A 144,179-nucleotide genomic window follows, 5' to 3' on the forward strand; every position below is an offset into this window, starting at 1 on the left:
CTCATCACTGGGAGAAAATTCCTTCCCGACTCCATAATGGCGATCAGAATAATCCCTGGATCAGCATGACCCCTGAAATAGGAATAAGGGACAGAATTTAGAAAATGTACAACCCCAATGACGTGTGGTGCGCCTTGAAGCGATCCTGTATGCAGATACAGGGGTGATCGGGACAGGTGTCACACTGGGAAATGGTGTCCTTCCTGATCCCCCTGTTACGCCACACTCTGCACTTCTTCTGGGGTCTCCCTTTCTCCAGTGTGGGGGACGTCACCTGGAAAATGTTGCCCTGCTAAATATTAGGGCTTTATTACTACTTCTGATATTTTCGGATCGTGCCGCAAGCTACAGGGCAGCGAGGGACCGGAAGAGGGGGTGCTGGTATAAAAGTTATCCCCGTACAGGTGGTAACCTTTATCCAGCAGTGGGAAGATCAGTTCCCGAACGATCTTCCCACTAACTCCGAGGATGGGGGGGGGGGGCATCTGGGGGCTGGGTTCGGGTGTCCCTTCCTTCATACAAACTAAGGGTACGTGCACACTGCGGAATGGCGAAGGATAACCCTTTGTGCATTCCGCAGCTGGCACCCACCGGCAGACTGATGCAGGGGTGCGTCTCCCCCCATGTCATAGACTCCATTCTATGCACGGGCGGATTCCGCTCTCCGTCCAATGTGTTCATTCTTTGGACGGACGATGGAATCCGCCCATGCATAGGATGGAGTCTATGACATGGGTGGAGACACGCCTGCATCAGTCCGCCGGCGGGTGCCAGCTGCGGAATGCACAAAGGGTTATCCTCCATTCCGCAGTGTGCACGTACCCTGAGGTACTCTCACAGAGTTTGTAGAATTTCACGCCATACCGTCATCTCTTATTGGGACGGTACTGGCGGAAAAGACGTGTCTGGGGGGCAGCGTACGCTACGCTACCCCCAGACACATCACTGGATGATGAGGATGAGGATGAATGGAGGAAAAAAGGATCCCCCCATTCATCCTCACTGGCTGTTTTGGTGTCAGAGGCAATAATAGCGTATGCCTCTGACACCGAAAACGCCCTGGGGGCCATTTTTATATAGGGATTGGTATATGGGATATGTAGTGGTGTAGTGTAAAACTTTATTCACTGTAGTGTTGTGTAATGTAGTGTGTTTTACGTTTATTTTTAACATTCAGTATAAAAAAAAAACCTACGCCAAAAATGGTGTTGCTGATAAATGCCGCACTTATGTGCAGCACTTATTAGCAGACCGATGCAGATCAACACTCAGCGGCGTAAGGGTGCGGAAAATACAAAAAGAAAAAAAGAAATATTTACTACATGCTGAACATCCCTATATAGCTGCTGATAAGTGTATTACACTTTTCAGCCGCTAGAGGGCAGCAGAGCGCCGAAAAAAGTCGACATCCGAGGAGCCAACGGAAAAGGCCGAAGACCCGAACGGAAGAAGATGACTTCACGGAACCCGGAAGACACCGATCGGGACCCCGGGATCCGGTGAGTATGGCCAAATTACTGCTCTGGACCCCTCAGCTACCTGGCCGGCTGATCACGGCGATCGGGACATGGCACCATGTAATGGCGGTCGGTGCTGTCTCGGACAGCATCGGCTTCCATTATTTTCCGGGTCACCGATCGCCGCTATTGGCTGATCTAAACTGATCAGCCAATAGCAGCGATCGTCGGCATTGGGGGGGGGGGGGGGGGGGATGGGGGAGAGATGGCAGGGAGAGATGGCCTGCAGTGTATTTCAGAAGGCCATCTCTCCCGATCGCATGCGGCCGGTCCGCGGCGCCCTCTTAAAGGACCCGCGTACCGGTACGTCATGGGTCCTAAAGTGACAGTGATCCATGAAGTACCAGTACGTCATGGTTGACAAGTTGACAGCTGCCTCTGATTACCGGAGGCAACCGTTCCCTGGTGTCTAGTGGGGGAGATCGCTCCTCCGGGACGTTGTCCCGGAGGAGCGATCTCCGTAACTGAAGCCGGCCGGGGACCGCTCCAAGATGGCGCCGTCCCCGGCTCGGCACTCGTTTTTTTCCGGCTGCAGTAGCCAGAAGCAAACGAGTGCCGATCTCATTGATCTTTGCTGTATATCTATACAGCAAAGATCTCAATGAGAGATCAAAGTGCAAAATTGCGCATTTTTGGTCGCATCAAATCCAGAAAAAATTTTATAAAAAGTGATTAAAAAGTCGTATATGCGCAATCAAGGTACCGATAGAAAGTAAACATCATGGCGCAAAAAATGACACCTCACACAGCCCCATAGACCAAAGGATAAAAGCGCTATAAGCCTGGGAATGGAGCGATTTTAAGGGACGTATATTTGTTGACAATGGTTTGAATTTTTTACAGGCCAAGAAAAGTTATACATGTTATATATCGTTTTAATCGTAACGACTTGAGGAACATGCATAACAAGTCAGTTTTACCCCAGGGCGAATGGCGTAAAAACACATACCCCCCAAATAATAGAAATGCGTTTTGTTTTTTTTTTTTCAATTTCACATTTTGAATTTTTTTATGGTTTTGCAGTGTACTTTATGCAAAAATTCAGCCTGTCATTGCAAAGTACAATTAGTGACGCGAAAAATAAGGGCTCATGTGGGTCTCTAGGTGGAAAAATGCAAGTGCTATGGCCTTTTAAACACAAGGAGGAAAAACCGAAAACGCAAAAACGAAAATTGGCCCCGTCCTTAAGGGGTTAAGAGGTTAAAGTGTCACTGTTATGATTTTTTTTTTGCAGAAATCAATAGTCCAGGAGATTTTAAGGAACTTTGGGTTTATTAGCCGAAAAATGAATTTTTATCATGAAAAAGCTGTTTGAAGGTCTCCCCCCTGTCTTCATTGTTCTCCTATGGAGAGAGTGAAATAAAACACCAAAACAGGACAACAAAGAGTTAATCTACAAATACCTCACCCTTTGTCTCCTCTGACAGTCAGCACTGACCTCTCTGAGCTGTGAATACAGCTTCACCCAGCTCGGTGTTGTGTATTCCTTTGTTCTAGGCTTTCTGCTGTCGGCTAACTCCCTCCTCCCCCTCCCTTCTCTATAGAACAGGCTGGGTACATCAGATGCAACAAGTCATAATTTCCTGATTTTTTTCAGTGAATGGAAAAGAGGGGGGGGGGACACCTGGGAAAAGGCTTTTTACATGCAGATAATGGCATATTTGGCTAATAAACCCAATTACAAAGTTTCTTAAAATCGCCAGGACTACTGATTTCTGCAAAAAAAAAAATAAAAAATACGACATTGACAGGGGGGCCAGCATTTACATACTCGCAACGGGATGGTAATCCCGTTGCAAACTCGCAGCGTAAAATCCGCTGCGGATACGGTACGTGTGAACGCACCCTTAATAGGTTAGACAGAGGACTGTTGCAGTGTACTGTCATGTAGTGATCTCCCATTACACTCTTCCTCTGGGCACGTCCCATATTTCTCACCTTGCTGCAGTTTTCATACACCTCTCCATGTTTCGCTTTTATTGTGCCATTTCTTTATCTTATTTATTGTCTCTGATGTCGGGGAGCGTATTCTCCATTATGTAACCCACAGTATATTTTCTTTACAGGCCCACGCAGATTACATGGGCTTCGTCCTTACCCTAAGGCTATGTTCACACTACGTATATTTCAGTCAGTATTGTGTTCCTCATATTGCAACCAAAACCAGGAGTGGATTAAAAACACAGAAAGGATCTGGTCACACAATGTTGTAATTGAGTGGATGGCCGCCATATAACAGTAAATAACGGCCATTATTTCACTACAACAGCCATTGTTTTAAAATAACAGCAAATATTTGCCATTAAAGGGGTAGTGCGGCGCTCAGAAATTATTCACAGACTAACACACATTACAGAGTTATACAACTTTGTAATGTATGTTATGTCTGTGAATCGCCCCCTTCCCCGTGTACCCAGAAGTGTTGGTGCATTATACATTATATACAAAAAAATGGTTTTGTAGTCAGCTCACCTTTTTCTTGTTTTTCTTATGCTCGAGGATTGGAGCCTTTTTGATGAGGAGGGTGCACGGATGACCAGGACGCCGGCTCAGCGTTGTTGTGCCAAATGCAGAGGGAAACAAAAGAAACTTCTTCCAGCACTTCAAAAAATATTAAAAAGCAATCCTTTAATTCATCATCATTAAAAAAGTTTTACTCCCCGTAGGAGAACCGTACCAACGCGTTTCACACTTTTAGTGCTTAATCATGGTGTATTCGGTAAAATGTGCAGCTAGTGATTTAAAACCATGTTACTCACCGCCCGGTGCCGCCCCCATGCCGGTGACGTATGATCACATGAGTGTATCACCTGTAGGGGAGGAGGCGGTAGGAGGATCCATTCCGATAGAAACAACCACATATACATGTTATTAATAATAGAAAAGCAAAAGGTTCAATATACTTATACATAATGTAAGTTTCAAGTATGATTCTATTATTTACGTATATAAACCCTGATAAAACATGTTGTGGTTGAACACTAAGGAGATACATCTACATTCTTCAATATGTGTAATGGTACAACAGATCATTTATATAGTTCAAACCATGTGGGAATCGGGTGTCCAATCTAAATATGCTTTCTGCTTCCGTATGCAATAATTTATCTCTCCAACTTCTGCTTCTATGCTTCTATGGCATAAAAAAAGTAGAAAGACCAATACGTGGGGGAAGTTGGAGAGATAAATTATTGCATACGGAAGCAGATGCTGGTGAGCCAGAAGGGGGACAGCACACAGAACACGGCCGACGCTCAGCTAGCCGCCCGCCATGTTCTCTGCACTATACTCTATGTTAGGCTGCGCTATTGCACAACTTAACATAAAGTATTGATACCAGGATATCCTGGTACCGAACCGTTTTTTTGCCCCAAATATCGATATTAGTATCGATATTTCGGTGCATCGTGCATCCCTACCCACCATCCACACTCGCAAAAACGTTCAGATACCAAGTACTTCAAGATTGGGTGTACAAAAAGTGTTCGAGAACCGAGCAAGAGTTTGACAACCAAAGCAAACTTTCCTTGAAAATACAGTTTGAGTGCCAAGCAGTTTGAGAACCGAGGTACCACTGTGTGTGTATATATATATACATATATATATATATATATATATATATATATATATATATATATAAATATTGTGGACATGTCACAGGAAAAGTGCTCGAGGGGAGGTACATCTCACCCAGACTACTGCTTATGGGGAGATGGTAAATCTGGAAGAGACCTGTCACTCAGCAGTGATATGCTGCTGAGTTGTTCTTTAAATTTTCCGGGCCGGATTTACTGGAATGGTGGGTAGGTTGGTAGTGGGACCTGCCATTCCCTCCCCCTCGATCCAGTGTGGGTTTTGGGATCAGGTGAGCTCTGATCCCAATCAGCCTGAGAAGGCAAAAGCTCTGGTCAGTCTGAAAGGGATTGCTCTCAGCCAGGGGTGAACAGCTTGCATGCTGTATCTCCTGGGAGCAACGAATACTGCCGCCGCTGGGGCCTATTCATACCCTGTGATACTGCCTATTGAAGAGTCAGATAGGAGACCTGTGTTAGTAAGTGCCCAGACGGGCAAGGACCGTTTTGTTTTGTTCTGAAAAGCATGGTATTGCTACATTTCTGTTGAGGACTGTTTATGCAGCTAATAAACACCCAGCTGTTTTTATAAGTCCAAGTTTGCTGTCTGAACTGTGTCCAAACACACCATCCCCCGGGAAGATCCCTACAATTGGTGCTGCGGAGCGGGCAAAACGGTTGCTAGGGGCAACGGTGTGCATCAACTTGGCTACAGCTGCGTATGTCCTGGGTGAAGGCTGCTGCTTCACTCCAAAAGCAGCCAAGCAACATGGAGGAGATGATGAAGCAGTTAATACAAGTGAGTTTGCAGCAACAACAGGCATTGGCCGCACAACAACAGGCTCAGGCAGCCGCTAAACAGGATCAGGCAGCCGCTAACCTGCGCCATGAACAGACAATGGCTGCACATCAGCAAGCGATGGCTCAACAACAGAAACTTATTGAGCACCTAATCGCAAAGCAGGAGGCGTCTGCAGGTGCTAATCCACAGCTGGTGGCCGCAGCCGCGCCAGAGACCTTGTCTGTGAAAAGAGCCGTGCAGCGAGCGCTGCAAAAGATGACTGCTGATGACGATGTTGAGGCCTACTTAACTGTCTTTGAGAGGGTGGCTGAGCGAGAGAAGTTAACCTCCACTGAGTGGGCAGAAGTGATTGCGCCCTATTTAACAGGCGAACCTCAAAAGGCCTATTATGACCTCAGTGAGCAAGAGGTCAAAGACTATCCTCGGCTAAGAGCGGAGATACTTGCCCGACTAGGAGTTACTGCTGCTGTCCGTGCCCGGAGGGTCCGCAACTGGAGCTACAGTCTGGACAAATCAGCGAGGTCCCAGATGTACGACCTGATCCATTTGGCAAGAAAGTGGTTGGAGCCAGACACCTCTACTCCTGCCCAGATCCTAGAGAGGGTCGTGATGGATCGCTACCTCCGTGCCCTTCCTGCTGATCTACAACGCTGGGTAGGACAAGGTGACCCTAGGAGTGCCGACGAACTCGTCAGCCTTGTGGAGAGGTTCCAGGCGACCGAGGACTACCTCCGTGATGTTCCTGCAGCACCGTCACCTCCCCGGAGTGCCAGATCTGTGCCATCATCTGGTAAGAGACTTCCATCTATTGGGGGAGTGTGGAGGGGTGCTGATAGAGGGAAGAGCGCTCAGGAGGCGTCTCAGGGGCAAAAGACTGGTGGTGGTCCCCGGTGGCTAAGTGGCCCTAAAAAGGACTCCCTGCCAAGGAGACCAGGCCCTATCCAGTGCTGGAGATGCCATGAGACGCGACATGTGTCTGCCCATTGCCCTCTTACCACTGAGTCCATGGAGTGTGACGCTAGCCGGCGTCAGTCGCTATTTGCAGAGCCGTCTTTTGTTGCAGTCACTGGACTAGAGACTGAACCACAAGTCTGCAACATTACTGTCAATGACTTCCCTGTTAAGGCGTTGTTGGACTCAGGAAGCCTTGTCACCTTGGTGCATGCCAGCCTGGTGGCTGGGGACTTTGTGCCAAAAAGACATATGAGCGTTGTGTGCATACATGGTGATACAAAGGTTTACCCTATAGTACTGGCTAATGTCGGGACTGAACTAGGCGCTGTACAATATAAACTGGGTGTGGTTAAAAACCTTATGCATAATGTGATATTGGGGCGTGATTTTCCATTGTTCTGGGCTCTATGGGGAAAACAACAATCCCCTGAAAGGAGTGAGGATACCCCTAAGTCTATGGCATTACCCATGGTAAATGATAAAAATGTACAGGAGGAATATGATGCTTTTCCTTTGCAGGTCCTGGCTGGTGAGGAAGAGTCTCCTCCCACTGCGCAGAATGTTCCAGACTTAGAGGTGTCTAGGGATAATTTTGGTACTGCACAATTACAGGACCCCACTCTCAAAAATGCGAGAGAGCAGGTCACTGTTATGAATGGGGTACCTCAGGAACCAGAAGCTGAGAAAAAATTTCCACATTTTTCTGTGACTAATGATCTCTTCTATAGAGTCACTAAGATTAATGATGAGGTTGTGGAACAGCTTCTGGTGCCTAAGTCGTACCGGCGTCAGGTACTCGACATGGCCCATAATCATGTCCTTGGGGGCCACTTGGGGACAGATAAAACACAGGAGAGAGTCCTCCAGAGGTTTTTTTGGCCTGCGATTTATGCTGACATAAAAAAATACTGTGAGTCGTGCCCCACATGTCAGCTTAGCGCCCCAGTGTCGCATTTCCGCAGTCCGTTGGTTTCGCTCCCCATCATAGAGGTACCTTTTGACCGCATTGCAATGGACTTGGTGGGTCCCATTGTAAAGTCGGCAAGGGGACACCAGTACATTTTGGTGGTCTTAGACTACGCAACCCGCTATCCTGAGGCTGTACCCCTAAGAAACACTTCGTCTAAAACAATTGCCCGTGAGTTGTTTTATATGTTTTCCAGGGTGGGGATCCCCAAAGAAATCTTGACCGACCAAGGTACTCCGTTTATGTCAAAGGTGATGCAGGATGTATGCAAACTGTTTAAAATCTCACACCTTCGTACCTCTGTATATCATCCCCAGACAGATGGATTAGTGGAGAGGTTTAATAAAACCCTAAAACATATGTTAAAGAAAGTAGTGGAAAAAGATGGTCGGGATTGGGATCACTTACTACCTTACCTGATGTTTGCTATTAGGGAAGTGCCCCAAGCATCCACAGGGTTCTCTCCCTTCGAGTTGGTCTATGGTCGTCACCCTAGGGGTTTGTTGGATATAGCGAAAGAGACATGGGAAAGTGAGTCCACCCCATACAAGAGTGTTATAGAGCATGTAGCACAAATGCAGGACCGTATAGCCACTGTAATGCCCCTAGTAAGGGAACACCTCCAGAGGGCGCAAGAGGGCCAAAGCAGAATTTACAATCGTTCTGCAAGAATCAGGACATTTAGCCCAGGTGACCGGGTACTCATTCTTGTTCCCACTGTAGAAAGTAAATTCTTAGCAAAGTGGCAGGGTCCCTATGAAATTGTAGAGAAGGTCAGTGAGGTAAACTACAAGGTACACCAACCAGGTAGAAAAACTTGAAAAGGCTTCCATCACATAAACTTGATCAAGCCCTGGAAAGATAGGGAATCCTTGGTGGCGACAAACTTTGTTAATCATTTGTCACAACCAATCCCTCCGGTCAAGATTGGTGATACTCTATCAGTGTCACAGAAGCAGGAGACTAAAGAGTTTTTGCAGAAAAATAAAGACAAGTTTTCTGACCTCCCAGGGCGTACGCATCTCATTCACCATCACATTGAAACTGAGCCTAGAAGCAGAGTAAACCTTAAGCCCTATAGGATACCAGAAGCCCGGAGGGAGGCGGTGTCAGCCGAGGTAAAACGTATGCTTGACCTAGGAGTCATTGAGGTGTCCCAGAGCGAGTGGTCCAGCCCGATTGTGTTAATCCCAAAGCCCAATGGAACTTGGAGGTTCTGTAATGACTTTAGAAAGTTAAATGAGATCTCCAAGTTCGATGCGTACCCCATGCCCAGGGTGGATGAGTTGATTGAGAGAATGGGTAGTGCCAGGTACATAACCACCCTCGATCTCACAAAGGGCTACTGGCAGATCCCCCTCACTCCTGAGGCTAGAGATAAGACTGCATTCTCCACCCCTGATGGGCTCTTCCAATACGTAGTGATGCCATTCGGGTTACATGGAGCCCCTGCCACTTTTCAGAGGTTGATGGACTTGATCCTGCGACCACATCGGGACTACTCTGCTGCCTACCTCGATGATGTGGTCATTTTTAGCCCTGATTGGGAAAGTCACCTCTGTAAGGTCCAGGCGGTGTTAGAGGCCATAAGTGGTGCGGGGTTAACCATCAATGCAGAGAAGTGTGCACTAGCCTTAGAGGAGGCCAAATACCTGGGATACATTATTGGGAGGGGGTTAGTGAAACCACAACTAAATAAAATTGAGGCAATACAGAATTGGCCCAAACCCGTCACAAAGAAACAGGTCAGAGCTTTCCTGGGTATTACGGGCTATTACCGTAGGTTTGTGCCAAACTTTGCCACAGTTGCAGCCCCGCTAACTGACCTGACAAAGGGTGCGAAGTCCGCAATGGTGACATGGACTCCAGAGGCCGAGAAGGCTTTTCAAAGCCTTAAATCTGCCTTGTGTCAACAACCTGTGCTAGTTACCCCTGACTTTAGGCAAGAATTTCTGGTCCAGACAGATGCCTCTAATACAGGGTTAGGTGCCGTCCTCTCGCAGGTCGTGAATGGCGAGGAGCACCCGGTGATGTATTTGAGTAGAAAGCTATCCCCGGCCGAAAAAAACTACGCCATTGTTGAGTGAGAATGTCTGGCAGTGAAATGGGCCCTAGAGTCCCTGAGGTACTACTTGCTGGGTAGAAATTCAAGTTAGTTACAGACCATGCCCCCCTAACATGGATGAAGCTGAACAAGGAGAAAAATGCGAGGGTGACTAGATGGTTTCTATCCCTCCAAAACTTTAATTTTACAGTGGAACACAGGCCAGGAAAGTTACAGGCAAATGCTGACGCCCTATCAAGGGTACACTGTCTGTGGGGACAGAATGCTCAGCCCTCCGGTCTGAAAAAGAGGGGGGGGATATGTGGACATGTCACAGGAAAAGTGCTCGAGGGGAGGTACATCTCACCCAGACTACTGCTTATGGGGAGATGGTAAATCTGGAAGAGACCTGTCACTCAGCAGTGATATGCTGCTGAGTTGTTCTTTAAATTTTCCGGGCCGGATTTACTGGAATGGTGGGTAGGTTGGTAGTGGGACCTGCCATTCCCTCCCCCTCGATCCAGTGTGGGTTTTGGGATCAGGTGAGCTCTGATCCCAATCAGCCTGAGAAGGCAAAAGCTCTGGTCAGTCTGAAAGGGATTGCTCTCAGCCAGGGGTGAACAGCTTGCATGCTGTATCTCCTGGGAGCAACGAATACTGCCGCCGCTGGGGCCTATTCATACCCTGTGATACTGCCTATTGAAGAGTCAGATAGGAGACCTGTGTTAGTAAGTGCCCAGACGGGCAAGGACCGTTTTGTTTTGTTCTGAAAAGCATGGTATTGCTACATTTCTGTTGAGGACTGTTTATGCAGCTAATAAACACCCAGCTGTCCAAGTTTGCTGTCTGAACTGTGTCCAAACACACCATCCCCCGGGAAGATCCCTACAATATATATATATATATATATATATATATATATATATATATATATATATATATATATATATGTGTGTATAATAAAAAGATTATAAATGTACCCTGGACACAGAAGGAAATATAATTTTTTTTTATTTTGCAACGGTGGAAAAACATAGGAGTAACCTATATGAATTTGGTTTTGCTGCAATCCCCAGAGATGCAGCATGAGGACACAGAGGGAGCAGACTCTGCAGCACTTACACATGTCCAAAACTGTAACTTGACATTTACCACATTACATCCCACTAGAGCTGTCAGGATTATACTTGCTACATTGTGGTCTGTGATGCTTTAAAGGTTTAGGGGTCATCTACCCGTGCCTAAGTGCCTTCTGTTTCCACCTGCTATAGTTATGTCTGATTCTGACCTGCTCTTCCTTTTATTCTTCAGTACATAGGTCTGTTCTCCTATGTAAGCATAGTACAGTATGGGGACAAGTATAGTAGTCAGGCTTTATAAATGATATGCACAGGAGCCCTAATACAGATAAGAGCTCAGTGTGTGGACTATTCACACCGCATTGTTAGGAAAATGACTGTCCTAGAGAAGGAGTAATTACAGGAAAGGCATCTCTATGTGTTATCTGCTGTATGGCCACTAGATGGCAGTGCTGTAGTCCTTCCTCAGAAGCACATAGAGACTGAAGATGACAGTGATACAGTATACACTTGTCCCAACACCAACTGTCTTCCTATACACCTAGGCTACAGTGACAATGTGCTATGTAATACTCCCCATACTAGGTATCACTCAGCTTTCCCAGAAACACAAAACCAAGGAACTGCTCAGCACAACAAGAAAACATAGAGATAAAAATGGTTGGTCATTTTTTTTTTTTAATGTATGATCTTTTTCACCTTTAATTTTAGTGTGAAGAGATGCTGCTGGATGTATCCCTTACATTGGAAAGACTTTCCAAATATATGGATGAGGACAATGAGGATGCCATGGAGGCGGCACTTGTGATTAGTGCCGGGATGTTCTACATAGCTGGAGGAAGTATTTCGCTAAAGAGGAAGAAATTGCTCAACCAAAAGGGAGAAGGACACCAAAAGGGAGAAGGATATGATATTATAACTGCTTGATGTAAAGTACTTCTTATACCTATTTCTTAACTTAAAAAAAGTGAAGACCCAGATACAGCAAGTTATCGATCTTGCATAACAGAATGGAAGACTGATTTCTCTAGTATCGAGTATTTTGATAAAGAAGAAGATATTGCTTAGTTTGAAGAAATTATTGACCCCAAAAAGGACAAGGAAAATCTGATCACCATAATGAAGTAGGCGAACAAACAGCAAGTTATCGATTTTGCATAAGAGAATGGAAGACGAATTTCTCCAAGAAGAAGAAATCGCTCAATTAAAAGTTATCAGTTATAAGTTAAAAGTTATTAGTCATCAGTTGAACGTTATCAGTTATTAGTTATCAGTTATGAGTTATAAGTTATCAGTTAAAAATTATTGATTTTGCATAACATAATAGAAGACGGATTAAGTATTTTGATAAAGAATAAGAATTTGCTCAGTTTGAAGAACTTATTGACCCCAAAAAGGAGAAGGAAAATCTGATCACCGTAATGGAGTAGGAGAAAGAACAAACAATAGAATAGAATGAGAACATTTATGGCAGCCATACAAAGAAGATGGACTTCATATTTCTGAGCCCCCTCCTTTCCTCCGCTCATCCCCCCTCTCCTCCCCCTTCCTCTCATTTATCACTTTACTGTTTATAATAAATACAATTAACATCACTGACATTTTAGAATTATTCATTTAAAATGTAAAGTTAGGCCATGTTCCCACTGTGTATAACACCGGCCGTTCTGGGACCTGGCCGGGTCACAGAACGGCTGGTGTTACTGAAGATTATCCCACTCGATACAATTGTACTGGCCGGATGATCTTCATTTCTGGTGAATTGGGATGTGGGCACACTATTTTAGGAGTGATACCTTTACTAGCCTACAATTTTTTTTTAGCCAGTAAAGGTATCACTCCAAAAATATTTTGATCAAAAGTATTTACCACTATATGTATTATTCATCTTAGTGTACCGAATTTGGTCAGTATTAGTATGGTGGTGGTAATGGCAGTTGTCAGGGTGTGGCGGTAATAGTTGCCGCTTTTATACAGGTATTATTAGTAATATTGGTCTCGGTATACAGGATTTGGTCAGTGTGACAGTGATGTGTATAGTAATGTTTGCTCCTTATATGCTGGTGCTATAATACTCCTCCTGTTTTTCATAACCATGTACCATAAGTTTAGGACTACACTTGGCGACTGGGGGGGGGGGGGGGCAATCAAAAGTTTGCTATGGGGCTCAGCCATTTCTAGTTACGCCCCTGAGTAAACCAACTCCCCTGCTTGTAAGGAAGGAGAGCTGCCAGTGTCTGTATACACAGCACCAGGGCCAGCACAGTGTACATAAAAGAGACTGCCACAGTATATACAGGCACTCCCCTGCCACAGTATATACAGAGCATTTGCAGTGCATTGTCTGTATATACTGTGGCAGTGCAGTGTATGTAAACACAAAAACAGGACCAGCACAGTGTACATAAGAGACTGCCAAAGTATAGTCATGGCCAAAAGTTTTGAGAATGACACAAATATTATATTTTCACATGATCTGCTGCCCTCTGGTTTTTATGTGTGTTTGTCAGATGTTTTTATCACATACAGAAATATAATTTCAATCATATTATGAGTAACAAAAGCTTATATTGATAGTTAGAATGAGTTAATGCAGCAAGTCAATATTTGCAGTGTTGACCCTTCTTCTTCAGGACCTCTGCAATTCTCCCTGGCATGCTCTCAATCAACTTCTGGACCAAATCCTTACTGATAGCAGTCCATTCTTGCACAATCAATGCTTGCATTTTGTCAGAATTTGTTGGTTTTTGTTTGTCCACCCGTCTCTTGATGATTGATCACAAGTTCTCAATGGGATTAAGATCTGGGGAGTTTTCAGGCCATGGACCCTATGTTTTGTTCCCTGAGCCGTTTAGTTATCACCTTTGCTTTATGGTTCCATCATGCTGGAAAAGGCATTGTTGATCGCCAAACTGCTCTTGGACGGTTGGGAGAAGTTGCTCTTGGAGGACATTCTGGTACCATTCTTTATTCATGGCTGTGTTTTTAGGCAAGACTGTGAGAGCCGATTCCCTTGGCTGAGAAGCTAACCCCACACATGAATGGTTTCAGGATGCTTTACAGTTGGCATGAGACAAGGCTGGTGGTAGCGCTCACCTCGTCTTCTTCGAATAAGCTGTTTTCCAGATGTCCCAAACAATCGGAAAGGGCAGGGGTGGATTAACTTTACTATAGGCCCCGGGCTGTGCACCAAGTCTGGGCCCCCCCTCCACCCTACTGTACATATGGTAGCACTAGCGTAGTGTTTGTAGTACAGGACAGATAATGTCGTGCTGCCCTGATCTGTACAAAATTGCGGTAAAATGCATCACTTTTTTGCAAATCATGGCAGAACTGTAGCCAGGGACAATACTCCATTGAAAGTATGTCTTTTTGGGTGGTCATGGGCCCCCCAGGAGCTCAGGGCCCAGGGCTACCGCCCAAAAAGGACCTATTATAATCCACTACTGGGAAAGGGGATTCATCAGAGAAAATGACTTTACCCCAGTCCTCAGCAGTCCAGTCCCTGTACCTTTTGCAGAATATCAGTCTGTCCCTGATGTTTTTTCTGGAGAGAAGTGGCTTCTTTGCTGCCCTCCTTGAGACCAGGCCTTGCTCCAAGAGTCTCCACCTCACAGTGCGTGCAGATGCACTCACACCTGCCTGCTACCATTCCAGAGCAAGCTCTGCACTGCTGGTAGCCTGATCCCGCAGCTGAAACACTTTAAAGAGACATTCCTGGCGCTTGCTGGTCTTTCTTGGGCGCAATGGAGCCTTTTTGGCAATAATGGAACCTCTTTCCTTGAAATTCTTGATGATGCAATAGATTGTTGACTGAGGAGCAATTTTTCTAACTGCGATACTCTTCCCTCTTAGGCCATTTTTGTGCAGTGCAATGATGACTGCACGTGTTTCTTTAGAGATAACCATGGTTAACAGAAGAGAAACAATGATTCCAAACACCAGCCTCCTTTTAAAGTGTCCAGTGGTGTCATTCTTACTTAATCATGACAGATTGATCTCCAGCCCTGTCCTCATCAACACCCACACCTGTGTTAATGGAGCAATCACTGAAACGATGTTAGCTGGTCCTTTTAAGGATGATGTTGAATTGTGTTTTGGGGGGATAAAGTTCATTTTCTAGGCAAATATTGACTTTGCAAGTAATTGCTGTTAAGCTGATCACTCTTTATAACATTCTGGAGTATATGCACATTGCCATTTTAAAAACTGAAGCAGTAGACTTTGTAAAAATTAATATTTGTATTCTCAAAACTTTTGGCCATGACTGTATATACAGACGCTCCACTGCCACAGTAATTACAGACATAGTTCAGAGTAGCAGCAAGTCCCCATAGAAAACCTCTCTTGCTCTGGACCTTTCCTGACATGGGCAGAGGTGGCAGCAGAGAGCACTGTGTCAGACTGGAAAGAATGCACCACTTCATGCAGGACATACAGCAGCTAATAAGTATTAGAAGACCTGAGATTTTTAAATTGAAGTAAATTACAAATCTGTATAACTTTCTGAAACCAGTTGATTTAAAAAAAAAAAAAAAAAATCTTCACAGTACCTTTTAGTGTTTCACTGATTTATTGCTAATTAACCTGTCTCTGTTTGATTGTACCTAGCAGGGTTTAACCCATGTGTCGTACTGCTGTAGGACAATCAGGAAAACTAAGGGTCCATCTGTGTGTGTAAAAGGACCCTTAGACTACAAAAAAGAGAAATCACTGGCATATAAGAGCATGCAGGAGATTTACATAAGGCCCCATTCACACGTCCGTGTCAGTTTTTACTGTCAGGAAATCCTGATCAGGAGGCCTCAAATGGCATCAGGAAAGCATCAGGATTTTTTGAAAGTAATCCGTTTTTACCTTCAGAAAAACCATCAGAAAATGCATTCAGCATCCTGATCAGAAAGAAAAAAAAAGGGTGTTTAATATGGTCAAGTATGCCAACATACATCACAAGTACCCACATCGCCCCTCGTGCACCTTGCACTGCGTCCCACTCGTACTGTGCCACCGTCTCCCTCGTGTACTGTGCTACCATCTACCCCTTATGTACTGCACCACTGTGTCCCCCTCATGTACCATTCCCCCCCCCCCCCTGTGTAGTGTATCTCCATCTCTACCTCATGCCATATGTCATCTTCTTATCTGCTGCAGAACTACAGCTCCCATTATGTGATGTAATTCTGCATATTACCACACACACACCATAAAGGGAGATCATGTTCTAATGTGCCACTATCTCCCCCCTCCTATGCTGTCATCTTTTAATCTGTTGCAGAACTACAACTCCCTTTATGACCTGCCAAAAGGACATGATGGTAGTTGTAGTTCTGCAATCTAGATGGCCGCAAAACTTCTGCTCATAAACAGACCCTGATGGCAGTTCATTATGGGAGTTGTAGTTTTGCCACCTGCAGCTATCCAGGTGGAAGAACTACAACTCCCATCATGCCCTGATGACAGTTCATGATGGGAGTAGTAGTTCTGCCACCTGGATGGCTGCAGGAGGCAAAACTATACCCCCAACATGAACTGTCAGCAGGGCATGATGGGAGTAGTAGTACGTCCACCTGGATGGCTGCAGGTGGCAAAACTACAACTACCACCATGAACTGTCATCGGGGCACGATGGGAGTAGTAGTTCTTCCACCTGGATAGCTGCAGGTGGCAAAACTACAAGTCCTATCATGAACTGCCATCAGGGCATGTTGAGAGTAGTAGTAGGGATAAGCTCACCTGTCCTGGTGGGCGGCAGGCTGAGGTCCGGGTGGGGTGTCGGGCGAGGGGCTGAGGTTTGGGGGGTGGGGGTGGTAATGGGGTGTTGGGCGGCGGGCTAAGGTGTGTGTGTGGGGGGGGTCGAGGCATTGGGCTGAGGTCCGGGGGAGGAATGAGGTGTCGGGTGGCGGGCTGAGGTCAACAGGGGGGAGGGGAGGAGCGGGCTGAGGTGTGTGTCTTTGGGGGGAAGGAATGGGGGATCCGTCAGCGGGCTGAGGTATGAGGACGAATGCTGGAGAGGATAATGCTGCCGCTGTGCTCCCTCTCTCAGGTACGGGGGGGGGTCGCTCCCTGCAGTGACCGGTCCCCAGCCACTGCCTGTCATCGGAGATCCGGACGCTTTCTAGATGTGCATCAGGAAAGTGTCCGGAGTTCCTGCGCTCCCATATTATCATTAGAGTCTATGGATAGGGGACAGAAAACGCAGACCATTGGGGATCTGAATGCCGGGACCCTCACCTAACCTCTCCACTCATTACAGGATGAATGCATTTCTGTTCTCGGAATTGGTGGGGGTCCCAGCAGGGGGACCTCTAATGATTGGCTTGGTATAACGTTCATCTCACATGGGAATACCCATCTTTGTACTGTAGATTCTCTGGAACGAGTGAACAGCGTCCAACCCTGGGAATTTAATCCACACCTGAACTAGGGCTGGGCGATATACTGCAAAAATACTGATACCGTCTCTGGCGTCGGTTAACCTACCTCAGCTTTGCCAGGACGGTATTTCCAGTATACTTTATATCTCCCTGTCTATCCTGCCCGACCTGTCACAGCCCTGCCCCCATCCTGTTACGTCATAGTGCCCCGGGCCCGTCCCGTTAAAGTGCCCAACCCTGGAGCTAATCTCATCAGAGCAGGTAATGTGACCCAGGGATGTCACTACCCCGCAGGAAGGAGCTGCTGCACCTGCTCCAAAGCCTGGAGGAGGGAAGCAGCTGCCAGCCCCTGCAGATCCTCTTTGCCCAAAGCCACTCCCCCCCCCCACGTGACCTAGCCCATCCAGTCAGAGTGCCCATATGCTGTCTCATCAGAACAGCCCCCCACCCCACACCTGGCCTGTCCAAGCAGGGTTCTGTGACCCGGAGCTGTCACTACCCTGCCAACCTCTGCAGGTCCTCTTCTCCTTCTCTGTGCAGAGTGCCCAGGTGCTGGAGCTGCTGTCTGCCGTCAGCCTGCCCTTGGTGCCTACCGGAGCTTTGAGTGCCCATATACTTTGCAGCAGCGCCATATAGTAATACATTCCAATCCCTATGTGCCCCTTGTTTGGTAATACACCCCTATCCCTATGTGTCCCCTGTATAGTAATACACTCCTATCCCTATGTGACTCCTGTATAGTAATACACTCCTATCCCTATGTGACCCCTGTATAGTAATACACCCCTATTCCTATGTGCCCCCTGTATAGTCCCATAGACCTATCCCTATGTGACCCCCTTGTATAGTCATACACCCCTATCCCTATGTGCCACCTGTATAGTCATACAACCCTATCCCTATGTGCCCCTTGTATAGTAATACACCCCTATCTCTCCCCCCCCCCCCCGGTATAGTAATGCACATCTATTTCTATGTGACCCCCTGTGTATACAAGTCCCATAGTGTGTACATAGCTGTATACCTGTGTATACACGTCCTGTAGTGGCTGTATACTTGTGTATACACGTCCTGTAGTGGCTCTATACCTGTCCTGCAGTGTGTACATAGCCGTGTACCTGTTTATACACGTCCTGCAGTGTGTACATAGCTGTATACCTGTGTATACACGTCCTGTAGTGTCTGTATACTTGTGTATACACGTCCTGTAGTGGCTCTATATCTGTCCTGCAGTGTGTAAATAGCCGTGTACCTGTATATACACGTCCTGCAGTGTGTACATAGCTGTATACCTGTGTATACACGTCCTGTAGTGGCTGTATACCGCTATATACACATCCAGGTCTCTCCTGAGACCCCCTAATCACGACAAATAATAATAATGACAATAGACTAAATGGCACAGCCTTTTTCCTTCACTTTTTTAAATCAAAATATTGCCAGTTTGGCATGCCAAGTGGGTGTGGCTTCCAAAAGGGGCGTGTCAGACTTATCGTTCAATTATGTTTACCACAGCTATATGCACGATTAACCACGATATTGATTTAGGCCAATATCACCCTAACGTGAACTGTATACAGCGCTGGCTTGTTGTCAACTGCTTACTGACATGGGACTTCCAGGTATAAGCAGAAGAAAATAAAGATTTTTTTTTTTATATACATTTAATACGATTAATTAGGGGTCTGCAGCGTATCCTTGTCTTTTAACCTGCTAAAAAAATCATTGAACTGTGACTGGTCATTTGTTAATTTGTTAATGTGTAAACAAGGCCCACAAGGGGTGCGGAGAAAGGGGGATTCAACCCCAGAAACTATTTTAAAACTCAGTCAGAAACCCTCTGTGCCTCTTGACCATGGACGCGGAAAAAGCTTTTGATAGAGTACACTGGGGGTTCTTGGGGGGACCCTCCAAGTCATAGGGTTGGTGTGGTGAGCCCCCGGATGATGTAGCAGTGGGACAGCCGGTTACTTGCTAGATGGAAGTGTGACGCCACTTCTTGTGGTGGATGGCCAAGATACAGCCGGACCTTAAAGGGAACCTGTCACCCCCCGTGCTGGGGTGACAGGCTCCCGACTCCCCGTTAGAGACCCCTATACTTACCTCATCCCGCCGGGTCCCGCTTCTGGATTCGGTCGGGTCCCGGAGATCTCAGCCGCTGCAGCCCGGCGCACGCACTGACAGATGAGTCCAACGCTCATAGAGAATGACGGAGCGCTGGACTCTCCTGTCATTCTCTATGGGTGTTGGACTCATCTCTCAGCGCGCGCGCCGGGCTGCAGCGGCTGAGATCTCCGGGACCCGACCGAATCCAGAAGCGGGATGAGGTAAGTATAGGGGTCTCTAAAGGGGGGTCGGGAACCTGTCACCCCGGCACGGGGGGTGACAGGTTCCCTTTAAGGGTTTGTCACGTGACGCCAGTGCCTGGTGGGCACACAGGTGTGATGGCATGCGGTTGGTGTCCTGTCGGGTTGCTACCGGGTCCCTTGGGATAGTGTAGTCACAGATGTTATCACAGGTGACCAGAGCGGTGTAATGACCCTCCCGTGTAGTGGGACCTGCCACCCACAGAAAGGGGAGATGTCCCAAGGTTGCGGTGTAAATGCTGTGTAGGTGGTAGTGAATAATCACAGACTCTAAGTTAAAGTTGAGTTGGTTTTTTTACTTTCAAATGTGTAGCAGGCAATACAGTAGAAAGGCACACTTCACAAAGTTCCAATAAATACTTGAACTTGACATCTAGAGGTCATCTTTAAATACTAGTAAGGAACGTGCTGCAAACCTTTCTTTTTTCCATTTTTTGTCTATTCAGCATCCAATCTGTAATTTGCTAAGGAGCAGTATCAATAACTATAAAAAAAAAGTGAACTCCCCGTGCCGGGACAGAGCCCGGCCGACCCCCGCTAGACACCCTAATACCTACCCCGTGCACGAAGTCCCGCTCCTGGAGCCACTCCTGCCGCCGAGATTTTACTGTCTGAAGCCCGGCATGCGCGCATCAGAGATGAGTCCGACGCCCATAGAGAATGATGTCATCTCTGATGTGCGCGCGCCGGGCTTCAGACGGTGATATCTCGGCGGCGAAAGCGGCTCCAGGAGCGGGACTTTGTGCACGGGGTAAGTATAAATGTCTCTAGCGGGGGATCGGCTGGGCTCTGCCCCGGCACGGGGGTTGACAGGTTCCCTTTAAAGCAGTTATACAGTATATAGACTTTTTAACCCCACACAAGGCTAGGTTCACACTGAGGAATTGTAGAGGAAAGTTTTCTGCATGAAACTCCTCACCTAGGGTATGTGCACACTGAGTAAATAGGACGGAAAGTCCGTCGCGTAATCCGACACTCTCACCCGTTCGCGGACAACGGCGCGTGCGCGTCTCCGCCCGTGCCATAGACTCAGCTCTGGCAGAATAGGAGCTAAATTCGAGCAGAATTTGAGCGGAATACAAGCAGAATGCAAGCAGAATTTAAGCCCCCATGGACTTCTATAGGATTCCTCTAGCAGAATCCGCCAAAGAATTGACATATCAGCGGCAGAAAATTCTGCTCAGTAATTCTGCAGTGTAAACAACAGAGCAGAAATCCTATTGAACATAATGGGACATTACTGTGTACACATTTTACAGGAGTAATTTCAAGCTGCAATAAGAGCGGATTCCTCTTCAATTCCTCACCTTTTCCTCAGTGTGAACCCACCCCAAGTGGGTTTAACTTCCCACAAACATTAAAGAAACAAGTTCACCAACCTGTTCCTCCTCACCGCTACACCATAGATCCTCTTCACGACCCCATAAAAATACCTCGTCTCCATGCATCTCCACAAGTCATAACCCATTAATTTACATCTCCATTATTTTACATCTCCATTATACAGCAGTCTTTGTCACGACATATTAATATGTATATAGATATATACAGTCCCACCATTCATGGTCGCACCCTTAAAGGAGAAGTCCGGTGAGTATTGTATTGCCCCCCCCCCCCCAAAAGTTATACAAATCACCGATATACACTTATTACGGGAAATGCTTATAAAGTGCTTTTTTCCCTGCACTTACTACTGCATCAAGGCTTCACTTCCCTGATAAAATGGTGATGTCACAACCCGACTCCCAGAGCTGTGTGGGCTGTGGCTGCTGGAGAGGATGATGGCAGGGGGATGCTCAGTGTCCCTCCAGTGTCCTGTGTCCGCACAGCTCTGGGAGTCGGGTCGTGACATCACCATTTAATCCAGGAAGTGAAGCCTGGCTGCAGCACCCTGAATCTATAGGACAGATGGAGACTACAGCACATATCTGTGTCTGTCAGTCCTATAGACACTGAATGGGCAGCAAGGTTTAAAGTGTAGCTGTTTTTTTTTATTGCAGAAATCAGTAGTATAAGCGTTTTTTAAGAAACTCTGTAATAGGTTTTATCAGCCAAAAAAGCCTCCTTCTGTACTCAAGAGGCAATCTCCCAGCCTCCCCCCCTGACTTCTTATCTGTGCATTATCAGGCAAACACGTCTTCATTACAGAGAAGCCAGTGAAGACGGGTTCTGCTCTCTCCATTGTAAGCCTATGAAGGGGGGAGGGGCCGAGGGAGATGAGGGAGCAGGAAGAGGTGACATGAAGGTCAGCTGTTTGTAGACTATCTGGACACCTAAAACGCAGGATTCAGGGGTCAGAAAGGTCAGTGCTTATCTATGAACTTACTGAGAGAAGATTGCCGAGTGTTGTGCTGTGCAGGACTGCTCCGTGCTCAGTCACTCCTAACAGCCCCTCCCCTCTCCATAGCCACATAATGGACAGAGAAATCCTGCTTCTTCTGATGTGAGGGGGGAGTCTGGGAAATTGCTTTTTTAGTCCAGAACTTAACTCTTTCAGTACATAAAACCTATTACAGAGTTTCTTAAAATCGCTTGAACTGTTGATATTTAATGTTTTCACAAAAAATGACCCTGAAATGACGGTTACGCTTTAACTCATTACTCCAAGCTCCTCCCAGCTAGATCTGAGGGCTCAAAACCACAGTTCTAATGAATGGTAAGGGTGTCTCGCACCTTTCATAGGTTTTCTAATAACTGCACACAGCACCCATAATATCACATCAGCATCACACCATGGGATCTGTCCAGCAGTTTTTATATACCTGCAATACAGATCCCATGGTATGATGCTCATGTGATGTAATGGGTGCTGTATGCAGCTATTAGAAAGCCCATGGGGAGGCACAGCACTTATTTCTAGCCAGGAAAGCCATTACTTTGCTATGGATGGACTCCGGGTCTCCTACAATATCTGACTGGAAGCTGTTGGTTGACACTACCTTTTTTTTTTTTTTTAATAAACATTTTATTGCAACACAATGTCAGCCAAATACAAACAATACAGAGAGCAGAAGGTATACACATCTGTTGCTTTTTGATACATGGATAGAAAAGCATAAAGATACCTTTGTCTTGCCCACCTCCCAAAGTGTCTTCCAAGAGTCACCCAGTCGCTTAAGTAACTTATATGAAGTCCGCTGGAATATGAAAAGGGCTCCCCTTGGGTGCAGCCGTACAACAGTGAGCGGGGGAACAAAGCGATGCGTCCTTAGTCATTCCACATGTCTTTTCACTGTCCATGGGCGGAGGGGTGGAGGTATTCGCATGCCAACATAGCATCATGGAAGCTGGGACTATCAGTGAACTGCTGCGTTGTTGGTTACCCCCATGAAGGGAGTAGACAGAGTTGGGGCGAAACGTATAACTCGATACAAAAGCTGTCTGCCTCTTGGCCCCGCTGGGGGTGAAAGGATAGCACCTTATTTCTTCGTCCAGCAGAAAAAACTGGACAGAGAGAAATAAGACAATAAAAGAGAAAGGAAAAACAAAAAACAACCATCTAACAAACCAAAACCAACCAATCCTATGCAGTAATATCAGGTACGCCATCAGAATTTATAACTCAGTGGCGGTAAGAATTGTAAAGTGAGACCGACCGATCCTCCCTATCCCTTCATCTTAGTCTAAGTGTCAGGGTTTCTAAGTTCCAAGGCTCCCAGGGTGCCTCTGATGTCTTCATTACAGTACCAGCTGGTGAGTCTAAAATGTTGCATGAGCTGAGTTCTCTCCACTTGAGAGAGACTATGTTCTATAAACTTCCTCATCCATTTCCCCATGAATGTTTAAAAACTATTGGAAATCCCTCTACCTCTAACCAGGGCTGTGGGCTCGGAGCTAGTTTTGGCTGGAGTCGTAGTTGGAGTCGTAAAAAATGTACCGACTCCAGCTCTAAAAAAAAAAAAAAACCTTTCCAAATTTTTAAAATTGAGTTTTCATAGGAATTTCATAAATGCTACTCATCAATATATTGTATGTTCTATCAATCTAAGGACCTTTCCTCCATATATCAGTAAGAAAGCACTGACCCTATTAGATAAGGGTTGTCAGCAGTAGCGTAATTTGGTTGGGGCAGAGGGGGCAGCCGCTCCCGGGCCCACACAGCCTGGGGGCCTACTGAAGATTTTGCCAGTTAATGCTGTCTGCAAAAGCTATTGCTTTTACAGATAGACTTAATAAATGTTTATTGGCTGTAGGTGGCGCTGGTCAGCAAACAGTGCTCCTGGGAGGTTCACATGGTACCGAATGTTGTGTCGCTTGTATGCGAAGAGAACATATAGTTGAATGCAGCCGGGTGATTGAAAAGGCAAGGAAAGCATTGTCTCTCCATCCTGCCAATCACTATTGTGGCCACAAGAGGCCGTTCCCTCCCTTAGAGCTGCAAGACATGAGTGATGTCACTCATGCGCTCAGAGAGCAGGAAAAGAGTTAACATCAGAAGAAGTGCGCTGGGCCACTCCGCTGAGGGTAGTAGTAGATGGTAGTACTGGGTAGGGACCCGGTTAGCCACTTGCCTGATGGTATGTCATGGTATTGGCACGAGGGATAGCAGCTGTAGATCGGGAACCTGACCAAGCGGAGGCCGAGCAATTCTTCGTTGTCCTAAGTCAGGGCACCAATAATTACACCAATGCCAAGGTTCAGAAACAACGGTAGTTGTGTATTTATTATAACGGTGGTAACTCGTAGCAACAGTCTCTCCGGATGCAACTGGGTACAAGGCAGACTTGAATAAAGCAGAGTAATGGGTGAGGCTGCAATAGGCTGTGATGATGGCGTACTGAATGATGGGAGTAGTAGTGACACTGAAGTTGAGATGCTGGGTGGAATGAAACTGAGATGAATACTTGCTGTTGATGATTAGAGAAGATGATGAGAGGAATGACTGAAGAACGGCACCCAGATCTTTAGTATAGATGAGGATCTTGAGACTTGAGAATAAGGACACAGCCAGGTCCCGACTGGACTGGAACACTTCTTGTGACGCTGGAGCAGCAGAGCACACTGGCCTCTCTCCTGACAGTGGAGAGGGGTCACACACACACACCCTGTCTCCCTGAAGGTGGAAGACAGACTGAGGTAGGACAGGAAGTCACATGGTATTCCCAGCCAAAGCTCGATGGCCATTGGGGTTACCATGGAAGCAGGGAACAGTCACGTGACACCAAGCCATTGCATCATCACACCATTAGGACATATGAAATCAAATATACATGAGAAATAAGTATAACAGCAGACCTGAACACTGTGGGGGCGACACAACACACAGTCTGCAGTGAACCACAGTTCTCCAGAACAGAGGCAATAGAGTGCCTGACTCAAATATGCAGATACACTTTGAAGGAAATAATAAGGGAAGAAACTCTGTTCTGGGACACTGCAACAGTATTGCAACCGCACAGCAGGTAAGTATGGCTTTTTACCCCTTTAGTTATAGAGGAGGAGACCTATGTTGGTGGGTGGGGCTAACTCCTGGGAAGGATGTTATCTATGGGGGTTGGGGTATGGGATGTGCTGGCTAACTGAAAAGGGGGTACCTAATTTGGAGGTACAGTCTACTCACAGTGGTGGTGGGGGTGTCTAACCACCAGGAGGATTACCAGGGAGATTACTGCTGGGGAAGGGGGTGGCTACATGGGGAATACATACAAGGGGGGATTACCTACATGAGATGGTGCTGAAGGGGATGCCTACATACTACCTTTTTTTTTGGGGGGGGGGGGGGATTGCCTGCACAGGGAGGACTAAATACTAGATAGATGCACAGAGGGGAGTCTAACTTCTATGTGAGGGCACAGAGGGCCCTAACTAATACTACATGGAAACAGAGGGAAATAATAACTATATAGGGGCACCGAAGGCCTAACTACCATATGGATGCACAGAGAAGCTGAACTTCAATATGAAGGTACAGAGGGGCCTCACTACTATATGGGGGTGCACAGGGAGGGTCTGTCTTCTATATGGAGGAACAAGGGATAATCTACTTTGTGAGGGTGGGTTCAGACTACGGAATTCTCGCGGATAAAGTCACGTCAATTCTTTTGGCGGAATCAGACAGCCCAAAGAATGGTGTCTATGGAGCCGGCGGAAAGGCGCGCAGCGATGGGGATTCATCCGCAAGAGTTCCGTAGTCTGAACCCACCCTTAGGCTATGTTCACACTACGTATATTTCAGTCAGTATATGTATATTTCAGTCAGTATTGCAACCAAAACCAGGAGTGGATTAAAAGCACAGAAAGGATCTGTTCACACAATGTTGAAATTGAGTGGATGGCCGCCATATAATGGCAAATATTTGCTGTTATTTTAGAACAACGGCTGTTGTATTGATATAATGTCAGTTATTTACCGTTATATGGCGGCCATCCACTCAATTTCACCATTGTGTGACCAGATCCTTTCTGTGTTTTTAATCCACTCCTGGTTTTGGTTGCAATAGTGACTGAAATATACTGACTGAAATATACGTAGTGTGAACGCAGCCGGTGTAGATGGTGGCCTTTTTACTATATGAGAGCATAGAGGGACCCTGCAAACTATATGAGAGCTAAAATTGGGTCTAAATACTACAAAGAGGCATAAATTGGCTGCTCTCATATACCGTGTACACCAGTGTTTCCCAACCTTTTCCACCTCGGGGCACCCCTTGGAAAAAAAAATTAGCTTGGGGCACCCCTACTAAATAATATTCTACACAATTTTAAAACCGCCATCAAGTGACTCACAGGTGACGTCGTCTTTGATCCGAGACATTACTTTCCCTTTTCCTCTCCATCCAGTTCAGACCCCCATGACGATTTCTTCCAGCTACAATTCATCTCTTGCCAGAACCTGCCAGACAGACATCTTAGGCACCGCACATTTAATAATGCCCCATGCTGTGCCCCCACATAGTAGCAATGCCAACTGTTGTGCCCTTCATGTAGCAATAATATACCCCCTAGTGTGTCTTTCATCATAATAATGCCCCTTATGCTTTTCCCCTCAGCATAAATGCCCCCCTCCCTGCTCTGCCTCTAGTAATAATGTCCCCCATGCTGTTCCCCTCAGTATAAATGCCACCCTGCATGCTGTGCCCCTGGTAATAATGTCCCCCATGCTGCCCCCCTCAGTATAAATGCCCCCTGCCTGCCCCTAGTAATAATGTCCCCCATGCTGCCCTCTCAGTATAAATGCCCCCCTGCTAATAATCTCCCCCATGCTGTGCCCCTACCTGCTGTGCACCCAAATAAAAAAATTCTACTCACCTAATCCGGGCTGTGTGGCTGCAGGGAGCAGCTCTCCTTCCTCTTCGGGCTCCATCTTGCGAACCGCGGGGACGGAACCTCCGGCAGGTGTGATGATGCACATCATCACGCCTGCCGGAGAGGTCACGTCCCGGAGTCCCATAGGCTGCTGGCATGAAGTGGCGGCGGCCTATGGGATTGAATGTAGGAGGGAGCAGGACGCTGTCAGGTCCTGCTCCTACATTACGCTCAGTTGAATGTCACAATTCCCACTGGGGGGTTCTCCCGGTGCCCCAGTGTGCCACAGCACCCTGGTTGGGAAACGCTGCTGTACACCATGATTATCGATGCAGATGTCTCCTACATTTTCCATGTATTGTTTCTATGGATTAGTAAAGTAATTATTCCATTTAGTTATGTTGCAGTAGTCTGGCTTTTTGTATATAGGTTATTTAGTATAGAGGGAGACAAAAGAACTTCTTCCAGCACTCCAATAGAAAATATTAAAAAGCAAACTTTTATTTTATCATTATTTAAAAAGTTTTACTCCCAATGGGAGACCGTACCAACGCGTTTCACACTTTTAGTGCTTAATCATGGTATGTTCGGTAAAATGTGCAACCAGTGATTTAAAACCATATTACTCACCGCCCAGTCCCGCCTCCATGTCGGTGATGTATGATCACATGGTAAAGTGTGTCACCTGTGTGGGAGGAGGCAATGGGAGGATCCATTCCAATGGAAAAAACAACATATGTATGCATCTATAAATCGAAAAAAGGGGGGGAGTACAATATACTTATACTCATATTAAGTTTTCAAACATTGTTCTATTATTTGCGTATATTGCTCCCAAATAAAGTATGTAATGATAAATCATGGGGGAATGACATGCAAAAACCTTCAGTGTGTGTAATGATATAACAGATCGTTTTTATAGTTCAGGCCATGTGGGAACCTAGTGTTCAATCTAAATATATTTTCTGCTTCTATGTGCAATAGTCTGTCTCTCCAATTTCCCCCACGTATGGGTTTTTCCACCTTCTTTATGCCATAAAAGCGAAAATTTGTTACGTCCCCTCCATGGACATCAGAAAAATGTTTAGCTGCTCCGGAAGATTTAGAAAAACCTCTCTTTTGTGCTTCTGTTAGATGTTCTCTTATACGTGTTTTTAATTTGCGGCTCGTGCAGCCCACATACAAAAGTTGGCATGCTGTGCACTCAATGATGTAGACCACATATTCACTGTTACAGTTTATAAAGTTTTTTATGTTGTGTTTCTCAGTTCCATCACTGTTATTGTATTCTTTAGTCTTTTTCGCAAATGCACAGACTCCACACCTATTTTGGCCACACTTGAAGAAACCTTTTGGACTATTGTCCGTTGTCGCTGTATCAGTGATTTTTAACATGCTGGGTGATAGCATGTCTTTTAAAGAGCGTCCCCGTCTTGGTACACATCTATAACCTTTATCTATAATATGTGATAGGGTTGCGTCTTGTCTTAGAATTGGTAGGTTTTTCTTTATTAGGTTTACAATGGAGTAATATTCCGGTGAATATTGGGTTGAGAAGGTTATGATTGACTGTTGTGCGTCCTTGTCATCCCTTTTATTTGTGTTTTTATTTTTGTTTTTACTTTTTAAGAGATCCGTCCGGTTTTTATTCTTAGTGATGTGGTATGCTCTTTTTAAATTTTTGTTTCTATAACCCCGTTCCTTTAAGCATGTTGCTGTTTTTTGTAGTTGTATTTCACGATCCTCGGCGTCTGAACAGGTTCTGATCACCCTTGTGTATTCTCCCACCGGGATTGCTCTGATGGTATGTGCAGGGTGTTCGCTATCAGCAGCCAATATGGTGTTACCATCAGTAGGTTTTCGGTATAAGGAGGTTTGAACCTGTGACGTTTTGTTACAACCTGTTAGATAAATGTCCAAAAAGGCCACCTGGTCCTGTTGCCAATTATGAGTGAATGAGATGTTATTATTGTTACAGTTCAGGTATCTTACAAAGGCTTCCGCCTCTGCTTTAGTCCCTTTCCACACTATCAATAAATCATCTATGAACCTCCCATACCATCCGATTAGATGGCGATGGGGGTTCTCCATACTGAAAATATACCTCTCCTCCCACCAGGCCATATACAGCCCTGCCAAAGTGGGTGAGAATTTAGCTCCCATCGGGGCTCCCCTCTTTTGTAGGAAAAAATCGCCCTAAAACAAGAAGAAATTGTGCTTCAGCAAAAAATTTGTGACTTGCAAAATATATTCACGTAGTTCATAACTGTAAGGGCTGTACTTATACAAATGATGGGCAAGGGCTGTGATTGCCTGATCATGGGGGATGGACGGGGCGATAACATCGCAACTTAACCAGCTGTTGCCCGGAGTCCATTGGAAATCTTCGAAAATATTCAATACAGCCCCACTATCCTTTAAGTACCCTGGTACTCTCTTGGCCAGGGGCTGCAGCAATTCATCCAACCATTTACATAATCTTTCGTTTAGGGATCCCACTCCAGCTATGATGGGGCGCATGGGGGGGGGAATTAACCCCTTGTGTATTTTTGGCAAGCCATATATTGTGGGGGTTATAGGGCTAGTGGGTATCATGTAATCTCTTTGTTTCTCATTGAGGATGCCCAAATCCACTCCCTCTTGTACTAGGCTCCTTAGCTTCCCTTGAAAAACCGGAGTAGGGTCCTGAGATAATTTGTGGTAGGTGTCAACATCACTCAATATTTTATGAATGGATTGGCGGTATACATCAGTATCTAGAACCACAATTTTTCCACCCTTGTCCGCCATTTTTATGGTTATATTGTGATTTTTTTGTAATTCTTTTATGGCGATGTTTTCTTTTATTGTGATGTTATAGTTCTTATTCGGTTGTTGTTTAACGGCATTGTTTAGTGCTGTTAAGTCCCTCTCCATGCTGTATTGGAACTGGTCAAGAGCCTCGACTCTAGATTTCAAGGGGTAATAGGTGGTGTTGGACATAGATACATTGATGTTATGTATATGTTCAGGTAATCCTCCTTGTCCTTCATATTCTAGATCTTTGATCTGCAATAAGTCCACTTGGTCACTAAATAGGAGGTAACTGAACTCATTGTATAGATCATCCCAGTTGTTGGTTACAATGCTGGTGTTCGAGCCCCGTTGTTCCTCCTGGAAAAAATGTCTCTTTAAGGTTAATAAGCGTGAAAACCGATTGATGTCCATTAATGTGTGGAATAAATCAAAACGTTGTGTGGGAACAAAGGTTAAGCCTTTGCTTAAAACTTTCTGTTGGTCCCAAGTAAGAGTGGTAGAAGATAGATTCACAATGTTGTTAAAAGTGTCCTCTTCTTTGTCTCCCCCTGTTGCCTGTTCATTTATTTTGTTTTGTTGCGTGCGGGGTTGCGTTTTATGTTTGCGATGTTTTTTCCCCGCACGCCTGATGCGTTTTTTGGCACATAAGGTATGTCCGTGTCCTCACTTGTATCTTCATTGTCTTCTAATGCACCCTCCATTTGTTTTTTCCCTTTCTTTTGATACTTTCTTTTGGTTTTTGTGTTTGTTCCAGTTTGTATGTTTGTGGGTTCACTATTGTTGTCTGATAAATCATCATGGTCTGAGGAATCCGTGGTTTCCACCAAGGAAAAGCTAACGTGGTTCCCTTCCTTCTTTTTTGTTTTGTTGTTTTTTTTCAAGATAGATCTTGGTCTGTTCGGGCGTTGTCCTTTCCAGGTGTACACTTGGTTAAGTGTGTAGTCCATATTATCCCTTTTAAATTTACTTTTCTTAACTGATAATATGTATTCCTCCAGTTCTTTCATTTTTTGTTGAGTTTTCATGCTTAAATCGTTATATTCTGGAGTGTCGTTGAACGTTTGTAGGGAATTTTTTGTTTCCTCCAGTTCCATTTTGATTTTATCTAATTTGATTTTTTCATGTTTGACAATGAGGTTTATGAGTTTGAATGAAAAATCCGTTAGTGTTTGTTCCCATTCGGTTTCAAATTCCTCCGATAGATTAGTTGTGGGGTTTTTATAAATTCTTAAGCCCCGCGGTATCATTTGTTTTTCCAGATAGGTGGACAAGGTGTTGTAGTCCCACCATAGGCGTAGTTCCTGCGAACGCAGTTTCTCCCACTGTGTGAATAAGGTCTTACATTCGGGATTATCAGTTTCTAGCAAATCAAACACTTGTGTAAGTTTTCTTTTTCTTTCTTCCATTGTGTGGTTCAAATCGAAATCGTGTACTAAATTTTCTGTTATTTGTGATGTAGTTCCCTGTGAATCCTCCATCGTATATTGTACTCCCCCCCTTTTTTCGATTTATAGATGCATACATATGTTGTTTTTTCCATTGGAATGGATCCTCCCATTGCCTCCTCCCACACAGGTGACACACTTTACCATGTGATCATACGTCACCGACATGGAGGCGGGACTGGGTGGTGAGTAATATGGTTTTAAATCACTGGTTGCACATTTTACCGAACATACCATGATTAAGCACTAAAAGTGTGAAACGCGTTGGTACGGTCTCCCATTGGGAGTAAAACTTTTTAAATAATGATAAAATAAAAGTTTGCTTTTTAATATTTTCTATTGGAGTGCTGGAAGAAGTTCTTTTGTCTCCCTCTGCATTTTGGCACAACAGCGCTGAGCCGGCGTCCTGATCATCCGTGCAGCCTCCTCATTCTGAAAGGCTCTAATCCTCAAGCACAAGGACAACGAGAGCAAGGTGAGCCGTCTACTGAACCATTTTTTTCTTTTTCTCGGATATATGTTATTTAGTATAGTTGCCTTGAACTGCATGGCACTATTTATTGTTATTACCCAGCATTTTTACTATACATTTACTCTATTGGTACTGCGGGTGTGTTCTTCAGGTGTTGCCTATTTGGTCATTGATAGAGATGAGCGAACTTGGAGCCTGCTCGAGTCCATCCGAACCCGATCTTTCAGTAATTGATTAGCGGGGGCTGCTGAAGTTGGATAAAGCCCTAAAGCTATCTGGAAAACATGGGTATAGTCATTGGCTGTATCCATGTTTTCCAGACAACCTTGGAGCTTTATCCAACTTCAGCAGCCCCCGCTAATCAAATGCCAAATGATCGGGTTCGGATGGACTCGAGCATGCTCGAGGTTCGCTCATCTTTAGTCATTGACCATCAGCTATGGTGTAGTTCTCATGCTGCCCAATAGATATTAGACAGATAGATATGAGATAAAGAGATAAAAGAATGGATGGATGGCTAATTAGAAAACAGAACCAGCGCCATAGTTTCCTCTATGTTATTTGTGGTATTACAACTTGGTTCCATTCTCTTTAAGTGGAACTGAGCTGTACTACCACATCCAAGCTTTGGAGGAGAGTGGCGCTGTTTCTGGAAAAAGGCAGCTATGTTTTTGCAATGCTGGATAACCGCTTTAATTTTTACATGGGTATATATGTGAAATGTAGAAAGTCTTTTCCACTGTTAGTCCCTGTTCACTATGAATAATGTAGTAGAAAACACCCTTTATTATTCGGAAGGCATTGTCATCTACTGAGGTTCCCTAAGGGTATTTCTTTGTGTATGATGAATGTTTAGTTAAAACAGGGGCAGACACAGACTGCATAGGGCCCCTGTGCGAAACATTTGCCTGGGCCCCCCTTCCCTCCTTTGTTTCCCACCAACCTTTTCCACTTCGGGCACCCCTACCAAATGTTCTACAAAATACAAAAAAACGGCAATTAGTGTCTTCTTTGATCTGAGGTGTCACTTTCCTTTTCCTCTCCATCTGGCCCGGACCACCATGACGATTTCTTCCAGCAACAATTCATCTCTTCAGAACCTGCCAGACAGACATCTTAGACGCATTTATCCTTCAACTTCCTTCCCTTTCTCCTACCTATAGAATCCCATACAATAGTAATTCCACTTATTGGTGTCATGTGCAGTAAAGTGAATAGGTAGGATCCCCCATATAGTCATAACACTATCTTCTATGACCTCCCATACAGTAATAACATCCCCTTCTACGACCCTATGCCTTCCATATAGTAATAATGCCCCTTGCAGTGCCCTATATAGTAGTAATGCCACTGTTGTGACCCCCTATAGTAACAATGCTTCATCCCTCCTTCATCCTCCTGCCCTGCCATCATACTACTCCCCCCTTTATCTTCCAGGCCCTCCATCATCATACTACTCCCTCTTCATCTTCCAGACCCTCCATCATCATACTACTCCCCCCTTCATCCTCCTGCCCCTCCATAATCATACTACTCCCCGATTCATCCTCCTGCTCTGCCATCATCATACTACTCCCCCCTTCATCCTCCAGACCCTCCATCATCATAGTACTCCCACTTCATCCTCCTGCCCCTCCATCATCATACTACTCCCCGTTTCATCATCCTGCCCTGCCATCATCATACTATTTCCCCCTTTATCCTCCAGACCCTCCATCATACTACTCCCCCCTTCATCCTCCAGACCATTCATCATCATACTACTCCCTCCTTCATCCTCCTGCCCCTCCATCATCATACTACTCCCCCCTTCATCCTCCTGCACCTCCATCATCATACTACTACCCCTCTCATCCTTCTGCCCAGGCATCATCATCCAACTACACCCTTCATCCTCCACCATCATACTACTACCCCCTTCATCCTCCTGCCCTGCCATCATCATACTACTCCCCTTTTCATTCTCCAGACCAGACCCTCCATCATCATACTACTCCCCCTTCATCCTCCTGCCCCTCCATCATCATACTACTCCCCCCTTCATCCTCCTGCCCTGCCATCATCATACTACTCCCCCCTTCATCCTCCTGCCCTGCCATCATCATACTACTCCCCCTTCATCTGTATTTAAAACAAAAAAGCTATGCTTACCTCACCAGTATGGTTCCTCTAGTCCCCCATGGACTCCTCTCCCTGCTCTGCATGAGTGACATCACTCGCGCTGGCAGGGGTGGGGCTTCCCGCAGCAGAGGACGGAGCCTCCCGGGACATGGTTTTGCCAGGGCTGTCTCCTCAGAATCGGGACAGTCCCGGCAAAACCTGAAGGCCCACACCTGCTCCCCTCCTCACCATCCATCCCCTTCCCACCATCCATCCGCTTCCCTCTGTGACAGGAGAATACGCCCCCACTCACATTGTAATGCAAAGCTGTAATGGACTGCTCCTCTCCCCTGTACTGTACGGCATCCACTCAGTTGACAGGCCCCTCCCTCAGACAAGGTCACAGCGCCGTACACGCTGTCTGATATACGGCATTGTGACCTGGCCTGGGGGAGGGGCCTGTCATCCCAGCGGATGCCGTACAGTACAGGGGAGAGGATTACATTGTGAGTGGGGCGTCTTCTCTTGTCACAGAGGAAAACAGGTGGGGGCCCTCAGTAACACGAGCGGTGGCACACACACTGATTGTAACCTGCTACCAGGGCCTGTGTGTGTGCAGGTGCTGGGCTGGGGCCCAGAGTCTGACACGCATTATAGCAGCAGTGCATCCCTAGAAGCTGCAGAACCACAGCTTCTAGGCAGGGCCAGGACAAAGGGTAGGCAGGGGTAGGCGATGGCCTAGGGCGCCATCTGGTGGGTAATGACAGGGGGTGCAGTTCATTCATCCGGCCCCCGCCTCTGCGCAGCAGCCTTGCTCGGACACAGCAAGGAGAACGCTCCTTTCCTCCAGGCATGTCCCTGCAGCCAGGCACCATCCCCAGCCCCCCAGCAGGGCCGCTCCTGCAATGAATGGAAGTGAGGACTTCGCCTCAGGCGTCCAGCACTGTGTTCATTTTTTTTTTTTTAATTCTTTATTTCTCCAACAATCGTCAGACAAAGCATTGCGGACACCCGCTAGAAATACATGTAACAGCAAAATAAAGTTGTGAGCTTACATATTGTGTAGAATAACAAGACTTCAACATATACAACATGACACAATATGTGGGAATGACAACATCTGGAGGGCGCGCATGGCCCGTCCGACCTTTTCACCTTATTCAAGATAATAGTAAGAAGAGCAAGTAAAATAGTAGAAAGTAGGGAAGAAAAGACAACAAGAGGGGGGGTGGGAGGTGTAGGCGGGAAAAGGGGGGGCTAGGAGGGGGGTAGTAGAGGGGGGGGGGAGGGTGCATGTACCTGCAGCGCCACCGAATCGCAACTCCGTGACTCCCAAGACAAGAGTACTCAGGGAGGCAGCACTGTGTTCATGTGTCCTCTCTCCGTGTCATACACACCCCTGTGCTGGGATTAATCAAGTTCAGGGTCTGTGTGTGCAGCAACAGTGTGACAGGTTCTGTACCTGATTGGTGGCAGGAAACGGGGAGCTCTGTAGATGCCTGAGCCAACTGGAACATCATCTCCCCCAGTGCAGTACTAAATCATAATGCCAGGCAGTTGCTGCAGGTGCGCATCAGGCAAGTAGTGGCAATCCCGGTGGGCTGCTCCTTAGTGCACACAGTGGGGCAGTGCAGTGTCCCAGCACAGAGATTCTTTTCCTTATAATGTATTTTGTTAGTCTAGTGCTGGAAAAGTTTAATGGCCACTGCAAAGAGCTCATTTTGTTATTCCCCGTATGTCGTATTCTCTGTGCTCCTCTGTCAGATATCTAAACTCGTTACGGTCCAGTCCAGACCCGGCGTATTCTTCAAAATTCCTGTATATTCAAAGATCTGGGTCTTCTTCTAAAGTCTCCATATTCTCCTCATCGCTAACTCCTCCATCGTTATTCTCCTTACCATCGCTATACCCAGCATCACTATCTCAAGGGAACTACTACTCCCATCCTCAGCCGAGATTCTTCCTAACCAAAGAGCCATATCTATTACGGCCTATTGCAACACCACCCATCACCTCAGTTGTTATCTGTTCTACCTATTATCAAGTTGATTATTCCTGGTTGCATCCAGAGACTGTTGCTATTGGTGTTGTCGTTCCAATAAACATACAACTACCGTTGTTTCCGAACCCTGGCATTGGTTTCATCATTGGTGCTAGGGGCAACGAAGAATTATTGGATACCCGCGTGGTCAGGTTCCCGTGGATTAGCTACATACCCTCGTGCCATAACCGTGACCATACCATTAGGCAGTATGGCAACCCGGGTCCTGATTTCCCACCGGCTATCACAGCAGCTGCTAATAAGTCTGTTTTTTTTTTTAAATAAATGCAGCAGCGGCTCCTGGGCTGCCTCTCAGCCCTGCCTGCGATGTCCTGATGGGTCGGTATGTTGTCAGCAAAGCAGAGTGCTGGTGTCCCCTCCCCCACTTACTGGCAACGCTGCTGCTGTCCTCTCCTCACGGCTGATCCTAGCTCCAGAGGCTCTGCTCTGGTAAGTCATTATGACTGTGGTGAGTGATGGGGTCAGAAAGGTCACAGTAACTTCACTGTGAAATAGAAAGAACAAATCCCCTCTGCTGTGCTGGACACAGTTTACACCCTGGCAGCTCCCATGACCCATTCACTTAGTGTATTTTAACCCTTTCTGTCATTGTTACTGGGAAACTCAAATTATAGATTGGCTATTCACTGTGTGGGGTCTATACTATGTGGGCACTATATACTATGTGGGGGCTATACTCTGTGGACACTAGCAAAAAAAAATGTGGAGACAGCATCCATCCAGTGAAGTACTCATACTTGAGAAAGGCTCAGGATTGTTAGAGCCGAAACGTCGGTATTTTTTATATGTAATGGCTTAAAATAAAGTAAAGACTTTTTTCACTGGATGGATGGTGTCTCCACACCCCATTTTTTTTGCTACTGAGTATCAGGTGTGGGTCTACCTGACGGAGACTGTGTGTCCTTGGGAGGTCCCGCTGTTCCGATCTGTGGATTTGCTCTGTGGACACTATATACTATGTGGGGGCTATACTCTGTGGACACTATATACTATGTGGGGGTTATACTCTGTGGACACTATATACTATGTGGGGGCTATACTCTGTGGACACTATATACTATGTGGGGGCTATACTCTGTGGACACTATATACTATGTGGGGGCTATACTCTGTGGACACTATATACTATGTGGGGGCTATACTCTGTGGACACTATATACTATGTGGGGGCTATACTCTGTGGACACTATATACTATGTGGGGGATATACTCTGTGGACACTATATACTATGTGGGGGCTATACTCTGTGAACACTATATACTATGTGGGGGCTATACTCTGTGGACACTATACACTATGTGGACACTATACTATGTTGGGACTTTAAACTTTGTGGGGGCTATACTGTGTGGGGATTATACACTATGTGGGGGCTATGAAGGGTAGCACAGGGGTTGTCCTAACTACTATATGGGGCACAGAGTTGCATGATTAATACTACAATACAATCCTAGTGGCTGGAGAAGATGGATGCAGCCTATGCATCCATCTTCTCCAACCATCAGCATTCAATTAGCGAGATTTTAGGTTTGTGTGAACCTGAACTTATCAAAGGGTGTAAAATTTAAGACTGGTGCAAACTGCCCACAGCAACCAATCACAGCTCAGCTTTCCTTTCAGCACTGCCTAAAGCTGAGCTGTGATTGGTTGCTGTGGGCAGTTTGCACCAGTCTAAATTTTACACCCTTTGATAAATCTCCCCCATTGTATTTAAAAATGTGTATATATGTCTTTTTAATGCAGATATATAATTTTTGTGTGTGTGTGTGTGTGTTGGGGGTGGGGTGCCATTTGCCCTCTCTGCCTAGGGCACCAAAACTCTTTGTCCCAGCCCTGCTTCTAGGGATGTGGAAAAGGGGACAACTAAGAGGGCGTCGGGCCCCTGTGCAGCCGAACCGGCTGCACATATAGTATGTCAGCCGGTGGCTGGTACAGACCAGGTGGTACATAAACAGTAACCCTTAACTTACTACAGCTGTGTAACACATAACAACAATACCGACACCTAGTGGTAAAACTAGAGAATGCAGCTTCATTACCACTAAAGGGATAACTTTCTGACCGATGCCTAGAGCACTTAAACGTGGGAAACCACATAGTGCCCCATGTAGTAATCATTATCCTGTGTGGGGTACAGGACAGGAGTATGGAGATTTCCACTGCCCTGATCTTATCTTTTTTTTTAAATGTCTTCTCCTGCTGTCCCAGTTGCATTTCAGAGGTTTTTGCATAATTTTCTGAACTTTCGAATATTTTACTACTCGGTCATCTCTACTTTTAATCTTACAAAGCCTAGTGCCCAAAGGTCCTCACGTACCAATAATATACCACCCTGAACACCAGGTCAACTAGTCAATAAGAAGCCAGCCATGGCTACTTATGGGCCCTTTAACTATAGATACATTGTACTGGGTCATACTCCTAGTTTTGGCTAAACGACCATATATGTGTGAACCCACCCATAAAGGGGTTGTCCAGGAACAAATTTTTGTTTAAAAAAATAACAAAAACATACCCCCACCAAGAAGTTTGTGCCAAATAATCCCTTTATTTTAGCCATTATTCAATTCTTCCCTTCTGCATTCTGCTTCTGGAAGGTGCTGTTCTGAAGGAAGAAATATATACACAATGGTACCTCAGTTCTCAAACTGCTTGGAACTCACACAGTATTTTTAAGCAAAGTTTGCTTTGGTTCTCAAATTCTTGCTCAGTTCTTAAACACTTTTTGGGCACCCAGTCTTGAAGTACAGTAATATCGCGGTATTCAAACAAAAATTTACCTGGAAGTGAGAAACAGATCAAACTTTGCTTGGAATCTGAACGTTTTTGTGAGCATGGATGATGGGTTCTATCTGGTGAGGCTTTACTTACAGTACAGTAGTAGTACAGGCATTGCACCACCATCTTCCATCCTGTACTGTGTAAGACTGGAGTGCATATACAGTACAGTAGTAGTACAGTCAGTGCACCACCATCTCCCATCCTGTACTGTATAATATTGCTGGAGTGCATATACAGTACAGTAGTAGTACAGTCAGTGCACCACCATCTCCCATCCTGTACTGTATAAGATTGCTGGAGTGCATATACAGTACAGTAGTAGTACAGTCAGTGCACCACCATCTCCCATCCTGTACTGTATAAGACTGCTGGAGTGTATATACAGCACAGTAGTAGTACAGTCAGTGCACCACCATCTCCCATCCTGTACTGTATAAGACTGCTGGAGTGCATATACAGTACAGTAGTTGCACAGTCAGTGCACCACCATCTTCCATCCTGTACTGTGTAAGACTGGAGTGCATATACAGTACAGTAGTAGTACAGTCAGTGCACCACCATCTCCCATCCTGTACTGTATAATATTGCTGGAGTGCATATACAGTACAGTAGTAGTACAGTCAGTGCACCACCATCTCCCATCCTGTACTGTATAAGATTGCTGGAGTGCATATACAGTACAGTAGTAGTACAGTCAGTGCACCACCATCTCCCATCCTGTACTGTATAAGACTGCTGGAGTGCATATACAGTACAGTAGTAGTACAGTCAGTGCACCACCATCTCCCATCCTGTACAGTATAACATTGCTGGAGTGTATATACAGTACAGTAGTAGTAGAGTCAGTGCACCTGACTTCCTTGTCACGCTATCTGGCAGCTTCTCGCAGAACTGCATTTTCCAGGTCACCGATTGTCAGATTATGTGTGATGTCTGTCGATTACTGGTACCGTTTTAAGGAAGCCCCTCTGTTGGTCAGCCGCAATGAGCATGGTGTGAATGATGTCATCCCCCTGCTTCACATCATGGAGGCTGCTCTAAATAACATCATCGCAGAGGGGACTCGGGGTAGTGCAACTGCCTATGATGGAGGAGGAAGAGGGCCATGAGGCCAGGTGCTCCAAACATCACCGGTTAGCATCTCTGGCCTGGAAACATACCTGGGGGTGATGGTTCCAAGAGACATTTCTTTGCTGTTTAAGCTAAACTATCAACCTCTGTTGGAGAGAACGGATTGCAAAAACACAGTGTGAACCCAGCCTTATTAGTTGATTTTGAATCTCAATTTGTTTTTTTATTGAGGGTTTGTGTCCAGATTAAGGAGGAGGGGGGGGGGGGGTGTTTATGATTTGATATGTGTTAGTAACATTGTTGTTGGGTTTTTTTTGTTAGTGGATAGGTTTATTGTATGTTTTTACTTTTTGTTTCTTCGTCTTTACTGTTTGGATAAACTGTTTATACATGTAAAAAAAAAAAAAAAAAAAAGCTGGATAAATATTTAAAAAAAACTAATGGAAAAAAAAACTTTTTTTTTTCGTGTTTACAAAATTGGCCAAACTGACATGTTGTGTATGTTCCTCAAGTCAGTGCGATTACAACGATATGTAACTTGTATAAGTTTTATTTTATCTGACTGCTTTTCAATTAAAACCTTTTGTGTTTTAAGGGTACCTTCACACGTACTGTATCGCTGAGTTTCTCGCACATAAATCCGCAGTGATACTGATTGCTATAAAGTCAATGTATGTTTTGTTCGAGAAATACGCAGCGATACGGTACGTGTGAAGGCATCCTATGACTGCTGTTATTCATGAACAAGAGGAAGGAGTGGAGAGGTGTGGCACAACTCCTCATTGCCTCTTCAGTACAGTAGGAGACCGGAGATTGTGCATAATCCCCTGCACAGAAAGTTACCAAAAAGCATCATGCTCACTAGGGGACTGCCAGCTACAGCACACTGTCAGCACCTTAGGTAGGGCCCGGGAGCTGACAGATTCCCTTTAACGTTAAGTATCAAATATCAGAAAATCTTGGAACTGAAACATTTTTCTGCCCAGAATATGAATATTACTATCCATATTTCGGTGCATCTTGCATCCCTACTCTGGACAGAGTATATACTATGCCAGTCAAAAATCAAGAATTAAATTCAGAATCGTCCTTAATTAGAAAAAAAAAGTTGAGATTTTATTTTTGTGGCCAAATCGCCCAGAATGTACCATCAGGTACATCCTCTTGAATTTAGCCCACGGATAGAACGGGGCCATCACGGGAAAGCCGGACGGTGCTCAAGAACTGGAGGCAGGCCGCACCCCCCCCCCACCCCCGCCCCCCCCCCCAGTGGGAGGGAATTCCCTCCCCTCTATGACGCAGCTCCATTGATTCTAATGGAGCCACATCATAGAGCGGACGGAATTGCCTCCCACTGGGGGCGGGCCGGCCTGTCTCCAGTGCTTGAGCACCGTCCGGGACCCGTGCACAGAACGGTGCGGTACGAAAAACGGACCGCAGCACCGGCTTCCCCATGACAGTGCCACTCTATCGGTGGGTTAAATTCAAGAGGATGTACCTGATGGTACATCCTCTTTAAGGTACTGGAATAATTCAGGGGCATCATTCCTTCCTGCCTCAGTATTGTGCTGTCCCTCCTGGAAACAACAGCTGAAGGGCCACAGGTTGGGTACACTGGTCTAACTATACACAGGTCTAGGGTGTGATAGGATATGAATACCTGCAGAGATGCAGCTTGGGTAATAGAACAAGAAAACTGGTGATTGTTAATAGGAATCTGACTTGTTTTTGTTGCCACAAAACACCTGAATAGTTGTAAAAGCGAAGTGACTGCTGCCTAATGAATTCTCTTATTTCACCACTAGGTGTCAGTGCTCTTACATAGTCTATGGGACTTAGCATGCAGGGATGTCCCCACTCCAGGGTAACCCAACATGCAACTCTTCAGCTGTTACAAAATTACAAGACTAGATACCCAGCTTATAAGATTTAATGTAGTGTAATGGTGTGTTTACACACAGATATCTGACAGATTTTTGAAGACAAAGCCAGGAATGAATTTGAACAGTGGAGAAATCTCAAGTCTTTCCTTTATGACCTGTTCTCTGTTTATAGTCTGTTCCTGGCTTTAGCTTTAAAAATCTGTCAGATAAATCTCTCTATGTAAACACACCATAAGGCAGGCATGTCCAAACTTTTTTCGAAGAGTGCCAAATTTGATGAAGTGAACAAGTGCGAGGGCCGACCATTTTACATGCTACATGCTTTATAACACAGGCAGATAATAGCAAGCTGGATACCTGGGGGGGCCGTAAAAGTTCGGAACGCGGGCCGCAAATGGCCCTCCGGACGGACTTTGGACATGCCTGCCATAAGGCATGATAGGAATTCCACTTTAGCGGAATAACCACTGGTTGGGGTACACTTGTTTCATAAAAATCTAATCAAGTCTGCAGCATGATGGGAGTTGTAGAATAAAAACAGTTGAAGGTTAGAGAACACTGGTCTAGTCCGCTGTAATCAGGTCTCTGACATAATGAGAGTTGTAGTTTTGCTACACTTAGTGAGCTGCAGGTTGGGGAACACTGTCTAGTCAGATCTAATGAGGACATCAACTAGATAGAAGAGGCCGCTATCTGGACTGATCTAATACAGAAAAGGGCTCATTGTGTGGAAAATCACTTTATTAGAGATACTGGGGGACATTTATGAAGACCAGTGTACAAGTAGAACGGTCTTAAATTAGGCCCCATCCCCAATTTCCCTGCTAATTCACTAAAGGCCCTATTACACAAAATTATAGGCTGTATTCGACTGATAATAGTCTCATGTAATAGAAGGCAACAATCAGCCGACATGTAAGATGGTGACTGATTGTTGCAGTCGTTTGTCTTTCAACATGTTGAAAACGACTAATATAGCAACGATTTGCTGTCGTCGCTCTGCCGAATAGGAGCGGCAGCAGCGACCGCTACTATCTGCTGCCCGGAAGATCTAGCGATCATCTGGGCAGCCTCTACGCTCGCCACCGTGCCTAATAGCGACGGCAGCGAGCTTGGAACGAGGTCCAAACAAACGATGAAAGCGATCGGTTGCTCCTCCAGTCGCCCCGTGTAATAGGGGCTTAAGAGGTGCACGCCTCTTACTGAATGCAGCCTGATCTGCGTCTGCCGTATGGCGGGTGCAGAAATGTACATCTGCTCCAGAGCAGGTTTAGTTTTCTGCCATGATTTATAAGCAAGCGTAAACCATGGTAAATCTCCTCCCCGCCTAGGTGACACTGCCCACTGATGAAAAGAACCAATTTTAGAGCAGAAAGATACAGACATATAAAGGCATATATTTAATGTGCAGCATCATTTATTTATGGTGTAAATAGTCTGTCCTGTAGGATAATGAAGTATTCTCAGAGGATCCTGAGAAACCTCTTGGGACAGATGAATGTATCCAATGATAAGTAGATGTTTGGGGGATAGTGATGGTGTCCATGTTCTGTTTATTGCTGCCATTCTTTTATGCAAAATGCATAGGATGCAGCATCTGGGTTTTTCCGACATTGGGCTCGATCACCATGTTTCTTTTCTTCCTCCATTGCAGTAATCATGTCCTCCATGTCCCTTTTGGTGTCAAACATTTTCTGAAGTTCTGCAATTTTTTCTTTTATATCAAAACACTTAGAAGTCTGTATCCAGGATACCTCCAGCCATCTGAAACATCCCGGCGCTGAGGACTAGGGCTGCCTCCATGGTGTTTTGCACACCACAGTCATCCATATATTTGAAGAGTTTTTCCTGAGTGAGGGATACATTCAGCAACATCTCTCCACACCTCGGGAGCCAAGCTGGGATATGTCCGCCAGGCTGCTTCTTCATCCTCGTACTGTCAAGCTTTTTGCCATATCCAGAAAATCACAAAGAAAAACGCACTGGTGCTGTCCAACTAGAAAGTGATCCAGCAATGACTGTTGATCAGAAGACGTCCGTCTGGAATTTACAACAGCATATGTCACAGAGGATCATTGCGACATTGGGGACACAATGTGGGGGGATGTGTATACTTTACTATTTTAAGTGCTTCCTATATTATAAATGATGCTTTTGAAGTGTTTATATATATGGAAATCAGTTATGAGTAAGGTTGAGAGACTGAAACACGTCAGCTCCTGTCACTGAGTTTATTTTTGCATATAAAGTTTCAATAAAGACTGAATTTTCGGACGTATCCCTGGATTGTCGGATTTTATCCCACTGTTCGTTGGTGGAGCTTGCACTGCCGTGCATCAGGTGGGTGAACTGCTGCAGGTGTGGTGGGATGAATAATCCTTCACTTTGTGTATTAAAATATATACACCATGAATTTTTTTCTTGTAATTATTGGGGGGAGGGGCAGGCTGACTTTGGGGATGTTAGCAGGTGCTGTTGTGTGTGTGTGTGTGGTGGGGGCACACATACACTTGCTGTTGAAAAGTGAAGGGCCCAGGTTGACCTCTTGCACCATGTCCCTGCCTGGCTTAAAGGGGTTATCCAGCACTACAAAAACATGGCCACTTTTCCCCGTACTGTTGTCTCCAGTTCAAGTGCAGTTTGCAATTAAGCTCCATTTACTTCAATGGAACAGAGTTTCAAAACCCCACCCAAACTGGAGACAACAGTAGGTGGAAAGTGGCCATGTTTTTGTAGCGCTGGATAACCCCTTTAATGGGGTTATCCAGTGCTACAAAAGTATGGCCACTTTCCTCCAGGAACAGCACCATCCTTGTCTCCAGTTCAGGTGTGGTTTACAATTAAGCTCTATTCACTTCAGTGGATAGTTACAAAACCTGCACTCAAACTGGAGACAAGAGTGGTGCTGTCTCTGGAAGAAAGTGGTCATGTTTTTGCAGCACTGGATAACCCCTTTAAAGGGGAATCTGTCAGCTTCCGGGCCCTACCTAAGGTGCTGACAGCTCTCCTAGTGAGCATAGTGACTTTTGGTAATTTGTCAGGGGATTATGCACAATCTCAGGTCTCCTACTGTACTGAAGGGGCAAAAAAGGAGCTGTTTGTGCCGCACTCTGGCAGTCCTCACCTCTTCTTCATGAATAATCAATGCTGCCCGGCCTCCTGCTCGCTCAGCTGTCAGCCAGTGTCTCTTGATTGCAGATCAGCCTTCTGGGGGCAGGTTATGTCTTAGGGTGTGCTCACACCTACAGGATCCGCAGCGGATTTTCATGCTGCCAGTTTGCAGCAAAATCAGCTGCGGATCCTGTACTGTGAAGCTCAATGGGTCCCATACACGCAGCAGATCCGCTGCCTGCATGGAGCCCCCGCAAGGGTCCCCCTGCATGGGACCCTTTAACCCGCAGCTTACAGCCCCGGCCCCCTTAAACCCCCGCACCGATCAATCCCCCCCCCCCTGCACATACATCACCTGCTCGGGCTGTGGCTGTGTGATGCTCCCGCCTGCCCATCAGCATCAGTGCTGCCGTGCAGGGGAGCCGGGAGCATCACACAGCCCGAGCCGGTGATGTATGCTCGGGGCCGGAGCTGCGATCGGGCGTGCGGGGGCTCCATGCAGGCAGCGGATCCGCTGCGTCTATGGGACCCATTGAGCTTCACAGTACAGGATCCGCAGCTGATTTCGCTGCAAAATCGCAGCATGAAAATCCGCTGCGGATCCTGTAGGTGTGAACGCACCCTTAGGGTAGCTTCACACATACAGTATTGCTGCGGATTTGATGGTGCGGATCTGCAGCTGATTTCATCTAAATAACTGAACACAGCACCAAATATGCTGCGGATCTTGTACATGTGAATGCACCCTAAAAGAATCACTCAGATATGGGGTGCATTTACACAAAGATTATCTGCCAAAGATTTGAAGCCAAAGCCAGAAACAGATCAGGTCATAAAGGAAAGTCTAAGATTTCTCCTCCTTTCAAATCCATTCCTGGCTTTGGCTTCAAATCTTTGGCAGATAACCTCCCTGTGTAAATGGGCCCATAGTTGAATCTCTCAGCCCAAATGTGTAGGGGTAACTCACCTGTCTAGAGACCGCCAGCAGTTCATTCTCTGGTTCAAACCCCCTGATGGAAGTGAAATATAGGTCTTTATTTTTTTTTCTCATTATTGTGTCATTTTTAAGGCTATGTTCACACACAGTATTTTTGCTCATTATTTTGCAACTAAAACCAGGGGTGGATTGAAAACATAGAAAGGCTATAGAAACAGTGTTGAAATTGAGCGGATGGCCGTCAGTAAATGGCAAATATCGGCCATTAATTTCAACTGTGTTTAACCCCTTAACGACATCGGGCGTAAATTTACGCCCTGATGCCGGTAAGGGAGTTCAGAGCGGGGCCGCGCGGCGACCCCGCTCTAAACCGTGGCGGTCCCGGGTGCCGCGTGTAGCCCGGGACCGTAGGTATTAGCGGGCACGGTCCGATCGCCGTGCCCGCTAATACAGTAATCAGATGCAGCTGTCAAACATGACAGCTGCATCCGATTACCGGATTCAGCCGTTCCCTGGTGTCTAGTGGAGGAGATCGCTCCTCCGGGATGTTATCCCGGAGGAGCGATCTCCGTTTCTGAAGCCGGCCGGGGACTGCTCCAAGATGGCGCCGTCCCCGGCTCGGCACTCGCTTACTTCCGGCTGCAGCAGCCGAAAGCAAACGAGTGCCGATCTCATGGATCTCTGCAGCATATCTATGCTGCAGAGATCTCTATGAGAGATCAAAGCACTTATACTAGAAGTCCCCCAGGGGGGCCTCTAATATAAGTGTTAAAGTAAAAAAAAAAAAAAGTGTTGTTAATAGTAAAAAGCCCCCTCCCCTAATAAAAGTCTGAATCGCCCCCCTTTTCCCAGGTTATAAATAAAAGTAAATAAATAAATAAACAAACATGTTTGCTATCGCCGCGTGCGTAATCGCCCAAACTATTAATCATATTCCTGATCTCGCACGGTAAACGGCGTCAGCGCAAAAATATCCCAAAGTGCAAAATTGCAAATTTTTGGTCGCATCAAATCCAGAAAAATTGTAATAAAAAGCGATCAAAAAGTCGTATATGCGCAATCAAGGTACCGATAGAAAGATCACATCATGGCGCAAAAAATGACTCCTCGCACAGCCCCATAGACCAAAGGATAAAAGCGTTATAAGCCTGGGAATGGAGCGATTTTAAGTGACGTATATTTGTTGACAATGGTTTAAATTTTTTACAGGCCATCAGATACAATATAAGTTATACATGTTACATATCGTTTTAATCGTAACGACTTGAACATATATAACAAGTCAGTTTTACCCCAGGGCGAATGGCGTAAAAACACATTTCCCCCAAATAAACAAAATGCTTTTTTTTTTTCAATTTCACCACACTTTGAATTTTTTTTCTGGTTTCGCAGTGTACTTTATGCAAAAATTCAGCCTGTCATTGCAAAGTACAATTAGTGACGCAAAAAATAAGGGCTCATGTGGGTCTCTAGGTGGAAAATGCAAGTGCTATGGCCTTTTAAGCACAAGGAGGAAAAAACTAAAACGCAAAAATCGAAATTGGCTCTGTCCTTAAAGGGTTAAACATAGCCTTTCTGTGTTTTCAATCCACTGACAAAAATACTGTGCAAACATAGCATAACAATGATACAATAATAAGAAAAAAAAAACGGGATTTGAAAAAGAGACCAAACTGCTGGGAGGTCACTAGACAGGTAAGTTGCCCCTAGACCACAGTCCCTACACATTTGGGGTTAGAGATTCAACTATATCTGAATGTTTCTTTCAGACACAAACTGAATACAGAGGACTGATCTGCAATCAGAGACACTGGGTGACAGCTGAGCGAGCGGGAGGCCGGGCAGCATTGATTATTCATGAAGAGGGAGGAGGAAGGAGTGGTGAGATGGCAGAAACAACTCCTCTTAGCCTCTTGAGTACAGTAGGAGACCTGAGATTGAGCATATTCCACTACACGGAAAACTACCAAAAGTCACTAGGGGACTGCCAGCTACAGCACACTGTCAGCACCTCAGGTAGGGCCCGGGAGCTGACAGATTCCCTTTAAGCTGCGTAATATTGCAGCTTAACATACAGTATAGTGCAGAGAACACATTGGACAGCTAGCTGTGCGCCGTCCATGTTCTCTCTGTGCTGCCCCCAGCCTGTACACTGCAGCAGCTTCCTCCTAACGTCAAATAGCCAGCACGCTTGTGCTGGCTATTTTACTGTGTACATGCAGATGTCACAACTGACAGCCGCATTTAACCCCTCCTGCTACACTCCATATAAAGCATATGTAGCAGACCCCCACTGCTTATGGCTGCGGCCCGTGATGCCTCTGGCGGCAGTCATTTTACCATTTTATTGCCACAATGTAGCATAATTGCAGCATTAAAAAGTGCCTGTGAAGTGTCCGATTAGCACCCCCACAATGTGAGTACCAGGGGGCCGATGGGTCACATCACAGCCGAAGGTCTACACTTGCCCTCCACAGTGTCTCTCTTCTAATATAGTCTGGCTCAGCCACACTATTAGGAGAGCAATGATCTCACTTATTTATGCAATGCTAATAGCATTGCATAGATCCATAGGTTTTAAAAACTCATAATAAAATCTGCTCCAATTCCCCCACTGTCAGTTTGAATAGGATTACATACTCGCAGCAGAATTTTTTTCATCCCACTCAGGGCTCCAGATGGCGACCAAAATGGTCGCCAATGCGACTGAAATTTAGCAAATGGCGCCCAGATTTATTAATCTGGGCGCCATTTGCGACTAGCCCCGGCAGCGGCGCGCTGTCTCTTTAAGTCCGGGCCCCCGGCTGATGCGCGGCTGCCGGGGGTGTCCCGTCCTATCCCCGGCAGCGCGGCGCATCAGTGAGCTGCCTGGGGCCCTGACTTCCGGCACAGGAAGCGCACGTCAGAGACGCTTCCTGTGTCAGAAGTCACAGCCCCGGCGTACAGAGAGCTCACTGACGCGCCGCGCTGCCGGGGATAGGACGGGACACCCGCGGCAACCGCGCATCAGCCGGGGACAGCGTCCGAAGAAGAAGAGGATCGCCGGGGGAGCGGGTTGTCAGGTGAGTTTGTGTGTTTGTTTTTTTTAAATACTGCTTAGCATAAAGGAAAGGGGGGGGGGGGGCATCTATAATGGGGGGAGAAGAGAGTGCCATCTATAATGGGGGGAAGAGAAGGGGGGACATCTATAATGGGGGGAGAAGAGGGGCCATCTATAAGGGGAGGGGGTATCTATAAGGGGGGGAGAAGAGGAAGCATCTATAATGGGGGGGGGGGAGAGGAGGCATCTATAAGGGGAGGGGGTATCTATAAGGGGGGGAGAAGAGGGGGCATCTATAATGGGGGGAGAGGGGGCATCTATAATGGGGGGGGAGAGGAGGCATCTATAAGGGGAGGGGGTATCTATAAGGGGGGGAGAAAAGGGGGCATCTATAATGGGGGGGGAGAGGGGGCATCTATAATGGGGGGGAGGAGGGGGCATCTATAAGGGGAGGGGGTATCTATAAGGGGGGGAGAAGAGGGGGCATCTATAATGGGGGGGAGAGGGGGCATCTATAATGGGGGGGGGGGGAGAGGAGGCATTTATAAGGGGAGGGGGTATCTATAAGGGGGGGAGAAGAGGGGGCATCTATAATGGGGGGGAGAGGGGGCATCTATAATGGGGGTAGAGGGGGTCATCTATAAAAGGAGGGGGTCATCTATAAGGGGAGGGGGTCATCTATAAGTGTAGGGCAAACTGGCTGCAGACACTGGGAGATAGATATATGCACAATTATTATTATCAGGGCCCCTCAGGTGTCTGTATTGTAGGGGGTCACTTGCATTAGTCACTAGGTGAGAGATATATCTATCTATATACACATCTTGTGGGGGGTCACTATGGCTGCAGTCATAAGTCCAGCTCAGTATGTATAGACTGTTGCAAGCTTTTAAAGGGAACCTGTCACCCCCGATGCCGGGGTGACAGGCTCCCAACCCCCCGTTAGAACCCCCTATACTCACCTCATCCCGCCGTGTCCCGCTTCTGGATCCGGTCGGGTCACAGAGATCTCAGCCGCTGCAGCCCGGCGCGCACACTGAGAGATGAGTCCAACGCTCATAGAGAATGACGGAGCGCTGGACTCTCCCGTCATTCTCTATGAGCGTTGGACTCATCTCTCAGCGCACGCCGGGCTGCAGCGGCTGAGATCTCTGTGACCCGACCATATTCAGAAGCGGGACCCGGCGCGATGAGGTGAGTATAGGGGGGTTGGGAGCCTGTCACCCCGGCACGGGGGTCGACAGGTTCCCTTAAGTTCAAGTTCAGAAGAGTAAGCCTCATTAAAAGGCTCGCCAAGTGAAGCTGAAGTACTGAGTCAGACTGGATATGATTGTCAAGTTGCAAGTTTCCATGTTCCTAAAGGAGGATGCTGCCGCGGCCTCTGCACACAGTAAGTTCCATGTAACATAACATTAATTTTACATGGTTTAAAATGTTGGCGACCAAATATTCTATTTGGCGCCTAAATTTTTCAGGTTAGGAGCCAATGGCTCCCAGGTAAATTTTTTAGTCTGGAGCCCTGCCACTGCGAGTATGTAAATGCCGTCCCACTTAACCTGCCACGGCCCAGTGAATACTTGACTGGTCTGCGCTCGGGCCTCCTCCTGTGGCTCACGGCATCATGACGTCCCAAACAGCTGGTGAAGCGAGACAGCGCACTGATTGGCTGAGCGGGACGTTAAGGAGCCGGGAGCCACAGAAGCAGGCCAGAGTACGGACTGGTAATGTAATCACTGGACCGCTGCAGGTGAAGAGCGGTGACGTTTACATAGTCACAGCGGGATAAAAATTCTGCTGCAAGCGGGGCTGTGGAGTCAGAGCTAGTTTTGGCTGGAGTTAGGAAAAAATGTACCGACTCCAGCTTTAAAAAAATCTTTAAAGTGTCACTGTCGTGATTTTTTTTTTTGCAGAAATCAATAGTCCAGGCGATTTTAAGAAACTTTGTAATTGGGTTTATTAGCCGGAAAATGCATTTTTATCATGAAAAACAGTTTGAAGCTCTCCCCCCTGTCTTCATTGTTCTCCTATGGCGAGAGCTAAACAAAAGACCAAAACAGGACAACAAAGAGTTAATCTACAAATCCCTCACCCGTTATCTCCTGGGACAGTCACCACTGACCTCTCTGAGCTCTGATTACAGCGTTCACCCAGCTCCGTGCCTGTAATCCTCTGATATCTGCTTTCTGCTGCCGGCTAACTCCCTCCCTCCTTCCTCCTCCCCTTTCCATAAAACAGACAGGGTACGACTCATGCAACAAGTCACAAATTTTCAGATTTTTTGGAGTGGATGAAAAAGAGGAAGGAGGGGGGGGGACCTGGGAAAAGGATTTTTAAGTGCAGATAATGGCAGATTTGGCTAATAAACCCAATTACAAAGTTTCTTAAAATCGCCTGGACTATTGATTTCTGCAAAAAAAAGTAAAAAATAAAAAATACGACAGTTTTTTGAATTGAGTTTTGATATGAATTTTATAAGTTTTGCTCATCAATATATTTTAAAAGCAACATCCTAATAGGACACTGGTCCTATTAGATAAGGGTGGTCGGGGAAAAGTTGTCAGTCACTATTTGGCAGGGGCTTCAAGAGGTTGTGCAGACAAAATTAACTTGCCCCTATCCACAGGACCATTGAGGGTCTGACTGCTGGGACCCCCACCTATCTGCTCCACTCAGTACAGGGTGAATGCATTCCTGTTCTCGGAATTGGTGGGGGATCCCAGCAGTCAGATCTCTGGTGATCAGCTTGGTATAAAGTCCAGCTCACATGGGAACACCCATTTTTGCACAGTACTGTGTACTGTAGATTCTCTGGGCCGGGGCAGATTAGTCCAACCCCGGGAATTTAATCCATACCCGAACTGTCAATGCTGCTGTATACAGCGCTGGCTTGTTAACTGCTTACTGCCATGGTATTTCCAGGCAGAAGCAGAAAGGTTTGGTCCATCCTTTTTCAAAACCTTGTACTGCGGCCCAGGAAACCCTCCGGTAGGAAGAACAAACAGCACTGGAAGGCTAGGTATGTCATGACAGATGGGACAGCACGGCGGCCAAAGATTGGCTGAGCGGCCTATCACTTTAGAGACCAGCTCTAAAGTCCCAGCAGTGACTTCGGGCACAAGCTAGGAGAACACCGGGACCATGGACAGGTGTATATAAACTAGGGCTGGGCGATTAATCGAATTAATTCAATTAATCGCCCAGGAGGTTAGAATCGATTAGATTTTTTGTGAAAATCGTAAATTCGATTTTCACAAAAAAAATCGTTGTGGGCGGAGCAGCGCGGAATGTCAGGCGGCCGGCCAGGCTGGAGGTGCAGGGAGCGCGGCGCGGAGGTGAGGTGCAGGGCAGGTGTCGCTGCGTGGAGTGTCGGGCTGGAGGTGCAGGGCGGGCGCCACTACATGGAGTGTCGGGCCAGAGGAGAGGTGCAGGGCGGGAAGTGAGGTGAGGTGGAGGGCAGGAAGTGAGGTGAGGTGCAGGTCGGTCGGGCAGTCCGCCTAACAGAGCCGCGACTGACCTGCCCCAGCTGTACATATCGCGTCCCGTCCTCCCGGCCACACATGCAGGTCCTGGTCTCTGGAGGAGGCTGCAGAGACTGTAGCGTCCTGCAGTTGTACAGTGGGATCTGAATCCCCCCGATCCCACTGTACAGCTCCAGTAATGGCAGCGACGTTATCACCACTACAGTCTCTGCAGCCTCCTCCAGAGACCAGGACCTGCATGTGTGGCCGGGAGGGGAACTTGTGTGCCTGAGTAAGAGGAGGGCAATGTGCACTCCTGCCCCAGTCCCTGTGCCCCCCCCCCCAGTCCCCCTGTGTCACCCCCCCAGTCTGCCCCAGTCCCCCTGTGTCACCCCCCCCAGTCAGCTCCAGCCACCCCCAGCCCCCCTTCAGTCAACTCCAACTGTCCCAGTCCCCCTTCAACCTCAGTTTGCTTCAGTCCCCCCCAGTTTGCCCAAGTCAACCACAGCTCCCTAAGTTTCCCCCAGTCACCCCTCATCTTTACTACACCCATCTTTACCTGTACTACTACTACACCCCTCATCTATACCTGTACTACTACAGCACACATCGATACCTGTACTACTAATCCTCCTCATCTCTACTACTAAAACACCCCTTATCTTTACCTGTACTACTACTACTACACCTCTTATCCACTATACCTCCACTATTACACTCTACCTAGATGTAGGCACAAAGAAGATCTCCTATATTATATGGGCTTGTCTACTACATGGGGAGCACTGTTACAGTGGGAAGCAATACAGTTGTTGTCTCAAATGTCATTAAAATAGTATCTGACGCTGCAGGGAGAAAAATGTTGTTTATTTAGCAAAAAAAAAAAAAACAACCCGAGATTAAATCGAGAATCGTCCAAAATTTTTAAAAAAAATAAATAAATAAAAAAAATTAGAGATTTTATTTTTTGGCCATATCGCCCAGCTCTAATATAAACTTTATTATTTTACATTTAAGACAAGGGCTGCACGGACATCGCCCATGATAAATGATTATCAAGTAATGGAGTAAGCTTACACTAGGCATCGGCCTAACGCGGCCTTAAAGGGGTTGTCCAGTGAAAATCTTTTTCTTTCAAATCAACTGGTGTCAGAAAGTTATATAGATTTGTAATTTACTTCTATTAAAAAATCTCAAGTCTTTCCTTATTACTTATTAGCTGCTGTATGCCCTGCAGTCTGACACAGTGCTCTCTGCTGACATCTCTGGCCAAGACAGAAACTCTGTCTCAGTTTTCTATGAATCCCCATAGAAAACCTCTCCTGCTCTGGACAATTCCTGTTTCGGTTTTTGGCGCCACTAATTGTACTTTGCAATGGCAGAGGTAATTTTTGCCTAAAATATGCCGTGAAACCAGAAGAGAATGATATGCGTGGTGAAATTAAAAATTGTTTTTACGCCGTTCACCCTGGGGTAAAACTGACTTGTTATACATGTTCATTAAGTCGGTACGATTATAACGATATGTAACTTGTATTAACTTTTATATTATTTGATGGCTTTTAAAAAATTAAAACCTTTTAAAAAATATATATGTTCCTTAAAATCGCTCTATTTCCAGGCTTATAGCGCTTTTATCTTTGGGTCTATGTGAGGTGTAATTTTTTGCGCCATGATAGGTACTTAAAGTGTAACTCATGTTTTTTTTTATTGCAGAAATCAGTAGTATAAGCGATTTTAACAAACTCTGTAATAGGTTTTATCAGCCAAAAAAGCCTCCTTCTGTACTCAAGAAGCAATCTCCCAGCCTCCCCCCCTGACTTCTTATCTGTGCATTATCAGGCAAATCCGCCTTCATTACAGAGAAGCCAGTGAAGACGGGCTCTGCTCTCTCCATTGTAAGCCTATGAAGAGGGAAGGGGCTGAGGGAGAAGAGGGAGCAGGAAGAGTGACATGAAGGTCAGCTGTTTGTAGACTCTCTGGGCACCTAAAACGCAGGATTCAGGGGTCAGAAAGGTCAGTGCTTATCTATGAACTTACTGAGAGAAGATTGCAGGGTGTTGTGCTGTGCAGGACTGCTCCGTGCTCAATCACTCCTAACAGCCCCTCCCCTCTCCATAGCCACATAATGGACACAGAAATCCTGCTGCTTTTGCAGTGAGGGGGGAGGCTGGGAGATTGCTTTTTTAGTACAGAAGAAAACTCTTTTAGTACATAAAACCTATTACAGAGTTTCTTAAAATCGCTTGTACTGTTGATAGATATTTAATGTTTTCAAAAAAATGACCCTGAAATGAGAGTTACGCTTTAATATCGGTACCTTGTTTGCACATATGCCACTTTTTGATCGCTTTTTATAAAAAAAAATCTAGATTTGATGTGACCAAAAATGCGCAATTTTGTACTTTTGAATTTGCGCATTTGAGATCAGGAATGTGATAATTTAATAGTTTGGGCAATTACGCATGCGGCGATACCAAACATGTTTATTTTTATTCATTTATTTTTACACACGATTTCAAAAACTTTGAAAGAAAGTTTTTCGCTGGACAACCCCTTTAACCCCTAAACGCAAAAATGGAAATTGGTCCGGTCTTTAAGGGGTTAATCCGGGCAGGGGAGTAGCCAATGTCTCAACCAAGGGTGCAAGAAGTCACCCTGGGCATGCCCCACCCCCACCCATTAGCACCCGATGACCCTTTCCCTCCCAATAATTACAACAAAGACTACTGTGTACTACTACACAGTACCCTGATGGAGGCACTGAGAAGATCCCATATACTATATGGGGGGCACAGAGTGGCACATATTTGGCATAACTACTTATATGGGGGCACTGTTACTATGTGAAGCAATTTACAGTTGCTGCCTCAAACACCGTTAAGAGTGTTACTGTTTGTAAAATTTGAAGGTTTTGATCGGTTCTGGCCTGAGTGTTTTGAAAGTACTTTAATAAAAAAAAAAAAATTGTGAATGAAAAAAGTGACAATTTAAAATAGTATCTAAGGCTGGACAAAGAAAAATGTTCTATTTAGCGGGGGGAAAAAAAAACAATAGTGCGGATATGGTTCCCTCCAGCACAGTGTAGAGTACCTGTGCAGCTCACGGCACATACTGACTGTGGCTGCAGTAATAGCTTTACGAAGAAGAAAAATACGTTTTATTTTGACATGCGAGGCCGGAAGAGGGGCGGCAACTAGTCATCTGGGCGGGGAGAAACTGTTAGTGGCCTCTCTGCCTGTCAATCATCCCCACACTATGCACCGACAAGGCAGAGAGCTGTGACTAGTCACAGGTTTCTCCCCGCCCAGATGACTCGAATTGTCTATAGTCTTAAAGGGGTAGTGCGGTGCTAAACATTTATTCACTAAGTAACTCACATTACAAAGTTATACAACTTTGTAATGTGTGTTATGTAAGTGAATAGCCCCCTTCCCCCACCCCGGAAGTGTGGTGCAATATACTCACCGCATTACTGTCGACCCCTGGCCGCCATCTTGGGACAATGACGACATCTTCAGGAGGCAGGCCGGACCGCTCCAGCCGTCCCCCTTCTGGCGCGTCATCAGCTGCTCAGCCGCGATTAGCTGAGCATAACTAAGCTCAGCCAATCGCGGCTGAGCAGCTGATGACGCGCCAGAGGGGAGCCGGCATAAGGGAGGGCTTGACCGGTCCGGCCTGCCTCTTGAAGATGTCGTCATTGTCCCAAGATGGCCGCCGGGGGGTCGACAGTAATGCAGTGAGTATATTGCACCACACTTCCGGGGTGGGGGAAGAGGGCCATTCACTTACATAACACACAATGATTCCTGCTGTCTGCCCGCTCCGTGGAGAGGGTGGATACAGCGGGAGGACTGCCTGGAAAACTGGGATACAGCCGGCAGACAGCGGGAATCTGATGCCGAGTGTACCTCGGCAGGTTCGGACCATCCCTAAATAAAAGATAATTCCTCCCCCCCCCCCCCCCCCCTGACATCCTGTATGTGTATAACTACTACTCCCAGCCTGTATGTGTATAACTACTACTCCCAGCATGCCCTGACATCCTGTATGTGTATAACTACTACTCCCAGCATGCCCTGACATCCTGTATGTGTATAACTACTACTCCCAGCATGCCCTGACATCCTGTATGTGTATAACTACTACCCCCTGCATGCCCTGACATCCTGTATGTGTATAACTACTACTGCCAGCATGTCCTGACATCCTGTATGTGTATAACTACTACTCCCAGCCTGTATGTGTATAACTACTACTCCCAGCATGCCCTGACATCCTGTATGTGTATAACTACTACTCCCAGCATGCCCTGACATCCTGTATGTGTATAACTACTACCCCCTGCATGCCCTGACATCCTGTATGTGTATAACTACTACTGCCTGCATGTCCTGACATCCTGTATGTGTATAACTACTACTCCCAGCCTGTATGTGTATAACTACTACTCCCAGCATGCCCTGACATCCTGTATGTGTATAACTACTACTCCCAGCATGCCCTGACATCCTGTATGTGTATAACTACTACTCCCAGCATGCCCTGGCATCCTGTATGTGTATAACTACTACTGCCAGCATGTCCTGACATCCTGTATGTGTATAACTACTACTCCCAGCATGTCCTGACATCCTGTATGTGTATAACTACTACTCCCAGCATGTCCTGACATCCTGTATGTGTATAACTACTACCCCCTGCATGCCCTGACATCCTGTATGTGTATAACTACTACCCCCTGCATGCCCTGACATCCTGTATGTGTATAACTACTACTCCCAGCATGCCCTGGCATCCTGTATGTGTATAACTACTACTCCCAGCATGCCCTGGCATCCTGTATGTGTATAACTACTACTGCCAGCATGTATGTGTTTAACTACTACTGTTAAACTGGGAAGCGATACAGTTGCCTCAAAACAAACAAAAAAAAATAAAAAACACAGAATCATCCAAATTGGCCATATCGCCTGGCCCTAGTCCTCCCATACGCAGACTTGGACCCCCTCATAATCCCCCCCCCTCCCATACGCAGACTTGGACCCCCTCATAATCCCCCCCTCCCATACGCAGACTTGGACCCCCTCATAATCCCCCCCCCATCAAGTCTTGGAGCCCCTGCTAATCCCCCCATGCAAACTTGAATCCACCCCTATAATCTCCCTAATACAGGAATGGACCCCCCAATATGCAGATTTGGCCCCCCTGATAGTCCTCCCCCATGAAGGCTTAGACCCCCTGACAATTCCGCTCCAACAAACTTGGACCTCCTGATAATCCCCCGCCATGCAGACCTGCACCTCCTGACAGTCTCCCTCATACAGACATGGACCACCTCCGCCCCTCGTATGCAGACTCGGACCCCTCCTGCCGGCACTGAGGTAAGAGACAAAGCGCTGTTAGAGAGTGTCTGTGTGTATATATATATATATATATATATATATATATATATATATATATATATATATATATATATATCTTATAACCACATGACAGGTAGAGCCAGGAGACCGCTGCAGTCACACCTCCTACCTTCTCGGGCGGCGGGCTCTCCTCAGGTGCGCGGCAGCACCTCACACCTACGCAGCTTGGAATAAACATGGCGCCCGCGCTCTCAATTGCCGCCAAAACTTCCCAGGCGCGATATTGATTTTCATAATTTCTTTTCTCATCACGTGTCAGTTGGACGTAAAAACCGAAAGTGTGGGAAGACTTGCCCTCAGTAAAGATGGCCGGCGGTGATAGTGCGGCGGCCATGTTTGAAGCTGGCAAAAGCTGAGTTCTGGGCCCGCGGCGTGTTTGTAACGTGGGAGGATAGGGGGGGGGGAGATAATTTCTCTTTGAGAAAGGGAACTGAAAGTTCTGTCAGCGGCGGCAGCAGGACGTAAAGAAGGAAAGGCCGTCGTTTCCAGGGTGACGGGAAAAGGAGGGCGTGCCTTTAGACGGTGAAAGGTCAAGAGAACCCGGCTGCACGAAGATGGCTGAGAGGGAGCAGCAGACAGGTCTGTCACCGGGAACCCAGTCACCCCCAATTAATAACGGCAGCAGTCATAGAGAGGCTGGGGGAGCCGGAAGTGGCGGCAGTCACATGGCTTCTGCTGGTCCTTCGTTGCTATGGTAACCATGGCCGAGCCTCCAGTGGATAGTTAGGTCTTAGCAGGCAGAGGTGGGCGCCCTGGGGAGAGCTGACAGCTGTGGAGGTCCTGTATATCCCAGCATGCCTCATGTTTGTGTCCCTGCATGCTGGGACTTACAGTTCTTCTACAGGTGACCTCTAAGGCCGGAGCAGTGAGCTAGGGCTCATGCCAGAGTGGGGGCATCCATGACACCTCCATAGGAAAGCAGTGGTAAATCTGCCCAAGTGTATCCCAGTCACCTGGCGTGTTCTTCTAGTGCTGTGGTGTCACACCTGCCGTCCTCCAGCTGTTTCACAACTACAACTCCCATCATGCATGGACACACTAAGCTCTAGCTGTCCAGGCATGATGGGAATTGTAGTTCTGCAACAGCTGGAGGTGTGACATCCAAGTGTTAGAGGGTCCCTCTTAATTTTAGAAACTTAGAAGGAGTTGCTGTCATGAATTAAATCAATTGACATTTTATAGAGACGTGAAAAGTTTTGATTGGTCGTGGTCTGAATCGGGAGAAGTCGGCGCTCAGCCTTGGCTCTCCTCTGTGCTATGTGAGGAGATGGAGGCATAATTGTACGTCTATGGAGCCGTCTCCTCACACAGACACAGAGCAGGGGGAGGATTGCACATCATTCTTCTGATCGTTCAGACCACACTGTCTTTATTCATGATAGATACACTTTAAAGGGGTTATCCAGCGCTACAAAAACATGGCCACTTTTCCCCTCTCTTGTCTCCAGTTCGGGTGAGGTTTCAAACTCAGTTCCATTGAAGTTAATGGAGCTTAATTGCAAACCACACCTGAACTGGAGACAAGAGAGGGGGAAAAGTGGCCATGTTTTTGTAGCGCTGGATAACCCCTTTAAGGCTATGTTCACCCGCTGTATTTTGGCATTAAACAACATTCGGTATTCCAGCTGTTGCTTAATGACATTGATCAGTTACATTAGTGTATAGAATAACGGCCGCAGCGTATACACTACGGCCATGGTTCTCTGCGGCCGCACAAAATAACTGACAGGTCTATTTTGTGCTGCTGCTATTCAGTGAACAGCTGCTTTGCAAGATAGCCTATGCTCACTGTAGATCATCCAGCCGTCACAAAAACAATGGCCAGATGATCTACAACGACTGATATGATGTTCATCTGGACGTTAATGTAGTTCATCCGGCCGGGTCAAACAACAGCCAATGTTAAAACAATGTGTGAACATGGCCTTAAGCGAATGTACCACAAGGTACATCACTTTGTTTTTTTTAAACATTTACAGGCGGCGCGGAGATGCTGGTTCTTTTTTTGAACCATCGCCCGCTTCCCAAGCACCGGTTTGGAGGCAGGCCCATCGGCCCCCTGTATGACGGTACCCTGTCCTCTCTGTGACACAGTTCCATTAGAATCAAAGGAGCCTTGTCACTCTGGGGGCCGGCAGCCTGCCCCAGTGATGTGGGGTGCTCAGGAATAGACCAGCAATGTGCGCAGGAACCAGGCGGTGGTTAAAAAAAAAAAAGGAACGGCCACTGGCATCCTGGCACTGGTCTGTCTGTTAATGAGAAAAAAAACAAGGTGATGTACCTGGTGGTTTGTTTTCTTTAAAAGTTTTGTTTGGGCAGGTTCGGATCTAAACATTAGAGTCAGGAGAAGCGCTTGACCCCCTGGCTTCCTGCAGTCTCGGTCTCACTGTAGAAGATGAGCTCCATTCTGAATCCTTCAGCAAGAGGGAAAAAGACACAGTGGGGGAAAGAAGCGCTCAGTCACGCTCTTCTCCTGACTCTTATCTAGTGATCACTGGGGTCTGATCACCCAGACCCCAATCAGTATAGGAAATGTCCTATGACAGTTCAAAAAAAAAAAAAAAAAAGGTGGGGGTGCGAGGACATAATAAACAAAGTATTTTTAATTTATAATTTTCAACAAAATATATTAAACAACGTATACTTACCAGTTCTCATGCCCCATAGCGCCACTCTTGGGTCCAGCTGACAGCTGATGGCCTCAAGCAGCTCTTCCACCTGCACCATCACTGACTGGCTGAGTGGGCAATTGCTCAGCTGTGGTGTTGCAGCTTGAAGAGCGAGGTATGTGACATACCTTGATTTCAGTCGAAAATGACAACCGGTGGCCGTCAGCGAGACCCAGGAGCGGCGATATGGAAGCACAACAAGCCCTGGTAAGTATACATTGTTTATTAGGTTTCTGAAGCTTACTGCTGGCCTTGCCTTTTTTTATTTTTATTGTACTTCCCATTCAACTTTTGGCATCTCTGTGTGACAGGCCTGACATAGTGGTATCCTCACACTAACTGCTCTTGTTGGGGGTATTTGTTCAAGCACTACTGGTGAGGATAGGGAATTATTTTATATACAATTTGCAGACATTAAAGGAACCTTCCTGGCCTATGTTATGTTTAGTGCAGGGCCTGAGGAGGTGAGGCATGACACAGAGGTTCTCTCCTTGGTTTCTGTGTATCCCTGTGCCATGCTCTGCTCTGTCAGCCCCCACAGTAGGCATTACAGGGGGTATGAGTTTTGCTGATGTCCTCCCTTGTTTTTGTCCATTCACCAGCTTCATGGTATAGTAAATGTTTCCCTCTTTTTTTCAGGCTCCCATGATGGGGATGAGGTTCCTCTCCCTCTTGCAGGACACAACTTCATTGTCCCAAAGAAGGAGATCAACACTGTTCCTGACATGGCCAAGTGGAAGCGCTCACAGGTACTCCATTGCTGTTGTGTATCACACAGAGTGATATCTGGTGTCGGGTATACAGCAAACCTATCGCCTGATGGGGTCACTATGGTTAAAGGGCTGATATGGGTTTAGCTAGTGTCTGTGCTGCATGTCACTTAGTTCAGGTTCACATGATGCTTTTTAATTACCCAACCACAAGAAGAGATTCTCATCAAATATGATTTAACCCTATTGGCCCCATTAAAGAAGAGGTCCGGCCATTTTTAAAATCTGGCAGCCAGCTGGGGAAAATTTCATCAGGAGTATAAACTTACCTCGCACCGTGCCCGCGGTGAGCAACGGGACTGGGCATGGGACCCCCGCCACAAGGCATTTTTTTCCCAAGTTGTCCCGGCTTATGGACTGTCCGCTCAGACAATCAGTGACTGGAGTGGTGTCCCATCAGCCTGGTTGTGATATGTCAGCATTGGAGAGCCCGGTGGGGGTCTTGAAGCCGGTCTCACCGTGGGCACAGGGAGAGGTAAGTTCATACTCCTGATCAAATTCTCCTCTGTCAGATTAAAAAAATGGCCGTACTCCTCCATTTACATTCATTTACCACAGGTTAGTGTTTCTCAACTACAGTCCTCAAGTACCCCGTACAGGGAATGTTTTCATGTTGATGCGTCCAAAGCCCTGTCTCACAGGTCCGAGTCCCCTAGATCTAGCCATGTCATGACCCAGCTGCAAGTATGTTAATGCCAAACCCAAGGAACATATTTTACCTTATCCACGCTCCAGCTGCATCTGAGGCTTCAGTTACCTGTGGGTCCCGCTCAGCCAATCAGTGCACGACTCCGTCTCAGTCACTGATTGGCTGGGCGGGACCTCCAGGAGCCTAAAATGCAGCCGGGGCATCGATTAGGTAAAGTATGGTCCAGGCAGCAGGGGATTAAGATTAAGAGGGCCGGCATTTACATACTCCCAGCGGGATGACAATCCCACTGCAAACTCGCAGCCTAAAATCTGTAGATCTGTATCTGTAGAAACAGTACGTGTGAATAAAGAGGTTAGACAGAGGACTGTTGCAGTGTACTGTCATGTAGTGATCTCCCATTACACTCTTCCTCTGGGCACGTCCCATATTTTTCACTTTGCTGCAGTTTTCATACACCTCCCCATGCTTCGCTTTTACTGTGCCATTTCTTCATCTTATTTATTGTCTCTGATGTCGGGGAGCGTATTCTCCATCATGTAACCCACTGTATATTTTCTTTACAGGCCTACGCAGATTACATGGGCTTCGTCCTTACCCTAAATGAGAGCGTGAAGGGAAAGAAGCTGACCTGTGAATACCGTGTGTCAGAGGTAGGTGTATGGGCTCCCATTGTACCCAGGCTTTGTACTTTAGGTTGTTCACTTTGACAAAACAGCTATTTAAAAGTTGAAATCCTCTCTTAGTTTAGTCAAAACGACACCAAAAAATATTGTCCAAGACAGCACCCCCTCCATCCCGCCTCCATGCAGTAATTAAAGACTGCTACATGTACTTAGCTACCTATCTATCACTGCTGATACAGCACAGGGAATCACTTCCATCATGGATACACCCAAATCTTAGGGCTCTATTACACCAGCCAAAGCCAGCAATGGATTATACACAGAGAACAGGTAATAGAGGAAAGACAGATTTTCTCTTTTCAAATCCATTCCTGGCTTTGGTTTATCAGAAATCTGGCTGATAATCTGTTGGTGTAATAGGCCCCTTATCCACTAGAGATATGTCTGTATATTACTTAGGCTGATCTGGAGGGTCCAGCAGGGGGCGCATGTATGCATCTATGTGTAAATGAATCAGTGCCTTCTTCCTCCCTTTGCTGCCCAGTGATCTAATGTACCCCCTCCCTCCGTTCCATCCCGCTGCCTGTTTCCGTCCTATTACACCTGCTGCCCGATACCAGGCAGCGGGGTGAGGGCTCCCCCAACTAACTCTGAGTTCACCCAGTCACCCCGTCCTGTGCAGGAGCGCTCACCCACCGCTTACTCCTGGCAGGGTGAGCGCTCCTGCACCACCCCCTCTAGCCGCCCGTCCTCTGAGAAGCCCGGTCCCTTTCAATAGCGCTCACCCACCGCTCGCTCCCGGCGGGTGAGCCCTCCTGCTCCTCCCCCCCTAGCCGCCCGTCCTCTGAGCCGCCCCGATCCCTTGCAGAAGCGCTTACCCGCCGCCTGGTCGCGGTGCGGTGAGCGCTCCCACACCTTCTCCCTATGCATCTGCCCGTCCTCCCTCAGATACCTGCAGCTGATACACAGCGCAGGAGAAGGACCGGGTGGCGGGGTGCGCGCTGAGGCACAGTGCGGCACGGAGGCAGTCCTTGCTGCGCCTCAGCACCCACCCTGCCGCTCGGTCCTTCTCCTGTGCTGTGTATCAGCTGCAGGTATCTGAGGGAGGACGGGCAGATGCATAGGGAAAAGGTGCAGGAGCGATCACCGCACCGCGACCGGGCGGCGGGTGAGCACTCCTGCAAGGGACCAGGTCGGCTTAGAGGAAGAGCGACTAGAGGGGGAGGAGCAGAAGCGTTCACCCGCCGGGAGCGAGCGGTGGGTGAGCGCTATTGAAAGGGACCTGGCTTCTCAGAGGATGGGCGGATAGAGGGGGAGGTGCAGGAGCGCTCACCCTGCCGGGAGCGAGCGTTGGGTGAGCGCTCCTGCACAGAACGGGGTGACTGGGTGAACTCAGAGTTAGTTGGGGGAGCCCTCACCCCGCTTCCTGGTATCGGGCAGCAGGTGTAATAGGACGGAAACAGGCAGCGGGATGGGATGGAGGGAGGGGGTACATTAAATCACTGGGGAGCACAGGGAGGGAGAAGGCACTGATTCATCTACACATAGATGCATACATGCGCCCCCTGCTGGACCCTGCCGGAACATATACTTTGAGACGTGACGTCACATTTTTTAAAGGAAGTGAGCCTACCTGGTGTACTTAATTGAGGGAAATAGCACTATATGTGCATTTCCCATAATTGGTGTACATTAGGAATTTGTCTAACTTTCCAGATGTAATGACATATTTAAAAATACATTTTGCCCGGAGAACCCCTTTAATGTCACTGTAGCCTAGGTGTATAGTAAGACTGGTGTAAGGGTCCTATTCCATGGGCCGAGGAGGGCCCGATCAATGATGTAAACGAGCGGCGATCTGCTAGATCGCCGCTCGTTTACTAGGCCTATTCCACGGCCCGATGATCGTTGAGCGAGGGCTGCAAGGACATTGTTACCGATGTCCTTGCAGCCCTTGCAGCATCATACATTACCTGGCTGCAGGGCTTCTCCTCCGCCCTGTCTTCATCCCCGGGTCTCCCGCGCTCTATCTTCTGAATGGCCGGTCAGCTGACAGGCCACACTTAGCCAATCACAGGCCGCGGCGGTCCCGGCCTGTGATTGGCTGAGCGCTCCGTCAGCTGACCGGCCATTCAGAAGATAGAGAGCGCAGGACCCTGGGATGAAGACCTGCAGGAGAAGACCTGCAGCCAGGTAATGTATTCTGCTGCTGCTGCTTCTCAAATCGTCAGTCACCCGCCGCGCATCGCTATTCAACCGTAGTGATGCGCGGTGGGGGAACAATGATTTTAGGTCTGGCCCTAAATGAACGATCAGCCAATGACACGATCATTGGCTGATCGTTCTCTCTATTTCACCGAACAATAATCGGCCGAATTGGGCCAAGTGGGCCCGATCCGGCCGATTATCGTTAGTGTGGAATAGGGCCCTTAGTGTTGGGACACATGTATATCATTGTCATCTTCAGTCTCTGTGTTTCTAAGCAACATCTACCACACTGCCACCTTGTGGCCATTGAGTAGATAACACGTACAGATGCCTTTGCTGTGAATTTTTTATCTATAGTACATTGATATTATTAACAATGCAATTTCAGTAGCCGAGACACTGAGCTCTCTGTGTTAGTTCAGCCCAGATAGCAGCCTCTTTTATTTAGATGATGATTAGTGTGAAGCCACCATAGAAGGCCCCAGCATTCACCAAGATGAGTGCACTCAAATATATTAAATGGTGCACAACTCTTAGTACATTTGGTGGATGTTACAAAAGCATAGTCTGTTTTACACTGGGATATAAAGTGCTGGACAACTGCGGCTCCCCACCTATTGCAAGACTACAACAACCATCATCATCCTCTAAACCTGATTAGGTTGTACTAGACCAGTATTTTCCAACCTACAGCTCTCTGGCTACAAACCCCAACTCTCATAGATTCCCAGACCTTATTGGATGTCACCAGACCAGAACCTATGGCTCTGAATCGGTTATTATACTACAACTCCCATCATACCCTAGACCTGTCCCCTGTCCCCATACTATACTGTCCTTACATAGGAGAGCATACGTGTTCCTTGTCCCCATACTATACTGTCCTTACATAGCGGAGCGGACCTGTCCCCATAATATACTGTCCTTACATAGGAGAGCGGGCCTGTCCCCATACCATACTGTCCTTACATAGGAGAGAGGACCTGTCCCCATACTATACTGTCCTTACATAGGAGAACGGACCTGTCCCTATACTATACTGTCCTTACATAGGAGAGAGGACCTGCCCCCATACTATACTGTCCTTACATAGAAGAGCGGACCTGTCCCCATACTATACTGTCCTTACATAGGAGAGAGGACCTGCCCCCATACTATACTGTCCTTACATAGAAGAGCGGACCTGTCCCCATACTATACTGTCCTTACATAGGAGAACGGACCTGTTCCTATACTATACTGTCCTTACATAGGAGAACGGACCTGTCCCCATACTATACTGTCCTTACATAGGAGAGAGGACCTGCCCCCATACTATACTGTCCTTACATAGGAGAGCGGACCTGTCCCCATACTATACTGTCCTTACATAGGAGAGAGGACCTATCCCCATACTATACCGTCCTTACACAGGAGAGCGGACTTGTCCCCATACTATACCGTCCTTACACAGGAGAGCCGACCTGTCCCCATACTATACTGTCCTAACATAGGAGAGCGGACCTGTCCCCATACTATACTGTCCTAACATAGGAGAGCGGACCTGTCCCCATACTATACCGTCCTTACACAGGAGAGCGGACCTGTCCCCATACTATACTGTCCTTACATAGGAGAGAGGACCTTTCCCCATACTATACTGTCCTTACATAGGAGAGCGGACCTGACCCCATACTATACTGTCCTTACATAGGAGAGAGGACCTGTCTCTATACTATACTGTCCTTGCATAGGAGACCTGTCCCCATACCATACTGTCCTTACACAGGAGAGCGGACCTGTCTCTATACTATACTGTCCTTACATAGGGGAGCGGACCTGTCCCCATACTATACTGTCCTTACATAGGAGAGCGGACCTGTCCCCATACTATACTGTCCTTACATAGGAGAGCAGACTTGTCCCCATACTATACTGTCCTTACATAGGAGAGAGAGGACCTGTCCCCTTACTATACTGTCCTTACATAGGAGACCTGTCCCCATACTATACTGTCCTTGCATAGGAGAGAGAGGACCTGTCCCCATACTATACTGTCCTTACATAGGAGAGCTGACCTGACCCCATGCTATACTGTCCTTACATAGGAGAGAGAGGACCTGTCCCCTTACTATACTGTCCTTACATAGGAGACCTGTCCCCATACTATACTGTCCTTACATAGGAGACCAGACCTGTCCCCATACTATACTGTCCTTACATAGGAGAGCGGACCTGTCCCCATACTATACTGTCCTTACATAGGGGAGCGGACCTGTCCCCATACTATACTGTCCTTACATAGGAGAGCGGACCTGTCCCCATACTATACTGTCCTTACATAGGAGAGCGGGCCTGTCCCCATACTATACTGTCCTTACATAGGAGAGCGGACATGTCCCCATACTACACTGTCCCATATAGTCCCAGGTATAACATATAGCATTATAGTGTGGATACACATTTGATGTTTTTGTGATTGGTATTGTTCCTTACGTTTGTGGATGTCCCTGGCTTGTCCCATTTTTTATGTGTATGATGTGTATATGTTTTATGGGTGTATTAATCAATGTCACAGTAGTCTAGGTGTATAGGAAGACACTTGTTGGTGTCGGGACAAGTGTATATTACAGTGTATAGCATATATGTCATCTTCACTCTCTATTTGCCTTTGAAAAACGACAACGCTGCCATCTAGTGGCCATACAGTAGATAACACCTAGAGATGCTTTTACTGTTATTACTCCATCTGTTGCAAGACTACAACTCCCATCATCATCTAAACCTGATTGAGTTTACCTTTGATTTATGTAATCCCTTCTCTTGTATTTTGTTATATTGTTAATTTGAGGGTCCTAGTCTTTAGCTTTATTGGTATACATGATATACACTAGACTATTGAATTGTTCTGGTTTTACTAGACCGACCTATTATTTTCCAACCTACGGCTCTCCAGCTACAAACCCCAACTCTCATTGATTTCCTGACCTTATTGGATGTTACCAGACCAGAACCCATGGCTCTTAATCTGTTCTAATACTACAACTCCCATCATACCCTAGACCTGTAAACTGCCCCCATACTGTCCTTACATAGGAGAGCGGACCTGTCCCCATACTATACTGTCCTTACATAGGAGAGCGGACCTGTCCCCATACTATACTATCCTTACATAGGAGACCGGACCTGTCCCCATACTATACGGTCCTTACATAGGAGAGAGGACCTGTCCCCATACTATACTATCCTTACATAGGAGAGCAGCCCTGTCCCCATACTATACTGTCCTTACATAGGAGAGCGGACCTGTCCCCATACTATCCTGTCCTTACATAGGAGAGCGGACCTGTCCCAATACTATACTGTCCTTACATAGGAGAGCGGACCTGTCCCAATACTATACTGTCCTTACATAGGAGAGCGGACCTGCCCCCATGCTATACTGTCCTTACATAGGAGAGATGACCTGTCCCCATACTATACTGTCCTTACATAGGAGAGAGGACCTGCCCCCATACTATACTGTCCTTACATAGGAGAGAGGACCTATCCCCATACTATACAGTCCTTACATAGGAGAGCGGACCTGACCCCATGCTATACTGTCCTTACATAGGAGAGAGGACCTGTCCCCATACTTTACATAGGAGAAAGGACCTGTCCCCATACTATACTGTCCTCACATAGGAGAACGGACCTGTCCCCATACTATACTGTCCTTACATAGGAGACCTGTCCCCATACTATACTGTCCTCACATAGGAGAGCGGACCTGTCCCCATACTATACTGTCCTTACATAGGAGAGCGGACCTGTCCCCATACTATACTGTCCTTACATAGGAGAACGGACCTGTCCCCATACTATACTGTCCTTACATAGGAGACCTGTCCCCATACTATACTGTCCTCACATAGGAGAGCGGACCTGTCCCGATACTATACTGTCCTTACATAGGGGAGCTGACCTGTCCCCATACTATACTGTCCTTACATAGGAGAGCGGACCTGTCCCTATACTATACTGTCCTTACATAGGGGAGCGGACCTGTCCCCATACTATACTGTCCTTACATAGGAGAGCGAACCTGTCCCCATACTATACTGTCCTTACATAGGAGAGCGGGCCTGTCCCCATACTATACTGTTCTTATATAGGAGAGAGGACCTGTCCCCATACTATACTGTCCTTACATAGGAGAGCGGACCTGTCCCCATACTATACTGTCCTTCCATAGGAGAACGGACCAGTCCCCATACTATACTGTCCTTACATAGGAGACCTGTCCCCATACTATACTGTCCTTACATAGGAGAACAGACCTGTCCCCATACTATACTGTCCTTACATAGGAGACCTGTCCCCATACTATACTGTCCTTACATAGGAGAGAGGACCTGTCCCCATACTATACTGTCCTTACATAGGGGAGCAGACCTGTCCCCATACTATACTGTCCTTACATAGGAGAGCGGACCTGTCCCCATACTATACTGTCCTTACATAGGAGAGCGGACCTGTCCCCATACTATACTGTCCTTACATAGGAGAGCGGACCTGTCCCCATACTATACTGTTCTTATATAGGAGAGCGGACCTGTCCCCATACTATACTGTCCTTACATAGGGGAGCGGACCTGTCCCCATACTATACTGTCCTTACATAGGAGAGCGGACCTGTCCCCATACTATACCGTCCTTACATAGGAGAGCGGACCTGTCCCCATACTATACTGTCCTTACTTAGGGGAGCGGACCTGTCCCCATACTATACAGGATAAGGGTATGTTCACATCTAGCTTTTGTCCTCATGTCGGGCTACACGTCAGGAATCAGTGCAAAAAGGATGCTGGCGTGCGGCCACATGGCGGCCACATTGACTTGAATGAGCAGAACGGAGTCATTATGTGACAACGTTCTGCTCATTTGCCAGACGTACACTGCTTTTGTGCAGGACTCAAAAGTGTGGTCGACTACGCTTTTGAGTCCTGCACAAAAGCCGTGTACGTCCCGCAAATGAGCAGAACACAGTCACGTAATGACTCCATCCTGCTCATTAAAATCAATGTGGCTGTCATGTGGCCGTCGGCCACACGTCGGGCTGCACGGCAGCATCCTTTTTCACTAATTTCTGATGTGCAGCCCGACGTGAGGACAAAAGCGAAATGTGAACATACCCTAAGTGTACTATAAGTGTATATCTCTGTCATCTTCAGTCTCAATGTGCCTCTGAGAAACAACTACAACACTGCCATCTAGTGGCCATACAGTAGATAACACATAGAGATGCCTTTCCTGTAAGTACTTCATCTCTACTTAGTACAGTGATTTTCCTAACAATGCTAACCAGTCTGTGCAATATCAATAGCTGACACACTGAGCTTTCTGTAATAATTTAGTCAACATAGCGGCCTCCTTTATGTAGATGAGGATTAGTGTGAGGGCCCAGCATTTGGTACCCAAATATATTACAATCTGAATGTCTTTTAATACAGTAGCAATTCTTCAGTAGCTTAGAACAGTAGCACAGTAATTCTTAAGTAGCATACAGAAGCACACAGTAGCACACAGAAAGATTATCTGACAGATTATCTGCCAAACATTTGAAGCCAAAGCCATGAATGGATGTGAAAAGAGGAGAAATCTCAGGCTTTCCTTTATGACCTGTTCTCTGTTTATAGTCTGTTTTGGGCTTTGGCTTCAAATCTTTGGCAGATAATCTGTCAGATAATCTTTCTGTGTAAACGCACCCTTACAGATGCTCCCCATCTATTGTAAGACTACAGCACCCATCAACTGCTAAACCTGATCAGGTCTTACTAGGCCGTATTTTCCAACCTTTTGAAAACTACCACTCTCCTCAATCCCCAGGCTCAGTTATATCTTTCTAGATCAGCGTATTCTAAACCATGGCTCTTCATCTGTTTCAAAACTGCAGCTCCCATCATGGTCTAGACCTGATTAGTTTGAAAAAAATATTGGGTCCTTCTCAATCTACAGCTTTCTAGCCATTGTAAAACTACAATTCCCATCATGCCCAAGGCTTTATTATAGCTAAGCTCATTAGATGTTACCAGACCAGTGTTCCCTAACCTGCAGCTCACCGACTCTAGCAGATCTACAATTCTACATCATATCATAGACTGGATAAGTGTTCTGTAACCTCAGGCTCTTCAGCTGTTTTAAATCTATCACTCCCATCATGCCCTGACAGCCGTTGTTATGATGAGATTAGTAGTCTTGCAAGAAGTGGAAATTGTGCCAAGAGACATACACCTATTAATAGTCTGGCACATGTTATGGCCCTATTACACGGAGCGATTATCTGCCAATTCAGGCTGATATCTCATCATGTAATACAGCCAGCGATCAGCAGAAGAGCGAGCAAGCGGCTGATCGATGTATTTCAGCATCTTCTCTCTGCCACACATCTCTCCATGTAATAGGAGATGTGTTGTTGACGGCTGATTAAAGGAAAGGACGCAGCTCCAGGTGCACGATTATTAGGCTGTCTAATAGGCTCGGTAAGCGAGCACTGATCCAGCAGATCGCCCCTCGCTTAGGGTCCATTTACACAGAAGATTATCTGCCAAAGATTTGAAGCCAAAGCCAGAAACAGACTATAAACACAGATAAGGTCATAAAGGAAAGCCTAAGATTTTTCCTCTTCTCAAATCAATTCGTTGATAAATCATTGATCGCTTAATAAGACCTGGACCTATTTTTATCGTTGCTTGTTCGCAAATCGTTCACATTGAATAAGACATTGTTCGGTCGTTCACAGTATCGACGAACGCAATAGCAACGACAAGACGACCGCAAGAACGATCATAAGTAACGATCAGCATTCTGTGTAAATGGGTGAACGATTTCAAGCTGTTTGTAATAGCGGTCGTTTGAGAACTTTTATCGTTAACGATTATGCGAACGATAATCGTCCCGTGGAATAGGGCTCTAACACAGAAATCTGGAGCAAGATTTTTTCCATCCTTTGAATAGTTCTCTAAAACCCTTAAAGGGGTAGTGCGAAACATCATTTATTCACTAAATAACACATATTACAAAGTTATACAACTTTGTAATTAGTGTTATTTATGTGAATGGCCCCCTTCCCCGTGTTTCCCCCCCACCCACGGAAGTGGGGTGCATTATACTTACATAATCAGCCCTCCCTCAAGCCGGCCCCCCTCCAGCGCATCATCAGCTGCTCAGCCGCGATTGGCTGAGTATATGCTCTTGATCCAGAGCATAAGTATGCTCAGCCAATCGCGCCTGAGCAGCTGATGACACGCTGGAGCGGGGCCGGCATGAGGGAGGGCTGGAGCGGTGGGCCAGCCTCCTAAAGATGACGTGTTCAACCCAAGATGGCGGCCGGGGTTGACAGTGATTATGTAAACTTTGGATAACTTTGTAATGTGTGTTATTTAGTGAATAAATGTGTAGCACCGCACTACCCCTTTAAGAATTACTGTCACTTCATAACCTTTGGATGAGTCTGTTGAACTTGGCAAAAGTTTTTTAATTGGTTAGAAGTCTGGATGTTCACACACCCTCTGATTACTAGAAAGAGAAGAGCGTGGCAGAGCGCTTCACTCCCTGGCACTCTGCAGAGGACATACTGCATAGAGTTACTATAGTATCCATTGAGAAAGAGAGAACAGCGAGCTGGGGAGTATAACGCTCAACCACATGCTTCTCCTGGCTCACTCTAAGGATTGGTGGGGGTCTCAACACCCAGCCCTATATCTTTGAAAGGTTTGTGTGCACTTTCGAAATCTCTTTAAAATGGTGCTTTAATTTAAAGGGAATTTTGCGTGTGTGAATGGAGCAGTGGCTACTACTGCTGTATCCATTGTCTGAGATACAGATGGTGATAGCTGAGTGCTGTTCCTGACTGTGTCCATTAGTCTAATGGTGCATTTACACAGAGAGATTTATCTGACAGATTTCTGAAGCCAAAGCCAGGAACAGACTATAAGAAGGGAACAGGTCATAAAGGAAAGACTGAGATTTCTCCTCTTTTCAAATCCATTCCTGGCTTTGGCTTCAAGAATCTGTCAGATAAATCTCTCTGTGAAACACACCATTACCGACCCCTGATGAAGATACATTTGTCCGCTTTCCTGTGCATAGATGGTTCATGCTGTTAGCCGGCCAACCCCTTTAGAGGCTCCCGCCTTGAACAATCCCTTTTTATTAGAATGCGCCCCCAAACTGATCCCTGGGTTTCATGCTGCTGGGATCCCAAGTGATCAGCTGTAACCTGTCCAGGATCCTTGGAGCAAGTGTTTAATTTCCCTGCAGCGCCACCACAGGAGGAAAGTAGCATTGCACAGGTTCTTTGAAATCAAATTATTAGTGTAATAACTGGATGTGTGGAGTCCTGCAAGGCTGGATAGTAGACAAGGGTCCTGAATTTAGACCTCTAACCCTTCTTCTAGCTTAGTATAGTAGCGGGGATCTCTTTGAAAACCAGGCAACCCCTTTAATACATTCTACCCCCGCCCCCCTCCTTTCCCGGGTCCAAGTTACAAATTGGGGGCTTAGGGGCATGACATATCCAGTCTTGACCCCACAAAGCAGACCCCCCTAGAAAGCCTGGATCTGCAATGCCACATACAGCAGCCTAATAATTCCATATTTTATTATTGTCTCCCCATGTGCATTGTCAGGTAGTGTATTAAGCTGATGCACAGAATAGGTTTTGTCCATGCTTCTCCCCGGCTCACGCTGCCGCTGACCCCGGCTACACAGGACACACACCCTAATGCTTCCGTTGCAATATTAATTTAGCCGGACAATAGGATGCCGCCTGCGCTTCCACACTCGGCTTTTCAAAGAGACCCAGACACCAACGAAACCCTTGTGTCTCTTCAATTATGTATTAGGCTGCCTAGGCTGGCAGCTGGGGCCTGCTCGCTGCATACGGCTCTGCTGTTTTTAATCCCTTTAAAAAGCAGTAGAAAGCAATGGATGCGTGACTGTTCTCCCCCCTCTCCCCTCCTCCTCCCCAGCTCCTAAGCCTAGAGGTACAGCCATCCCCTGCCAGCCATTACTCAGCCAGTCTCCGCTCCATGAGAGGGATGGAGAATCCAGAATTGGCCGTAATGAGCCGCCTATGGCTGGGAGGCTGGTGGCCATGTAAATCATCGCTATTGTTTAGCAGAAAGCATCTCTCCCCGTGACTCTTAATTACAACGCCAGGCCGCCGCAGTCGCAGCTGGATGCGCTGGCATGATGGCTTCATGATCCGGGGCCGGAGTGTTAACCAAAGAGATGCCAAGGGTCAGACGCCGATGGGTTAATGGTCACCGGACCTGAAAGACAACCAGAGATAGAACAATAATGCTAATATAAAGTAATAATATCTCTGTCTATACCCCTCACCCCATCATCCTGATCACAGACAGACCCCACATCTGTGGTCACCATCAGCGCCCACATCCTTTATTCTCCAGGCTAAGGTCCTGTAGGGTCACACGGCCCACAGAGAACCGCAAGGAGAGGTGCCAGATGGTGATGAGCGCAGGGACACAATACGGCTATGTTCACACCTCACTTTACAAATCCAATGTGTATTTCCGCTTCAGAAATCCGAGACCCTCAGACTTCTGCTGCGGATTTTCTGTAAATCCACATGAGGATTAGGCTTTTATATGCAGAATCCATAGAATGCTGCCGCAACTCCCAGAACAAGGTGATCTCTGCCACATCTCAACAGGATGGGGTGCAGAGTGTTGTCGGATTTGATGCAGCTTTTGACATAGAATTTGTGACAGAAGCTACAACAGCGCCACTGCTGTCTGCAGGCTGTATCTGGTATTACAGCCTACTCAGATGAGTTGAGACCAGGTTCACATCTATGTAGGGTTCCACCTTTGCAGGTTACAGACAAAGCAGCGCAGCATTATCTTGTCTGTATACATGATGGACCCTATGACAGTAATTAGATGAATCCCATTCAAATCAATGGGGTCTCTTGGTGTCCAGTGTGCAGGGAATCCACCGGCTCCATTTTTCATTCTCCTACTCCATTGATGGAGATGAACAAAACAAAGAATGAAACTGCTAGATGTGAACATAGCCTAAGCTGCCATACCAGGTAAGTCAATGGGCGAGAGAAGAGTGGATAAAGAAAAGACAACCAAACATATGAAACCGCCAAGTCATTTCTGTGAGCAGATCTGGGTGTATGTAGACACTGGTGGTCATTGCAACTTTATTCTGATGTGTGATATAAGAGTCCGAGAGGAAAATGGGTTTCATGGCGTACATAAAGCTGTGGATGATAGGAGCAGGTACAATAGACCAGGGCCGGTATCCCATACCCTCCTTGTATAGCAGTATATCAATTTGACTACATCCCATACCCTCCTTGTATAGCAGCATATGAATGTGACTACATCCCATACCCTCCTTGCATAGCGGTATATGAATGTGACTACATCCCATACCCTCCTTGTATAGCGGTATATGAATGTGACTACATCCCATACCCTCCTTGTATAGCGGTATATGAATGTTACTACATCCCATACCCTCCTTGTATAGCGGTATATGAATGTTACTACATCCCATACCCTCCTTGTATAGCAGCATATGAATGTGACTACATCCCATACCCTCCTTGTATAGCAGTATATGATTGTGACTACATCCCATACCCTCCTTGTATAGCGGTATATGAATGTGACTACATCCCATACCCTCCTTGTATAGCGCTATATGAATGTGACTACATCCCATACCCTCCTTGTATAGCGGTATATCAATGTTACTACATCCCATACCCTCCTTGTATAGCAGCATATGAATGTGACTACATCCCATACCCTCCTTGTATAGCAGTATATGATTGTGACTACATCCCATACCCTCCTATAGCACTTACTGATATTGCATGGTACATGGTTCAGGTTCTATAGTTTAAGTTTTAATATGTTTTGTCCCCACAGGCAATAGAGAATCTGATGACCTTACTTGACACCTTAGATCGCTGGATCGATGAAACGCCCCCTGTAGACCAGCCATCCCGTTTTGGTAACAAGGCATATAGAACCTGGTATGCCAAGCTGGATCAGGTGGGAACTGCCGGAAGAGATTCATGAACGCCTATATTGCATGTGCAGCCATTAGGATGTCAGGCCAGGCTACCAACAATGCAATGGACAAGCCCCTTTTTTGCTTTATAACATTCTCTAACCCAGCTGATCCAAACTTACATATTGATGGGAATATTGAGGTCAGAGGCCATGTGGGGCGGGTGCAGCGTCCTCTCCTTCCCCCTATTCTAGACATAGCACTGGCCTCTGTACATTGCAGCATAGATCCAGCAGCTGGGGTTTGCTTTGTCTTGCATTGCGTTGTGCACATGATCTTGTTGCATATATATATATATATATATATATATATATATATATATATATATACACATACTTAGTTAGATATGGCCCATACATGTACACACCAGTATAGGAGCATGTATTCTGCATAGCCATTGCATGGGTCTGTATTAAGGATCAATATTATGCCAGATTGATGCCAACCCCGTTAAGTATTACAGATGGGAACTTACAGTATTGGGATGATTCCCCCATCACTTGTCTGCTAAGTTTGCAGATAGGGGGAACAGTTTTAGTCAACCTGAGTTGGGGTCTGCATCTGTGTTCCCTATCCTGTGGCTTTCTTTCTTTTTTTTTTTCAAACTACAACACCCATCATGTCCTGACAGCCAAAGGCCGTCAAGTCGTGATGGGAGTTGTTGTTTTTTTTACCGCTGCTCTAGATAGTAGCCATAAGGCATGTATGCCCTTGAATGGACCTATCTCTCCCCCTAGTTTGTTATGAGATGATAGAAAGTGCAGTATTGTCCATAAGCTGTGAACATGCACGTGTCTCACACCATAGTCTTCTCCTTAGGAAGCCGAGAATCTCGTTTCCACGGTGATCCCTCCATCTCTGAGCGCGGCAGTGCCCGAGGTAGCCGTATATCTGAAGGAATCTGTGGGGAACTCGACCCGCATTGACTATGGCACAGGTAAGGTCCACCATAATATGCCCCTATAATGTAGAGATGGGGGAACCTTTGGCTCTCCAGCTGTTTCAAAACTACAATTCCCATCATGCATTGGCTGTCCAGACCTTATGGAGATTGTAGTTTTGCAGCAGCTGGAGGTGTGAATATGCCTCATCCCTGCTATAAAGCATAATTATGAATCTGGACAGAGCTTAGGTGTTCACATAGCGTCATCTTACACACATACATACTAGACCAGACTAGCATTTATACAGATAAGTATATGTAATACATGGTTATTTTCCAATGTCTGTGGCACAGCACAATAGTGGAGGCTCAGGAACAAAACTGGCCTGCTATTCCTCATTGGGCCACTAGGGTGCCCTGTTGCTGCAGCAGTGCTTGGCTGCTCGATGCCTGCAGTGGTTTTCACAGTGCTGGAGCCCACTTCTTCCTGTGCTGTCATTTTTTTCCCCTCTCCCTTACATCATTTCTTGTTCTCTGTTAGTCACTCTAAAACGGTTTGTGTCTTGTAACTCCATGGGGTGACAGCATCAGTCGCACGTGTTCCAGGGGCCGCTGGTAGACATGCGAGATGTGCGAGCAGCATGGAGCACATCTCACGTACGCCTAATACCTCCAGCGCCAGGCGCCTATCTCTTCGCTGTAGAAAATAAGTTCAGCCGCTTCAGCCACCCCCACCTAACCATTTGTGAATTCTGTACTTTTCTTTTTAACCCCTTTTTTCCCATTGAACTAAAAGTCTCAGCAAACCTTTGTAAGTTTCTTTCTCATTCCTTTTCACACATACAATAAGACCCCTCTATTCCCAATGCGGATCCTACAGGATCTAGTCCTCACGAAAGGGAAAGGCTTTAGAGCTTCATAGGAGTAAATGTAACCGGGCAGGAAGCTGGAGCATTGGTTAAGGTCAGGCCGGTAATGTGCACACAATGGCGCCATCCATCCTTTCATGCCATCTGGTGGCCGGGAAGGGGTAAAAGCCATTAAAGGATACTATTTGAGGCACAGGAACTGGAAGCTTTGGGAGGGGGAACAGAAATGGGAAGGAAGTTGTGGAGGCAGGAAAGGTTGTAGATGAGTAAGGGGCCCTATATATACAACATGGCGGGCAGTAGAGGACCCCAGGATAGTCTGTAAAAGTCTGCCATAGATGGAAAATAACCTGTGAAGTCAGTCTTAAAGGAGTTAACTAGGATTCGGAAAAAAAACAGCTACTTTCTTGCAAAAACAGCACCACCCCTGTCCTCGGGTTGTGTGTGGTATTACAATTTAGCTCCATTCAGTTCAATGGAACTGAGCTGCAAAATCACTCCCAAACCAAGGACAGGAATGGTGCTGCTTCTGGAAGCTGTTTTCCTCCCCCCTCACTTCAGAAGAAGCAGGTTTTCTGTGTCCATTATGATCTATGAAGAGGGATGGCAGGGCTCCTTCTCTACATTCCCTGCTCACTCAACCCCTCGGCCCCTCCCCCCTCCATAGGTTATAATGGACTCAGCAAACCCATCTTCACTTTGCTTCTCTGTAATTTAGACCACTTTTGCCTGATAATGAACAGATAAGAAGTGAATGGGTGTCACTGGGAAACAGCATTATGAGTACTGAAAAAGGATTTTTTTGCCTCATAAAACCTATTACAGAGTTTTTTTAAAACACTTTAAGGTTCTATATAGGTTGCTCTAAAAAGTCCCAGTGCACACAAGAAATGCATCCATAGTTCTCCATTCACCCAAAAGATAAATAAAAGAGACAAGAGAGTTATATGAGTTGCTATGTGTCTTTTTCAGCTGTATAGAGAAGAGTAGCCAACAATGTTTTTTCTATATGAAAGTATCCTGAAAAAACTAAAATGATATATACAAGAGTGACGTGTATAAGCAGTATTTCTATACATGTGGCATGTGACTGAGCGTTTGCATTGGCAGGTCTGCTAAACCAGGGGTAGTGAACCTTGGTCCTCCAGCTGTTGCAAAACTACAACTCCCATCATGCTTGGACAGCTAAAGCTTTCGCTGCCCAGGCATGATGGGAGTTGTAGTTTTCCAACAGCTGGAGAGCCAAGGTCCCTACCCGTGTGCTAAACACATACATCTGATTGAGGGTTTAAATGTGATGTGAATAGGGGCTTAGTTGCTCAGAGGACTTTTTACTACTCCATGTGGGACAAAATAATCAAACAATGGACCCTTGAGATGATGTGCTCACCATTTATTAAATAACATTTTTTTAGTACAAAATTCCCCCATAGGTGGCGCTGTAGCAGTATTTTATTTGCATAAATTGAGGCTTTTACATATGCACAGGCGATTAGGTATTATTTCCTAACAGCCTTCCCTTCTCTTTCACCTGCTCTCACCCCATGTGACTTGGGGTTTATTGAAGGACCAAGTCTGTGGTAACAGATCAGCATCTGTGTCAGATCTGAAGGGCGGCACTGTAAAGCCCCTATTCCACGGGGCGACTGGAGGAGCAAACAAGTGTGTGTGTGTGTGGGGGGGGGGGGGTTCACAGGGAGCTGCGGGGAGGCTGCCCGGGTGATCGCTAGGTCGTCCGGGCAGCCCATAGCAGATGGCGGCATTCTGCTGCTGCTCCTATTCCACAGAGCGACAACAGCAGATCGTTGTTATATGGATTGTTTGCCTTTCAGTATGTTAAAAGACAAAAGACTAAAACGATCAGCCAACATCGTTCATGTCGGCTGATCATTGTGTTCTATTACACAGGACGATTATCGGGAGTAACGCAGGCCGATAATCGTTCCGTGTAATAGGGCCTTAATGACTAAAGCCATCCTCAGAACAGGCCTCACTCAGAACATGCTTATGTGACTGGAGAACGTTGTTAAAACCAAGGGAGACATACTGAGCATTGAGTATGCATATCTACAGCGCCACCTATTGACGACTTTTACATAAAAATGTATTTAATAAATAGCAAGCACATCATGTGAGGTCTGTAAACATAGACATTGAACGGAACTACAACTCCCAGTATGCATGCCGGGAGTGGTAGCTTCCCCGCAGCAGGAGAGCCCAGATTACAGACCTTATACTTTCTGTGTCTTTTTCCATAGGACATGAAGCTGCATTTGCTGCCTTCCTGTTTTGCCTGTGCAGGATTCAGGTTCTGCAGGTGGACGACCAGCTCGCCATTGTCTTTAGAGTGTTTAATCGGTAAGAGAAGGACCATGAGGGTATCTGAGCCTGTATACAGAAGAGCTGCTCAGTGACTGTAGGCAGCGCCTGGTCCCCAGAGCTTACAGTCAGTGAGGATTGCAGGCTGGTGTGTAAATGCAGGCAGGTAGTGTAAATGTATTCATGAGCATTTCCACTCTGCCTGGGTCTTCTTCCTCGGCGCCCCCTCAGTTTCATGTGTGGGAAGGACAATGACGTGAGCACATGTATGTAGAGAGCAGTGGTTGCCACTGTATTGTATCCCTCAGCAGTGGAGACATGGGAGATAAAGGCATGGTCATGGGGGTAGACATCTTCCTGTCAGTCATCCCATTGAAGAACATTGCATTCATTGTCTGATAACATAGAGCAGTCTACCACAGTCCATTTCAGTACATTAAAGAGTCACTGTCGTTTTTCCTTTTTTTTTTTTTTTTTTTTTTTTTGCAGAAATCAATAGTACAGGTGATTTTAAGAAACTTTTTAATTGGGTTTATTAGGCAAATATGCCATTATCTGCATTCAAAAAGACTTCCCCCAGCCCCCGCCTCTCTCATTCACTGCTCATTATCAGGAAATCTCGACTCTTTTACATCAGTCGGGCCCTGTCTGTTCTATGGAGAGAGGAGATTAGTCGCCAGCAGAGAGCAGAGAACAAAGGATTACACAGTGGGAGCTGTGTGAAAGTCGGGATTCAGAGATCAGAGAGGTCAGTGCTGACCTCAGAGGAGATAGCCCGGTGATGTAGCTGTAAATTAACTCTTTGTTGTCCTGTTTTGGTGCCTCATCTCCCTCCACCCCTCCCCTCTCCATAGACAACCATGAAGACAGGGGGGGGAGCTTCAAACTGCTTTTTCATGATAAAAATGCATTTTTCGGCTAATAAACCCAATTACAAAGTTTCTTAAAATCGCCTGTACTATTGATTTCTGCAAAAAAAAAATTTTTAAACGACAGTGACACTTTATTGCAGATCCAAGAGAGTTTAGGTGTAGTGCGGTAGGAAGGTAGGATAGCCGGACTCTCTCTAGAGGAGCTGATATCATGGGCTGTATGTAAGACTGACTGAATGTTGCTGATGGGATCATGACTTTATACATTACAGTAAAGACTTTCTTCTTCAGCTTCTTCTCTGTGTCCCCACAGTTACCTTGAGGTCATGAGGAAGCTACAGAAAACCTACAGGATGGAGCCTGCTGGCAGCCAAGGGGTCTGGGGCCTGGACGACTTCCAGTTTCTACCTTTTATATGGGGCAGCGCTCAGCTTGTAGGTAAACAGTTCATGGCTGTAGGAGGGTTGTTGTTTGCAGGACTTGTCATCCTCAGCACACCATACATCCGCCGGTGCTGTCTCTCATAGACCCAGCGCTCTTATTTCTCATGTCATCAGTCTGGGAGGACAGCATCTAACATCCTGCCCATGTTTCTGCAGATCATTCCACACTGGAACCCAGGCATTTTGTGGACGAGAAGGTGGTGAATGAAAATCACAAGGATTATATGTTTCTGGAGTGCATCTTATTTATTACACAGGTGAGATGGCCCGTTCAGTACTACCAGACACACTTCTTCTCGTCTTGTTCCAGCTGATGTGGAGGCCATAGTAAGGCTGAGCATACATATTACATAGCCCATTCAGCCATCAGCTATCTCTACCACCTGCCTATACAGATGCACTCTGGGCTTGGGTGAGGGTGCATGTGCTGGGAATAATACAATGCTAGCGTCCGCTGCCGGTGACTTCTCTCCCATGAGAACCAGGGGATTTCATCTTTCACCGACATCATGGGAGAGTTGGGACACTCTTAGACACATAAGACAGTCATCCAGTCCTGCTGGGATCTCACAGTATGGATCACACTAATGTAATCTATATGGTTACTAGGGATGTGCTGCAAATAAATGGATGGCTTTGGTGGTTAGGTGGGGTATCTATGGGAACCAGATGAAGGGTATTGCCTTGGCAGCAGTCAGCCCCTGACATTCCCCATATCTAGTACAATAGTGAGTTTGGCTATCACTGCCGTATAGTAGTTTTCTTCCCTGATATTCCTTCTAGCATAAGATCACCCTAGTGGTTAAAAGACGCTAGTGCAAGCCAGGACATACATTTTTAGTAATGTTTGGCGGACATAGGAGAGGTACACCGCAGCCAGACAGCTCTAGAGCTAACATATCTTTCACAGTACATGTATGTACAGTCATACAGGGAAAAATCCAGCAAGCCTGACCCTTCCCTCCACCAACATTATCTATGAGTGGAGAGCCAGGAGGTTGACATACACCTTGTGTACTTCTCTACAGTCATCTTAAAGTCAATCTGTCAGCTACAATTCACGTTCTAAACTGCTGACACTGTTAGATAGCTGTTAGGTCAAGGAGACACTTGGTACCTTTTATATATCCAGCTGTGCTTCCAGAATGTAGGGAATGCTTTTATTCGCTAGTGCAAAAAGTCGAAGAGTCAACAGCTTCCGCTGTCTGTGAATAAAGCAGGGACCCGGATTGGATCAGGAACTTTGGCAAATTTCTTTCAACTAAAGAATAAAAGCATTTTTTCTTGGTGGCGTAAGAGGATATATGAAAGGTACCATGTGTCTCCTTGTCCTGACACCTATCTGACAGTGTCAGCAGCTTGGAACCTGAATTACAGCTGAAAGATTCGTTTTAGAGTCTATGTTCACACAACATATTTTTTTATGATAACAACGGTCGTTGTTTGCAGTTAAAACAACGGTTGTTCTTCTCATGAAAAATGTGTTGCATCAAAGTCAATGCAAACAGCGGCCGCTGTTCACACAATGTTTTGTGCTACAGCCGAGAAATAATTGACATGCCAATTATTTCCGACTGTTGTGCATTGTAAGCAAAGCAATTTTCACTGCAGCAACAGCCGTTGTTTAACACTAACAACAACGGCCCTTGTTTTTGAGTGCCGAACAATGGCCGTGTTGGCACAATGTGTAAACATAGCCTTGAAGGGTAAAGGTAGCAGACAGAGGGCTGCTATCTATGACAGTTTCAAGACTGAGATCGGTGATTGTACATTGGTGGGAATGCCAATGGCTCTCGCTCGCTGCCGACGCGTGTAATAGCGCCGGCAGCAAGTGGGTAACGAGGAGCAAACAAGCGCTCCTCGTTTTCTCCTCAGTATCGCCCCCTGTAATAGGGGCTTTACTCCTGCCCCTTCCAGCAGACTGTGGCCAACCAAGCATTTCCCCTGCAGTGGCCTCTAGAGGGGGAGTTTAGTATTGCAGTAAAATACAAGGATGATTTAAGTCTGTCATATTGGGAGCTGGTGCTTCTGACTTAGAAGGGGCACCAGGTGAAGGACGCCCTTTTATGTTGTCCTTGTGTTTTAGTAGGACTTATGGACCACCTAAATAATGTATGTAAATTCAAATGATCTGTTTTTTTTTCCTCAACATGTGCAATCCTAATATACAGCAGTGACAAGCTGTTCTCTTCTGTTATCAGCCCTGAGAATTTGCCCGCTGACATCTCCCATTCTCATGTAGTTTTTGCTGCAGTGCCTCCTAGGAAGCCTCAATAGTTGAAGAACAGGCTGGTGTTGTAACGGAGCAGCGCTGTGAGCTGCACCCACGTGGTTAAAGGTTACTACATTCATTTCATGTGTCGTAAGGCTGCGGGGAACTCCACCGGTTGGGTGAGGCTATGTGCAGCTTCAGATTTTTCTTTTTTGTGTGAAACAAGCTCAAGCGAATGTCTGTTCATTGCATGCTGAGACTTGTAGTTCCAGAAACAATAGAACAGCCCAATGTTGTAGCCTTAATAAGGCTTTATTGCTGGGCAGGCTGCACGCCTCAGTATATGGAGGTGTTAGAATTGAGATACAATTAGTCAATGACCGTTTCATTTAGTGAAGGTGAAAATCCGAGCTTATTCTATGTAACCCGCGCTCTGTCTCTGCTTCTATTTCTGGAAACATTATCTGCCTCTGGGACAGTGCGGATCAGAGGACAGGCTATCCCTATTGAGAAATGTATATTGACTGTGACCCGGGGGTCACATAGGGCCGGCACATCACTGTGTTCAGATGCGGCTGGTGCAGGCAGTCATGACGGAGTATTGCCTGCTCGCAGCATTATATGGCAGGGGGATAGCAGCTGCATAGCAAGCCTTCTTCCCATTGTGTCTGCCTCATTCACCATGTTCTACAATGGAAATTTTCTCTGTGGAGTAGTAGATTTCCATATAAAAGTAACACTAGGGGAACAAAAATAAACTGGTGGCTGTAAACGTGAAGCTCGGAGCTTATGTATAGACGAAAGTATTTAGGAATTCCTATATAAAATAGTATTTAATCTCCCCATGTTCCATTACTGCTGCCAAATTGTGCCCTTTGTTATGGGCTTTTTTTTCTGCTCCATTCTAGATCTCCAGCTTTTAACATGGGCAGGTGAACCCACACCACTGAGGTATATGTTAGCGCTTTATTACAGGGGTAGATATCTTAGATATCCCATCTGTTACCAGTCTTGTCCTGTAATGCTTCTGTTCACCAGTGGTGGCACTGTTGGGAAATAAAACACTTGGTTTGGTTCCATTTACAGCCGATCACTGAGGTCTAAGCAGTGGAGTACTCTGTGATCAGCTTAACCTTGTGGACAAAGAATTATTAGCCACTGCAGCTCCTATAGGGTGGATACTTACTTAGGTACACTCCAGTAGTCCACCATTTTCACATGGCTGCCAGTGGTGATGACCACCTTTCAATTCTGTCACTAGGTGGTTGCGATATGTGACTATAGTACTTTGTTCCTTGTTGGCAGGGGGATAGAGGGGATAGAAGAAAGCAAAAATAAAAAAACAAAGGGGGAAAAATGGCGACTCTTGGCCCAATAGAGGGTTCTGTGGTCTTGTGACCATTACTCAAAACTGCAGAATGGCCCATCTGACTGACAGCGTTTATGTATGTATGAGTACCCACCCTATAAGCAACAAACTAACTGTACCTTGAAAACCCCTTTAAAAGTAATTCATCCCCTGCAGCTTCTCCGGTAGGACATCTGCTGCAAGTGGAGAACCCCTTTAAGATAATATTTTAGGAGTGTTGTAAAAACATGTTATTTCTGTGGTGAGAGTGGGGTGCCAGAATTGGGTGCCTCTTATTTTGATGGAAATAGTGGAATTGGATGGGTTAATCTGCCCTGGCTGGTCTGTCGGTGACCATAGACATGAGGTGGCCAGCGGAGCCTGTTATTCAGAGGGCTGTCATGCCGACAGATGAACGCCACTATGGCTCATTATTTTGCAGCAGCGGGGTCTCTGGTTCGGATCCAACCATCTGCATGGAGTTTGTATGTGTTGGTGTGCGTCCCCTTCTAAACTTCAGCAACGTACTGACGGCTTCATTGGATTTCTGTGAGATTAACCCTAGCGTCAGGGTGAAATAGTGAAATAGGATTGGGGAGGTCTGGGTCTGCATACAGCGAGAAATAAATGAATATATAGCGAGGGCTTTCATAGAGATCGTACAGCGTTGTGCAGGCAGAGAGCGGGTATTTGTCTCTATTCATGCACATCTGGGGTCCAGGGAAGGGCGCTGTTAAATCGCATCATAGGCTCTGGCTCCGTAAACGCCAATGTAACATCCTGATCTGCTATAGTTTACATGCGCAGCTTTTTAAAGGGGATTTACTATCAACCCCCCCAGCGCTTGCTAAAGTAGCACAGCGGATGGATGGCGCTCTTGGCTGGGCATTTAGGGGTTAATAAAAGCGCAGCTTCCACCACAAAGGATGAGATCAGTGAAGTTTGGAATGAGCGATGCTGACTTAAGGAGGAGAGAGAGAGATGAGCGGTAATTGAAAGGCGCAGAGCATTGTGCCGCTCTCCCCTCTGCCGGCACAGGCTCCGCTTCAATCTGCCCTTCTAAATTTGGAGGAGATTTTTTTTTTCCTAGAGAAGGGAGGGTTCAGATTTCTGCTGGAAGGGAAGGAACTGACAGGAAGGGGCTGCTCTCATCTATCCCTCTACTCCCCCCTCCTCCCTCCTCTTACTGACTGAGGAACCATTTACAAAAGGCTCATTCTCTGGGGAGAGCAGAGTCAGGAACGCAGAGCCTGTGAGTAATTTCCTGCTCAATATGGCTTCTCTGACTCATACAATTCCCCTGAGGTTACTGCAGGATTGGCTCTCTCCCTCTCTCTCCATCATGTGATGTCTCAGGCTCTTTTTCTCCTGCCGTCTCTCATGATCTCTCGCTGTATTTTCTCTTTTTTTTTATTTTATTTTATTTTTCCCCTACGCTGTCGGTTTTTCGGCCTTTCGCTTTCCATCGCTGCTATTTACACATCAGATGTGGAAGCATCATTGTGTACAACCCGGTGTAACTTTACTGTGGCCGGCCGCTGCATCTGCCTGTCAGAGCCGACAAACGCCCAGCGTCCGTATTACCTAGTGAAAAGCAGAAAATAAAACCGGGGTGACTTTTGTTGAAATATTCACTGATACATCTCTGGAAACAGAGCCACTCTTGTCCATGAGCTGTTTGAGCTTATACTGGAGGAAGTCAGTGATTGTCCCTTTAAAGATTTAAAAGGAACCTGTCATCACTTATATGCGGCCCCAATCACAATTCGTCAATGCGGACCCTGGTGGCTTCTCTTCATCATCTTTAAATGATAGATCTCTCCCTGTTTGGGTATAGGGAGAGTTCTATCAATAAAGGGTTGTTGGGTGGGGAGAAGCTACTAGACACCACCCGATGCCTCTTGGTTCTGGAGCCATGGACGTAATGCCAGATTCTCTTTAAAAATACATTATGGTTCTGCATTAGCATCATAACAACAGGACTGTATGATATGAGAAAAACAGCTTTTTTATTTAATTTTTTTTGCAGAAACAGCGCCCCTCTTCTTCACTGATGGTTTGCGGTATGACAGCTTAGTTGCATTCAGGTGTATAGATCACAGCTGCAGTACCACACACAGCCTGGATAAGAGTGGCATAAAACCCAAACCTATAATGCTTTTTCAAATCTTCAAAGGGGTTGACGTGCAGGGATGCCACCTCCAACAGGTGGCATCAGAGAGCAAGGCCTGATCTCTATGGTCAGCGCTCATTTACTGAGCCTTTACACGGATCAGGCAGACCAGGCCACACGAATGTTCGTGCAGCCCTTCAGTTTTATCATAGTCAGTCATATATTCTCATAGTCAGCAAATGAAAGAACGTTTTCTGGTTAGATGGTTGACTGTTGGCTGACACAAACCAATTATGACCCCTCACGTTCCATACAGATTGAAGGAGGTAACATAAATATGGCGCCCACCTATCTCCTGCCACCAGAAGTTGAAAGCCCATTTATTCAAGCAGTCCACAATGAGTCTAGCGGGACTTAAAGGGGTAGTCCAAGGAAAAAAAAAAACACAGTAGCAAATGTAAAAAAAAAAACAAAAAAAAAACAGCAGTACTTTACGGTCTCAGCAGGGGATCCAGTGAGTATGTCCCATGACCACAGGATTGCTCCCAGCATGGGAATAAAATCCAGCAGGGGACTGCCGGAGCATCAGCGCTGGAGCCATGGGGATTTAGGAGGTGAGTAATGGATGTTTGTGCAGGGATGGGGAACCTCTGGCCCCTACAGCTGTTGCAAAACTACAATTCCCATCATGCCTGGACAGCCCTCTTTTATAACATTTGCTCATTTAAAAAAAAAAAAAATGAAGGTAAAAAATTCTCGGACACCTTTTAAACATCATAAGAACAGTTTCTGTCCATAAATTACATGAAATAAAAGGCACCTTAAGGGGTCGTGTCCTGTCAGTGTATTTCCCATTAGTAATCCCTGTAAGGTAACCTAGAGGAAGAACTCGCATGGAGCGGCTCCGGCCACTGTTTGGAAAGCCGCTGGTTTGTGACATTCAATTAAATTTTACTGCTTGTTACTCCAAACCAGCAAATCAAAGTTTCTTCCAAGCCTGTAGTAGTATCTGAAAAGCAGTGCGGCTGGCCGTGGGATCAGGGGCCATTCCTGTCCACTTTCTTCTAAGGCTGCAAACACACATGCAGTTTGGATGCAGTTTTGTGAGTCACAGCCAGCTGCATTGCGGGTCGGGGTGGTTATTCTAAACCCCAGCCATGGCATGTATATTGTTTTACGGTTCTTTACACTATGAGAGATAAATTAAAGTATAAAGCAACTTTGCAAACTGATGTTTTGTGCATACAGCTCCTATACAGAGCTGCCATAGGTCTCTATACATGTTCCCACAGTTTCTAGTATCAGAAAGAGAGGAGTTACACATGACTGCAGGAACCGACTACATAGGGATTGTTTCTAGTCTGTCACTGTGGAGATGCAAAGGTTTGCTTAGGAGCTGGAAGTGCAACATAGTCGGATATTTTAAAGGGGTTGTCCAGGCTTGAAAAAACATGGCCGCTTTCCTTTCGTCCACAAACAGCACCACTCTTGCCCTCAGTTTCGATGTAGTTCTGCAGCTCAGTTCCATTGAAGTCAATGAAGCTGAATTGTAATACCACACACAACCTGAGGACAGGGGTGGCGCTGTTTTTGCAAGAAAGTATCCCCTCAATCAAGACTATGTGCAAAGTCGCTTCAGCAATAAAAAAAAATGAACAAAATCACAATACAGCAAAATCCAGACAAGCCCTATCCATACAGTATGTCATACTAGGACATGATGGTGGGGACGCAGGCCTGCTGCTCGGGACATGATGCGACATACCGGTGGCTTGCTTTCTGCTGGACTTGAGCTGTCTCTCTATTATATAAAATACCATTAATTTGACTGGTTGTCCTTAATATTCATTTTTCGTATTTGGCCACCGCTTGCTGTATACAGGACCTGGGATGATCAGCTGATCGCTCCAGAGTCACATTTTGAAAGGAATTGATAAGGTTTTTCCACCATGGACATTATAAATGCCTTCCTTCTGGTTCCCGGCATCTGAGACCGAGGGGAGAGGTGGCCGCATACATGCGCAGCTATACATTCTAGTCTAGAGTTACAGAAGGAGCCGAATACAAAGAATACATCACAGGTACTGGGTAAAACACACACAAACACAGGCAAACAAAAGGAGGGAAGACCCTGCTTACTGAAGCTTACAGGCCATTCAGGAAGGGAATTTGCATCCTGTGCTGGGAAACCTGGGACTGAGGGGGGGGGGGGGGAATGCAGGGTCTGGACATTGCAACCAGGACTACTGATCCTAGCTATAAGCCTTCCCATCCCTTGTATTATGACAGATGATGCTGATGCCAGCACTTTATAATGTACTGCTTCTTTAGGGGGACCATTGATTTCAGTAGGACATGGCCAGCGAGATGATTGAGAGGGTCCCGTCACAGTACTGAATTCCAGGAATATATAGGGGTCTGGGCTCGCTCACCCCCCACAGTGATGGTATCTTGGACATGTTGCAGGACTTGTCAATAGGCACCAGAACGGGGTGATTCCCCTCTCATTCAGACAAGATGGCAGCCTTCCTCTGAGCTTAGAGAGGCAGCAACTTCGCGTATACTCTGCAATTGGTTTTCTATTAGCAACTGTTCTATGATCGTGTCTGTAAAGATATCATCATTTCTCTCAATCTGATCATCCTTTCTCTTATAGATGAAGACTGGTCCTTTTGCAGAACACTCCAATCAGCTATGGAACATCAGCGCTGTGCCCACATGGTCTAAAGTCAACCAAGGCCTCATCCGCATGTACAAGGCAGAGGTGAGACGGGCTGCGCTCTGCTGGGGTTCACATTTTCTATTCAGGCACATGTATTTATTAGTCTTGTGTGCTACCAGAAGAGATTTATAGTATATATAGAAAGTATATTTGAAAGGGGTCGTCCGGGCTTTAAAAAACATGGCCGCTTTCTTCCAGAAACAGCGCCACCCTTGTCCTCTGTTTTGGTGTTGTTTTGCAGCTCAATTTCATTAAAATGAATGAAGCTGAATTGTAATACCACACACAACCTGAGTACATGGCTGGCGCTGTTTTTGCAAAAAAAGTTGCTGTCCTTTTTGTAATGTTGATTAACCCCTTTAAAGGGTGACTATGATCAGGACAGACTTCCTCCAGATCTTTAAATAGGTACTGTCACTTTAGTATTTAAACCCCCATTGTTCATTAGAACCAGGAGAAGCACTTAGCTAAGCGCATCATTCTCCAGCTCACTGCCTTTTATATGTCGTAGCAGGAGACAGTCTCCATTGTAATTCTTTTTAGACTGTCCCCTGCAGCGAGCAACCCTAAAGGGGTTATCCAGGCTTAGAAAAACATGGCCGCTTTGTTTTAGAAACTGTACCACTCTTTCCTCCAGTTTGGGTGTGGTTTTTGCAGCTCAGTTCTATTGAAGTGAGTGGAGATGAATAGTAATACCACACAGAGGTGGCGCTGTTATTGCAAGAAAGTAGCTGTGCTTTTTCTAATCCTGAGTATATTAGACACCCCAAGCTGCTCAGTAAAGCACTGATCTTGCTGATCAGCACTCGGCCTATTATACAGCTTGGTAATTTTGCGGCTGGGCTAATGATCTCTAGATTTGTTTGTGCAGCCCTTTGCTTTAATGAGCTGCCAGCTGCACATCACCTATTATATGGGGAAATGAAAGGAGTTTTAAGCATGTCAGAATTGCTGATATTGACATGGGGCAATATTGGCCTTTAGCCAAACGCTTCTCCCACTTCTATGTAATGAACGTGGGGGCCAGAACATCCAAACTCTGACCAATCAAAGCTTTTAAAGGCACGCCAACAGTCATAAGGAAACACTGATAGTTGCACTTTTGTACAATTGAGCCAGATAAATAACCATCCTTGGTGCCCATCTTGAGAGTCTCCCTGATTTCTTAGGGCCCTATTACACGGGACGATTATCGTGCAAAAAATCATTAAATCGTTCGAATTTAAACGATAATCGTTCTGTGTAATTGCAGGCAACGATCGAAAAATCGTTCATATGTCGTTGATCGTTGATTTAGATCTGAACCTAAAATTATCGTTAATCGTTCACTGTAATTCCACGTTTGTTCGCTAAAGTTCCGCATTTTTTCACTAATCGTTCAGTGTTATTGCACATTGCCCATTGTTTTGCTGGGATCAGAAGGAGTAAACAATCTTAGTAACGATCGTAGTAATGATTGTAACTAACAACCATCGTTCTGTGTAATATGGTGAACGATTTCAGGTTAACAATAAACAATCTCGTTTGCGATCTTTTATCGTAAGTCGTTAATTGTTAAAAATCACTCAGTGTAATGGGACCCTTCCAGACCTCTTACCAGGAGACAGTCCTATAAGCACATAGCAGTGAGGGGTAAACCTTGCACAAAGCCCCGGTGCCAGTGACACTTCTATGTAATACTATAACCATAGGCACAGGAGAACTGTGCTACACCCTGCAGCTTTATTCCACTATGACAAAGCATATTGACGCTTACATGATACTGACCCCTCTGATTTTTGTCCGACAAACATTGGTGACCGCACAGATATTTGTAGGAATTAAACTGTGGTTTTCTGTGACCACAAAGAAACCAAATGCTGTGTCATGTTATAGCATACAGATATATGTATATAATGCCTGCTGTGTATGAACACAACTCAACCACAAAACCCATAGTCTGACATATTGTGGTGTAGTGCATGGCACCGCTCTGTGCTGTGGTGTTGTTTGGCTTCCGAAGTCTGGCTAGGATTTGTAACACTAGTGGGTAGGTGTAAATGAACTGCATATCCTCATTGCTGAAAGGCATCAGCTTAAACCATTGAGCCTTCATCTTCCCATCAGCAAGCCGTCACTGCAACACAGAGTTGCTACAGAGGGGCATTCATCACTAGTGGTATATGGGTTATAGGTTGTCCCTATACATACATACATACATACATATATATATATATATATATATATATATATATATATATATATATATTTGTAGGTCTAGGAACGTTTACCATCGATCACCCACCAGATCTACTTTTAACTTGCATGTTCTCTCTGGCTAAATGTACATGTTATTTTGATAGAGCAAAGGGGGCAGGTAACTTTTATTTCTGGTATCCATACACATGGATGACAATGGTCTTGACAATGGTCTTGGAGTAGACGGAAACGTTGCATCCCTTTTTGTGTTTTTTGCCACATGCAATAAATACCACTCTCTTTTCACTATACGCTGGTGTGCTGCGGAATTTTGTTCGATACTAGATAGATAGATATGAATGTTTATCCGACAACTATTCCATGTGTATGGATACCAGAAATAAAAGTTACCTGCCCCCTTTGCTCTATCAAAATAACATGTACATTTAGCCAGAGAGAACATGCAAGTTAAAAGTAGATCTGGTGGGTGATCGATGGTATCTATCTATCTATCTATCTATCTATCTATCTATCTATCTATCTATCTCCTATCATCTATCTATATATCTATCTCCTTTCTATCTATCTATCTATCTATCTATCTATCTATCTATCTATCTATCTCCTATCTATCTATCTATCTATCTATCTATCTATCTCCTATCTATCTATCTATCTATCTATCTATCTATCTATCTATCTATCTCCTATTTATGTATGTATCTATCTATCTCCTATTTATGTGCTACCTATATGCTGTGATATCTATCTATCTATCTATCTATCTATCTATCTATCTATCTATCTATCTATCTATCTCCTTATTCTTCTATACACATACATGTTCTCCTTGGCTTTATGTGTTCTGAATGGAGAGAGGAGGGGTAAACTGCTACCAGAGTCATTTTTTAGGCGACTTATATATCTGAGAACAAACAGATCAGGCAGTTTAAATCCAACATACCCAACCCTTCTGTCTCTCATCATTGTCTGTCGGGAGAGATACATTAGACATTCCCATTAGATGCCGCTGTGTAGGCATACCCTGGCATCCGTTGCCCGATATAAGGCTAGGTTCACATCTGCATTGGAGGCTCCGTTACAGATTCCATTTAGCAGTGGGGAAGAATAGTCACTAATACTAGACCCCTTTAACTTTTTAATGAGGTCCATCATGTTTTCGCTGTGGTGTCCGTTCATACTGCAAGCAGCGGTTTTTTTTTTGCCCGCTTATGTGGACAGAATCCGCAACAGACTTTGCGCTATCCTTTATAGCATAAACCCCCCCCCCCCCCCCCCCCGTTATTCACGTTCATAGGCAGATAAAGCTACATCTCCAGTCTGTTACCATTGTCCGCTCATTTCCCATTAGAACATCCCTTCCACGTGTTTTCAGCCTTCTGGCCTCCTGATAATGCACAGAGAGGGATGACAGAAGATCCATACACTTATCAGTGGAGCAGGGGTTAATGTATCTGGGTTCTGTTACCACAGGCTTGTTTGTTAACCCGTGAAAGGGACGGAGCACATGTAGTGAATAGAATTACTGAGGTGAAAAGTTCCTGGAGCGCTGAATCAGTCCTTCCTCCTGCTCCCCCCTCCACTGCCGGCTCCACATCCTGTGTAAGGTTCCACCCACATACCTCTGTAATCTGGGAGCCAGTCTCTTGGAAGTCTGCGCTGTCTCCTTCCTGCTAAGAAACTTCTGTTCCCGCTTGTCCCTCCATATACAGAGGCCAGATGCAGGCAGGAACAGCTGGGTCTACCTGAGGAGTACTGGGGGGATCTCAGCGCGTGCTGGTATACTGAAGTCTCTGCAATACAGATCACTGCATTTTGTGTCCTTACAACATCACATCCATTCACGCATACAGGATCTGCAGAAGATTTGATGGCGCATATAGCAATGTAACTAAATGATGGAAGACCGCATCAAACTGCTGCAGATCCTGTGCGAGTGAACGGACCCATATATAGGCAGCATGTTATGTGTTTAACAGGGAGTCCCAACAAACTGAAAAACGACAGGGAGTGCAGGAAAATTATACACCAGTCAACTCGCCCATCCCTGTGCCTCCATTACGCTGCTCTGGGGTCCCATTGACAGCCGCCAGATGCCATCTGGAAACTGGGTTTGTCACGTATCCGGCTCTCCTAGCTGCAACATCACGGCCCAGCTCTCCTACCTGCAGTCGTCATGGCCTGGCTGAGCAATTGCCTGCGCATTATAGATTTCTTGGTGCTTGGTCCAGTGAAAAATGCTTTTTATCATTGGTGGTTTGTTCCCCTTCGTGGTGTCATTGGCCTCTAGGCCCCGCCCCCTCAGCAGCCATTGGAAAGGACTGGCCTAGGTCTAGGCCCCACCCCTCTAGGTCGTCCCATTCCAATGGCTGTTGAGGGGGCGTGGCCTAGATAGTAGTGGCGTCAGGGAAGGGTGGGGCCTACGGCGCCAATGCGGGTGGGGCTAAGTGGCGCTGTGGATGTGAAGCCCCGCCCAGGTGGCACAAACCACAAAACGATAAATAGCATTTTTCACTGCACTAAGCATTAAGAAATATATAATAAAGTAAGGTATGAAAACTGCAGAATTTAGGCTTTACAGCTGTGTAGAGAAGTCCTCATACAGAAAGGGGGTGACAGTGTCGCTTTAATTCTCCTGTGGAAAATTGAACAGTTGCTGCCAGGTTCCCCAACGGATTACAGATGGGGGTCCCAGTGATCAGCTTAATATTAGGGGGGAAATACAAGATCAGACGTTACAGAGAGACACATGTAACCATTAGGTCAAACATGAGGAATGAAGTTCCTGCACATAAGAGCTTTCAATCTATGAGGAGAGAAACAAAACAAAATTTCTACAATGGCCATCTTTTTTTTTGCAGATTACTGCACACAAAAAAAAACACTTGCGATTTACCACAAAGCCCATGGATTTACGGTGCGTTATTTGGCCACACAAGATTTAAATAGTAAAGCTTCTTGTTTTTAACATGTTCCACCTGTGAAACCACATGGCCAATAACTGCAGTGATAATACATTGTGAACCCCGCCGTAGTCTCTAACATGACTCTTCTGGCTTCTTTATGATGTCTTGTGCAGAGAAAGATGGATGATGCCCATCATGGCCTCCATGACATCTCTCATTTGGGTTGTCACACTGCTGTCACAAAGCAATGCAACCGCTTTCTAGTTTAGTCCTTTAGTATTTCTATAGAGGTTGATAGTTATGAGATCTAGTGATTTGATACATAGTCAACTCAGGCCAGTGTAGAACTAGTCTCATCATACCCTGTTCACCATAACCTGGCTGATAGAGTGTATGTAACACAGCAGTCGTGTGGGACCACTAGTATTTTCAATGCATAAAGGGTATTTCTATTGCATGTTGTTGACCCCTATTCATAGAATATTAGATAAGAAGGTGATTGGTGGAGGTCCAACCATTGGGAAGCATTCATCGCGCACTGGCTGCGTATATATGGTGCGGACATTAAGGACAATGTGTTCTACATTCTTGAGATCGGTAAGGGTCTAGACTGCTGCTAATCAGCTGGTTGTTGTCGATTCTATGGATAGAGAATAACAGGTGGGGTACGTCTTACATTTTTTGTACTTTGGTAAGATTACAAAATACAGGCCTGACTTTTAGGAAAACAACCATGGAGCCGAAAAGTGATGTTATACGTAATGACATCCCCAAAAACTCCAAAAACTTTGTATAGACTTTAGCTACCATTTTGTATTGCTCAAATGCATTGAAAATAAAAATGAAGCAACTGTGCATTAAAAATCTGTTTTTTTTGTACAAACTCTCTGTAGTCTGACCTTGCAGTCATGTTACTCCACTCCCTCAGCTAACTTACAGACCAGGGGTGTCAAACTCAAATACACAGTGGGCCAAAATAAAAAAATTGGACAAAGTCGTGGGCCAACCTTGATAATTATTGAAGCGTGAATGCGGTGCTCCTGGAACTGTCAGATTAGCATGCGGTGTTCCTGCCACTGTCAGTGGTGTGCGTTTCCCAGCACTGTGTACTATGATAAATTATGTGATGAATTGCTATGATATGATTAAACCCCAACCCATTTAATAGTCAACCCCCAATATTGCCCCATGTAGTAGCCAACCCAACCAAAATTGCCCCACATATTAGCCAGCCCTCCCAATAGTGCCCAAATAGAAGCCAGCCCCCAAAGTGTCTCATATAGTAGCCATTCCTCCTCAGTAGTCTCATATAGTAGCCAGCCCTCCCCCATAGTCTCTTATATAGTAGCCAGCCCTCCCCAGTAGTCTTATATAGTAGCCAGCCCTACCCACTTATCTCATATAGTAGCCAGTCCTTCCCCATATTCTCATATAGTAGCCAGCCCTACCCACTAATCTCATATAGTAGCCAGTCTTTCCCCGTATTCTCATATAGTAGCCAGCCCTACCCACTAATCTCCTATATAGTAGCCAGCCCTCCCCCATAGTCTCTTATATAGTAGCCAGCCCTCCCCCATAGTCTCTTATATAGTAGCCAGTCCTCTCCATAGTCTCTTACAGTATATACAGCCCCCCATACTTACCCCATCCTGCCAGTCCTACTCCTGATGCCGGTCCCGCAGCTATGAGATATGATCGCCCACTTATCTTCTCATGTAAATATGGGAGCTGTCCAGGGTGACAGCTTGTCCCTTTAGTTTGGACTCGCCCTTTTCTGTGGCCCCAGAGGCCGCGGGCGGCGCCCAGCGCAGGACATGTGCGATAACATCACTGGGCTGCAAGCAGCGGGACATCACTCACATACTCCTAGGCAAGATTATAATATGGGCGGTCTGAGCAGCTGTCCGTACCAACCATATCATAATCTAATGCGATGGCGGGCCAGATGTAGTTCAAACTCTGAATTGCCTGGCGGGCCAAAAATATTGCCACCGTCGGCCAGATTTGGCCCGCGGACCAGAGTTTGACATGACTGTTATAGACGTTAGAATTGGTGACAGATGTAGTGAAGTAGTAGTAACACATGGCTGCAGACTACACTGTGTTTTGTTTGTAGTCTGTAACCATGGAAGCACATAGATCTGTATAGGAGAATTAAAAATGGTAAATTCTGTTGATTCTTGTTTTGTGTTTCTGTTTTCCTCCCTTGTGTGGTGATTTTCTTTATATAACAAGCGGTGGTGAGAGCAGGATCAGACAGAGCGATGGTGTATTTGTGCATTGCTCGGGGGCAGAACAGCTGAGTGGGCCCACAGGCGCCCCTAATAACCTCCTCTGACGATAGGGCTGAGAAGTTCACCCCCGCCTGGAGCTGTCTGCGGAGCGGATTACATTCAGTCGATCGGATGCATGTCTCATATTTAGTGACGTCTCCTCGCTAGGGTCTGCACAGAATGAAACATCTGCCGTGGTCGTCCTAAGAAAATATGGCAGCATTCATCATTTCTGGAGACCTGTACCACATCAGGATCCAGTGAGTGCAGAGCTGTATGTGGCGGTGTGGGGCCGGTGCCTGTGCACGGTTTCCTGGCACTATAAGGAGGTGTGGTATTGATTTGTAAGCTAGAGCTGCTTCACATTAGGATTGCAGAGCCAGCACACTGCAGCCATGTGTGTCAGTACAGACTGATAGGCCTCTTCCTTTCATCTCATGATGTGTGTTCCCCTCACACCAGCACATAAGCTCTCCGCCTGCTGCAGGAGAACAGCACAGCTCTTTTAGCTCTGAAGCTAGCTCTCATGTTTGCTCAGCCTCCACCAGGCCCCTGAGTCTCTGGGAAGCTAAGTGAACTTTCACCCTGGCTGGAATTCCAGGCGGCCTGATCTAAACCCCCCCCAGCCTCCCTCATGACATCAGCGGGACCGGCAGCTGCATGCCTGCAACCAAAAGCCTGGCTGGAGCAAGGTATCAGGGTCTGCATAGTCTGCACACAGCCCGATCTCCTGCGCCAAGCAGGGGGTGAACGGAAGGCTAAACCCATGTAGGAGTGGAAGAGGGTTGGTGTTGGCGCCGCTTATCTCTGGTAAAAAATAATGTAAGCCGATGTGGGATCTACTGACACCCATCCACAATAGATTCCACATCCAGATGAAATTATAGACTATGTTCCTGGTTAGGCTCTTCGGGCATTGTGCTAAATGGCTTGGATGCATTTACATTGCAGCACATGGATTCAATCCCTCACCTATTGGCTTCCACTCTAAAAGAAAAGAATGTAAAGTGCAATATATTTTTACCTGTATGGATCAGTCGCCCATACTGTATACCCCCCCCATAGTTGTTCCCCAGTACTGTATACATTCCCCACTACAGTAAGACCCCCTATACGGTATAATTCCTTCCTCTGCAGTTGTTTATTTATACTATTTACCTCCCTCCCCCTCTGCAGTTGTTCCCCCATACAGGTAGTCCCCATACTGTATACCCCCTCCCCCTTTGTAGTTGTTCCCCCATACTGTATACATCCCCCTCTGCAGGTAGTCCCCATACTGTATACATTCCCCTCTGCAGGTAGTCCCCATATTGTATACCTCCCCCTCCTCTGCAGGTAGTCCCCATACTGTATACATCCCCCTCTGCAGGTAGTCCCCATACTGTATACATCCCCCTCTGCAGGTAGTCCCCATACTGTATACATCCCCCTCTGCAGGTAGTTCCCATACTGTATACATCCCCCTCTGCAGGTAGTCCCCATACTTTATACATCCCCCTCTGCAGGTAGTTCCCATACTGTATACATCCCCCTCTGCAGGTAGTTCCCATACTGTATACATCCCCCTCTGCAGGTAGTCCCCATAATTTATACATCCCTCCTCTGCAGGTAGTCCCCATACTGTATACATTGCCCTCTGCAGGTAGGTAGTCCCCATACTGTATACCTCCCTCCCCTCTGTAGTTGGCCCACATACCCTCTGTGCCTCTATATTCAGTGTCCCCTACTGTGCATCTTTTTACCCCTCCTGCCTCCCCTGCAGCTTGTGTTTAGCATGTGGGGGCGGGGCATAACACGTCTGGCCCTGATTGGCTGATGTTCGGCCACCCAGGGTCAGGAATCTGGTCAGCTGACTGTAACTAGGGCTTATATTTTTAGGCCAACTCCAAAAAGCTTGCAAAATGAAGCTAGGTTGTATTTTCAGGGTAGGTACATGTTTAGTGTAGTGTGAATGAAAACTTATAGGCTACCTCTATTATCTGGCTTATACTGTAAATACATGGAAGATTTATCAAACATGGTGTAAAATAAAAAAGCTCAGTTGCCCCTAGCAACCAATCAGATTCCACCTTTCATTCCTCACAGACTCTGGAAAACAAAAGGTGGAATCTGATTGGTTGCTAGGGGCAACTGAGCCAGTTTCACTTTACACCATGTTTGATAAATCTCCCCCATGGTCTCTATTTTCCAGAAACCACACCACTCCCGTCCTTAGTTTTGGTGTGGTTTTGCAGTTCAGCCCCATTAAAGGGAAACTCTCAGCAGCTTAGACTTATCTAACCTGCTAATATATCCCTATAGTTCATGGGGCGCTGAGGATGAATGTTAGCTTCTTATCATCCTTACCATCCTCATTGCCTTTTCCACAATATTAAGAGTTTAACCCATATGCAGATATGTTATTTTGGTTTACTGGAGGGGGGCCACTGCCCCTAGTGCACCGATTCGCCCGGCCAGCCCGCTCTGCTGATAGCACCAGCCCCAGTGCACCAAAACAACAATTATTATAACCTGACGCACAATAGGTCAAATCAGCTGACAAGTGAGATGACCGCTGCCCTTTTACACAGGCCACTTATCGGGTGAAGAAATCTGTAGGTCATGGACCATGATTGTGGTGCACAGAGATCATAACCAGAGTTCCTTACTGAGATATAACCAGGCTTCGGTGGTTGACATATACACAAGTATATTTGCCTTAGAAGTTAGTAGTCTCGCTCCTGTCATTAAAAAAGATGGAAACATGTTTTGTTTATTTTATTGCTCAGACCCCAACTGAATAGGAGAACAAGCAGAGAGGGAAGAGCTCAGTAGTGCACTTCACTTCCCTGCTGTCTGTTATTTCCGTCCATTGCCCCTTGACTGAGCAGATATCGCTGAGAGCCAGGGAGTAAAATGCACAACCACTGCTCCCAGTTCTTTCTCCTGATCAGTGTATGACCTGTATGACCAGGATAGGGTCAAACCAATTGAACCTCTGAATGACCATCGAGCTAGAGTTGCCCATACACGTAGGAGCAAAGGTGTCCGAATCTGCTGATTTTTGGCAGGATCAGCTGACTATTTAGTGTGTGTGAGGATCCCCTGACAGTATATGTTGGGGAAACGGAGGATCGGGGATACTAAATTTCAGTACTCTTATCTCCCCACTGAGAACATATGCACATTCAGCTGAACCAGGCATACATGTATATGGAGAGGATAGAAAGAATAGATGTCAGCTGAACTAAAGTGCATGGCTACTTAAAGGGAAAATGTGATCACAGGTCGTCAGGGTGGTCCCTGTTGGCTTATGCCCATCCTACCAACCCTAATTGATAGATCTGTCTCTATTTAGTTATAGGGAAAAATCTATTAATCGAGGACAATGGAGCAGGGAGAAGCCACTAAGCAACGCCCTAATGACTTGTAGTTAAAACGGCATGAAAGTAATGAGAGGTTCCCTTAAAGTGTGATCCATTTTAGTAGCTGTCGTCTAATTGGGCTTGCACAAAGTTTCGAACTCTGCAGTTTAGGATTTAAAGGTGAAATCCGGCGGATTATAAAATCCAGCAGGGAGGAAATTTATAACAAGTACTAACTTACCTCTTCCCGTGACCACAGAGAGTGGCGGGACCGGCCATGGGACCCCGCTGGCTGCAGGACTTTATAATACGCTGGACTTTAAGCAAGCATAATGATCTGCAGAAGGTATGATGGCAGCCATGCTGGTTGTCACCCAAATAAGGGGATTTTTTTGAGGATTGGAAGTAGTGGGCAGTAGTTTTTAAAAACAGTGCCACTCTTGTCCATGGTCAGTATCAGGTATTACAGCTCATCTTGTTCTGCAACACCAGAGCCAGCCTATGGACGAGAGGGGCGCTATTTCTGGAAAATAACATAGAGAAGTGCTCAGGTACCTGGTTGGGGGGGGGGGGGCACTCCAGATATTAGCATGTGTGTAAGTTTACCAAGTTGTCTTCAATATGGTTATCATTCAGCTGTTTCAGACTCATGAATGAAAAATCTGCCTTGTTGTGATGTATTGAAGAATCGTGGAGACTTGGGATATGCTCCACCAGTTCTGTCCAGCCTTAAGCCGCCATGACACGCCTTCTGTATTTTGTATACAGCTGACTGGCACAATCCCTATCCCCCTGCATCATGGGCACCACACACACATTGCCGGGTTGTGCTGTATGAGAGTACAGTGACACTTCACTTCTTATGAAGCTTCTTGTGGGAAAAAAAAGTAGCTGCTCAGAGACAAACATGTCCACTTTTATCCGAAAACTGCACCTCTCCTGTCCTCCATTTGGGTGTGGGGTTTTGTAGCTCAGTCCCATTGAAGTGAATGGAGCTGAATTGTAATACCACACACAACCTGAGGACAGGGGTGGTGCTGTTTTTGGAAGAATGTAGCTGTGTTTTTTCTAAACTGGATAACCGCTTTAAAGTAGTTATCCAGCGCTACAAAAACATGGCCACTTTTGCCCCACTCTTGTCTCCAGTTCAGGTGTGTTTTGCAATTAAAGGGGTAGTGCGGCGGTAAAGAATTATTCACAGAATAACACACATTACAAAGTTATACAACTTTGTAATGTATGTTATGTCTGTGAATGGCCCCCTTCCCTGTGTCCCACCACCCCCACCCATGTACCCGGAAGTGTGGTGCGCTATACATTACCTGTCACGTGCCGACCCCCGTCTTCGATCTTCATTCAGTGACGTCTTCTTCGGCTGGCCGGCGAACAGCTCCGACTGTTCCGAATGCCCACCGCCCTCTGCAGCGTCATCCGATGCTCAGCCACGATTGGCTGAGCATAACTGTGCTCAGCCAATCGCGACTGAGCAGCTGATGACGTGGCCGTGTCATCAGCCGCGATTGGCTGAGCATAACTGTGCTCAGCCAATCGCGTCTGAGCACAGTTGTGACGCGGCGGAGGGGGGACGGGCGGCAGCGACTCGGCCGTCCGTCCGAAGATGACGTTTGGCACAAGATGGCGGACAGCCCTCGACATGGATCAGGTAATGTATAATGCACCACACTTCCGGGTACACGGGCGGGGTGGTGGGACATGGGAAAGGGGGCCATTCACAGACATAACATACATTACAAAGTTGTATAACTTTGTAATGTGTGTTATTCTGTGAATAATTTTTTTAGCGCCGCACTACCCCTTTAAGCTCCATTTACTTCAATGAAACTGAATTTGAAACCCAACCCAATCTGGAGACAAGAGAGGGGAAAAAGTTTTTGTAGCACTGGATAACCCCTTTAAAGGGAACCAATCAGCCCAATCGGGCTGATATGGTTCCCTAAACCCCTGTATACAGCTCCTACAGCAGCCGCGGCACGTACCGGCCGTGGCTGCAGCAGAAGCTGTATAATCGAAAAAGAGCACTTTAATCCCAGGGGCGCATGGCAGGCAGAGGCGGGGAGGTAGTCATCTGGGCAGCTCCTGCTGCAGCTGTGGCCGGTACGTGCCACGGCTGCTGCAGGAGCTGTATACAGCGGTTCCCTTTAAAGGGGTCCTCCATTTTGGACAAGCACAACTTGTTAGAAAGGTCCCTTGACAGTAGTCTTGGCACCATATTACACTGCACCATCAAGAGGATGGACAGTGAGCGGGGTAAGAGGGGTTGTGTGGCCCATTGAAGAGGGCGGTGGTCTGCTGCTGCTGTTGTCATAATTTTCATTCAATGTGTTGAAAGACAAGGATTGTCCGACATTGTGCATGTTGCCTGATCATTGCCTTTTGACATGACCTATTACACTGCGCGATTATCGGCCCTAACGGCCAGTAATCGCCCAAATACAGACAATAATCCCTTAGTGTAATAGGGCCCTTAGAGTGTTTCTGGGACCAGCAGTGATCAGCTGTAATCTGTGGAGAAGCCTGGTAGTAAGTGTTCAATCTCCCTGCACCACCTCCACAGGGGAAATGCAGTATTACAATGTGTCCATTGAAATCATGGGTTGTCTATGTAAGGGCCCTTACACACTACAGAAATCATGCGGATAACTTGTTGCGGATTCCATGCTCCCGCTTTATTATCTGGCCGTCCCATAGGCTTCATTCTATGCTCAGGTGGATTCTGCCGTCCGCCCAAAGAATTGACATGTCAATCCGCGACAAGTTATCCGCGTGATTTCAGCAGTGTGAAAGGGCCCTAATATAGGACAGGGCGAGTCCTCCAGAGCAAGAGATGTTCTTTGTACCTGTTTTCCATCCTGATCTGGGGGCTCGCCTCTATTTACTCAGAATTCTCCAAAGGTGTAATTGAAAATGTGCCACATGCCGGAAAAGGCAACGTGGCAGAGAGTGAAGCGCTTAGCTGAGAGCTTCCCCCAGGCGTTACGCCAGAAGTTGTTTTTTGACAGCGCCCATAATAGCCTATTTATTGCATACCGAAAAACGATTTACATTTCTTATACTTTGTTTTTTACTAACAATATTTCTGCTTGCTGTCACTGAATAGAAACCTTGGTGGAGGTCCTAACCAATCATTAGTAGATATAGAGAGCTGTCACACTGAGCCCTCTGCCTCTGTCAGTGGAAGGACTTTGTAAACGGATCCATTCACTGACTGCAAACTGAGATCTTGCAAATGCAGATTATACAGCGATAAAGCTATATTTACATAGGACCAGAACCCCCCTTTCGGATGAGCAGCTTCCTATGGCAGTGTGGCTGGCTGATAATACTTTGCAGATGGAGGGGCCCCCCCAGCGATCCTTTGGTAGCTGAAGCGTTAATGGGGTTTATTGCCCGGTTTGTTTGGGAGTGCAGCTGTGCTGTCCCGGCTCTTCCCACACACACATGTGGAAACTTCCTTAGTGGTAAACTTCCTGCAGAGACAGAGAGCTCACACACAGAGAGTCCGCACCCTCCCCACCTCATCCTGTGCACAGTGACGGTACAGCGCTCCACCGCAGCATGCAGCGCCAGCACGTTCTGCCCCGCAGCCTCACACACACACACATATATATATATATATATATATATATATAATGCTCATTGTACATCTCTTTAGAAAAATATTTAGAGGAAAATTATTCAGCCCCAATAGCTAAAGTCAGATTTCTGTATACTATATACAATATAACTATAGAATATAGTTTATATTTATATTCCTGTAACCAGGGCTGTAGAGTCAGTAAGCCGCAGCTCCGACTCCAACTCTGATTCTTAAATTTTATCAGGACCGACTCCAACTCCTGCTCCTTGATAAATGGCCGGTCATATACCAGGGGAGTTATTTATCACACTGGCTCAGCAGCTTCTCCCTAATGTCCTACATCAGGGGTGTCAAACTCAAATACACAGTGGGCCAAAATTTAAAAATTGGACAAAGTCGCGGGCCAACCTTGATAATTATTGTAGCGTGAATGCAGTGTTCCTGACACTGTCAGTGGTGTGCGTCTCCCAGCACCATGATAAATGACATGATAAATTGCTATGATATGATTATACCCCAACCCATGTAATAGCCAACTCCCCAATATTACCCCATGTAGTAGCCAACCCAACCAAAATTGCCCCACATATTAACCAGCCTTCCCAATAGTGCCCAAATGGTAGCTAGCCCCCCCAATAGTCTTATATAGTAGCTAGCCTTCCCCAATATTCTTATATAGTAACCAGTCATCCCCAGTAATCTCATATAGTAGCCAGCCCTCCCCCATAGTCTCATATAGTAGCCAGCCCTTCCCCATAGTCTCATATAGTAGCCAGCCCTTCCCCATAGTCTCATATAGTAGCCAGCCCTTCCCCATAGTCTCATATAGTAGACAGGCCTCCCTCATAGTCTCTTATATAGTATCCATGGTGGGCCAGATGTAATTCAAACGCTGAATTGCCTGGCGGGCCAAAAATAATGGCCCCGTGGGCCAGAGTTTGACATGACTGTCCTACATGATCCTGGGGCGACTGCTGAGGGAATGAGGAAAGATATAAAGCAGCTTCTCCTGTGTGTGCATTGGATGCAGCCAGTCTCCAGCCTCTATGTCCTGAACTACTCACAACTAGACTAGATGGAGCAGGTGGCCTTTTCCTGCTGACAATCTTCTATGTTTCTAACTAAATATTCACCATACACACAGAAACACTGCTAACAATGACATATACCTGTAATATAGAGGTCAGCCATAGTGATATAGAGGGGGTCACACATAGTGATGTAGAGAAGCACACACAGCCTGCTGCAGCCATAGCACACACGCACAGCTTGCTGCCGCCATAGCACACACACACATACACACACACACACAGCCTGCTGCAGCCATAGCATAACACACACACAGCTGCAGCCATAGCACACTAAAGAAAAACACCACACTGAGGACAGAGGTTACTGCTATACTACTTATGTCTTTTCCTCCTCCTCTATATTACACAGGATATCTTCATATTACACTGCTGCTCATATACAGTCATCCAGCATCCAGGAAAAGACCAGCACAGATCTCCCCCCACACAATGGATTCTTCCAGCTCAGAAACAAACTGCCAAATAGTGACCGACAACTTTTCCCCGACCACCCTTATCTAATAGGGCCAGTGTCCTATTACTGATATATTCCCCGACCACCCTTATCTAATAGGGCCAGTGTCCTATTAGGATGTTGCTCATAATATATATTGATGAGCAAAACTTATAAAATTCATATCAAAACTCAATTTTAAATTATTTTTTAAGGCTATGTTCACACTACGTAAAAGTACGGCCGTTGTTGCCGATGGCAACAACGGCCGTACTTTTACCGCGGTGGAACAATGCCTGTTGTTCTATGGGATCCCGGCCGGAGCGTACACACATCATGTGCGCTCCGGCCGGGATCCCATACGCCGCTGCAAACAACTGACATGTTAGTTTTCTGCGGCCGGACGCAGAAAGACCTGTCAGTTCACACAGTGAAGCGAGCGGCTCCGGCACATCGTGTGCGCTCCGGACGGGATCCCATACGCCGCTGCAAACAACTGACATGTCAGTTTTCTGCGGCCGGACGCAGAAAGACCTGTCAGTTCACACAGTGAAGCGAGCGGCTCCGGCACATCGTGTGCGCTCCGGCCGGGATCCCATACGCCGCTGCAAACAACTGACATGTCAGTTTTCTGCGGCCGGACGCAGAAAGACCTGTCAGTTCACACAGTGAAGCGAGCGGCTCCGGCCGCTTGCTTCACTGTGTGCTATGGTAAGCTCTGATGCCGACGCTCGCTGATGCGCCCACATCAGAGCTCCGCGGTCGAAAGATCATCCGGCCAGTACTTAAGTTGATGATCCGGCCAGAGACCGACCGTTCCGTGACCCGGCTGGTCTCTTACGTAGTGTGAACATAGCCTAAAGCTGGAGTCTGAGTCGGTACATTTTTTTCTGACTCCGACTCCAGCCAGAACTAGTTCCCACTCCAACTCCACGACTCCGACTCCACAGCCCTGCCTGTAACTATAGTTTTTTGTATACTATAGATTACTGTATACCATAGATTTCAACTACAGTACTGTATACTTCTATATACCGTTTACTGTATACTATAGATTTCTGTATACTATATACTGTACATTTCTATATAATATATGCTATATAATTATAGATTTCTGTATACTATAGACTATATATTTCTGTATACCTCAGTACTATAGATTTCTGTATACCTTAGTACTATAGATTTCTGTATACCTTAGTACTATAGATTTCTGTATACTATATGCTATATAACTATAGATGTCTGTATACTATATATTTCTGTATACTTTAGTATTATAGATTTCTGTATACTATAGAACTGTACACTTCTGTATACTTTAGCACTATAGATGTCTGTATACTATATATTTCTGTATACCTTAGTACTATAGATGTCTGTATACTATATATTTCTGTATACTATAGTACAGTACACTTCTGTATACTTTAGCACTATAGATGTCTGTATACTATATATTTCTGTATACCTTAGTACTATAGATGTCTGTATACTATATATTTCTGTATACCTTAGTACTATAGATGTCTGTATACTATATATTTCTGTATACTATAGTACAGTACACTTCTGTATACTTTAGCACTATAGATGTCTGTATACTATATATTTCTGTATACCTTAGTACTATAGATGTCTGTATACTATATATTTCTGTATACTATAGTACAGAACACTTCTGTATACTTTAGTACTATAGATTCCTGTATACCATACTGTGAGGGTGTTACTCACTAGGATTGTGTCATGGCACAGGTACTCCTGGCAGGCGGTATGTGGCCTGTACCTGTGAGTGGTGATAGTTCTGCCTGTCATAGGGAAACAATGACATTGGGGAGTCATGAGTCACTGTGTACTTCATGCCTCAGCAATGTCCCCACTGCCAGGTAACCTCACATCTTGCCTCCGGGTGAATGCTGATTCCGACCATGAAATGTTCTTGCTGTATACGGAGGCGCCATTTAAAGGGGGTCTCCAGGATTCATGACTTATATGTAAAATGTATCATACTATGTTTATGATGTAACACGTAGGCTGAGCTGCTTGTTTTCAGGACATCCAGATGATGGCTTATTCCTGGAGATCAGTGGTGGTTTATCTGGTGCTAATTCTGAGTCAAAGTCTGTACTATATTTCAAAGCTGCACTCACAATTTTGCAGAACTGAAATCTCCCAGCACACCCTGCTTGTTCAGTGCCTGTATCTTGAGGACAAAGTGACAAAAATCTGTTTGGTGCTTCTGACAACAAGCATGTCAACTTTTGCCCATGACAACCCTCATATCAATGAGTGAAGCTCTGAAGTATAATACAGGGTGTAACTCAGGATCAGTAGAGGATCATTAATGTAATGTATGAACATGGTGATTTCACCAGCAGAAAAGTGAGTACAGCTCTGGGGTATAACACAGGATGTAACTTAGGATCAGTACAGGATAGGTAATGTATGTACATAGTGACCCCCACCAGCAGAATAGCGAGTGCCGCTCTGGAGTATAATAGAGCATGCACTGGCACCTGAGCGGCTAGATTATGGGAATATCCCTGTATGTATGTATTTGGTGGAGATCATGAATCTATCCTTCCTATGGGCTGCGTAACTTGTGGTACTAGCCGCTCGCTCTATGACTCTATACGGCTGTGTCCTCTAATCGTGATTGTTCCTTTATCTCTTGCAGTGTCTGGAGAAGTTTCCCGTGATTCAGCACTTTAAGTTTGGCAGCCTGCTCTCCATTCAGCCTGTCAAGTCCTAAGGATCCCTGGCGATGGAGTGGCGATCCCTCCGTCTCTAGACACAAGCCTTCCTGGCCGTCCTCTCCTTCCTAGCTGTGCGGCCGCTTATCTTATCCACGTTGTCATATCTGCTGTGGACGGAGGGATTCAGCATCGGCCCTTTTGCATTCGAGGAGGGGGAGAGAGCAGGGGGCAGAGTTATTATTTTGGTATTAGCCGTGTATGTTAGGACCCAGCACCTGCCGCCATGTTTGTACAGAGGGAGTCCTTGGTATCTTTGTGTTTCGCAGGACTACAGATGAATTGCTATAGGTGGAGGGTTCTTGTAGCATATTTTAGGATGTTATCCAGTATGTCCACATCCTGACCAGCTGTTTCCGTGCTCTCTTCGCCTCTATGGACGTCATCTTTAAGGAGACCACCATGATGCTTTCTGTGAAGTCCTTTTCCTTTTAAGATGAATTTGGCACTGGAGTTCTACCTGCATAAAGGGTTCATATCAATAAAATCTCAAGACCCTGGTGGTGTGACTTATAGGTATGTCTTATTTATTCCTTCAGGGTATGGTCACACAGGAAGAAAAATACCGAAGATTTCCACACAGTGAATTCACTGTGTATTATAATAGCAGCAAAATTTGCAGAAATCTCACCACATATTGTGTAGAAAATTCACAGACACTCAGCACCTAAAGGCCCTATTCCACGGGCCGATAGAGAGGAGCAAATGAGCGCTATCAGAGCTTGTTTGCTCCTCGTTCCTCGCTCGCTACCACCACTATTCCACGTGGCGGGTGAGTGCGGGAGGGGCCGCGGGGGGCTGCCCGGGTGATCTCTAGATCGTCCGGGCAGCGCATAGAGGAAAGTGGCGGTCTGCTGCCGCCGCTCCTATTCCGCGAACGACTGCAATGATCAGCTGACATGAACAATGTCGGCTGATCGTTGCCTTCTATTCCACGGGACGTCAACGACCTACAATCGTTCCATGGAATAGGGTCTTAAGTTACTTGCGGTGTGGAGAAAGTTTGCAGCATGTCAATTTCATGTTGCAAATTTAGGGTATGTGCACAGTACGGATTCTGAGCAGAGAACTTTAAGTGGATTCCGCCACGCGTCAGTTGCGCCACATGTCAATTCTTTGGGCAGAATCTGCCTGAGCATAGAATGGAGCCTATGAGCATGCGGCGGAATCCACTTGAAGTTCTCTGCTCGGAATCCATCGTGTGCACATACCCTTTTAGTGGAATTTCCACATTGATTTCAAGTGACATTCAGCAATGACAGCCTGCCGGGTAGTGGAGCACATTGCCACACACTCCCCCATGGCTGTATTTTGGGATCACAGCGGATCTCAGAAGTGATCGGTAGGTTTTGACATGTCAAAGTTTAGTACAAATGACAGTAACGCTTTAAAGTGTCACTGTCATTATAACTTTCAAAATCTAAATCAACAGTTAATGTGATATAAAGCAAGTTGGTAATATACATTCATTATTTTTGTTGTTATCATGGAAAACAAAGGTGAACTTACCAGAAATCCAGGTCCAGTCTCCTGAAGGCTACTATATAACAGCTATACTTACCAGAAATCCAGGTCCAGTCTCCTGGAGGCAGATTTTCTGACTTGTGCTGGTTGAAAAAAACAGACTAAACAGGAATTCCGTGTAGTACAGAGAGTCACGGCTCCATGTGTCCATCAATCACATGACTGCCTTCTCTGTCGGTGCTCAGATGGCCTGGCATACACTGGGAAAATAGAGTCAGAAAACAGGAAGTGCCGTGTTTTCCATCACAGATTTTGAAAGTTTGAAGTGTACCTGTCACTTTTTGTCATGTCATAGAAATGTGTCCAGAGTCACATCCAAAGTTTTTTTCCGTGTCGCTGCAGAAAAAAGTATCCCAGTATGGACATATTTGACGTCACTTCACAGATCCTACTGGAAAAGCCAATGTCCTCCAACCTGCACGTCTTCAATTGTCAGGGCATGATGGGAATTCTAGTTTTGCAACAGCTGGAGAGTGCAGTTAAAGGGAAACTAGCAGCAGCTTAAAAGCATCTAACCTGCTGAGGTGCCCCTATTGTGTACGGGACACTGAGGAGGAAGGTAAGCTTCTTACCCTTCAAAGTCTATGGGGGAGATTTATCAAACATGGTGTAAAGTGAGACTGGCTCAGTTGCCCCTAGCAACCAATCAGATTCCACCTTTCATTTTCCAAAGAGTCTGTGAGGAATAAAAAATTAAATGGTTGGTTGCTAGGGGTAAATAATAAAATTGGTACTGGTGCTTAATACACTGTGTGACTATGTCCCAATCAAAAACCAAGCCGCTGACCCGGTATCCACATCATTAATAACCACAGCAATGGAACTGTAATCCAACTTGAAGTTGCAAAAATATTTTTATCTTGTACTTGAAATGATATAAATAAAGGAAAAACAATAAGGACAAGACAGATGAAGATGAGATCTTGTAAAAATGGTACTTTCCCTTGCTTATCCTGCCAGAATTGTAGCAGCATCATAAAAGGTGGCTTTATATGCCAGGGAATGTTCACATGCAAAACCAGCAATGCGATTTACATGTTGAAATGCCCATGTAGGCTTGTTTACGTAGGTCAGACGTCACGAGAAGTGCGTATTAGAATCAATGAACATAGGTCAGCGATTCGTACTTACGCACAGAAATTGAAACAGACTATAGAAAGTGACATAAAAGAGAAAAAAAGTTTTGGAGAAACAACAGTGGCGAGACATTTCCACGAACATAGACACAAAGTATTTGACCTCAAATGGGTTATTCTAGAGGAAATTACAATGGGGAGTAAAGCAGATATGAGAAAAAGGTTACTCCAAAAAGAAACATATTGGATATATACACTGGATTGCGTGGCCCCCAAAGGACTGAACGAAATGTGTAACTTTTCCGTATTTTTGTAGAAAATGCAAGTGAGGTTAGCTGAGCGCTTTATATGTATTTCAGAATGTTGAGAGTATATTTCATCTATTTAAATGATGTAAGAATAGGCTATATCAGTGCAATTAGAACTAAAACTATGTAAGTTTAGAAATTAAGAGTGTATGCACATAGTTATAGCCCTGTTTTTAGTAAGTGTAATGATCTGTTACTTTATTTTCTAAATATTTGTTATTTTTTGTTTTTATAGTGACATGTTAATCAGTACGTATTTAGTATAAATATGGTGGTGGGATCACTTACTATCAGCGCTTGAGAAAGAGGGCTCCTCCCTCGAAACGTAGCGTACGTCTCTGCGTCATCATTTCCCAGAGGGTGAGAGCCTCGTAAGGACTGAGACTTGCTGTGCACCGGAGCATGGTGCGAAGACCATCTGGCGTCTGTCCGTCCGTTACACTGTGGTGACTTTCTTTATGTTATTTATGTGAAAGACTTTATTTATATCATTTCAAGTACAAGATAAAAATATTTTTGCAACTTCAAGTTGGATTACAGTTCCATTGCTGTGGTTATTAATGGTTGCTAGGGGTAACTGAGCCAGTTTCACTTTATAACATGTTTGATAAATCTCCCCCTATGAGTCCAGGGGATTGTCTAGCCTGGTAGCCTGGACACTATAATAGCGAGCCATGAAAAGGACTCAGTTTTCAGTCTCTGTATGTGAATAAGGGCCCTATTCCACCGGACGATTATCGTTAGCATAATCGTTAACGATTAACGATCTCAAACGACCGCTATTGCGACAGACCTGAAAACGTTCACTCATTTCCATGGAACGATAATCGTTACTAATGATCGTAATTGCGATCGTTTCTTCTTCCGTATTTCTTCGCTATTGCGTTCGTATCTATTGCGAACGACCGAACGATGTCTTATTCAATGCGAACGATTTGCGAACGTTTTGCGAACGAGCAACGATAAAAATAGGTCCAGGTCTTATAAAGCGATCAACGATTTCTCGTTCGGTCGTTAATCGTTACTGCATTTCAACCGAACGATTATCGTTTAGATTCGAACGATTTAACGATAATCTGAACGATAATCGTCCGGTGGAATAGGGCCCTAAGAATCTTCTTATTCACTCATGGCAGAGATCTTGGTAATGTAAAAGCCCAATACTTTTCATTATACAAGACAAATCCGGAAAACTAGTTGTGCCAGGGAATTGCACGACTAGTCATTCCCTCCTGGTATTGGAATTGTGAGAGTTCTGATAAAACCTTGCAGGACTCCCTATTGTTACCCTGTAGGAGCCATCGCTCGGTGCATAGCAGCTTATAGTCTCTCTACACTTTGCTGACACAGGCTGTCATGATGTGTAAAACTAAACTAAAGACCACCTGTGTGTGGCTGACAGCAGACGTGTAACACGCTGCCTTCTCTGACACCCGACCAGTTCCTGCACATCCCCTGTCATTGTGTAGATCTCACTACACAGGTAAGATGGTGGGAGCTCACACTGGGTTAGTCGCCAGTCTATCTGCTATAGTCAATGTATTGCGAGGCCCGTAGTCTGATCTGACAATCCGGGAAGCATCTGGCTGTGTGGCGCCATCTTTACAGGTAGGTGAGGGGTGTATTGCAGCATGGGGAAGACATAATTACTAGAGATGAGCGAACCTGGAGCATACGAGTCCATCCGAACCCGAACGTTCGGCATTTGATTAGTGGCGGCTGCTGAACTTGGATAAAGCTCTAAGGTTGTCTGGAAAACATGGATACAGCCAATGACTATATCCATGTTTTCCACATAGCCTTAGGGCTTTATCCAACTTCAGCAGCCACCGCTAATCAAATGCCGAAAGTTCGGGTTCGGATGGACTCGTATGCTCCAGGTTCGCTCATCTCTAATTATTACATTTTCCTAATGTTTACATGAATACCTTTTGATTTTTGGAGGATCACCAATCCAATGCATGAGGTATGGATCCTGGCAGACTGGCCCAAGCGGCAACAATGCATTGTGTAATGGTGCGTTTACACGGAACGATTATCATTCGAATTTTCGCAATAACAATCACATTTGAGCGATAATCGGCTCGTGTAAACACAGTGAACGATCAAGCGACGAGCAAGAAATCATTCATTGTGATCTTTCATGTTCTCAAATCATCGTTGGTTGTTCGCTAAAAATTCACAGATCGCTTCGTGTAAACCAGTCTTTAATAGTGGCAAGCAACCAGATATACAATAGCTTGTTTGGTCTACAGCGATTTCTCTCAATGACCCCTATACACACGAATACTCGACTCGGCTGAGAGTGCATGTACATTCACTGTATGCTGCTGCCAGACACCCCTGGAGGGAGCTGAAATCCAACATGCCCGATCCTTTTCCATTATCATTAGAGATGAGCGAACCGGGTTCGGGTTCAAGTCCATCCGAACCCGAACGTTTGGCATTTGATTAGCGGTGGCTGCTGAACTTGGATAAAGCTCTAAGGTTGTCTGGAAAACATGGATACAGCCAATGACTATATCCATGATTTCCACATAGCCTTAGGCCTTTATCCAAGTTCAGCAGCCACCGCTAATCAAATGCCGAAAGTTCGGGTTCGGATGCACTCGAACCCGAACCCGGTTCGCTCATCTCTAAAGCTGACTTTTCTGTAATGTGCGAGGGTTGATTTAGAGCAATGCTAAATTTCGGGTTCGGATGGACTTGAGCATGCTCGAGGTTCACTCATCTCTAATTATCATCCTTCAGGGTCAGGAGGCTGCCATACACTTAAGCAACCCCATGAAAGATAAGGTGATGTTTGGAGGCCGCAGCGTCACATGTACAATGGAGGAGGCCGCATCATGTAAATAATAACGCTTTTATTTGTATAGCGCACACAGATTCCACAGCACTTCACGTAGCTTTTTTTTTTGCCAATTATTGCTCCCTGTTCCCGAAAGGGCTCACAATCTAAATTTACCTATCTGTATGTTTTTTTGTGTGGGAGGAAACCCACTCAAACACAGAGAGAACATACAAACTGAGCCACCATACTGCCCATGTGTACCAATGTATGGAGGCTGCAGCGTCACATGTACAATGTATGGAGGCCGCAGCGTCACATGTACAATGGAGGATGCCGCATCATGTGTACAAAGTACAGGACATCACTGCAGCACTTGCACTGGTGCTGGAGAATAAGCCTCCCTGCGCCATAAGAACACTTACACTGGCAGAAGCTGCATTACTTCTATCTGCTGCACGGATTTAATAAAATGTTAGTTTTTTGTGGGTGGCGTCAGACACACGGGATCAATGAGTAACCGCCAGGCGCACATATACGGATCCTCACAGTTCCTACTCTTAACTTAAATAACAAGTTAGACAAGGAGAAGCAAAAGTAGCGCAATACTGAAAAATAAGAGCAAAGTCCATATTTGCCTACACTGTGAAGTCATTTACAATGCCTGAGAGCAATCATACTAAGAGCTGAACTCGTGGACTCGGTGAGATCATGTACTAATGTGCCTGGTGACATAAAAAGCAGAGCCCTGAACACATTACTTATTACTGCACCTGTATTATACCTCAGAGCTGCATTCACAATTCTGCAAGCTTCAAATCTTTCCGCATCCCCTGCGTGTTCAGTATCTGCATAGATCTGGGTACAGTGTTATGAGGATACCTTATATGTGAATGAAGCAGTGTACTGCTGTGTAACCTCAGACTCCATATACATACATTCAGACTGGTCATACAGCGTGTCATCGGCAGGACTGACATGGGAATTATTCATACCTTGTTCTGTATTGTTGGTCTGATTTTCTAAGCCTTCTAAGTGAGACAAGCCTGCATGGGAAGCGCAGAGATGGAGATACTCCCTTAATCCCTGTGACAGCTGTTCCTGCCTGTTCACACTGCTGACCTGCAGCTACACACCAGCCTCTTACTATCCTCCTCTTCTTATGCATTGAATGCCTGCAGAAATTATACCTGCTATACCCAATACCTGCTAGTCTTTTGCTAAGGCCACACTAAAGGCTGTATTACACCCACAGATTATCTGAATGATTATTGAAGCCAAAGCCAGGAATGGATTTGAAAAAAAGGAGAAATCTCAGTCTTTCCTTCATGGCCTGTTCTCTGTTTATAGTCTGTTCCTGGCTTTGGCTTCAATGATCTGTCAGATAAATCTGTGTAGGTAATAGGGCCTTTAGTTTCCAGGCTAAGAGCAGATGTTTATATACATAGATGAAGAGTATTGTGCATTCTCCCTCCCATTACATCACTGTGTGTATTATCCCTCCCATGTGACATCATTGATTATTCCTTCCCTGTGAATTATTGATCTCTGTGTCATCACAGTGTGCATTTTCCCTTTTCTGTGACATCACTATGTGCATTATTCCTGTGCTGTGACATCACTGCGCATTATTCCTGTGCTGTGACATCACTGTGTGTATTATTCCTGCGCTGTGACATCAATGTGTGTATTATTCTTTTGCTGTGACATCACTGTGTGCATTATTCCTGCACTGTGACATCACTGTGTATTATTCCTGCACTGTGACATCACTGTGTGTATTATTCTTTCGCTGTGACATCACTGTGTGCATTATTCCTGCACTGTGACATCACTGTGTGTATTATTCTTTCGCTGTGACATCACTGTGTGCATTATTCCTGCACTGTGACATCACTGTATATTATTCCTGCACTGTGACATCACTGTGTGTATTATTCTTTCGCTGTGACATCACTGTGTATTATTCCTGCGCTGTGACATCACTGTGTGTATTATTCTTTCGCTGTGACATCACTGTGTGTATTATTCCTGCACTGTGACATTACTGTGTGTATTATTCCTGCGCTGTGACATCACTGTGTGTATTATTCCTGCACTGTGACATTACTGTGTGTATTATTCCTGCGCTGTGACATCACTGTGTGTATTATTCCTTCGCTGTGACATCACTGTGTGTATTATTCCTGCGCTGTGACATCACTGTGTATTATTCCTGCGCTGTGACATCACTGTGTGTATTATTCCTGCGCTGTGACATTACTGTGTGTATTATTCCTGTCCTGTGACATCACTGTGCGTACTATTCCTGTGCTGTGACATTACTGTGTGTATTATTCCTGTCCTGTGACATCACTGTGTGTAATATTCCTGCGCTGTGACATCACCGTGTGTATTATTCCTTCGCTGTGACATCACGGTGTGTATTATTCCTGCGCTGTGACATTACTGTGTGTATTATTCCTGTCCTGTGACATCACTGTGTGTATTATTCCTGCGCTGTGATGTGACATCACTGTGTGTATTATTCCTTCGCTGTGACATCACTGTGTGTATTATTCCTGCGCTGTGACATCACTGTGTGTATTATTTCTGTCCTGTGACATCACTGTGTGTATTATTCCTGCGCTGTGACATCACTGTGTGTATTATTCCTTCGCTGTGACATCACTGTGTGTATTAATTCTGCGCTGTGACATCACTTTGTGCATTATTCCTGCGCTGTGACATTACTGTGTGTATTATTCCTGTCCTGTGACATCACTGTGTGTATTATTCCTGCGCTGTGACATCACTTTGTGCATTATTCCTGCGCTGTGACATCACTATGTGCATTATTCCTGCTCTGTGACATCACTATGTGCATTATTCGTTGTGACATTACTGGGTGCCGTAGCTTCACCATGCACACTTCTCAATCTCACTGTTTGAATTCATCTTGTTCCTTGATGTTGCACTTTGCATTTTCCCTGTACTGTAACACCACTATGTGCATTATCCCGACGCATTAGAGAGATCGAAACAGTCATAACGTTATTGCTGCAGAAGGTGCTTATGGTGCTCATGAGTTTTGCCGTGGGGGTCCATGGTTACATACTGGATCATGACTTTACCTTCAAAATACATTGATGTAAATGCATGCGAATGATATGTGCAGCAATGGGAATGATTCCTGACTGATTCTGCCCCAGTAGTGACCATGGTCATAGTCATCGTTATGGCCGGCTCTAGATTGACCATCTCAGCAGTGAGCCTTTCTGCTTTTCTGCCCTAGCCTGTTCTCCATGTAGTTTAGATGGATCTCCCCTCCACCACAATCGCTGGCTGCCCCCTCCTCGCCACACACCCTCTAACTGTCACTTCCTGAGCCGCGCAGCTGTACTGCAGCATGGTAAACACAGCATAGCCCCGAGATACTGAGCAAACCCCAGGATGACCACCAGGACTGCACAGCTAGGCTGGCTCTACACTCAGCGACCACAAGAAATTATCATCGTCAATGCTGCTCGGACATACGGACAGATATTACTATGATGCCCCCCACCCATATTTTCTTGTAGACATAAATTAGGTGGATCTATTCGGACATCACTGTTGTATGAGATTATTGATATAACTTCACCGATCGTGTGCATGCCCCATGTCTAGCATCACAGCTCAGCCGTATCTGAGTGACAACTGCAATACCAGACACAACCTGTGCACAAGGGTGGCGCTGTTTCTAGGAAACATAACAAAGGGTGGTGCCAACCATTGTGATCAACCAGTCTAGAGAGAGGCATGATGATTTTTTTTATGGCAAATTACAGACCATTGTAGAAACAAAAATCAAGTTGAGCAAGGTTTCTTAATTTGACTTTTGAGGAACCTCACCTAAGGGATTTGAGAGATATAAATTAATAATAGTGGGTGAAAATAAACTTTGAGCCATCTTGGCAAGATTCATCCCAACCAATAGCCACAGGCAGACCAGGGCCCGATCAACTATGTAAACGTGCGCCGATCTGCTAGATTGGCGCTCATTTACTGGGCCTATTCCACGGCTCGACAATCGTTAGCGAGGGCTGTAGGGACATCGTTACCAATGTCTGTGCAGCCCTTGCAGCTTACATTACCTAGCAGGGCTTCTCCACCACTCCTTCGGCGCAGCATCAACTCCGGAGCGGCCTGACTGAGCCGTCAGACCGCTCAACCAATCACTGGCCACGGAGGTCCCGGCCAGTGATTGGCTGATCGTCTGACAGCTCAGCCAGGCCACACCGAAGCTGATGCTGCACGCGGGACACGGGGAGAAAGAGAGAGCGGAGGAGAAGCCCTGCTAGGTAATGTATGGTGCTTCTCAAATCGTCGGTCGCCGCCGCGCACCGCTATTCCACGAAGTGATGTGCGGTGGGTGACCGATGATTTTTGGTTTGGGCCTAAATAAACGATCAGGAGTTATCCAGCGCTACAAAAACATGACCACTTTTCTTCCCCCTCTCTTTTCTCCAGATTGGGTGGGGTTTGGAACTCAGTTCCATTGAAGTAAATGGAGCTTAATTGCAAACCGCACCTGAACTGGAGACAACAGTAGGGGGAAAAGTAGCCATGTTTTTGTAGCACTGGATAACCCCTTTAATAGACCTTTATTGCCATAGGTGATAGGAATCTGACACCATTCACAAGTGGAATGGCAGTATTCGTGTTCGGCCACCACTCCTTTCACCCTCTATAGGATTTCCAAAGACAGCCCAGCACTGTATTCAACTTTGGTAGTCCCATAGTGAGTAAATGGATCAGTGGCCAAACATCCTGTGGGTAGGTGGTCACTATAAATCTTAAAATCATCCCTTTAAGAAGCTAGATGCCTAAGGTTGCTCTATAAATCGTAAAGTTTTTTTAAGCTTCCATGTGCTTAGACCATTCTTCTGATACCTCTACTACATGTTCTGCCAACTCAAGAACTCATTGCAACTCAAGAAGCTTGCCCTTGCCATGATGAATTGAGTGCTAAACTGTCTCACAAGGATGAAATAATACACTGCTCAGAAAAATTAAGGGAGCACATAAGCATCACACCAAGTCATCGAATCACCAATGATATCAATCTGTCCAAGAATAAGCGATTGTGAATCATTGTCCCCTGCTTTGGTGCAAACAAAAGGGACAGTAAGTGCACTATGGAGGTAACAGCAAGACAACCCAAAGGAATGGTTTAGAAGGTTGTCACAGAAACGCGCATTTTGCTGGTGTCCTTGTCACTGCTGGCAGCATGAGGCCCATTCAGGTTGCACAGGTCCAGCTCCTTCGGAATAAGGCCTCATTCACACCTCAGTATTTTTCATCAGTATTTGCTGATCAATAAATAGCGAATCCTTTGCAATCTAATAATTTCTATGGTGCTATAGATACATCCTGTAAATTTATGGATCCGCAACGCAAAAAAAAAAATTGGCGGGTTGTAATGTCCGCAATTTGCGGTATGGATACTCCAATAGGAGTCTATGGGAAAGTGCAAAATTTGCAGAGAGCACATTGCAGTCCGCAAAACCATCTGCAATCGTGGATCTGCATTCCCATTTTTTTCTTTTTTCTTTTTTTTTTTTTTTTTGGACCAACACCACAAAATCCGCAAAAAATACAGAGCACACTATGGATGCACTACAAATGATTATTTGCGGATTGTGGATAAAGATTTGTGGATCACAAATTTCATCCTTGAAAATATACGGACGTGAATGTGGCCTAACACATCCATACCTACCCAGCATAGTCCCAAGAACATGGTGCAGATACCAAGATGTGGGCCATTACACAAGGAGAGCTGTAAAGAGATGTATAGGACCATCACTGCAGCACCAAGACCGGCATCTTCTACTCTGTTTTAGAAGGAACAAAGGATTCACTGCTAAAGCCTTACAAAATTACCTCCATTGGGCTACTGGTGTGTATGTTCTTGACCCACCTGTCCTAAAAAGATTCCGGGAGGGCCTAACATTCTGTAGTTGAATGTGTGCTCACACCACACCACCATGCATTTGCCAGAGAACTCCAGAATTGGCATGTCCGCCATTGGCACCCCGTTCTCTTTACAGATAATCCAACTTCTTCAGCCAGTAATCAAATGCAGAATGTTTGGGTCTAGAGAAACCCAAGCGGGCTTGAGGTTTGCTCTTCTACGTGCTTGCAATATCATCCAGCATGACTGATATGGCAGTAGGTCAGAGATGGTATATCTTTGCCGGGTCGAGCAAACCTTAAAATAATAGCCAACAATACGCTGACTGCTTTAAGGTATCAAGATGAAATGTTCAGAACCATAGTCAGACCTTACACTGGTGCAGTGGGTTCTGGGTTCAGGACAGTGCCTGGCCTCATGTTCCTGGATGTCATGTTCCTGGTATGTTATGTTTCAGTACATCCAGTAAGGTGGCACTACAGACTATCCGGGAGCTCTCTGATGCCTTCATCCAGATTTAGAAGGAGATCCCCCAAGACATCATCCGCCATTTTATCAGGAGCATGCCCAGATGTTGTCAGGAGTCTATAGAGACACATGGGGGCCGTATACACCGAGTCACTTCGATAAGGAAATTTACACAAATTGGATCAACTGGTGATTTAATTTTTTAACTTTTATTTTTGGACTGATGTGATAGTCAGCCCTCATTTGGTTATTAAGTTTTTTTTTCATTGACCATGGATACATCAAATTATACCAATTATATTAGTTAAACTTTTTGAATTAAATCAATTGATCATCGAGACTAGATATGAGTGCAACTCGAGCATGCTCGATCGTTCGGCATTTGAATATTGGTGGCTGAAGAAGTTGGATGCAGACCTAGGGAGTCCTGGCAAACATGTATATAGCCATAGGCCATAGGTTGTATCCATGTTTTCCAAGACTCCCTAGGACTGCATCCAACTTCTTTAGCCCCTGGTAATCAAATGCCGAATGATTGGACTCGAGTTGCTCTAATTTCTAACCAAGACTCAATTTAAGTGTTTAATACATTTTCTGTATTTTGTGGCCAAAAAAAATCCCAATCTTTCTTAAGGAGTTAAGCCTGTGGCCTGGCGCCCCACCACTACTTAGTCAACCCTGTGCATTAATGCCACATTTTATTCCAGCAAATTGTGATGCCATTCTTGCATAGCTGCTATAATGTTTGCAGTTAGTATGTGCTGTATGTACATTAATATGCTAGTCACTTGTCACTTCAGCCTACTGCATATACATAGCTGCGGCACCTACTCCTTGCAATGCAGAATACTAACCACGGCCATATGTCCTCCACCTCCTGATAAGAAAAAAAAAATTGTTTACTTGCATAGACACCTTGTTTATACATGCGTCTTCAGATTCTCACAGGCCCGCAGGATTAACAACAGGGGGTTCAATGATTTTAATAAGTTTCCTTTAAGATTACAGGCTCCCCTGGTGTCTTCAGTCCAGCCAGAAATACAGCTTGAAGATCTATACTCCCCCTGGAAGCCCCAGTGTATGGTACGTGCAGAACAGAACAGGACGCACTCGAACAAGACGAATGGGAACAGACTGCCATGGTGTAAACTGCATTCGTCTTTCACATTACGCCCTAACATACCTCCCTAGTGGTGAAAACTACTTGTCCTGCTGCTTATTCCAGCCTGGGATGAATAGCGAACGGGGATTTACAATTACAAGTTATAATCGGATGCGTTTTCTTCTAATATTCCCATGTCTGTGGACGATTTCTGACGTCTGCTGGAAGAATTTATATCTCCGGGAAGGAAATCAATTGATGGTGTATTCCAGGCCTGGGGAACGATAACAGATTGTCCGTGTAGATCCGGACATACATGAATTACGCAGTCGGGTTTACATGGATGGTGGAGCAGCCTAGGCTTTGCAATATGATCCTGAACTAATTTCACAGCAGCTGTAGGCGTAGATTTGATGGGACCCAACTAATATGACTGAACATGGACAGGATCAAGTAGATCGAATGCATGTGATCTCACTATCTGACCTAAAAACAAACACTTAACAGGGATCAAGCATATTAAATCTATGGCTATTGGGTTTAGCTGTATTTTGTTATTTTTTTTATAATAACTACTTATATTTCCATCAATACATCTATGTATAACCAGAAATGAATTGGGCCCAGAGCCATATCCTAAAAGGGCCCACACCCAACTCACAACCACCCTTATGGACATGCTTATTTACAGCACTACTACCCCATCATTAATTCTTTACCAATTTCACACAGTTACTAGAAGTATAGACAAAGGCCTGTTATCCATACTAGCTGGTAAATCCATTGCTGATGGGCTAAATAATAAGTGACGGGTCATTCACGGTCATAGCTATGGGAACCAAAGAATTATGTTTTTGGTCCTTGAAGAGATAAAGGAGAACACCGCTGCTGTCATGATAGGACCATGCACAGTCTTTACTGTGCTGCTTCTTAAAACCCTAAAAGGCAACAAGTAAAAAATGTGAACATGGACAGGAACGGAGAGGCCAGCCACAATGGAAGTGGGTGGCTTGCAGTATGTTGTATGAAGTGGTCTAGGCTGAATTTATTGTTAGCCTGGGACTAGCTAGTTGCCTGTTTTGTGGTAATACAATGACCCTGATGGGTTACGATGGAGCGCTCAAAGACAGGGGAATTTGTAATTTGGCCTGTTGGGTGCTGAGTTATGGCAGACCAGTAGGCCTATAGAATGGCCTGCAAAGTTATGTCTTTAGTATAGCCTAGAAATTAGCACCTGGGATGTAGGCCTGGTTGAAATGGCCCTAGAAGCAGTGGAATGGGCCTGGTAGACAACGGAAAGGGCGGTAAACAGGGATCCTCGAATGTGGGGGTCTGTATCTCCTTGCTGTGTTAAGAGGCAGGGTCTGTGTGGAGTAACAAGGACCAGGTAGGGGCTCATGTAAAGAGAACAGGAAACTGAGACTTCAGGTGATTATACACTTCCAATACCCGATGGCCGACCTCCCCATACTCATGAACGTTCAACACGGTGGGGAGGAGTAAGCTGAAGAAGTAAGTATCAGAGAACAAAAAAATCTTCTCTCCATTGACATACACCGTAGAAAATAATTGTTAGAAACCACCAGTGGCAGTGGGTTTGGCTGACTTTAGTATATGGTGTGTCATCACCTTAGATTGAACTATTAAATATCCCTTTTGCAATGGATGAAAGCAGAGAACCATGTAGATGGAATCCAATTGTTATACACCCCCTAAACAGTTGAGGACCCAACTGGGATGAAAGCGGTGCACACTAAGGAAATGGCCCCTTCATCCTTCATGATCACATGACACTGTAGACTTGACGGGAGAAGTTCCCTAACAGTGTTAATAGGGAAACTCAGGGCATGTTCTTGCTCCATGCAGATGAGGCCATGTCCACATGTAGTGGTCAACGGGCACATGATTTACCTGCAAAACTGCGCGGCCATTGGCCACCGCACAAGGGCTGCATTTCGACTGCATGTGGCAACTGCAATGTTGGATATATAAGACAGCGCTCCATAGAATTCAGACATGGCTGAAGTGGTGAAAGAAAGCCCATAGAACTCTCACCTGGGTAGGTTGTGCTGATGTAAGGCTACTGATAGCATGTGAATGAACCGCAGACACTTAGACACTCGATAAAGAGACCGGACTGGTATCGTAACGCGTTGTGTCATTGGCATTATTCTTTTTGTACATTTTATGATATTTTATATCACTATTACCCCTTGGACCTGCGCCTGTTTTACCCGTTTTGGAGTGGAGGAGGATACTACATGTTTTTGTCTTTTCTTCTTAGGGCCCTATTCCACCGGACGATTATTGTTCAGATTATCGTTAAATCGTTTGAATCTAAACGATAATCGTTCGGTTGAAATGCAGTTAACGATTAACGACTGAACGAGAAATCATTGATCGCTTTATAAGACCTGGTCCTATTTTTATCGTTGCTCGTTCGCAAAACGTTCGCAAAGCGTTCGCATTGAATAAGACATCGTTTGGTCATTCGCAATAGATACAAACGCAATAGCGAAGAAAAAACTATCGCAATTACGGTCATAAGTAACGATTATCGTTTGATGAAATAATTGTCCGGTGGAATAGGGCCCTTACACCTATGTAATGGTACTTTTACACGGAGCGATAATTCGCCCGATCGCACGATTAACGATTTTGAATGAACAATGTTTTTTTATAACAATCTACATTTAGACGGAACGATACATCGTACAGAAAATTCGCTATGCGGTCGTTTTAGCCTATCTCACACATAGGTGAAATCGCTGAAAGACTGTTTACACTGAACGATCTGCGAATTTTTTGCGAACGATCAACGATGATTTGAGAACATGTTGAAAGATCAAAATGAACGATTTATCGCTCGTCGTTTGATCGTTCGCTGCGTTTACACGTACGATTATCGTTCAAATTCGATCGTTATCGTGCAAATTCGAACGATATATCGTTCCGTGTAAGAGGACCAAAAAACTGTATCACTCTAGTGTCACAGGTTAGGACAGGAGGCCACTGTTCCTTACTCCAACCACTAGATCCTGTCACACTCGCACAGCACAGCTGCAGCTAACACTAGGTATAGCTACACACACTTCCCTTTAATAGTAACTACTTCCCTTTTGTAGGCTACAGGCCAGGCAGAACATGTATATAGTTGTTCCTGCCACTAGCTACCCAACCACTATAGGTTGCTAGACTAGACCCCTAGGGAAACCGGAGATAAGGGAGTCTTCACCCTTGCCCAGGCCAAGGATTTATATAGCTAAAACAGGACAGTCGACCACCTTAGAGAAAAGGGAAGGATAACTCAAGGCTGGACCTGCAGTAGAGCACAGTGCCAGCAAGCCGCTCTCTACTGCCAAGACACTCAGCTTTGTAGGAAGGATTCTACAAGCCAGCTACACCCAGAGCAGGGACCTGGGACTTGTACTACGCCAGTAGAATGTAAACCCGACACCATGGGGAAGAAGCGGTTAGGTAAGATAACTAGGACTCATCCCTACGTGAGTACAAGGACATTCTTCACTCTAAAGAGACACTTCACCACATCCCGGCAGAGTTCCTAGTACATTAGGCAAGGGCCCTCTTATCTGGTCCCTGACACCTGTTACTTTTACTCTTTCTTCTATAGACTCACCTATTTACCTTTTGGAGTATTATTGCTGATTATTTTTGCTCTAAGTACCTGAACACTGTTTGTAACTATTTTGCACTAAGAAACCTTTTCCAAGTAAAGTTTGAAACTTTAAAAAGGAAAAGTCCGGGCAATACAATTTTAAGATGTTAAAGGAGAAGTCCGGCTAAAATTTTTATTAAAGTATTGAATTGCCCCCCAAAAGTTATACAAGTCACCGATATACACTTATTACGGGAAATGCTTATAAAGTGTTTTTTTCCCCTGCACTTACTTCTGCATCAAGGCTTGATGTCACGACCCGACTCCCAAAGCTGTGCGGGCTGCGGCTTCTGGAGAGGATGATAGCAGAAGGACACAGGGCACTGGAGGGACACTGAGCATCCCCCTGCTACCATCCTCTCCAGCAGCCACAGCCGCACAGGTCTGGGAGCCGGGTCGTGACATCACCATTTTATCCAAGAAGTGAAGCCTTGATGCAGTAGTAAGTGCAGGGAAAAAATCACTTTATAAGCATTTCCCATAATAAGTGTATATTGGTGATTTGTATAACTTATGGGAGGCAATACAATACTTTAATAAAAATTTTCGCCGGACTTCTCCTTTAAGTGTTATTGCCCAGCAAAAGTTATGAAAATTACTAATAGACACTTATTATGGGAAACGCACCTATAATGCATTTTCCCTGCACTTACTACAGCATGGCCTGTTCAGGTCTCTGTAAAGTTGGTGATGGTCACATAAACTGACAAAACCTGCTGCAGAGGTGGGACAGACTGGAGAAGCAGGAGTCTGCAGTTGATGTGACGTGATGTATCCAACTTTACAGAGACCTGAACAGGCCATGCTGCACTAAGTGCAGGGAAAATGCATTATAGGTGCATTTCCCATAACAAGTGTCTATTAGTAATTTTCATAACTTTTTGGGGGCAATAACATATCTTAAAATTATTTTGCCTGGACTTCCCCTTTAAAGTGGGACAGGGTCTGGTTGCCGTGTGTCCGGGGATGGGTGTTACCACTCCTGGCTGGCCACTGTGACAAGTAGCCTCCAAAACACAACAAGCCACCAGCAGGCCCAACACCAGTTCCAGCAGCCTGGGCCACAGCATCTTTGTAGCTCTTGTTGGCAGAACAAGGGTCGTACACGCGGGTGGTTCACCATATATTCCATATTGTCTATACTGTTCCCTGTGTGTACACAACTGTTTGCATTAGCCAAACACTTCATTTTGTGTAAGTTGATGCTTTTAGGCCTATTTGTATTAAACATTCATTTATATAGGAAAGTGGAAAATGAGTCACGGTAAAAAGGCCCATGTGATACTTTCATCAGGATACCCTCACAAGGATTTTAGGAGAACCAAATGCCACCCTTCGCTGTGGATTAAGAAACAATGGTGCCAATGATGGTACCAAAAACCAGCATGGTCCACAACAACTATCTTTTAGTATGTTTATATAAATTGCGTGTGGGTATATACTTTAATAAATTTCATCTAGGAGCTATAGTGCCAACATAGGGCGCAGCACTGTAGAGAGACAAAATGCACTCACATAGGTGCATGTGCCCAGTGGAGCACACATCTCATTTCTCTACTTCAGGCCAATGTCATAGGAAGCCAATGTTTTTCAGGAGTGTGGGTGGAAACGGGAGTACCCGGCCGAAGCCCACACGGACACGGCGAGCTTGGCTCGTATATGTCTTTGCTCAGCTGGCTAAATACAGCCAAGGTAGAAGAATCAAGGACTCTGTGGTTTCGGGATAAACACATGTGGGGGGACTTCCTGCAAGGAAAGGGTTAAGCACCATGACCTCTCACAAGGACACTGCAAGGGCCCAACTCTGAAAGGAAGAGCTGTGTGCCGGGGAGCTCGGGGTATGACCAATGGATGAGTCCTCAGACAGCTATTTCTGCTTGTCAGGATTATCAGCGTGGCCGTGTCACTCTGCAGCTCTCCGCATTGTGCGGCTGGAAATTGGTTGCAAACGGGACACAATGAGAATATCATGAGCAAAGCCCAAGCAAAGAGATGTCTTCTGTGCCGGACATTGTGTGCATTAAATACATAGCAGGTCTGGCGTACACTGGCCCTGCCATTGCCTGGATATTTAATCTAAGGGTTAGGCACACAATTCCCTTAGTGCAGCCAGGCCTCTACATGACAGGGGACATTGCAGACTCTGAATGCTACATATTGAATGGCATAAATACAATCTCTGTTCAGCTGTTGGCCCTATCGCCCGGGGCTCTTGCCCTCTATGCATAGGTCACTGGGGAGCACTGTCTGTAGGGCTTACACACTGGACAGAGATGCTAGTGTTAGGGTTGTAAAGGGGAACTGTCTAAACAGTCGGCTTTGTTTCTTGCCTGACCTCGGCCCAGTCTGCCCGTCTCCAGCCCTTACGCCTCACAGGATGATGTTGCTAGCTTTTGACCTATGAAACATGCTGAGGTTTGTAGTTCAACCAACACTAGTATTGAGCATCTTATCTATATGCACGATATCTCTATCCGCTTGGATGCATGCCATATCTATACACTATAGCATTTTGGCCAAACAGCTCGGCACTTTTTTGGCCATTTTAGAGTCATGCTTTAAAGACACAAGAGGTTCTTGGAGACAGAAGGTTGAAGCTCCGCCACTGCTTAAGATCCCATTGACAGAGGCAGATTTTATGGGTCTGTAGAGGAAAGGAGGAGGGGGGGGGGGGGGTCTGAGGCTGAGGTTGTCCACATCCCCCTTCATCATGGGTGGTGAGATCCCGTGCAGCACTCCACAGACAACTGAACATTCATTGCAAGGGGAATTTCCGAATATCACTTTGTTCGTCTCTACTACTTGGGTTTACAGCCGTTGCTTTTGGGGTTCTTGGCGTAGTATAGTTTTATATTTTTTTAATGTTAGGAACTGAAAAAAGTTAGTAGCTACAAGAGAGTAAGGGCCCTATTACACGGGACGATTATCGTGCGAAAAAAAGTCGTTAAATCATTCGAATTTAAATGATAATCATTCAGTGTAATTGCAGGCAATGGTCGAAAAATCGTTTGTTGATTTAGATCTGAACCTAAAATTATTGTTAATCGTTCGCTGAACGTTCTCTGTAATTCCACATTCATTCTCTGTAGTTCTGCGTTTTTTCACTAATCGTTTAGTGTAATTGAACATTGTTCATTGTTTTGCTGGGATCAGAAGGAATAAACGATCATAGTAACGATCGCAATAATGATCGTAATAACGATCGTGACTTATGGTGCGTTTACACAGACAGATTTATCTGACAGATTTTGGAAGCCAAAGCCAGGAATGGATTTGAAAAGAGGAAAAATCTCAATCTTTCCTTTATGACCTGTTCTCTGTTTATAGTCTGTTCCTGGCTTTGGCTTCCAAAATCTGTCAGATAAATCTCTCTGTGTAAACGCACCAGTAGGGTCCATTTACACAGAAAGATTATCTGACAGATTATCTGCCAAAGATTTGAAGCCAAAACCAGGAATGGATTTGAAAAGTGAAGAAGAAATCTCAGGCTTTCCTTTATGACTTGATCTCTGTATATAGTCTGTTTCTGGCTTTGGCTTCAAATCTTTGGCAGATAATCTGTCAGATAATCTTTTTGTGTAAATGGACCCTAACGGTTATCGTTTTGTGTAATATGGTGAACGATTTCAGGTTAATCTCGTTTGCGATTGTTTATCGTTAGTCGTTAATAGTTAAAAATCGCTCCGTGTAACAGGACCCTTAGTAGCCATATCAACAATTGCCAGGCTTTGTCGCCAGTAGTGGTGTATGTTGGGAGGTTCCTCCATATCTCTTTATGTCAGATTTTCCATCCGGATATCATTTTTACAAAAATCTGATTACTAAAGCGATGAGAGGCTGAGGAAGCCAAGACTCCCTGCTGATCTTCTGGATGTATGATAGGGATGTGCCTGCCTCAAATCCCATGATACCATTGTGTAAGGTTTCCACCTAAATGTCATTTTTGCAAAAAGGAGATTTAACACCCTATTACAAGGGCCGATAGTGAGGAGCAAGCGACCTGTCAGGTCAGTGCTTGCTTTCTCCTCGTTCCCCACTCGCTGTCGACGCTATTACACCAGCCGACAGTGAACCGGTAACTGCGGGGTGGGGGGGGATAGAGGGAACTAAAGATCGTCCGGGGGGACCATAGGTGATAGTGGTGGTCTGCTGTCACCGCTCCTATTATACGGAAAAGCGGCCATGTCGGCTGATCGCTGCCTTTTACCAGGAGCTATTTCACCAAGCCATTATCGGCTGTAACGGCCAGTAATCAGCCAAATAGGGTCGATAATCACTTGGTGTAATAGGGCCTTAAAGTGAATGTACCATCAGTCCCAGGCTGAAGCACTGGAGGTGGGCTGACCCACCCCCAGTGGCAGGAAACCCCTGCCCCTCTATAATACGGCTTCATTGATTCTAATGGAGCGGCATCATAAAGGGGCGGGGGTTTCCTCCCACTGGGGGTGGGTCGGCCTACCTCCAGTGCTTCAGCCTGGGACTGATGGTACATTCACTTTAAGACGTCTTTTGTGCGGGCAGTAATATTTATTGTTTGCAGGAAACAGGATTTGCAGCCGGTAGCAGTATATTGAAATGGCTGCATGAACGATGCAGTGATCATACGGGCGGCCCGGCACCGTGATTACTTTTGCCATCTAAAGGCACTGCAAATGACTGCTGATCTTGCTGATCAGAGCTCGCCTGCGTCCTTGCACTGCCCCATATTGGGCTGTGTAAAAGGACCCTAAGATTCGATGCCCCTTTTCTGCTATCATGAGCAGTGGCGGTCTTTGGCCCCAAGCACCCCAAGCGATCGCTTGGGGCCCCCAACATCCAGGGGGGCCCCCACGCCCCGCTCTTGTGCTCAAGACCGCTGGACAGAGCCGCTGCCCCGATCGCTGCTGCCATCTGAACTGTAACTATGAGCACTCGTAATGAGCTTGATAAAGGCCCATGTTAGATGAAATAGGGCCGAAACGCGTTGCAATAACAATAAAGAACATATGCCTATTATGCCATCTACTTCTGGATGATTCCTGGCTGCACCGCTGTGTGCAAATTTATATACTTCTGCGCTCACTATACTCTGGTGTGGATTCGATTCCTGGTCCTGTAATCGGCTGATTACACATCTACCTTTAAGAGATTGAGGCAGCCAAGTCTCCATGCCCTTTTCTGCCATCATGACATAGGCTGCTTGCTAGGGATGTGTCTGCCTCATATAATGTAGCTGATCAAAGCAGATCGGAATCCAGCAAGCTGTCACGCGGCTTCCCAGATCTTAGAATAAATCTCTGACAGAAAAGGACGACTCAAAGATCTATTTTTTATGTCAAATTTACAAATCATGTTCGAATATAGTTTGGAGGCGTCTTACTGTAAGTAACTCATGTCTAAAGTAGGGGTTTATGTGGATTCCATGGAGTCCATTGTTTGCCATTGTAAGGTATATATATATATATATATATATATATATATATATATATATATATATTACAGCAGATGTGTCTACTAATGGGGTAATAGCGCCGAGCTCAGCAGGACCCAATATCAAAGCATGGACGGGCACGACAGGGCGATGATTCTTGACCTATATCAATGGAGATGGCTATAAATCTAAACAGATGGTCTGTACCCGCAGATCCTATATCTGAACGGCTATCCTCATGGTGTAATTCCAGCCCAACTCTAGAGAAAGAAATCTACTCTTCATGGATTTCACTGAAAATTCTGCAGAATTTTTTTCTAATTGTCAATGTATGTAAGGCTGGATCATACCTTGGGATAGGGAATATCGTGGTGCTCTCCAATGCTATAATAGTTATCACCCAGCTTTGCCAGAGCTCTGACAGGTCCAGCTGTAGGGGTGTACTGTTACTTTACTAAGCAAATTTTCCATTCACAACTTTGGGAGAAAGATAAATGACCTGCGGGATATGGCGCCACAAGCTCCTGTGATTGCAAAATGTGATGATTGCCATAGTTAATATCATGGCGTATCCCTGACCTTACCCTGATGATGGGACCTGGAGAGAGAATTTCATCTTCCTGGAGACCTTGGAGCTTATTATATAAATTGCTCCTGCCTGTAACGGGAAGGGTTGGGGGTCTCTAGTAATAACATTATATTAGAGCAGTGGGCTTCAAGTCAACCTGTGTGGTTGAGAAGCTATAATTCTCATCATCAGCGTCAGCACAGGGCTTACCTGGGCAAGTGCCAGGGCCCACAGCGCCTCTAAGGGCCCAGAGAGGAAGAGGGCCCCGGTGATCTAACGTTCAGCCCGCTCACTGTAGTACAGGGTGAGCGGGCTGAACATCAGAGGAGAGCAGAAGAACAGAGAGAAAGAGGGAGAAGACAGCTGTAAGTGTTGTGTGTCAGTGTCAGTCAGTCAGTATCTGTGTCAGTCAGTCAATATCAGTTAGTCAGTTAGTGTCTTTATCAGTGTCAGTCAGTTTGTGTGTGTTTGTGTTAGGCTGGGTTCACACTGAGTTTTTCCTATCCGTTTAATGGGAGGGGAGGGGGCAATGATGGGAAATGTTGGATTTCGGCATACCCAATCCTTATGCTTTCTCCCCATTCACAAAACATGGACTCTCCTCTGATATGCGAGGATTCCGTGTGATTCCTACCTGTGTAGTCCTTCTTGCCTTAGATGAGCAGTGTCTGGCAGCCATCTATCTCTATATCAGCTCTATATGAGCTCTATATCATGCTAAGGACTGTAGGCATGGCCATATAGCCTATAGGGAGATATAGCAGATGATATCTGTCTCGTAGCTTATGGCTGTATGTAAAGTCATAAAATCAAATTTTCCTTCTTAGCTCAAGACTCATTATGGCTGAACTGAGCTGAAGCATGCATGCCTCCTCCCCTCCCTGCCCTGCATGATTGATGTACAGGGCTCAGTGCTGGAAGCCATACAGGCAGTGGTGGGGTGGGAGGAGACGTGCATGCTGCAGCTCAGCCTGGCCTCTGCAACTCTAGATCTTAGAAGTAAAACAGGATTTTATAACCTTGCAAACAGCCACCAGCTAAAATACAGGATTCATTTTAGTTTAATCTCTATTTGGCAGTCTGCACCTTTGATATAGAGCTGACGGATTCCCTTTAAGATCTCATGTTAATGGAGGAATCGGAAGTAATGAGTAATCTCACGTATTGGCGGATTTCACTGTTGGGAAAGACTGAGCTGTTCTTGGTTTGATTCGGAAATAGCGCCACTTATTGACCATGTAAACGTAAGGCCCCGGAATATAATGAATGTGGCCAATGACCTGTGCCCAGTGACATGGATAAGTGCTGACACCAGAGGACTGAGTGCTCCTGAAGCCGGAGGACGCTCTGCACAGCACCATGGTGTAGGGTTATTGCTGGGCTGGGCTGCTGAAAGGCTTTCTTGTCTGCTGGCTGCCAAGGGCTGTTTGTAGTAGCGGTGATTACTAGGAGCAGTCTGTGCCTGTGTGCTGAGACTCGCAAGGACACAGTGAACGCAGGAAAAACTGAGCCTCTCTCTCTGCTCCACAGAACATTGGTGTTAGTATGGCCAAAGCCGCCGTTCCACTTACTCCAGTCACAACTCCAGTCCTGTCCAGCAATTTAGGCTTCTGTGAATAAATGTGGTGGATGAATCTGGTCTTGTTTAAGAGTGGCAGATTTATATGCTGATGTAGCAGAGCTGGATTTGTCATTTACTTGCTTCTTTTACGCATGGTAATAGCTCTTTACTCTTTGCTTTAGTCCAGTTTCACAACAGGGCTTATTTTTATGTGTGAATTACAGCGACAAGACCTGGACCGACCACGAGTCTGGTGGCCCCAACAGCGACATCGAAAGGGTCGTTAGACAAAAGGACTTGTAGCCAGGGAGGTAGTAACAGCAGCTGCTGCCCTAGCCACTAAACCTGAAGACGCCCCATCTTGAGAAGCATAGGGGAGCATGGTTTCGGCCACATGCATTTCTCTACATGTAGAAACATTGTGTGAATTATGTTTTTCATGGTTTTTAACGGCTTAAAACATAAACAAATTTCCACATTGAATCAATGATTAGAGACGTCTGCATATTGTCTAATGTAAGTCTCACCACAGGATTGGTAGATTGGTAGTTAATAGCTCCAGGCGTCACATTTAACACAGCCATGCCAGACCTAAAATCCCACCATACTGTGACTGGATAACACCGCCATACTAGACCTGACCAATCCCACCATACTGTGACTGCATAACACTGCCACACCAGACCTGACCAATACCGCCATACTGTGACTGGATAACACCGCCATACTAGACCTGACCAATCCCACCATACTGTGACTGGATAACACCTATACCAGACCTGACCATTACCACCATACTGTGACTGGATAACACCCATACCAGACCTGACCAATACCGCCACAACTGTGACTGGATAACACCGCCACACCAGACTTGACCAATACCACCATACTGTGACTGGATAACACCACCACACCAGACCTGACCAATACCACCATACTGTGACAGGATAACACCACCACACCAGACCTGACCAATACCGCCATACTGTGACTGGATAACACCACCACACCACACCAGACCTGACCAATACCGCCATACTGTGACTGGATAACACCACCATACCCCTTAGAAAGGACACCAGATTCACTGGCAAGTCTGAACGGGAAGTGGGAGACTAAAAAAAAGTTGTTTCTTTCCTCCAGCTCCCTGGTGCTGCCCCCCTGCAAGGTGCTGCGGGTGCCTAGTGGTAAATACAGCCCTGCCCCTCCATTTTAGACCAAGGTAGGGGTATTACCACTATGTGTTGTGCTGAATTTTTGTGCAATGACAAACTCAGCTCTGCTGCATTGATTGTCAAAAAAGATTTTTACCCTAAATAAAATAAAAATCACATCAGTCTCAGTCCCGGGAATTGGTGAGGGGTGGTATACGGTATCCTTTATCCTTTAGCTACGCTGATGGTTACTGGTTATACTGTCACGTGTTCTATACGGCGTTATCGGTTATATTGTGACGTCTTGAACGTGTTTTATACAGCGTTGTGTGTGTTGTGTTTAACACTGCTGTAAATAGTGTGTTCTGTGTATCATTGTGTTGTATATACTGTGTTAAACTGTGTTGTGTATGTAGTGTGTTCTGTGTCACACTGTTATATGTAGTGCTGTGTATGTAGCCTGTTATGTCACATTGTGTTCATTGTAGTGTTGTCTATATAGCCCATTGTGTGACACTATGTATTTCATATTTTTCTCCATTTTCACAGTGATAGGGGAAGCAGCTGCCATTGTCTGCTGCCTCAGTTCCGGGCACATCATCCCTCAGTGTTGCCCCCAGGGTGTCTCCTTCTCCCTTGGATCCTACTCTTCTCCCCAGGCCCACCCACACTAGAGTCCCTGGTGGACCGCTCCAGAACACTCTCTGGTGGGGCTGGATGTGGGCAGGCCACTCTTTGACGCTTTCCTTAAGGGGGAGGGGAGATTTCGGGTCGCTCAGAGACTGTCAGTCGCATGAGCCCCAAAGCAGTTGCGTGGTCTGCCTCCAATGATAGCCACTCCACTGGTGGTACTTATGTTTTCCTGCTAGCTTTAGCGTGGTATCCGGCTTCTTTGGCTGCCAATAGTAAAATGCCGAGCGTTCTTGTTCATTGAACAATGAATAACTCGTACAATTCGGCAAGTCCACTCAACACTAGTCATGGCATTAGTGGTATAGCCAAAAGTTATTTTTTTTTTACTTCTGTTGCTTGTGCTACTATAAGCAGTCAGCACAGCCGAATAGTACCACCATGGCCGGCAACACCTCCCATCTAGGATGTCATTGGTCGGATATCGCAGAGGGAGCCACTAGCTGAATATCCCTCACACAGCCACGAATCTCCTCACAGATATCATGCTAAGGCATCTTGCCTGTATTTCTGTGCATGGTGCTCATACCCAATACTGTGTAAATTGAAATGTTGTGAATTTTTTTGCATTTGCATTTAATTGATAATCGATTCTGCGATTATCATAATTCTATGACTTTTTCTTGTTCGGCTGTAATTTCAGTTCAGCTGAGGATTTGTAGTGGCGGTGTGAGGTACTGCAGCCATGTGAGAGAACGCTGCAATACCGTGCACCGCCACTGCAATAGATTGGCATTTGCAGCTTAAAACCTAGATAACTTCTGTAAACACTTTGGGGGAGATTTATCAAACATGGCGTAAAGTGAAACTGGCTCAGTTGCCCCTAGCAACCAATCAGATTCCACCTTTCATTCCTCACAGTCTCTTTAGAAAATGAAAGGTGGAATCTGATTGGTTGCTAGGGGCAACTGAGCCAGTTTCACTTTACACTATGTTTTATAAATCTCCCCCTTTGCCTTTAAGATTCTCTTACAATTAGTCGATCACACTGTATTTTGATGCAGGAACCTCAGCGATCATCTGTAATTTTGGAGGGAATTTTGTGGCAACTTCCTATTAGCGCCACCTCAGGAGAAATGGTGCAATACTCATCATGCCTGGATTGCCAGAGCTAAAGCTTTGGCTGTCCAGGCATGATGGGAATTGTAGTTTTGCAATAGCTGGAGAAGGCCGAAGGTTCTCCATCCCAGCTTTAGATGGTTTAAGGGGTAGTTCACCCATTTTTTTTTTATTTCACATCAACTGGTCCCAGCAAGTGTCAGATATTTGTAATTTATTTCTATTCAGGGGCAGCATTAGCACAAGGCTTACCCGGGCCAGTGCCGGGGCCCACATGGCCTCTAGGGGCCCATAGAGGGAGAAAGGCCCGGTGTACTAATTTTCAACCGGCTTACTGTAGTGAGCTGGTTGACTGGGCTGAACATGAGAAGACACAGGAGATGGAGCAGGACCTGCACAGAGAGAGAGAAAAGGGTGAAGGACCTGATCACATGACTCGAAGGTCCTCAACCTTACATTGTGGAAAGTAGCCTGACAGAGAGGAAGAGAAAGTGCTGTATGTCAGTGTCTTTGTCAGTCTGTCAATGTCAGTCAGTCAGTGTCTGTGTCAATAATGTGTTTGTGTATGTTAGTGGTGTCTCAAGGGATTGTGCATAGTGGATGGATGGATGAGGGGCCCGCTGAGGCCCTATCGCCCAAGGGCCCACAAAAACCTGGAGCTGACCCTGCTTCTATTAAAATATTACAAGCCTTTCAGTACTTATCAGCTGCTGTATGTTCTGCAGGAAGTGGTGTATTCTTTCCAGTCTGACACAGTGCTCTCTGCTGCCACCTCTGTCCATGTCAGGAACTGTCTAGAGCTGTAGCAAATCCTCATAGAAAACCTCTCCTGCTCTTTAGACTTGAAGAATACACCACTTTCTGCAGGACATACAGCAGCTGATAAGTACTTGACTTGAGATTTTTTTTTTTTATAGAAATCTCTGGCACTTTCTGGTTGACTTAAAATAAAAAACTAATTTTGGTGAACATTCCCTTTAGGCAGTTCACAGCACATTTCAGGGCTTTTTTGAATTCCCATTGAAAAAAATGCAGAATTAATGGGAGGGGGCAGGTCTTGATTAAGGGGGCTCCCTCTGTTACTTCTTCATACTGGTATAAGGTGGTATGTATATGGAAAGTGATACCAGGAGGTCTGCCCCTTTAACAAACCCAAAATAACATAATGGTAATATTGAATGTTCCATTTAAATGAATGAATCTCATTGGTCTTTGGCAACGTATGCAAAATTACTATTATTAATGATTGCCATATATGGTCGTATCCTGTCAAAACTCCTGACGGCCGATTAACCCTTATGACTATAAAAGGAAAGACAGATCTACAAACTGCGTAATATCCCTTTAATTTCCAGCCGGCTCTGTGATATTCTGAGCTTTGAGGGTGATGAGAAAACAAGTTTCAAACCCCGAACAAGAGACAAGCCTGGTTGTTTCGCTGAAGATCTGTGCCGACTGTCTTCTCTCTCCAGCCTCACATCATGATTAATTTATCAGGGGCTTATGAATATGCAGATGAGCTTGCTTCTCTCTAGCTTCCCCAGCTATTTTTTTTAAAGGGCCAGTCAGGATTGGCTGAAACAGCATCTTTCCATAGCAAATTCCCCTCACATCAACATCATCTCCCAACACAAAATAAATGAGGTGCCACCGATGCACTGAGCTGTGTGCGCCGTGAGCTCCGTGCGCGCAATGTGTCAGGGTTGGCTCTTTTTTTTCCTCCTTTCGAAGCCATCCTCATTGTGCGCATTGTGCCTATTGTAGTGTATGCAGAGCTGTATATAGAGGGGCATAAGGTTTGCTCCACATTGGGGTATCCAGCATGTCCCTCTGTTGCTTATACTGTTCATGTATTTTTCCCTTTGCCCATCCTGATCTATTCCTATTCCCACAGCTGCTGGGGGGTTGTCACAATGGATCAGTGCAGGCAACCCACTGTGTCCATATCCAGTTTCCATAGGCCATTGCAAGTGCCATATAGGAGCATCCGTTATCCATAGGGTCCCTTGCCGGATGAAGAAGTATAATCCACTGTGACATATACCAGCTCAATGGATGCCAATAGGGCACTCCCTTGGTTTATATAATGTAATCCTCCATATGATTGCTCTTATTTACACTGATACATTGCAGCAAAACATCAGCTTTAAGGCCACCATTCTCCACCATTGCGAGGACCTTAAAAATGAAGCAGAAAGATGGGAACATTTGTCTTTACAATATACATAAAGCTGTACAGCTCCACTAAAGGGATTGCCGTTACCCCACAAAGAACATTTATCCACAGGATTGGGGGTCCTATCATTCACTAGAATGGGGGTCTTGTGCCCCCCTTCCCCATACTTGCACAACTATGGAGTGGCGGCCATGCATTTGTGTGGGGTTTATTGAAGCTAGTGCTATACTTAAAGGGGTTGTCTAGGCTGAGAAAAACATGGCATGTTTTTCAGAAACAGCACCACCCTTGTCCTCAGTTTTGATGTAGGTTTTGCAGCTTCTGATGTAGGTTTTGCAGTTGTATAAAGTGAATGGAGCTGAATTGTAATACACACAACCTGACCATAGGGGTGGCACTGATTTTTTTTTTTTTTTTGCAAAAAGTACCTGTGCATTTTCTACCCTTTAACTGTTTTTGGTCAGGCTAAGGAAAAATGATTGACTGATGACCGTATAATGTCTGGTATAGGTCCCGGAGGCGGAGCGTGACAAAGGAATGCTCTCTTTAGCGTTCTTTGAATACTAATATTATGCTCCACAATCTCAGGTCCAGTTTATATCTAAGTAGTCACTGAGATTTTATTGAATAGTATTATACACAGAAGACAGTCTGGACTGAGTACGTTCAACCTGGCTCCTCCAGGCTGTGCCTAAAAGGTAAATCAAGGCTTCCCTTTTTTCTCTAAACATCCATAAAAATTTGGACAGCTATCCTCTGTGTTCCTACCATGTACACAGTGCTGCCTTCTGAATATAATCCCCCTTTAATCATCATAATCATAAGTTCACAGTTTAGACCTGGATTGCTTTGTCATGTAACCCTTTCCTGTTGCTGTTTTCCTTTCTACTCACATAGCACCTTGCAAATGCAGGATATAAATACCCCCTGCCCATATACCATCTACAGTTAAGTACTGTAAATTCTCCCCAACACAGTGCCAGTTATGGCACAGCTGTGATTGGCCAGACAGCTAAGGGAAAGAAAGCCGTGTGTGTGCACTACTGATAACCAGCCCAGCTCTAGTCTCACTCCCTGAAATGTAGTAAAGGAGGAATAGCTGAGCACCATGGAGCGGACTCTCAAGGAGACAGTAATAAAAGTGAGAGCCTTGCAATCCCCTTGTCACCACTCTGAAGGGTTAATGTAACAAAACCAGGCAGGTTTTATTATTTTTTTTAAACTACATGTACACTTATTATATTACATATTAGTTACTTCTCATTCGCATTTAGGAGGCAGAATCTAACATCATGTGTAGTCAGCCTGTAATAACCACACAATGCATTGTCCGTACTGCTGGATGTCTCCTCGTCTGTTCTCTATTGTCCCTGCTCTCTCTTTGTTTTCTTATTGCTCTTCATGTGCAGGCTACAATACAGCGATATCCCCACCACCACGTATATATCTATAACATATACATTGCCATTGATTAACACTACACCTGCTTGGCCTTTAGTGGCTGATAACAGGGAGCAGCAGACTATATGTAATGGCTCAGCCTATGTTAATGGCTCAGCTGGAGGTTATGTTTCCCTTCACTTGCGCCTTTAATGTTTATATGGCTTTAAATCCAAACAGGGAAGAGTCAGGATATCCCCATCTATGAGCTAGTTGTCCGTCTTACATCCAATGTGAGTTGAAACATGGAACAAATGGTGTACGTGAAGTCTCATGTGCCCCAATAGGATATAGAATTAGAAATGCATGACGGCTTTCTTCTGAAAAACAGCGCCACATCTGTCCATGGGTCAGGTCTAGTGTTGTGTCCCACTGCTAGTGCTAAGCCAAGGCCTGGCTTATGCTAGGAACCCTGTCAGGAAAACAAGAGTAGTTGAATCTAGCCACCAAAGTGAGCAGATGTAGCTTAAGGCTGGGTTCACACACAGTATATTTCAGGCAGTATTTGGTCCTCATGTCAGGTCCTCATAGCAACCAAAACCAGGAGTGGATTGAAAACACAGAAAGGCTCTGTCCACACAATGTTGAAATTGAGTGGATGGCCGCCATATAACGGTAAATAACTTCCATTATTTCAATACAACAGCCGTTGTTTTAAAATAACAGCACATATTTGCCATTATATGGCGGCCATCCACTCAATTACCACATTGTGTTAACAGATCCTTTCTGTGTTTTTAATCCACTCCTGGTTTTGGTTGCAATACTGACTGAAATATACATATACTGACTGAAATATACGTAGTGTGAACGCAGCCTCAATCAACATTCTCTTCTAAAACAACTACTATGTTCACTATGCCGTGCTAAGCACTAACAATGGAGAGTAAGGGAGAGTCACCAAGGAACACCCTAGCCCATGCCAGGAACATTTCTATAAAGTGCAGGGCGGTATCCTGAAGGAATAGGAACTGACCTCAGTAGGACAAAGCAACCAGTATACAAAGGTCTACGTATTCTACTGTGCAGTACAGGTAACTGGGAAGACTCGGACACCTAGCTGAACCCAGATAACCACGGCTGGGGCTCGTACTACCCTACTGGGATGGGTTCTACGATACCAGGGGGCAGAAGGCGGTAAGACAGTGTCTAAACTTGAGTACGTGTATCACTTGACTCAAGATATGTCTCAAGGTTCCGGCAGAGTACAAGGCTACATTGGGTTAAGGCTCCTCTGGCAAACTCCTCTCCTCTACAAGCACCGCTACAACTACTTTCCCTACTCTTCTCAAGGACCTACCTGAAGCACTGTGTCAAGATACCTACTGCCCGTGAAACGTGTACTGTGAAAGTGCAAAACTTCCGGGACTCTGTCATCTCTGTTCTTACCTGCTCCTGTACACACACTGTCGCACACCTTGGGTTACTTTTCCTGCTTCTGTGGGTGGCGGTACTGACGGTCAGTTGCCACTCTGGATTGCTGTGACAAGAGCCTAAGGGACCCACAACAACCTGGAAGGTTACCGACCATTTGGGGAATACAGCCAACCATACACAAACAAACAGGTTTCAACATCACACCTGCGTGCTGGGCTAGCACTGGCGTCACAACAACTAACACCTCTGGCTGAGCTAACAAACACCAGTACCTAAACCTCACCACACTAGTACTGCAGGTCAGCTTTATTTAAGTGAATGGGTATGAGTTGCAATACCACAGGCAACCTGCGGACAGAGGTGGCGCTATTTTCCTAATCCTGACCATGAGGAAGAGCACTTGCAGAATGTGAAGTTGTAGTAATTGAGCTCTGTATATCAAACTACAATTCACTGCCACACACCCTGCAGCCTAGATCCAGAAGGAAGAATGCTGCCTCTCCAGTGCTGCCCCCCAGGCCCACGACCAAGGCCGGCATCTCATCCATCCAAACAGTACTGGCTTTGTACTCTAAATATCTGTCTACAGATGGGTGACACTTTATTCTGGCTGGGCTAATACCTCTAGTTAGGTTTTAAGGGTCTTTAAAGGGGTTATCCAGCCCTACAAAAACATGGCCACTTTTCCCCCTACTGTTGTCTCCAGTTCAGGTGCGGTTTGCAATTAAGCTCCATTTACTTCAATGGAACTGAGTTTCAAAACCCCACCCAGACTGGAGACAACAGTAGGGGTAAAGTGGCCATGTTTTTGTAGCGCTGGATAACCCCTTTAAGGGATTAAACAAGAGAAGCTACTTCCAGTAGGTGGCGCTAGAGAGCATGTTCTTACCTTATGGAGGGAGCTTCTGTAGGATGTATGGGAATACATGGGAAGAAGACCTGGTTTGCTTTTCTAACCCCATACCTACATACCCTGGTAAGGAAGAGCTGTAGGTTGGTGCCCAGCACCCTGGGTGAACCCCCTGCCAGATCATCCCTAAGAGTTCTAGGCTCCCCTTCAATATTAACCACCAGTGAGAATTACCACCCAGAGAGTGTCCTGACGTCATCCATACTGGTTTTATTTTCCACTTTATATTTTTCGTTATCATTTCATAGGGTTATTAAGCTGCGGTCTTATTACCCTGGGCTTATAATTATACGAGGAGGCAATCCTGGGCTATAACCTTGGTCCGGCCATGGTTCACAGTCAGTGCCTTTAACTACTCTGCTCCCTTCAGAAGTGGCCTGATGGTGCTCACATAAAGGCTCTGCAACCCTAGTAGGGAACAGCTGCTGCGAGGAGCGCGGGCATTTGCATACAGCAGATAGCATTCATTCATGAGCACACACGGACACCCACACATATGGAAACTCAGGTGATGATGGGAAATGTGCTGCCCGAAATAAAGCAGAAAGTCACAGCCTCTGTCCGGCTCCGCATCCGTATATAAGAAATACCATACTACCCATTATCCATACACAGCAGAGGTGGATACATGTCACTGAGCCAACCGGCTATCTATATACTCAGCACTGATCTGATATCACTGGAGGCAAAAGACATCATGAACCTCCAAAACAGTGAAATGCTGCATTCTATCCATCTATCTATCTATCTATCTATCTATCTATCTATCTATTATCTATCTATCTCCTATCTATCTATCTATCTATCTATCTATCTATCTATATATCTATTATCTATCTATCTCCTATCTATCTATCTATCTATCTATCTATCTATCTATCTATCTATCTCCTATCTATCTATCTATCTATCTCCTATCTATCTCCTATCTATCTATCTATCTATCTATCTATCTATCTATCTACTATCTATCTATCTATCTCCAATCTATCTATCTATCTCCTATCTATCTCCTATCTATCTATCTAATATCTATCTATCCATCTACCTATCTATCTATCTATCATCTATCTCCTACCTATCTATTATGTATCTATCCATGTATCATCTATCTATCTATCTATCTCCTATCTATCTATCTATTATCTATCTAGTATCTATCTATCTACCTATCTAGTATCTATCTACCTATCTATCTTGTATCTATCTATCTATCTATCTATCTATCTATCTATCTCCTATCTATCTACCTATCTAGTATCTATCTACCTATCTATCTTGTATCTATCTATCTATCTATCTTGTATCTATCTATCTATCTACTACTGTTTCCCCCCAAAATAAGACAGTGTCTTATATTAATTTTTGTTCCCAAAGATGCCATATGTGTTATTTTTCCATGAAGAATTCACACTTACTGTTTAACAAAAAAAAAAATTACATTTATTATATACAGTCCAGCCTAACCAGACAGCTCACCATCTCCCCCTGCCCCCCTCCCCTTGGCGGCATGGTGGTGGAGAGTGGTGGTGGGGCTCTTACTTTCAGAGGATGTCTTATTTTTGGGGAACAGGGTATCTATCTCCTTATCTATCTCTCTCGCCTTCTCTCCATATCCGTCTCTCCTTTTCTCAACCTATAATTTAGTTTTCCCAAATTGTTACAAAATTGTTCAACAGCTAAAACTTCCCGCTCTCCGATTCTCTCCCATTCGCCGGATACAAACAATCGCTCCATCTATGGCGCCGCCATCCAAAGCCCATCCAGCCCCGGGTTGTAGCCGGCACAGTAGACGCACGCCGGCGTATGCCAATTCCCCTCACCTACGTGCGGCTGGCAGGATCCTGCCTGCAGTTGCTATAGTGACGTGTTAATGTGTGTCTGTCCCTGTCAGCGTTAAATTACCCTGGGCAAAGTGGCAAGTGCAGTTGCTGTGGTAACACCATGCGGCTGACAGGTCTGTGCGCTCTTCTTGTTACACTGTGTCAGCGCAGGCTATAGCGGGGAGGTATGCGGAGATTATGCAGAGCACTGTGCTCTGTGTCATTGTGCAGCCACTCCTTATTGTCAGGTACACACAGCCACCCAGCCTGACTAACCAGTTCAGGGGAAAACACAGGCTGCACCGACTCATTTCCCTATTCCTCATACACAACCCATCTAGCTAGCAGTCCCCTGTTAGCCCTTCTGCCTCCCTGCCTAATAATAGCCAGCACCCCCTCTCCTTGTCGCCTTCCTTTGTACGTCCGTCTCTCCCTTCCCCTCTCTGCACACTCTGTGCTGTTTATCAGCTGCTCCCTCCAGCACATTCAGGCTCAGCCACTCTTCAGATGTAGCAGAGCTGACTTTGTCCTTTGTCTGCTTTGTTCCTGCCTTCCCCAATTAACCAAAGGCACCAGGGTCTAACTTCAGTCCTATTTAAAACCACACAACGCACTCAGCTCTGCTACATCTGTCCTTTCTCTCGCCTTTTTTTTTTCCTTTCCCTGCCGCAGCAGGCTTGTTGCAGTGTTATATCCCACAGGCACCAAATCTCTCACAGCATAAGCCTGAAATTCTGCAGCACGACGAACGCCGGCTGCTAAATATATCGGATTTCCAACATTGCGACCGACAACCGGCCCCTCGCCGAATCTTTTTTAATGTTTAGGAAATCATATGGGACCGGCTTCATTTTATGTCCTCGATCTCAATTAAACCGATAAAAACCGAAAATTGCGACAACCTGGGATACATTGTTACTTATAGCGTCAAATATTTATAAAAAAAATAAAAATTGTGGTGAAAAAAAAAAGTAAAAATTTTGCTAAATACATTGCAACGCGTTTTGAGCCGTTGAAATAATCTTAGAATTATTTTTTTTTTTGCATTTCCATTGTTCGTAACAAATCCCTAATGTTTTCTTTGCCCTTGCTGATGATTTTCTAATAGGACTGAAGAGGGAGGAAGGAGCCGGCGCGTGAGCCGCACTTTACAGCGTAACTAAGTTGAGCTATAGAAGCTTTGAAGAAGTTTGAAAAATCACAGCAATCCCGCCACGGTGTGTCAGGGGACAAGAACTGCTAG

General features: G+C 45.7%; 1 protein-coding gene and 1 long non-coding RNA gene across 3 annotated transcripts; one reads left to right on the forward strand and one right to left on the reverse strand.

The window, feature by feature from the left end:
* Window positions 1-42,918: 42,918 nt before the first annotated feature.
* LOC138802650 (uncharacterized) lies at window positions 42,919-58,108 on the reverse strand. The gene is made up of 2 exons (XR_011364796.1): window positions 57,613-58,108; window positions 42,919-43,571 (listed from the first exon to the last, which is right to left on the reverse strand). It is a non-coding gene; the product is annotated as an uncharacterized lncRNA (long non-coding RNA).
* Window positions 57,896-108,398, forward strand: PTPA (protein phosphatase 2 phosphatase activator). 2 transcript variants are annotated; one of them, XM_069986179.1, is made up of 10 exons: window positions 57,896-58,082; window positions 60,812-60,921; window positions 62,158-62,244; window positions 75,360-75,485; window positions 76,324-76,441; window positions 79,515-79,614; window positions 80,761-80,885; window positions 81,047-81,147; window positions 89,220-89,327; window positions 107,810-108,398. In XM_069986179.1, exons 1-10 carry the CDS (start codon window positions 58,058-58,060, stop codon window positions 107,882-107,884), a joined length of 975 nt encoding a protein of 324 aa, XP_069842280.1. In that variant the 5' UTR covers window positions 57,896-58,057; the 3' UTR covers window positions 107,885-108,398. The 2 variants fall into 2 exon arrangements, with proteins under 2 accessions (XP_069842280.1, XP_069842281.1); XM_069986180.1 differs by lacking the exon at window positions 57,896-58,082 and adding an exon at window positions 58,196-58,246.
* The last annotated feature ends 35,781 nt before the right edge of the window (window positions 108,399-144,179 follow it).

Source organism: Dendropsophus ebraccatus, chromosome 10 (assembly GCF_027789765.1).
Source record: "Dendropsophus ebraccatus isolate aDenEbr1 chromosome 10, aDenEbr1.pat, whole genome shotgun sequence".
NCBI lineage: Eukaryota > Metazoa > Chordata > Amphibia > Anura > Hylidae > Dendropsophus > Dendropsophus ebraccatus.

Coding starts and splice junctions, on each gene's coding strand:
- PTPA (XM_069986179.1), top strand. CDS start 58,058: ATGGCTGAGAGGGAGCAGCAGACAG. Junction 58,083..60,811: donor TGAGAGGGAGCAGCAGACAG/GTCTGTCACCGG, acceptor TCTTTTTTTCAG/GCTCCCATGATGGGGATGAG. Junction 76,442..79,514: donor CCGCATTGACTATGGCACAG/GTAAGGTCCACC, acceptor CTTTTTCCATAG/GACATGAAGCTGCATTTGCT.